The sequence below is a fragment of the Pan paniscus genome, chromosome 2 (genome assembly GCF_029289425.2).
Source record: "Pan paniscus chromosome 2, NHGRI_mPanPan1-v2.0_pri, whole genome shotgun sequence".
In the NCBI taxonomy this organism is placed as follows: domain Eukaryota; kingdom Metazoa; phylum Chordata; class Mammalia; order Primates; family Hominidae; genus Pan; species Pan paniscus.
Window position 1 is genome coordinate 32,079,164 of NC_085926.1, and position 117,956 is coordinate 32,197,119.

The 117,956-nt window shown below is 43.2% G+C and overlaps 1 protein-coding gene, 1 non-coding gene and 1 pseudogene across 3 annotated transcripts; all 3 read left to right on the forward strand.

Annotated features, from left to right (window-relative positions):
* Positions 1-6,929: 6,929 nt before the first annotated feature.
* On the forward strand, positions 6,930-68,876 carry GPD1L (glycerol-3-phosphate dehydrogenase 1 like). 2 transcript variants are annotated; one of them, XM_003826137.6, is made up of 8 exons: positions 6,945-7,201; positions 28,462-28,639; positions 38,965-39,105; positions 40,606-40,744; positions 47,018-47,130; positions 59,304-59,537; positions 59,995-60,101; positions 65,980-68,876. In XM_003826137.6, exons 1-8 carry the CDS (start codon positions 7,155-7,157, stop codon positions 66,074-66,076), a joined length of 1,056 nt encoding a protein of 351 aa, XP_003826185.1. In that variant the 5' UTR covers positions 6,945-7,154; the 3' UTR covers positions 66,077-68,876. The 2 variants fall into 2 exon arrangements, with proteins under 2 accessions (XP_057157629.1, XP_003826185.1); XM_057301646.1 differs by lacking the exon at positions 28,462-28,639 and having other exon boundaries at positions 6,930-7,201.
* A 2,332-nt stretch (positions 68,877-71,208) lies between these two features.
* On the forward strand, positions 71,209-71,308 carry LOC112439500 (small nucleolar RNA U13). The gene has a single exon (XR_003027774.1). It is a non-coding gene; the product is annotated as a small nucleolar RNA U13 (small nucleolar RNA).
* A 4,336-nt stretch (positions 71,309-75,644) lies between these two features.
* On the forward strand, positions 75,645-92,745 carry LOC100971413 (small ribosomal subunit protein uS2B-like; annotated as a pseudogene).
* The last annotated feature ends 25,211 nt before the right edge of the window (positions 92,746-117,956 follow it).

A 117,956-nucleotide genomic window follows, 5' to 3' on the forward strand; every position in this document is an offset into this window, starting at 1 on the left:
CCCCCTTTCCCCTCATATTCTGTCACTCATTCATTCTTCCCTCCATCCATACTAAACTCCTCTTAGCTTCTGAATATCCCATTCTCTCTCTAGACTCTGAACTTTTGCCTGTGCTGTTCCCTCTGCATGGAGCAGCTCATTAGCTGCTCTCCCACCCCTTTACTTTGCCGATGCTACCTTTTATTCAGGTTTCAGCAGAGATCTTACTTTATCTGGGAAGCCTTCCCTAAACTCCCAAATCTGGGACAAGGGTCTTTTTCTGAGCTGCCATATTAAGCTGGTACCATTTATCACACTAGGGTGTTTCCCTGTTCATTGGTCTACATCTTCCTTTAAATATAAGCATCTAAGAGGTCAGGAACCTTGCCTCTCTTCTTTGTTTGTTTTTGAGACAGACTCTCACTCTGTTGTCCAGGCTGGAGTGCAATGGCGCAATCTCAGCTGACTGCAGCCTCCACCTCCTGGGGTCAAGTGATTCTCCTGCCTCAGCCTCCTGAATAGCTGGGACTACAGGCATGCACCACCACACCTGGCTAATTTTTTTTTTTTTTTTAGAGATGGGGTCTTGCCCAGGCTGGTCTCGAACTCCTGAGCTCAAGTGATCCGCCCACCTCAGCCTCCCAAAGTACTGGGATTACAGGTGTGAGCCACCTCATCCAGCTTTTGTTTAATATTTAATTTTTGGGACCTAGCATAGTGACCAGCACATAGTAGGTGCTCAGTAAGTACATGTAGAATAAATGAACAGTTGATAAGTGCAGGATATGAATCCAAAAATTCTGGTCCTGACTCACCACTGGACCCTTGGAAAGTGTTTATTAGTGTTGCTGTACCTTAGTGTCCTCACTTGTAATATGAATATATAATATAGAGCATGGAAATGGCAATTTTAAAACATAATCCCCAAATTCTTTGACACTTCTTTTAATGAGAGGTAGAGCCTATGTCCCTTCCTTTAGAATTTGGACTCTAATTTCTTGACCAAAAGATCACAACAAAAGTGATGTCATGGCCATTTCTGGACTCAAGTCTTAAGAAATCGGCAATTTCCATTTTGTTTTTCTTGGGATGCTTCCTTGCGGAACGCAGGCGCTATGCCATGGAGAAGCAGCTCCAGAGAGGCCCACGTAGAGGACTCCAGCCTCCAGCCCTCAGCTTCTGCCAAGCTCCCAGGCAGCAACAGCCACAATTTGGCAGCCATTTTGGCCTCCATTTTGCTCCATCCAAGCAAATCATCTTGGAAGTGGACCTTCCAGCCCCATTTGAACATCCACCCCCATGTAAGATTCCAGAGATAAAGAAATGTTGTTTAAGATCTACATTTTGGTATGGTTTGTTATGCAACAAGCAATAATCAGGACAGATTTTGATACCTGGAAGTGGAGTATTGATAATACCATAACACGCAGCACTGGCTTTGGGACTGGGCAGCAGATATAAGCCAGAAACGCCTCTGGGAGCATGTTAGTAATGGTGTAGGAGGCTGGGAGTGAGGACTTAAAAGTGAGGGAAATGTTACCTGGAGAGAGGAAAGGGGACTCCAGTTACATAGAAAAGTTTGGCAACACTGTTGCCGTGGCCTTCTGTAATGTGGAAAATAAAAAGTGTACTTCATGAACTCAGCGACCTTTCTAAGATTTCTGGGCTGAGTTTCCAAAGTGCTGCCTGATTTTTACCTGGCTAGCTAGTGGCACCTCTTTCTACCACAATGCATGAACCAGTCATGTTGTTAAAGACATTGTCTCCATGCATGAAATTATATACACCCTATGCCAAGCTTGTCCAACCCACAGCCTATGGACCACATGTGGCCCAACACAAATTCGTAAACTTTCTTAAAGCATTATGAGATTCTTTTTGCAAGTTTTTGTTTGTTTGTTTTGTTTTTTAGTTTATCAGCTATCATTAGTGTTTTATGTGTGGCCCAAGACAGTTCTTCTTCCAGTGTGGCCCAGGGAAGCCAAAAGATTGGACACCTCTGCCCTAAGCCTTCTCCAGGTCCCCGAAGAGTTGGCACTGTCACAATGACAATGGCTAACCTTTTGTCTTCCAGGCTACTCAACCCTTTTGGAGAAGGTGGCAACATCGTTGGCACTGTCATCTTAGACAAAAGAGAGTGGGACTGGCAGAAGATCAGCTATCTCAAAATTGGAAAGCAGGTCACTAGTTCCTATCCACCGTGATTCGTTTGGCATTCTTCACTCCTCTGTACTGTGGCTTCTCCTTTCCCCCATGATTTTCATTAAACAGCTACACAAAAATTATTTAATACGTGCAAAATGTATAAATAACTAATCCTGCCCTTCACCATATCCATGATCCTGCATTTTGTGTGTTTCCTTTCCTTGTTTTCCTCTACGGTTTCACTACATGTGAATCCCTAGTGATAGATTTATTTTTGCTTGTTTCTGAACTAACAGAAATGGGATCACACTGTATGTATTCTCCCGAAACTTGCTTTATTCTCTCAACATTAAGTTCATAAATTTCACCTATTTGTTTTTTGTCTTAATCTTTGTAACCAGTCTGTAAAACCGAATGACTATCCTCTCTGTTCTGGCACAATGTGTTGTGCATATCAGGTGACCAATAAACACTGTAGGATGATGCTGGTCAGGGTATGTCCACAGTGTTGGGAGAAAAGCTGAGTGTTGGGAAAGAAGCTGAGGCAGAGCTTGGAACATGTCAGGGGTCCAGGATCTAAAACCCCTTGTGGCCTTTGGAATGGGTCTAGACTTGTGGGCTCCTTGCTTCTAGCACTCCTGTTATCTCAAGTAGCCATATGTTTCAAAGAAAATGCTAAACTGGCACAGCTGTAGCTCATTCGCTTGATACGCCACTTCCTTCCAACCCCCACATCCTCACCACCTGTTTCTTTGTTTTATCACCAATAAATAGCTCTGGGCTCCCAGAGCTCAGGGCCTTTGCAGCCTCCATACTAGCATTGGCCCCCTGGTCCCACTTTCTCTCTTGTCTTTTCTCATTCCTTTGACTCCACTGGACTTTGTAGCACCCACAGCTTAGTGTTGGGTGTGATCACCCCAACACACAGAATAGGTGGGTAGCTCACGTTCATGCAAATGTAGTTGTAATATTCAGGAATAAGAGTTTCCAGAGAAGGTACAAAACTTTTAGGTGACCCCCAAAAAATTTAAAAAAAAGAAAAAAAAACAAAAAACTTTTAGGTGGCTAGGAGTGGTGGCTCTTGCCTATAATCCCAGCACTTTGAGAGGCCAAGGCAGGAAGATTGCCTGAGACCTGGAGTTCAAGATCAGCCTGAGCAACATAGCAAGACCCTGTTTCTACCAAAAAAAAACCCTTTTTTAAAATGAACTAAAAACTTTAAGGCAACTGCTAAAAATGAATCATTTGGTGTAAAGGAGACAGAGCAGGGACCTCTCTTAAAGGCCTGTGGATCTCCCAAGCATGGAAATAACAGAAAATCTTGAGTTCCTTCAAGGGAAATTTCAGGCACCTTCCCAGCCTTTAGAAGTAAATGAGCAAATTAAAAAGCAAGAAGGTAATAGTAGCTTAAAACAATAGCCAAGGCCGGGCACAGTGGCTCACGCCTGTAATCCCAGCACTCTGGGAGGCTGAGGCAGGCAGATCACTTGAGCTCAGGAGTTCGAGACCAGCCTGGGCAACATGGCAAAATCCCGTCTCTATAAAAAATACAAAAATTAGCATTGTGACATGTACCTGTAGTCCCAACTACTTGAGAGGCTGAGGGAGAGGATCACTTGAGCTGGGAGGCAGAGGTTGCAGTGAGCTGAGATTGTGCCACTGCACTCCAGCCTGGATGACAGAGTAAGACTCTACCTCAAAATAAAAAAAAAATTAAAAATAAAAAGCCAAGGAAGTTAGAGTCAGAAGATGGTCCCTATAGAAACTAATGATGCATCTTAACATATGTCCCTGAGTTGTTTTTTAAAAACCCAGACCCTCACGAAATGTATCCACTGGCATGTAGACCTCAGATAAGGAGGAACTGAGGATTGAACTCTGACCACTGTTCTTCAACGTCTTTCAGAGGCACCTGAAAGTCATGTCTGCAAATCAGAACTAACATTCTTTTTTTTTCTTTTATTTTTTCTTTTTGGAGACAGTGTATCACTCTGTTGCCCAGGCTGGAGTGCAGTGGCACAATCATGGCTCACTGCAACCTCCACCTTCCAGGCCCAAGCAATCCTCCCACCTCAGTCTCCCAAGTAGCTAGAACCACAGGTCTGTGCCAGCATGGTCAGCTAATTTTTAAATTATTTTTGTAGAGATGGGGTCTCCCTATACTGCCCAGGCTGAGAACTAACGTTCTTTTCTGCTGACCCCAAATTTTTAGACAAAGCTTTGTCTAAAGTTCCTTAACCAATTGCAAAAAAGAAAATCTCTGATTCACCTATGACCTGTGGGTCCCCCTCCCCCACTTTGAGATGTCCTGCTTTTTTAGGTCAAACCAATGTGTAGCTCCATGTATTGATTTATGACTTTGCCTGTAACCTCTGCCCCACGCACCTTTATTTTACTTTTTATTTTTGAGACAGGGTCTTGCTCTTTTGTTCAGGCTGGAGTGCAGTGGCACAATTACAGTTCACTGCAACCTCGACCTCCTAGGCTCAAGTAATCCCCTCATCTCAGCCTATTCCGACTAGCTGGGACACCCAGCTAATTTTAATTTTTTGTAGAGACACGGTATGTGTTATCCAGGCTGGCCTTGAACTCCTGAGCTCAAGCAGTCTTCCCACCCCGGCCTCCCAAAGTGTTGAGATTACAGGTGTGAGCCACCGCGCCTGGCCCCCAGCTGCCTTTAAAAACCCTTACTTACCAGCCATCAAGGAGGAGCTACCTGATTCTCCTTGCTTGGTACCCTACAGATAAACACCCTTCTTTCTCCCTCTGCAAACCTTGGTGTGGGTATTTGGCCTTACTGTGTCAGGTGAAGGGACCCTAGTTCAGTTAGATAACATAAATATTTGCAGTGTATGTGTACTACCCAAGGACATGACTTCATTATTCAATTTGACAAATGCGTTCTGTTACACAAATACAGAAAGGATTAATACAGCTTTACTAGTCCATCTTTCCCATTATCCCTGCATGTATCCTTGCATTAGTGCAAATAATTGAGAACAAACCATTGGTGAGGGGATGGAAAGACTGCTCTGACTCACCAGCTCCCTTTAAGTATTTCCTTAAGTAAATATCATAAGTAACACAAATAAATATTTCATACAATGTAGAGAAAAAAGCAAAAATAACAGTTCTCTGAGCATCAAACTAATAGGCTTAGTATTATTATCATTTTTTTGAAACGGAGTGTCGCTCTTGTCGCCCAGGCAAGATCTCGGCTCACTGCAACCTCCGCCTCCCAGGTTCAAGAGATTCTCCTGTCTCAGCCTCCTGAGTAGCTGGGATTACAGGCATCTGCCACCATGCCTGGCTAATTTTTTGTATTTTCAGTAGAGATGGGGTTTTGCCAAGTTAGGCAGACTAGTCCCCATCTCCTGACCTCAGGTGAACTGCCTGCCTCGACCTCCTGAAGTGCTGGGGTTATAGGTGTGAGCCACGGCACCCGGCCTAGGCTTCGTTTTTTGTAGGTACTAGAGTATTTGTTTCTTTAGCCAGAATCCACTGATATTTTAGTCTTCTGGTTCTCAATCTTGGCTTACTTTTGCAATTACCTCTTGAACTTTAAAAAATTCTGCTCCAGCCTGGGCAACAGAAGGAGACTGTCTCAAAAAATATATGTCAATAAATAAATATCCTGATGCCTGGATCCCACCATGGGACATTCTGATGTAACTGGCCTGCAATGGTGTCTGGGCATGGGGATTTTTAAAAGCCCCAGTGACTAATATGCAGCAGAGTTTGAGAACCACTGGTTGAAAGGACTTTGTCCTACTCTGACAGCGTCTAGCACAGTGCCTGGCAGAGACTGATGCTCAGAATGAACAAACTAAGGTTCTATTTGTCAAGAAGGAGGAGAGCATTGTGTTACTCACAAATGCAAACAAACCACAAGCAAGGGATAAGTCAGGCCCTGGGCAAAGACAATGTTAGGCAATTCCTGCCAAGTAAGCGTGTGAGGGTGACACCCACTAAATGCAAGCTGTTGTTACCTTTTTTCCTTTATTTTTATGTATTTATTTTTTGTTGAGACAGGGTCTCACTGTCCTTCAGTCTGGAGTGCAGTGGCCCTATCCTGGCTCACTGAAGCCTCGACCTCCTGGGCACATGCAATTCTCCTGCCTCAGCCTCCTGAGTAGCTAGGACTATAGGTGCGTGCCACCATGCTTGGCTAATTTTTTAAATTTTTGTACAGAGGGGTGGGGGGTCCTAATTATGTTGCTCAGGCTGGTCTGGAACTCCTGGGCTCAAGTGATCTTCCTGACTCGGCCTCCAAAAGTGCTGGGATTACAGGTGTGAGCCACTGCACCAGGTCAAGTTTCTATCTTGACTCTAACTAGAAAAGGTGTCATCCTTGAAATGCAGGTACTGTTCAGCCAAATTCCAAAGTCCTCTGAAGATCCAAGTTCTCTAAGAAGTTCAGAGGTGCCAGGCTGTGTCTTGTTTGTGCAAATGAAACAGAGGATGACAAGGTCGGGTGGGCATTTCGAGCTCTGCCCCAAGTCTGGTCGGCTTGAGAGTCAACCTAGGAGCCTCTCTCGGCTCCAAATGGCAATGTGGCAGCCCTTCCCGGGTAGGGAAAAAGGAGCGTGTAGGGGGCACCACGGCAAGCTGGTTGGGTCTGCTCCACCCATGAGGATGGAGTGCAGCCTCCACCGGGAACCAGAGGCGCGAGTCGCTGCTCAGTGGCCTGGGCCTGCACGTGGCGCGGCGGGAGCTGCTGCCTAGGGCCGCGCAGCGACGGGGGGTGAGGACTACATGTCCCGATGTGCCTCGGGCAGGGCGGGGCGGTGCCGGAGCCGGGCCGGGAGGCGGGCCGGGGCCAGGCGTGCGCAGTGGTTCTTGGGAGTGGCGAAGCGGGTCCTGCCCGGCTGTCAGCTGTGGCCCCCGGCGCCGGGCGGGGGTGGCCGCGACCATTGGCGGAGAGGCGAAAGGGGCGGGGCCGCCGCCAGCCGCTGCGGGCAAGGCTGAACAGGCGGAGGTGGGCAGCCGGCCAGGGAAGCACGGTCCAGGCGGCTACATTCGGCCTGGCCATGGCAGCGGCGCCCCTGAAAGTGTGCATCGTGGGCTCGGGGAACTGGTGAGCGGCGGCGGGCTGGAGGCCGGGGCTCCGCTTCCAGGAAGCGCCTCTCCCGGGCGGTGAGGGCTGCGCGCCCCATGCTGCGGCGTGGGCACCGGGCACTGCGCGCAGGGAGGCGGGGTGGGCGACCTCGTTGCTGGGCTGGGCACCGTGCGCCCGAGGAGGCCGCACCGGGGCACTCGCTCGGGAGGCGCTGGGCTCGCGTGCGTGCGGGGGACAGCGCGGAGAGAGGGCACCCCGCGCACGCGGGCACCTGTCTGCGCCCCCGTTACTGAGCGCACAGAAGCCACCTGCTTGCCACGCCTGGGTGTTTTGCACAATATCCTAAGGGCGTATTCCGTTCTCCACGGCGGATCTCCTGGGTCAAGGACTTGGAGGAGGCTCGAGCATTCTTACTGCAGTTTCGGTGTTGAGGAAACCGAGGCGGAGAGGGCTAAAGGGCTCTTGCTGCCCAGGTCACGGGCGGGGCATGCTCTGCCCTTCAAGGTGCCCGTCTCGCCCCCGCTTCTGATAGGTCCACTATCTTAGGCGCGTCGTATCAGGAAGAAAATCCAAGTTTCAACAGGCCGCTCTCCCTGAGGCGTTGAGAATTCTCCCTTGCCGAGATGTTTGCGAAGCTTTGCGTCTCTTTGGGGCCTTATTTGACTTTAACATTTTATAGAGCACATTAGAAATGTCAGTTCTTCTAGTACCCTTAATCAAACGTACACTGTGGGATTCTCTGGTGTGTTTGGGTGAATGTAGAGGTGGGGGTGTGAAGGTGGAAGGAAGCAAAGTGTAGCATCTGGTGTTTCCAAGCCTTTTTTCATTGCTGTACACTCTTTGCCACATTGGAGGGACTGGTGTACAATAGTTAAGAGTGATGATGTCCTTTCAGTGCTTCTGTTTACCGGTTTTTCTGTGGCGTGACAGGCATCAGAAGTGCTGCAGCAGTTGGTCCTAGGTAGTTGGTCTTAGTTTTACTCTTTCAAGACTTGGCCCAGAAAGTACTTATTGAAGGAAACCTTACCTGGTTCTTCACTTTTCCATCCCAGCAAGGCCAGTGGCCTCTGTGTCCCTATTGCTGGCCTGCATCATTGCATTATAAGGAGTTATTTGATTATCTGTCTCCCAACTTTTGAGAATGGCATCTACCCTAGTGCCTGGCATATGCTAAGTCAATACTAAGACTCTGTTGCAGTGGTGCGATCTTGGCTCACTGCAACCTCCACCTGCTGGATTCAAGCGATTCTTGTGCCTCATCCACTTGAGTAGCTGGGATTACAGGTGTGAGCCACCGCTCCCTGCCTAAAAACTAATTTTTAAAACCATAATGATATTTGATTGAATAATACATTCACATTGTTTAACAACCAGGGCTGGGCGCAGTAGCTTATGCCTGTAATCCCAGCACTTTGGGAGGCTGAGGTGGGCCCAGGAGTTTGAGACTAGCCTGGGCAACACGGCAAAACCCCGCCTCTACAAAAAATAAAATATTAGTCGGGCATGGTGGCTCACGCTTGTAATCCCAGCACTTTGGGAGGCTGAGGCAGGCGGATCATGAGGTCAGGAGATCGAGACCACGGTGAAACCCCGTCTCTACTGAAAATACAAAAAATTAGCCAGGTGTGGTGGCAGGCGCCTGTAGTCCCGGCTACTTGGGATGCTAAGGCAGCAGAATCGCCTGAGCCTGGGAGGCAGAGGTTGCAGTGAGCCAAAATCAGATTGCACCATCGTACTCTAGTCTGTGTGAAGGGAGTGAAACCCTGTCTCAAAAGAACAAAACAAAACAAAAAATAAAAAACAAAAACCAAAGAGTACCAAAAACAGTGAAACATCACCCATCCACATTTATCCCCCCTGAGTACCTCCTGGAGGAAAACCAGTGTTATGAATTACTTCTGTCCTTTCTGGAGGAATTCCATGCAAGTGAATGCTTACATGTAGTCCTTTCGCCCTCCACGCTACAAATACTAGGGTATTGCATACTTTTCTGTGAGCTGCATTTTTCAACCAACAACAGAATGTTCTACACAATATTTAATAGAGTTGGTACCTTGCTGCTGCAAAGCTTAATTTGGACTTTCAGCTTGGCTTTGCCAGTTGTTTTTTTTTTATTACTATTTTTTTAGACGGAGTCTCGCTCTGTCGCCCAGGCTGGAGTGCAGTGGCGCGATCTCTGCTCACTGCAAGCTCCGCTTCCTGGGTTCATGCCATTCTCCTGCCTCAGCCTCCTGAGTAGCTGGGACTACAGGCATCCGCCACCATGCCTGGCTAATTTTTTGTATTTTTAGTAGAGACGGGGTTTCACCGTGTTAGCCAGGATGGTCTCAATCTCCTGACCTCATGATCCGCCTGCCTCTTCCTCCCAAAGTGCTGGGATTACAGGCATGAACCACCGTACCCGGCCGGCTTTGCCAGTTTTAATGTCAAGGTCACTTGAGTGCAGTGTCAGCTCCCCTGTTGGCCATGCCACTTGAAAGGCACCCATTTAGCACATGTTTTTTTAACATTAGTTTTTTAGTCTGTAAAATTCCACAGATGACAGCCCCTTTTCCTAATTTGCAAGATGCAGGACAAGTAGCACAGCTCTGCCGTGCTGGAACTGGGCCTGGAGCAAGAGTAGTGAAGTGAGCCTCCTGCCCCCTCTGCTGGGATTTGGCTGCCTGCCCATGGCTTCTTCATTCTGGTGTACTTGACTGTTTCCTTGGCCCACTCCAGCCCAGGGAAATGGAGTAGAACTTGGCCAGTGATACTGAAGCAGAGCAATTGAGAAATGTGCTGATGGTTTGGGCTGGCTGCCTGGCTTCATTAATTATGGGATTAGACGGGAACAATTCTTGGCTTCTGTGCCACTGCCTTGGGTACAGAGTTACTCCAGTCCTAGAGAGAGGATCACGACCTCCCCAGAGGGATTCAGAAACTCAGAAACTGAAAACAACATGGAGAAGCCCCAGAGGGGTGTTCAGCTCTAGTCAGTAGACATTTGAGTGTTGCCCGGTGAAGAGACTGTGGTCTGACCAGGAATGCAGACACAGCTGGACACAGTCCCGGTCCTTAAACAACTTACCTTCAGGTCTGAGATCAGTGAGGACATGGAAGATAAGACCGAAGGAATTGCCAAGTGGAATGGAGTAACTGCTCTGTTACACTTTAAATCGTGTTTCTTTTTTTGTTTGTTTGTTTTTGTTTTTCTTGAGACGGAGTCTCGCTCTGTCACCCAGGCTGGAGTGCAGTGGCGCAATCTCAGCTCACCGCAAGCTTCGCCTCGCGGGTTCACGCCATTCTCCTGCCTCAGCCTCCCAGGTAGCTGGGACTACAGGCACCCGCCACCACGCCCAGCTAATTTTTTGTGTTTTTTAGTACAGACGAGGTTTCACTGTGTTAGCTAGGATGGTCTCAATCTCCTGACATCGTGATCTGCCTGCCTCGGCCTCCCAAAGTGCTGGGATTACAGGCGTAAGCCACTGTGCCCGGCCTAAATCGTGTTTCTTAAAGTGTGGTCCCAAGACCACTTGTGTCAGAATTACCACTGAAACTAGACTTGCTTAATCATATCCCCTGAGAATGAGATTTTTTTTTCTGAAGGAACTTTAGCCTTTTGCCAATTTTAATACAGATCACCAAGAGATAGACCTACCCTTCCAGATCTGGTTCTTACCTCAGGAATGTCAAGTTGCTTAAGCAATATTTATACTTGGAACTTTAGGGCAGCTTAGCCTGCTTGTGTAAATAAAGGTGTTTGTCACATTTGAGAACTCTCACATGGAGTGCCTCTCCCAAGTCAGTTGTCATCAGTTGCAATACAGTTATCAGAATATTGAATCTAGCTGGCTTGCCAGGGAGCTTCAGCCAGGAAGGTCCTGGGCAGGAAAGTAGACGTGTTGTATAACATGCCCTTGTCCTGTCCTTTGGTGAAGCTCATTTTCTCTACATAGATCAGAGAGAGGAGGCTAGAGGAGGGGCCGTCATGCATCCAGCTGAGCCCTGCTGTGTTGCCTACTGCCGCAGGTGCAGGGAGGGACTTCCTAACCTGCATGACTTTTCCTGACCCTGTAAATTTGATTTGGAAAAACAACAAAAGCTTCTGAGGTTCTTTCAAAGATGAAACAGTTTCTTTTTTCTTTTTTTGTTTTTGTTGTTGTTGAGACAGAGTCAGCTCTGTTACCCAGGCTAGAGTGCAATGGCACCATCTTGGCTCACTGCAACCTCCATCTGCTGGGTTCTAGCGATTCTCATGCCTCAGCCTTCTGAGTAGCTGGGATTACAGGTGGGCACCACCATGCCCGGCTAAGTTTTATATTTTTAGTACAGACAGGGTTTTGCCGTATTGGCCAGGTTGGTCTTGAACTCCTGGCCTCAAGTAGTCTGCCCGCCTTGGCCTCCCAAAGTGCTGGGATTATAGGCATCAGCCACAGTGCCTGGCCCAAAGTTTCTTTCTTTTAACCAGCACCTTGGGAAGATCACCCAGACAAAGTGCAAAATAAAGTTCTAGAGTTAAAACCTCAGGGCTCTATTTACAGCCAAACCCTTGTGATAGGAAGCATATGTCCAGAAACACATCCCAAATCTCCTTTGGAGGCAGGGTAGTGCAGTGGTATAAAAAAGAGCTTGGGAATCTGACTGCCTAGGTTTCTGTCTGGGTCCCCCACTTGGCAGCTCTGAGGCCTTGGGAAAAGTGCTTCTCTCTAAGAATCATGTATTGATACCTGCTGTCTGGGATTATGGTTAGGATTAAATGAAATGATCTGGGGAGAGTGCATGGTGACTAGCACTCAGTAAATGACAGTTGCTATTAGTATTATTAGTTTCATCATCCTTGATCGGACCTGTCATTAAGTCACAAAATGGACTGGTTTGGGGTTTGGCCAAGGGGTAGAGAGGCAGAGGATAGGAGAGAAGACAGGAGATGAGGAGAGAGGCTGATAGACAGCTGGAGGAGTGTCCTTGGGAGTTGCCTATCTCTTGCCCTTGTTTTCACATCACCCCACAGCCTGACATTTTCTCTGATACCGAAAGTCAAGGAGAGCTTTGGCCCACTTTGCTCTGATGACTGAAGCTGGACCTGTGACTCTGTCTTTTTTTTTTTTTTTGGTCTGCTGGAACTGGTTGGGTGCAGCATCCTGGCTGTTCGTCCGCCCTGGGCACCCTTTTGTCTGTGCTACTCAGTTTCTGTTGTGATTCTCGCCACACAGAGAGCTCAGAAACAATTTGAGTGACTATAAGTTAGCTCCTTTATGGTCAGAAATAATCCTTCCCTGAGGACAGGCGCACGGACACACTTCTGCCTTGGAAGTTGGAATGAGAGTTGATAGGATGGACTGGAGATGAACTGGGAAGAGACTTAGAGTTCCCTCGTAGGCTAAGGTGAGAAAGTTTGTACAGCTTTTTAAAAAGTAATATTTAATCACCTGTTTCCTTCATCTCCCCCACCTGTTCGGTATACAAATCATGAGTGGGGCTGGGTGCAGTGGCTCATGCCTATAACCTCAATACTTTGGGAGGCTGAGGTGGAGAATCATTTGAGCCCCACAATTTGAGTCCAGCCTGAGAAACATAGCAAGACCCTGTCTCTAAATCTAAAAAATAAATAAATAAAATATAAATAAAACTCATGGCCGGGCACAGTGGCTCATACCTGTAATCCCAACACTTTGGGAGGCTGAGGTAGGTGGATTGGTTGAGCCTAGGAGTTCAAGACCAGCCTAGACAACTTAGTGAGACCCTGTCTCTACAAAAAAAATAGAAAAATTAGCTGGGCATGATGGCATGGACCTGTAGTCCCACCCACTTGGGAGGCTAAGGCAGGAGAATCACTTGAGCCCAGGAGGCAAAGGTTGCAGTGAGCCAAGATGGCACCATTGCACTCCAGCCTGGGTGACAGGAGGGAAACCCTATCTCAAAAAATATATATATAATATAATAATGACTACTATTCTAGGAATGAGTCGAGAGCTCCCAGTGTCTTACCTTAACCTTTCATCTCTTAACCTTTACCTCTTGCTTCATTCTTCCATTCTATCTCCTTCTCTTCCTTAAGAGGCATAAATATAATAATTTATCATTTTCTGTGTGTCATGAACATGATGTTATTTCGTTTAAACATGTGACAGGCCTGTGGGGTACTATTATTATAACCCTATGTTAGATGACATAACTAAGATTTAGAGAAAACTTGCTTAAGTCAACAGTTATTAGGTGGACTTGAAACCCAGATCCTTTTAACCCCAAAGACCATGTTTCCGTAAATTCTTACCATTTTCAGTGTGAAGCATACTTTTACATGAGGATAAATATCATTTTCATAAAAATGTTGAGTATCCTCCCAACAAAATCCAATTTTGTATTCCCCTTCTGAGAAATAAAATGGAAGCAAGGCCTTAAAAATCATCTCATTCAGTTTCCCACCAATGTAGTCATCCCTTCTCCTATAGATATGACAGATGATTATAGTTTACTATTTTCAAGGCAATTGATCTTAAAATTAATTAGAGGATTAATTGTTGAAAAAATCTTATCTTTTTTTTTCTTTGTATGTGAAGAAAAATCTTAGGAAAATCTAAGCTAAAAATCTATCACCTCTAACTTTTACCTGTTAATCCCAGAGCAACACTTAGGTGAGCCTACTCTTCTCTAAGTCATGTCCCTTTGGACAGAAAAGTCACATTATCTCCTAAATCTTGTCTCTGGCAGGCCAAGTAGCATCCGCAAGTCTCTCAGTGGTTGCAGGTGGGCAGTAGTTTCTGGGATCCTCACCATCTGTGTCACCATTCTCCTTTCCCTTTCCTCCTCCCCAACTGGGTGATGTCAGGAACTAAGCTCACTGTGCCAGAAGTGTCCTGGGCTCCCATAAGGTTATACTGGTGACACTTTGTAGTTATTCTGCTTTGAGGCTCAGTCTCTTCCACAATTGGAAGAGGAGAACTGAATCAGTCATCTCTCACTGCCTAACAGTCTACCCCCAAACTTAGTGGCTTCAGACAGCAATCATTTATTAGCTCATGATTCTGGGGTTTAACAATGTGGGCTGACTAACCTGGCAGATTTTCTGCTGATCTAGCCTAGGCTCACTCATATGGCTGTGGTTGGCTGGTGAGTTGGTTGGACACTCTCACCCACCTTTTTTTTGTTGTTATTTTTTGAGAGTCTCACTCTGTCACCCAGGCTGGAGTACAGTGGCATGATCACAATGCATTGCAGCCTCAACCTCCCAGGCTCAAGCAATCCTCCCACCTTAACCTCCCGAGTAGCTGGGACTAGAGGCACACACCACCATGCCTGGCTAATCTTCAGATTTCATCATAGAGGTGGGGTCTCACTATGTTGCCCAAGCTGATTTCGAACACCTGGGCTCAAGTGATCCTCCTGCCTTGGCCTCCCAAAGTACTGGGATTACAGGCATGGGCCACCACACCCAGCCTGGCTGGGACTCTTGGTCCTAGATGACCTCCTTCATGTCTGGCAGTGGGCAGGCTTCAGCCAGCGTGACAGGGGTGACCAGCCCACATGTCTCTCATCCTTCAGCAGGCTAGCTTAGGCTTCTCTATATGGTGGTTGGGTTCTAACAAGAGTAAGAGAAGGCAAACCTTCATGAACTTAATAGGCACTTTTCAAGCTGTAGCACGAATTGGGCCAGATGCTTTTCTAGTCCATGTGTTCAGAAGAGTCATAGTTTCCTAAATCTGTGGCTTTAAATTTTTTGACTTGCAACTAACTAACATACAATTTTATATTATGATGGAGGATACTTCATATCCAACCAGAAACAAATGTTTCACAGTAACAAATGTTACTGTGGGTGATTAACTGTGATCTCTTCTCCTTGTATTTATTTTGTGCCTGCATAACCTTCAGTTTGAGAAACACTGTCCTAGATAGTAAAACAGTTTCTCATTCTTATTGTTTCCGGACTTGGTTCCTTCCGGTGGGTTCTTGGTCTCGCTGACTTCGAGAATGAAGCCGCGGACCCTCACGGTGAGTGTTACAGTTCTTAAAGATGGTGTGTTCAGAGTTTGTTCCTTCAGATGTTCAGATGTGTTCGGAGTTTCTTCCTTCCGGTGGGTTCGTGGTCTCGCTGACTTCAGGAGTGAAGCCACAGACCTTCCCAGTGAGTGTTACAGCTCTTAAAGGTGGCACGTTCAGAGTTGTTTGTTCCTCCAGGTGGGTTTGTGGTCTCGCTTACTTCAGGAGTGAAGCCGCAGACCTCTGTAGTGAGTGTTACAGCTCATAAAGGTAGTATAGACCCAAAGAGTGAGCAGCAGCAAGATTTATTGTGAAGAGCGAAAGAACAAAGCATCCACAGAGTGGAAGGAGACCTGAGCCGGTTGCCACCCCTGCATGGGGTGGCCAGCTTCTATTCCTTTATTTGGCCCTGCCCACAACCTGCTGATTGGTCCGTTTTACAGAGTGCTGATTGGTCCATTTTACAGAGTGCTGATTGATGCATTTTATAGAGTGCTGATTGGTGCATTTACAATCCTTTAGCTAGACACAGAGTGCTGATTGGTGCATTTACAATCCTTTAGCTAGACACAGAGTGCTGACTGGTGCATTTTTCCAGAGTACTGATTGGTGCATTTACAATCCTTTAGCTAGACACAGAGTGCTGATTGGTGTGTTTACAATACTTTAGCTAGGCAGAAAAGTTCTCCAAGTCCCCACTGGACCCAAGAAGTCCAGCTGGCTTCACCTCTCATTATCATTACAGCCAGAGTCACATGTATGTCCTAAGAAAACTATATCCTCATCATTTGGATTTTCTCTACCCGGTTTTTCCAGTGCTGAAGAAAGGACGTAGTTTGCATGGGTTATAGGCAAAAAAAGAACCAAAGAATTTGTGTTTCTCCAGTCCTGGAGGAGCAGGAGAACTCTAACCTAATAGCCCTAACACTGGCCATCTGGACAGAAATATCCCCAAGCTGAAATTAGTAATTCATGTAGCTACCTCAGCTTGATGGAAATGTCTTCAAGCATCTAAACCCTTTTCGTGTACGTTGAACTTTTTTTTTTTTTTTTTTTTTGAGACGGAGTCTCGCTCTGTTGCACAGGCTGGAGTGCAGTGGCACAATCTTGGCTCACTGCAACCTCCACCTCCCGGGTTCAAGCAATTCTCCTGCCTCAGCCTCCGAGTAGCTGGGACTGCAGGCATGTGCCACCACGCCAGGCTAATTTTTTTGTATTTTTAGTAGAGACGGGGTTTCACCGTGTTAGCCAGGATGGTCTCAATCTCCTGACCTCGTGATGTGCCCGCCTCGGCCTCTCAAAGTGCTGGGTTTACAGATGTGAGCCACCGCGCCCGGCCAGGTTGAACTTTTTAAGTTGGGTTTCTTGAGTGGATCCACCCAGTGACAGGAAGTGCCTTTTGTAGACTGTACTCCATGGTTCTCCATTGTGTGGGTCGTCTGTTGAAATTCTGCATGTGCAAACACTTTGACAACTGTAATATGTTATATAAATGTTAGAAATGATTATGGATAAATTTGCATTATCACATATAATTAAGTGACCATGCATTCACATTTGTCTTCAACTGTGGTTTATACTTGTCCCAGTCTAATTTCAGAGCATTCTCAAAAGGATCTTGTTTTAAACAACAAATCTTATGGTAACCTGCTTAAAAGGAACTCTTGTGAGTTTGAGTAACATGATTCTGATCCTCACAACCAGGACCAGCAATGATGGCAGATAGATTTCATCTCAAGCACTGACTCTAGTTGATTAATGGTGGCTGCAGAGAGTTTTGTGTTGAGAAGGATTCTGGGGAAGAGAGTAGCTTTGCCAGGAAAGGGTGCTGTGACCTACGATAGCAAGCTGGGGTGGGGATTGGGGTGGGGACTGACAGCATCTAGCTTGGACTGATTTACTACTACCAATTTTACTACTACTCATATTTAAATTTACTACTACTTGGACTAGTTATTTCTACCAAAGGAGAACCCATCTGTGAGGCCTTGACTGACACAGCCAGCTCATGCTCAGCTTTGGCCCACAGCTGCACAAATGTTAGATTCAGTAGTAAGGACTATCCCGGTTAACCCCTTAAGCACTTTATGTGTTATCTGAGTTAATCCTCACAGTATGAGGTACTGTATTGTCATCATCCTTATTTTATAATAAGTCTGAGCTTACAGAAGTTATGTAATGTGTTCTAAGTTACACAGATACTATGCAGTAGAGTGGTTGAAGTTCTCTGCCTTCCTGCCCACTTGAAATGTGGCTATTCGGACTACATTTAAATGTTAACTAATTAAAATGTAAATACTACGTGTAGCTACGTATGCAGTGGAGCTCTACATACTTATTTTCTCCTTGCTTTTTCATGTAACTGTGTCTTGAAGCCCTTTCCATATCTATACATAAAGAACATCTTCATTCTTTTTTATACTTGTATAATATTGCTGGGTATAGGTATGCTTTTGTTTAATCAGTTTCCTCTTGATGGATATTCTAAGAGTTCTGCAGTGAATAGCCTTATACTGAACCATCTGCATATATGTTGGTGGAAGCCAGAACAATACATGAGAAATAATTTAGTCATGATTTCTTATTTCATTTTTCACTTTGTAATAAGCAAGTATGAGGAAGGTGGAGAGTAACATTCCAGCTGTAGAGGGCCTAGAAACATAAGCAGAAAAGAGATTTGTTTGTTCTGGATTACCTAGCATGTCTGGTGTAGAGCTCAGGGTTGAAAGCTGAGATTTTGCATTGTTGAGACTCTGGTGGATGTTTGGAAATGGTTTTCAGTAATTCTCATTATCCAGGAATGCGGGCAGGGGTGTATAGTCTTTCAGTTGTTATGTCAACAGAGACCAAGTGCCAGGTGGCTGTTAGAATTTGCACTACATGGTTCTTTCTATTATCAATAGATGGGCTTGCAGAATGTATTTATCTAAAAAGTTTGTGCTAGGATGTAGAATATGCTTATTTGAAGCACCATGGACAGTTTGGTTCTCTGCCATCCTTGCTTAAGACTGGTGGTCCTTAAAGGCAATTTGAGACTGTGACTTAGACATTCTCCAGGACCCTGTGTGTTGTTCTCCTGAGTGGGCAGGTAGATTCTCCTGCTACCTATGTCTTTGATTCTGATCTGAATTAATCACTGACCATTCCTCCATTCACTCAGATGAACATTGTTTCCATGGTGTGTGGGGTTGATAGCATGGCTGACCAGGTCATGGATAGCCATTTTTGTACAGGCTGACAGAGGTGTGGTCCATCCCAAACTGCTCCTACTTGGCTGCTCTGAAAACATATTGAAATAAGTATCAACTAAAATGAGACTTAGGGGGCATCTGTGGATTTCAGTTAAACCTCCATAGCTTCTATTTTCTGGTTGGCTAACAGGCCTTGGGACTTGCTGAAACTTGTCTGCTTTGGATTCGGGGTCTGTTAAAATATCTAAATGGGAATGATTTAAAATCAGAATAAAAAAATAAACTAATACATGCCTGTTTGGGAAAATTTGGAAAAGATAGGCAAGTATGAAGAACACAATAACATTTGCTTGTAAACTTACCAATAAGAAAGGATGTATTCATGCAACAAATGTTTGTTGTGCATCTACTATGTCAACACTTCAATGTGCATGTGAATCTCTTGGGGATTGTGTTACAGAGCAGATTCTGATTCAGCAGGTCTGGGGTAGGGCCTGAGGTTCAGCATTTCTAACACGCTCTCAGGGATATATTCACTGCTGGTCCACGAACTGCACTTTTAATAGGATCTGACCGTAGGCTGGGTCTTATGCTTGTTCTTGTGTGTTTTCTTGCCATCCTTTTTAAGTGTGTGTGTTTTTTTAATTGTGACAAAATATACATAACATAAAATTTACCACCTTAACCATTTTTAAGCATACGGTTTAGTAGGGTTAAGAATGTTCACATTGTTCGTATTGAAAACAATGAAAATATTGAAAAGAATTAGATCTCCAGAATTCTTTTCATCTTGCAAATCTGAAACTCTATATTCATTAAACGACAGTTCCTCAATCCACTCTTTCCCCAGTCCCTGGAAACCACGCTTCTACTTTCTGTCTCTATGAATTTGACTACTCTAAGTACCTCATATAAGTAGAATTATACATTATTTATCCTTCTGTGTCTGGCTTATTTCAGTTAGCATAATGTCTTCAAGGTTCATCCATGTTGTAACGTATGTCAGAATTTCCTTTTTAAGGCTGGATAATATCCCATTGCATGTGTAGACCACCTTTTGCTTATCCATACATCAGTTGATGGACACTTGGGTTGCTTCCACCTTTTGGCAATTGTGAATAGTGTTGCTATGAACATGGGTGTACAAATACCTCTTTGAGACCCTGCTTTCAATTCTTTGGGGTATGTACCCAGAAACAGAATTGCTTGATCATATGTTAGTTCTATTTTTAATTCTTTGAGGGACTGCCATTTGGTTTTCCACAGTGGCTGCAGTACTTTACAAATCTACAAACAGTATACAAGGGTCCTGATTTCTCTGCATCCTTACCAACACTTATTATTTTCTGTGTTTTTGATAGTAGCCATCTAAGTGGATCTGAGGTGGTATTATTTATTAATTGCACACTTGCAATCATATGGTATGTACAATTTTACATCCTTTTTGTTAAATGTAACATTCTATCATAAGCATTTTCCCCTGCAGTTTGAATTTTGATAGAAAACCTTTTCAGTCTCCTTCCTCTTTGAAGTGAAGTTGTTCATATTGATCTTTTTTCCTTTGTGGTTTCTTTCTTTGATTTTAAGCTTAGAAAGCTTCCCTATGTAGAGATCAAATAACATTCGCCAAGTTGAATCTATTTTTAAAATACTTCATTTTTAACATTTGCATCTAATACTCTGGCATTTGGTTGTTCTTTAAAAGCCCTTTGAGTGCAAAGAATTACGCAAAATGTTAATAGTGGTTCTCCCTGGGTGGTGAGATTATTCATAATTTTTTTTCATGTATTGCTCTTATGAGTGAAAAAGTACATGTTATTTAAACCACAAAGGACCACCCTCTTGCCCATGGAACCAGCCCGGGTCAGCTCTGGAAGAGATGGGGACATGGAATGTGGAGAATCTAGCTGATGGTGAATTCTTCCTGGACCTCCGCTTCCTCCATAGTAAAAAGAAGGATGGACTGTAGGGTCCTTTCTGGCCTCAAAGAAATTCATCAGGTTTTTAGGCCCAACTTGATAGTGTCAACCTAAAATAATCAAAAAGGTCAGAATCTAGTTTAAAGAGAGTTTAATTAAGTGCGAAGGTTAAAAGTGAGCCTGCCGGCCGGACACAGTGGCTCACAACTGTAATCCCAGCACTTTGGGAGGCCGAGGCAGGTGGATCACAAGGTCAAGAGATCAAGACTGTGCCAGCCAACATGGTGAAACCCTGTCTCTACTAAAAATACAAAAATTAGTTGGGTGTGGTGGCGCGTGCCTGTAGTCCCAGCTACTGGGGAGCCTGAGGCAGGAGAATCGCTTGAACCCAGGAGACGGAGGTTGCAGTGAGTCAAGATCGCACCACTGTACTCCAGCCTGGTGACAGAGTGAGACTCTGTCTCAAAAAAAACAAAAAACAAACAAACAAACAAAAACAAGTGAGCCTGCCCAGAAAGAACAGATTCCAAGAAATTTGAGAGTGTTCATATAGAAAAAGTTCAGGGAAGTTTAACAGGATTTCAGCATGTTTCTATGTAAGGCTTAATGCATAGTTACAATGATCTGATTAGTCAAGGTGGTCTTTTTGATGGTGGGGAAGGTATATTTAACATTCCACACAGCAGATGTAACCATCATTGGGTCTTGGACTGACGCTATCTGGTGCGAGTTAGGTACAGGACAATGAAGGAGGCAGTTAATGTACAACAAAGATCAGCAATTAGAAGCGGGAAGATCTGGTCTCTCCTAGTCATTTACAATGAGGAAGTCAAGAACAGTGGGGAAGAGAGTGAAGCAGAATTGCAAGCATGCAAGTTATACATAACCCAGTCTCCAAGGCCTAACTTCCCCCTTGGCATAATGAATTTAGAGGGTTCTGAAATTTTTATTTTTATTTAAAAACAGGCGTCCATTCCTTGGCTGAAGTAGTACCTCCCCAGCCTAATTAAATACTACACCTTTTTAGAAAGAAAGGGGTGAGAAGGCTGTGGACAGAGTGAATGGCAAAGGGTTAGCTGGGGGTGGAGGCGGGGAGGGCATTGCCAAGCTGGGGGTTAGGACCTCCTGCAGGCGGGTGTCCATCCAGCTGGGACTCAGGGCCGTAGAGCAGAAGGGTTAAAAGGGATACTGTGGGTAAGGTATTTGAAACAGTGCCTGACACCTGGTACGCACCAAATTAGTGCTGTTTTTGCCCACCCCGTCCCTTCCTTGCCTCTTGCCCCTGCCATGCCATTTTCTCCACCTTCCCTCCCTCCTCTTTTTCTCCTCCCTTAGTCTCCCTGATCTTCTCCATTTCTCTTGCCCTGTCTCCTCTTCTCTCCTTCCCTTAACCTGTCTCCTCTTCCTTCTTTTCTCTCCTCTCTGGATGTGTTGGTTCTGGATAAAATCTGTGCCTATTGTTGGCCATGCCACCTGCTATGAGTGAGCTTTGCCCCAGGGGCCTTACTGCTGCCGGGAAGGTACCCAGCCTCCTCCCCGGGTAAGGCCCACTAAGCCTCAGAGCTCCGCCCTGGCTAGGCTTTCTTTATATATATATTTCTCTCTATATATATTTCTATATATATATTTCTATATATATATTTCTATGTATATATTTCTATATATATATTTCTATGTATATATTTCTATATATATTTCTATGTATATATTTCTATATATATTTCTATGTATATATTTCTATATATATATTTCTATGTATATATTTCTATATATATATTTCTATGTATATATTTCTCTATATATATTTCTATGTATATATTTCTCTATATATATTTCTATGTATATATTTCTATATATATATTTCTATGTATATATTTCTATATATATATTTCTATATATATATATATATTTTTTTTTTTAGGCAGAGTTTTGCTCTGTTGCCGAGGCTGGAGTGCAGTGGCGTGATTTCAGCTCACCGCAACCTCTGCCTCCCAGTTTCAAGTGAGTCTCTGGCCTCAGCCTCCTGAATAGCTGGGATTACAGGCACGCACCACCACGCCCGGCTAATTTTTGTATTTTTAGTAGAGACGGTGTTTCACCATGTTGGTCAGGCTGGTCTTGAACTCCTGACCTCGTGATCTGCCCACCTTGGCCTCCCAAAGTGCTGGGATTACAGGCATGAGCCACCATGCCCGGCAGTACAGTTACATTTTTTTCTGTGCTTGTTGAAACAGCGTCAATCTCTGTTTACCAGTCTCCAAGCTCCATGAGGATGGGGACTTGTCTGCGTTTATTCGCTTGTATGCCTTGCACCCAGCATGGTGTCTGAAATTAATGGGTGCTCAATAAATATTTTCAATAAAAGATTCTACACTACAATAGGGCAAATATGAATTAGCAACAAGTGCAGGCTTTGGAGACACTCGGATCTGGGTTTGAATTGCTAATTGTAGATGGACAGCATGACTTAGGTAATTCATTTATGCTCTTTGGGGCTCAATTTCATCATCTGTAAAATGGGGATAATGTGCACCTCTCTTATGGGCTGTAATAAAGATTAAATGAAATCTTATATGCAGTACCCATCTACTCAAGTTCCTTTTAAATTTTATTTGCATAACATTACAGGATTTGTGAAATAGTGTATATTTTAAGGCTTAAGACTTAAGACAATTCATTATTTCATGGGTAATAGAATTTTATACATCTATGTAAAGACCCAGGACTGGCCATCAGCAGACCTGAGTCCTCCAAGTTCTGCCTTAGCTAGTTTTTGACCTTTGCTCCAGAGGCCTTCCTTCTGCCTGGAAGGCTCCCCAACCTCCTCCCCAGGTAAGACCCACCTGGAGGCCATACCTGGTTGTAGGATGCAAGGTGAACATGACTGAGTCTCATGCATCTTAATCTGCAAGATGAAGAGTTTGGGTAGGGTTAAACACATCATGCAGGCAGCACCCTTATGGCTTTGGCTCTATCTGCTTCATAGCTATAGTATTATTTGATTGCTATTCTTTCTTTAAAAGTTTATTTTTATTCATTTATTTTTTGGAGACAGGGTTGTGTGCCATTACCCAGGCTGGATTGCGGTGGTATGATCATGGCTTATTGCAGCCTTGACCTCCTGGGCTCAACTGATCCTCTCGCTTCAGCCTCCTGAGTCGCTAGGACTACAGGTGCAGCCATCATGCCCAGCTAATTTTTTATTTTTTGTAGAGACAGGATCTCACTATGTTGCCCAAGCTGTCTCAAACTTCTGGGCTCAAGAAATGCTCCCTCCTTAGCCTCCCAGTGTGCTGAGATTCCAGGTGGAAGCCACTGTGTCCAGCCTAAATGTTTACTTTAAAAGACAACTTCATACCACTATAGTAAATATCACAAGTAGAAGGTAACAACAACAAAACCCAGTAGAATGAAAACAAGACAGTGTTATAAAATTCTTGCCAGATATTACTACCTGCCAAGGCTCAGAGTCTGAGGCCTCTTCAGACTTTGTGAAGAAGGGAAATTAGCACATGCTGGAGAGATGGTAACCACTTAATGGCACTGCAGTGAGACATTCTGCACTCGCTTAGGACCATGAGAGTTGAAAAGGGCACGAGTGATTCAGTGTCATTTGGTTTCGTGTGTATCCCTAGTACCCATTTCTCACTTTGGGAAGCACTGGATTCGATCATAGACCTGGAAGGAACCTTAAAGATTACCTGACTCCCCCATCATTTTGTAGATGGATGAGCTGAGCCTGATGTGGAGGTGGCTGCTCGTGCCCTTGACCCAGCCATGTGAAGACCTGTGCCCTCAATTCTCAAAATGCGGGAGTCGAAAGACAGACAGACAGATAGATAGATAGATGTGCAGGAGTTGAAAAATAGGCAGGCAGGTAGATAGACAGAGAGATAGATATGCAGGAATTGAAAGAGATAGATAGATAGATAGATAGATAGATAGATAGATAGATAGATAGATAGATAGATAGACAGATAGACAGACAAGACCTATGCCTGACTATGCTTGTGTAGTGTTACAGAAAGCAGCTGAGACATGGAGAGTGCCAGCAGTGTGGCCGCAGGTCCCCAACTATGACCTGTTCACATGCAAACCACCTTTGTGGACTGTAGTCAGTACTTTTATTTTAAGCTCAGCTCTAATATATCTATGTACATTTTTGGACTGGCCTTCTGTTGGCCAGTCACATTTCTTTCTTTCTTTCTTTCTTTTTTCCCAGACAGAGTCTTCCTCTGTAGCCCAAGCTGGAATACAGTGGCATGATCTCGGCTCACTGCAACCTCCGCCTCCCGAGTTCAAGCGATTCTCCTGCCTCAGCCTCTTGAGTAGCTGGGACTACAGGCGCACGCCACCATGCTCAGCTAATTTTTTGTATTTTTAGTAGAGACAGGGTTTCACCATGTTGGCCAGGATGGTCTCAATCTCCTGACCTTGTGATCCACCTGCCTCGGCCTCCCAAAGTGCTGGGATTACAGGCGTGAGCCACCACCCCCGGCCCATTTCTTTAGAACAGGGTGTGTCACTTATAAGTAGACTCTGTTCCCTTCAAAACCCTCTGGCTCCTCCAAAACACTTTCCTTGCTCTATTTCATCCACAAGAAAAATGAAACTGCTCTTTCACATTGGTCAGAAGAGGTAACACTTGGGACAAATGCATCTAGTACCATTCCAGAGGCACAAAGGAATTTTGGGTGCGGGTTATACTTTTTGATTTTTTATAAACCACACAGATAAAAGTGGACAACAGAGAAAATATTGAGTTCAACATGGAGATTGGGCTGGGCGCAGTGGCTCATGCCTGTAATCCTAACACCTTGGGAGGCCAAGGTGGGAGGATCGTTTGAGCCCAGGAGTTCAGGACTAGCCTGGGAAACATAGAGAGATTTCATCTCTACAAAAACTTTTTAAAAAATTAGCTGGGCGTGGTGGCACACATGTTGTCCAGCTACTCGAGGGGCCAGGGATGATTCCCTTGAGCCTGGGAGGTCAAGGCTGCAGTGAGCCATGATTGCACCACTGCACTCCAGCCTGGAGGACAGAGCAAGACATTGTCTCAAACAAACAAACAGAGAGAGTATGCCAAAGGGGGTTAAAACAAAATAAAATATAGTGTTTTAAGTCCTGGTCCTCCTCCTCCATGCCCTGCCTCCCCGCCACCCTTGCCAAAAAATTACTGTATAAATTATATATAGAGAACAAAACTAGGCCTTAAGGTACTAGGATCATTTTGTTCCTCTCCATATGTGAATTTAATTCCACAGTCCTTCCTTCAGCACTGAACACTACCCCAGCCCCCAATCCCTCCCACCACATTGCCAATCCCTGGGTGGCAAATCCAACAGCTTGGCCAACAATTCACTTGGAGTGGCCTCTAGTTGTGTCAAAGATGCTGTATTTATGCATCTATCAGCTTTTGCTGCAACACAGCCCACTCTCCCCTAACTCAGCTGCTTAAAATAACAAGCATTTATGATTGCTTATGAGTTATGGATCAGCTGGTCAGGCTCACTCATGTGTCTGCAGTTAGCTGAGTATTTGGGTGGAAAGCACTGCTGTGTCTGCTCTTCCCAGCCCTGATTTGCAAAGCCTTTTTTGCTTCTCAGCGGGGTTTGGTCTTCCTGAGCACCATCCTTATGTCTTCTCCCTGCACCCTGGGTCGGGCTGTCCATTATGGTTCTCTTAATAGAAGGTTGAGCCTGGGAGACTTGTCATGGATCAACATGTATTGCAGTTGGTTCCTCTGTATTGAAGTCCACTGCAGTTTACCCTTCTAACCACATCTGCTTCCACTTTCTTCCACCTCTTACCACACACAGCATCATGAATGCCTTTTAGCTATTTATCTCTCTGAGCGGGTGGTAAGCTTTTGAGAGCAAAGAACACATTGCCTTTCCCCTGCTGTATTACCACCATCTGGCCCAATGCATTACGCATAGTAGGTGCTCAGTAAATATTTGATGACTGAGATAAATGAGTGAATGACTGAAATTATTGATGAAACCAGGAATGAGGTAGAATGGGGTCTTGATGACCCCCCAAGAGTAAAATAACTGGAATTCCCCTTATTAATTTTTTATCCTGTCACTTTAAGCCCCATTGAATCCCAAAGGACGTACAGACATGGTCTGGAGGGCTTAGTTCTTAATGGTACCAATGTTTGTTTAAATTTTCCTAACTCTAGGCAGGTGTGGTGGCATGTGCCTGTAGTCCCAGCCACTCAGGAGGCTGAGTTGGAAGGATCACCTGAGCCCAGGAGGTCGAGGCTGCAGTGAATTGTGACTGCGCCACTGCACTCCAGCCTGGGTGACAGAGTGAGATCCTGTATCAATAAATTAAATAAATAAATAAATACATAAATAAATAAATATTCCCAACTCATTGCAGCAGATACTACAGGTTTGCTTCTGGTTGCAAATGTTTGGCTTCCCCAAGAGGCAGCTGTAAAGGGGAAAGCAAGTGTATTCCAGTAAGATCATGGGGAGGGATTCCTGGTTCTGATTTATTTTTCCACTTGGTTTACTAGACTTAGATTCCTGGTGTCTCATAGTCCCTCGTCAGTTGATGCTCAGTCCCCCAGAACCACACTTGTTCTCTATGACCTTGTGAAAGTTACTTGATGCCAGGGAACACTGTGAACTACAGCCTTTATCTCCCTGTGAGTACGTGAGCAGCTGTTTCCAAGATTAGAATAAAGGTGGTAGTGATGGTGGGAGATTCCTGGCCTCCCTTCTACAAAGTGTCAGTAGGAGAATTAGATTAATGGGTATTTTTCTAATAACCTGTCCTGCTGGCATAGAATAAGAATTTCACAAGTACAGCTGCATAGCCTTGATATCTACAGCTATTCTTTTGTGAGGGAGGAGGGCATCAGAATTCTAATCATTGTGCAGAGCAGTGGCTCTCAGCCCTGGCTGCACATCAAGTCATCAGGGAGCTTTAAAAAGTACAGATGCCTGATCCCACCACAGAAGTGCCAGTTCCATTGGCCTGGGGTGTGGTCTGGGACTCAGGATTTTTAAATCTCCCGGGTAACTCTGTGTGCAGCCAAAGTTGAGAACCACTGGTTCAGTTTATCCCTTCTATGTCAGGAAAGGGACAATATTTATAATCTGTTAGAATTATTTGAAATTTTGTGGTTGTTAAAGCATACAGGTTTATATGCTGGGATGTATTATATTTGGGTTAGAATAACAGATTCATCCAGGGATGAAAATAAATGTCTCAAACATGTTCTGCATCCACTTGGCTGCCCCCGCCTTTTGTTATCACCCTCTACTCCATGTCATCAACTTGTCTTGAGAATAATTGTGAGAAAAAGTAGCAACTGCCCTAACACATGAATTTGCAAGATGCTCTTTACTGCATTCTCTCATTTGCTCCTCACACCAGGAAAGTCATCTAAGAAACAAACTGTTTCTCAGTTGAAGTCCAGAGGGGAAAGCTGACAGGCTCAGCTAGGATCAAGTGCCCACCATGGCCCCATCAGCAGCTTCTGTGAGATGGACACAGGTGTCTGGTCCAACCTCCTCTGCTGCAGCAACCACGTGCAGACCCGCACTGCTGTCGGGAGGACAGATGTTAACAAATCAGGGTCATTCTTGTCCCCTGTAGGAAAGCCTGTGGGAGACTGAGCCGTCACTAGAACATGTTTGCTAAATAGAGATGCAGAGAAAAGGGAGCTTGGGGGCCAGAGGCCGGCTTGGTTGCAGGGCGGAGGGAGTGCAAAGTACTCAGCAACTGGGCCCTGTGCTCTCCCTTTGCTCCTCTTCTGGAATCCAGTCAGGTTCTTGTCTTTCCTTTGTGATTCTGCTTTGCACCTGTTGCAGTTCATCAAGACACAGTTTATTTTACCACAGGTACATCTCAATATCCTTTCAAGACCTTCTAGGGTCATTTTCATGCTTTGGGGTGGATTTCTCTTCTGCCTGTGACGTTGTCTTCCAAGATAGGTTGATTCTTACTAGTTTCAAGGGGTGGTGCATTTTGACCTTAAGCCAAATTCTGGTGCTTTCCCATTCACAGGCGGTGGTATTCCATGTGAAAACAACTAAGTTTCAAATGGCTTGGGGCTGATACATGTCACATCTTGAGTAGGCTCAGTGTTTGAATCAGAATCAAAACACAAGTCTTCTGAATTTTAATCAAATGTTTTTTCTCTCCCGCCCAAGTGAGTTTATTTTTTTCTTTTCCACGGTTTCTTTTGTAGGGGTTCAGCTGTTGCAAAAATAATTGGTAATAATGTCAAGAAACTTCAGAAATTTGCCTCCACAGTCAAGATGTGGGTCTTTGAAGAAACAGTTAATGGCAGAAAACTGACAGACATCATAAATAATGACCATGAAAATGTAAAATATCTTCCTGGACACAAGCTGCCAGAAAATGTGGTAAGACTTTGGGGTGAAATGTACATTGGTTCATTCTGCAAGTTGTGCTTGGCTGAGCAGCACTTGGGTTTTGGAACTGGGAAAGTTGCTTCCCTTTTCCCCAGTTCCTTTCCACTACCAATTGGTTGGTTGGTTTTGGTCTTCCTGACTCTGAAAATGGGTTTCCTATTATGTTGCTAAGGATGCCTTAACAAAGTGCCAGACTGGGTACCTTAAACAACAGAAATTTATCTTTTATAATTCTAGAGGTTTTGAGCATGAGATCAGGGTGTTGATAGGGTTAATTTCTTCTGAGGCCTCTCTCCTTGGCTTGTAGATAGCATCTTCTGTATTTTCACATGGTCTTCCCTCTAATCCTGTCTCTGTCATAATCTCCTCTTATAAAGATAGCAGTCATATTGGATAAAGACCCACCCCAATGACTTAAGTTAATTACCTCTTTAAAGACACTGTTTCCAGATACAGTCACATTCTGAGGTACAGCCCATAACAGGTTTCCTCCTTGGCATTCAAAGTGCCAGCCACGTCTGGAACTAACAAACTTGCCTTAGGCTGCTCCTGCTCCCCAAGTAGCTCCTGCTGTACCCTAAGTGCATGAGATCAGCTTGCTAGGACAGCTAATGCAATGGTCTGTAATTAAAGTCAGGGTCAAGGCCTAAATTACAGAAGGAGATAGAAGAAAATGGGAAAATGTAAGACTGACAGTTTAAATTCAAGCTTATTAAGTCTGGGAGAGAAAAATACAGGTTATTGCCTGACCTCCTTCTATTGACTTGCGGGGGAAGAAAGAAATGAGGTTGGGGAGTGAAAAGGGTGTACCCTGCTGCTTGTCTGAGTGGAATTTATGAACTTCTTCTGTTGTCAGATTCACCCCTTTGTGGCTTTCTATCATAATCTCTTTGAAAAACAGACAGTTGTGGCTGTCTGATTCCTATGGTTAACCCAAGAAGCTCATCTCCTTTGTTAACGAAATACCCTTTACTGCATATATTCACTCACCAAACCTTATGAGCATGCACTGTGCATGCAAAGCACTGTGTTGGGTGCTGGGGACAGAAAGAGGAATAAGACAGTGTTGCTTTCCTCAAGGAACTGAGCAGGGGAGACCGATCTCTAAATCAATAAATGTGGGGAAGTTTTAGTTACAGTGTTCGTTAGTGTCAAGCACTGTGCTAAGCAATACATTTAGTCTCATTTAATCCTCTCAATAACCCTCTTAGGTTGATACTACTGGTTTTCCTATTAGGGTGATTATTTTGATTATATAGTGGAGGAAACCAAGACTCAAAGAGGCTAATGAACTTGTCCAGGGTCACATAGCTAAGGGCTACGGTTCAGATTGATTCCTGGTGGACACATCCCTGAGCATGCTGAATCTGTTGCCTTCTAGACAGTGATGACTTTCTGCTCTGGACTTGGGTGAGCCAGTATTTCCCTACAGTTATTCTTGGTGCAGTTGGTGGGGGAAGAAGAACCTTTAGAGTTGTGAGCTTAGAAGTTAAGTTGTCCAAATATCTGCTGGAGAGAATAAAAGAGGTAGCTGTTCCCACTGCAGTGGAAGGCCTGTGGGGTCATCTCTAATCCATTCTTGGGGCAGATCATTCTTTTGAGCTTCACTTTTCTCATTTTTATCAGAATTGGTTGCCCCTTCCCTTTGGTAAACTACATGCTTCATTGTTACATTCCTCCCACCCTGCCTGGTGCCAGTCCCTTGTGTACCTGTCTGTCTACCTCCACGTGCCCTCAGTGTGTGACCTTGCTTTCTGGTTCTTCATTCACCCACAGTCCCTAGCACAGTGCTTTTCCTACACTGGATATTTGAGGAATGTTGGGGGAAGTGAATCTGCTGAGTGGTTCTGTGAAGCTGGAGCCTGTGCTGCGAACAGGGAGAGTGGGAGGGAAGGAATCGACATAGAGGAGTTGAGAGAGCCTGCCCCCCACTTGACTGACTCCACCACCCACCCCTGGTCACTGGGTGTGGACAGAGGCAGGAGAATTCACTCCCAGAACCCTGTTGTTGTCTGATAGATCTCTCGAACCTATTCTTCCTGTTTAAGTGAAATTTTTGACCAGCATGTCCCCAGTCCCTCACCCTCCAGCCTCAGGTAGCCACCTAAAAGTACAGTTTTTAATCGTTGTTTTTCTTTCCAGTTCAAGCAGGAGACGTTTGTTGCATTTCCGTCAACACAAGCTCACTGTTTATGCTGTCATTTGATGTGCTGACTTCAGACTGAGCCTTTTCTGTGTGAGACCCCCAAACTGCTGCCAACCTGACCCTTCCCCAGGTCCACACTCATCATGTGGCCCCTCCCACATAGGAGCCTTCTGTTACAATGACTTCACCATGTCATTGCCTGCTCACTAAAAGCTGGGCCCGTCTGGGTTTGCGATTTCCCTTTAGATCCAAATGAAAAGAGTGCTCATTATTTTCTGAAGGCCGGGTGCAGTGGCTCACGCCTGTAATCCCAGTACTTTGGGACCGAGTGCAGTGGCTCATGCCTGTAATCCCAGCACTTTGGGAGGCTGAAGGGGGCGGATCACTTGAGGTCAGGAGCTCGAGACCACCCTGGCCAACATGGCAAAACCTCATCTCTACTAAAAAAAGAAAAATTAGCCGGGTGTAGTGGTGCACACCTGTAATCCCGGCTATACTCGGGAGGCTGAGGCAGGAGAATTGCCTGAACCCAGGAGGCGGAGGTTGCAGTGAGACGAGATTGCCCCGCTGCACTCCAGCCTGGGCAGCAGAGCAAGACTCCATCTAAAAAAAAAAAAGAATGCTCATTATTTTCTGTAATTGCAAAATGGTTGATCCTGTTTTCTAGCTCTATTTCCAGAGCCTGTGTTTGGAGCTCATCAAGGTAGAGGACTCTTTTGCTTCCCTGTTCCAGCTTCAGCCAGTGACACCAGGATTTAGATTCCAGCACCCCCATGAAATATAGTTGCCGCTGCCTCTCATCTCCTGCCTCCTTTTTAAAAAACTGCTTCACTGAGATATAATCCACAGACCATACAATTCAGTGGCTTTTTTCGTATATTTACGTAGCCGTGCAGCCATCACTGCCATCAATTTTAACACATTTTCATCACCTTGAAAAGAAACTTGTACCCTTTCATAGTCACCTCCTGTTTTCCCCAGTTGTCCCACAGCCCTAGGTGACTACTAATCTACTTTCTATCTCTATAGATTTACCTGTTCTCCATATTTCATATAAATTGCGTCTTACAATATGCGGTCTTCTGTGACTGGCTTCTTTCACTTCGCATAATGCTGTGAAGCTCCATCCATGTTGTAGCATGTATCAATACTTCGTTCCTTTTTATGGCTGAATACGATCCTGTTGTATGGATGTCCCACATTTTGTTTACCCATTCATTGGTTGATGGTCATTTGAGCTGTTTCCACTCTTTGGGTATTATGAATAATACCTTTATGTACAATGTGAACCTTTATATACAATGTTTTGTATGAACATATGTTTTCATTTCTTTTGTGTGTATACCTAGGAGTAGAGTTAACTTTTTGAGGAACTGCCAGACTGTTTTACAAAGTGGCTGTACCATTTTACATTCCTATCAACAGTGTGTGAACATTCCAATTTCTTCACGTTCTCACCAGTGCTTGCTGTTGTCTGACTTTTTAATCCTAGCGAGTATCTCATTCATGGTTTTGATTTTCATTTGCCTGATGGCTAACCATGTTGAGCATCTTGTGCTTATTGTCACTTGTATATCTTTGGAGAAATGTGTATTCAAATCCTTTGTCCATTTAAAGAATGGATTGTCTTTTTATTATTGAGTTATACAAATTCTTTATATATTCTAGATACAGGTCCCCTTTCTCCACAAGTATTTTCTCCTGTTCTGTGGGTTTTCTTTTTACTTGCTTGATGGTATCCTTTGAAGCACAAAAGTTTTTAATTATGAAGTCCAGTGTTACCTTTTTACTCTGCTGTGAACTCTTTGAGTATGGTTTCTTGCATAGGTCTTTATTCACTAATGTCTCCTCAGCACCTGGAATAGTGCCTGGCATTATTTGTGGTTTGAATAAATGCCAAGGATAGTGGAAGTGGTGAGGAAGAACAAACCAGGATGAAGAGTTTTGTTTCAGTGCTTTTTAGGTGGTATCACATGGGAAATAAGTTTAGGGCAAGACTTAAAAAAAAATTAATCATTTACATTTGGATACTAGGGTTGGGGTAATACCTATTAATTTTTGCTGAAAGCCTTCTGAAAATTAAAATATCAGTTCAGTGCGAAACCTCAGTGTTACTCCTTTCCTCCCTGGGTTTAACTCTTTGATTTCATTAGAGGAGTAGTTTTCCCTGGTGATCTTCAAATTTTAGTGTTCATCAGATCACTGGGAGAGCTTCCCAGGGATATGTGGGCCCACTCCTATAGTTTCTGATTCAGTAGGTTTCAGGTGCGGTCCCTGAATGTGCATTTCTCACAAGTTCCCAGGTAATGGGGATGCTGTTGGTTCAGGAGCCATGCTTTGGGAACCATGGGGGTACATAATAAATTGATATTATTGTTGTTGTACTGGGGAATCCAGGCGATGGATAGCTATTTTTCCAGAAGTAGCCTTACTTACCAGCAGTGGCATGTTTACATAAGAATTATCAGATAAGGTCCTCTGTCTGAGGGTCATGTTTCTGCATGTAGAGCCAAGTATGTGAATTTCACCTGAGATCTTGGCTGCAAGTGAGATGAAGAGACAGAGGAAAATTATGCTATTTTTGAGCCTCTACTATGTCCCAAGTATGACATTGCTATGTGTTTTACTCCTGGTATTGTCTTGAATCTGAGTACACACATCCCCCAGATAATGTAGGTGAGTTGCCATGGTGTCCGGTTAGCTGACTGGCATTAGAGCCCGGCCACGATGCTTCGTGCAGCCACGGCAGCTGGACCATTGTTAAACCACACCATTCTCATTAGGAACCAGAATTGTTTCAACATGTAGATTCATACAGACTTGAAGTAGAAATAACTAGTGGCCCTAAGAGATTAGATAAAAATGAGAACAGCCTTGGTATCTTTTATTTGGCTTATCCTTGTTTTATCTGTCATTACTATGATGTTGCTACAAAAAGGTTTGTAGTAAGATTCATGGATTTTAGGGGGAAAAGTCTTCATTTGAATAACAGGAAAATTCTCATAATACTATATTAAAAAGATATAAAATATTACTTTAATTCTATAAATACAATTTTAGACATTTCTGTAGGCTCGAAAAGACCTTGGAAGGAATGTACCAAAATATTGATAGTGATTATTTCTGGGAACAGCAGGGAGAAGCTGTTCTTATTTTCCTACTTAGAGATTTTTTCTTCAGATTTGATCCAGTGAGCCTATTTATAGTCATGAATGAATGGAGAAAGCATTTTAGTCCTAATTGGTTTTAAAGACCATAAAATAGCATCTTTGGAGGGTGAGGAGATCAGTCTGTGATGATGAAAGTGAGGTCTTTTTCTTGCCCACTCTGATGGCTGCAGATAAGATGTTGCTAACAGGTAAAAGCTCATTGAGCACACACTGTGGACAGTGATGGTGGATCCAGGAAGTCCAAAAGAACCTTCAGACTTGTCCACACAGACTTCACCAGCTTTGTTTCCAGTGGTTTTTATTTATTATTAGGTTTTTATTAACTTAGACTAAGAGCACTGGGCTCCTGAAAGTCTGGGCATTAAGCAAACCAGCCCTGATGCCTTCGTTCTGGGTTGTTTGTCCTACTTGCCATTGAAAGGCAAGACCTGTTGTTCTGAGTTGTGCTTCCCGGCATATTTCAGAATCTGGAACGATGGACACCTTCAGAGTTTTGGCAGGAGGCTCACAAAATCAGTCACCATTTCCAAAGCAGCTCCTGATTATTTTCAGAGCAGAAAATCGGGTAGGGGCTTAGCAAAAGGTTTTATTCTGAAAGATGAGATTCACATGATCTCATTAGCTGATAAGAACTTGTTCTGATACTGTGTAAGAGGAATAATATTCTGTGATCGGACCATGCACACCATAAAAATACAGCTCGCATTGTACATGTTGCTTCTGTGGGTTAAACCCTAAGTATTCCACCAAGGAGAATAAGCCCCAACCACATTGTCCTAGAGACCATCACATTCCCTACCACCTGCAGGTTCCTCTTTGATTTATTAAGAAGGAAATGTAAGAGACAGAAGAAATCCTGGCCAGCTAGCAGCTTCCTTGAGAATGGTTTGTTTGTTTGTTTGTTTGTTTGTTTGTTTGTGACAGGGCCTCACTCTGTCCCCAAGGCTGGAGTACAGTGGTGCAATCACAACTTTTTGCAGCCTCGACCTCCTGGGCTCAAGTGATCCTCCCACCTCAACTTCCCAAGTAGCTGGGACCACAGGCATTCGCCACCACACCTGGTTAATTTTTTTTATTTTGTGTAAAGATGAAGTCGCACTGTGTTGCTTAGGCTGGTCTTGAGCTCCTGGGCTCAAGCAGTCCTCCCACCTCAGCCTCCCAAAAGTGTTGGGATTATGGCATGAGCCACTGAGCCTGGCTGGGGATGTATTTTAGCAAGAGACATGGGAATAGGCCGATTTCTTAAAAGTTAAGGATTTGCAGGACACGGGTAGATTTTTCTGATGAATACGCTTTCATTTGTTAAGGTCTTTGTAGTTTCAAAACACTGTCACTCATATTACTTAATTGGAAAGGGTTCTGTGAGGTAGCCAGATCGGAAAGGTAATTTTTATCTCTATTTTACGTATGGAGTGACTGAGGTCGATGAAGCTGAGTAGCTTGCCAGAGGTCACACAGCTGGTCAGTTGCAGATGTGCAACCCAGACCTTCAAACCTATATTTTTTCTCTTTGGTTCTGGTGTTTTTTCCACTTCACCATGTTGAAAATGCCCCAAAAGGGGAAAGGGAGGAGTGTGTATGTGTTAGAGGTGGATGGGGAAGAGGAGAAACAGTAGGTCCAGAGGAATAGGTTTTAATTAAAAGTCAGGCGGCCAGGCTCCGTATGAACCAGGGAGTAGGGTGCATAAATGTCCATCTGAGCAAGGCCAGTGTTGAAGGGGAAGGAGTGATCGGAGTTCTTGTGAAGGCCGTGGGAAGATGGGTGGGACACAGGAAAACACATGAGAACAAAACAATGAGCTTTGCCAATAAACGACACACAGGCCAATTGTGGGTTGGCATCGAGAGGGTTGTTTTTTTGTTTGTTTTGTTTTGTTTTTTTGAGACAGAGTCTTGCTCTGTCACCCAGGCTGGAGTGCAGTGGCACGATCTTGGCTCACTGCAACCTCCCCATCCCAGGTTCAAGTGATTCTCATGCCTCAGCCTCCTAAGTAGCTGGGATTATAGGTGTGCACCACCACACCTGGCTAATTTTTATATTTTTAGTAGAGATGGGGTTTCGCCATGTTGGCCAGGCTGGTTTCAAACTCTTGGCCTCAAGCAATCCACCCACCTCAGCCTCCCCAAGTGCTAGGATTATTACAGGCATGAGCATGGCGCCCAGCCTGCATCGGGAGATTAATGCAATAGAATCAGAAAATGCTTTGTTGGAGGGGGTGGAGTCTCCAGGTGTGAGAGGAATAATGTAGCAGGTGGATTTTTTGTAATAAATCTTCGCCACTTATGGACTACCTAGCCTAGATTACCAATCTGGAGAAGTCTTTTCAAAGAGGAAAATAGGCAAATAGGCCTTCCCTGCCTTTGGGTCTGCCACTAACGATGGAGAAGTGCTGAGCTTTGGGTTTTGATCTGCTCTATGGGGAGTGACTCTAGGTTGTCATTCAAATCAGCTTAAAGCTAAATGTTTTGGCTCTAGTAACTAAAGATCCAGGCAGTGCTGGCTTCAGGTGTAGCCTGAACCAGCAGGTTACATGATATTAACAGGGCCCTGTTTTTCCCTCTGTTCCCCTGCTTTGCCATCCACAAAGTTGGCTTCATCCACATGGTAGCCCCGTGGCGTAGGTTCTCCCCTCACATTTGTAAACATGGTTGCAGTAGTTCCAGACTTCACAGCAGCATCCCACACTGTTCAAGGAAAGACATTGTTCAGGCTACTCCTGAAGAATAAGGAAGCATCTGTTTCCCAGAAGACATCTACTGGTTTCTTGTTGGCTCTGATTGTTTAATGTGCCCATTAGCTTGAACAAGTTAAGAACCACCCCTGAAATGGGGTAGGGGCCAATTCCACCCAAATGGCATGGATAAAATGGGGAAGTTGTAGCTTTTGAAAGGAAGTTTAAGGAAACTTCTTCTAGAAAGAAGGGGAATGGAGGCTAGGCAATAAATTATGGAAGTCCTCCACACCTCCTGAAGGGATAAGGGAATTAAACTTCAGATACATTTTCTTTGGGGAATCCTTTGTGTGAGGGAGTAACTCTTAGCACAGGCATTAATCAAGGTAATAGGCTAAGATACTGCAAAAGACATAATAATGTGACAAAGAACAAGAGACTTGTCTTCCTCTCACATAGAAATACTCCAGTGGTTTGCTTTACACTATTATTCTTGGTCCCATGTTTTTTGTTTTTTTTCCCCCTGTACCATCTCCTAAGCCTTGTAACCCTCAGTGTGATCAAGGCTAAGTTACCAAGGTTTTCAGCTCACAGAAAGGGGGAAGAGAAAGTGTAGAGGAGGCAACCCACTGTCTTGAGGGCTGTGGGCTGTCAGTGGAAACCACTTCTCCCTCTCACATCCAACAATGAGAACTTGGTCCATGGCCATGTGTAGCTGCAAGGACTGCTGGGAAACGCAGTCCCTGGCTAGATGACTAGCGACCAGCTTACAGGTCTGTGATTATAGAGAAAGGGGAGAAGGAATTTTGGCTGGGAGTTGGCAATCTCCATCACAACCCCCAAACTAGGTTTCCTCAGAGGCTGGCCCATTCCGAATGATGTTCCTGTGACAGACACGATTTCCTCAGAGAAGAATCTTCATCCAAGGCCTTTCATTTTGGGAACCAGGAATGCTTAATGGGGACTAAGTCAGTTATAGTTAGGTTTAAATACATATGACAGAAAACCTAAAATAACAGTGGTCTAAGCAAGGTAAATGTTTGTGCATTTTTCTCTAATGTAAAGACATTTGTGGTTGGTGTAGCATCATGGTGGCAGAGACTTGTTTGATTCCACCGTTCTGCCATCTTGGCATGTGCTGTCCTCCTTCTGGTCTAAGATGACTGTCTGAATTTCCGCCATGCCTTCACATTCCCACTGGCAAAAGGAAGGAGAAGGACCTTCCAGGATATTTTCTAGAAGTCACAGGCAACACTTCCATTGATGCTCCCTTGATCAGAACTCAGTCACATGGTACACCTAGCTGCAAGGAGCACAGGGAAACATAGCCTTCTTTGCTGGCATTCAGGAGCCCAGCTTGAAACTAGGGGTTCTAATGCTGAGGAATAAGGAAGAACAGATACTAGGTGCAGCAAGAAGCCTTTGCCAGAGACCATGTGCCCTGGAGTCCGCACTGCATGCCTTCACTTCTGCCGTGTTAAACTAATCTTCACCCTTAAGGAAAGAAATCGTCCTAATAGCTGACATGTGTTGAGTGTATATCAAGTCCCAGGCAGTTTTCTATATCATTTAGTCCTCACAGTGGCACTCTTAAAGGAGAGTTTAGTGTGGGATCATTTACAGAGGGGCCATGGGGTCGAGGGAATCAACAGGGGTTGGTGAAGTGCTCAGAGATTAGCAACAGCAGGAAGCCATTACTACCCCTGAAAGGGTCAGGGAAAGAACATGTCACCAGCCTGAAGAGGGCTTAGAGACATGGCCTTAGAAAGGGGCTGCCTGGCAGCAGGGACAGCTGTGGAATGAAGCCAAGCCAGAAACACTGTGAGCCTAGGCAGAAGTGGCCCGAGGAGGCTGATAAATACCCTTGACCTGTCTCTCCTCCCATCCTTTGATCTCCTGACAGTGCCTCCCATTGGCTGAAGCCCACTGGAAGCCAGAGAACAAGGGAGCCTGGGGAAATAGTTTAGAGAAAGCAGCCTCCTGAGAACAGAATGGGGCAGAGAAGAGCGGAAAATGGATGGGGGCTGGTGAGGTGGGAGAGCAACAGAGAGCAACCCACATAGTGTTATTAGTGGTGCCTTTTGCAGATAAGGCAGTTGAGGGGTGGAGAGGATAACTCACCTGCCCAGCTGGTGACAGAGGCAAACCCTCTGCTTCAGACCCCATAAGGAATAAGGAAGGCAAAGCAAACACACTTGCCTTCCTTGTCTATCTGTGCAATGCTCTGCACATAGTAGGCATCTGATAAATGGTCAGTGAGTGAAACCATGTGGACAGGCAAGGTTTGATATAAGAGGAGAAACGGTCTTCTCTGCCTTTTGGTTGCAGGTTGCCATGTCAAATCTCAGCGAGGCTGTGCAGGATGCAGACCTGCTGGTGTTTGTCATTCCCCACCAGTTCATTCACAGAATCTGTGATGAGATCACTGGGAGAGTGCCCAAGAAAGCACTGGGAATCACCCTCATCAAGGTAACTCGAGTGCATGCTGCCCAGGGCTAGACATTGGTTATCAGGAAATTTCATTTCCTCACATTTTCATCTGCTTGAGATTTGGAGCTGAAGGGGAAGTTGTGGCGGTTTTTCATTTGTGTTCTTAAAGATGCCCAAAAGTCATAAAAAATATAAGACTAGTTTAGCTCAGATTGAGAGTGGGCTGCTTTCCATTGCAGCAGACTAGCAGCAGCAGTGATGTGAAGAGCTGTGCCGCCCCTTCCAGTCCACTCTGGGGGCTCAGCCTGCCATCTGGAAAGCACCAGCAGTTTGAATTAGCTGGGAAACTAATAACCATTAGTGCCCATTCTTGGATATATACCCTAAAGCATGTGTTTTTAACCATAACTCCATGAACCACCTCTGAAGGTCCACAGGTTGAATACAGGAAGTTCATGCATTTAAATGTGGTGGAAAAAAATCCTTGCATTCTAACTCATTTTAACCTCTAAGTGAAATGAGCATTCTCTTCATTTATGAATGCAGCTCACAGCCAAAATTTCAGTAATAGCAGTATTAGCAGGATCTGAGACCTTGTCAATAGGAGTCGCAGGGCTTTCATTTCAGTTTACACCTTTTTCTGATATCTCAAGGTATCATTTATACTCATCACTACTTGGAAATTGTGGTAATTGTTAGACCTGCCATGACATCTTTTTCTAATTGCATTAATAAAACAGTGCATATATTACTTTATCATAAATTTGTTTTTTAAACAAATTTCAACATAATTGGATTCCTGGGTTATTTTAGGTGCTTTGTTTTATGCATATGAAATTCTGAGAATGAGTCCATAAACTTCACCAGACTACCAGGGGTAAGGTCCATGTCGTTGGAAAGATTAAGAACTCCCAAGAGAGGCTGTGCCAGAGCATTTACAGATGAATGTTCATGAAGGCAAACCAGAGCAACCCAAATGTCATCAGCAAGAGAGTAGACAAATGAAATGTGAACTATTCATTTTGGAATACTGTGCAGTAAGTGAACAGAAACGAACCAGAAGTTTGATGCAGCCACATGAGTGAATCTCTAAAACGGTATTGTAGTTCAAGACAGCACATCACAGGTGAATGGCACAACTCTCTTTATAGACTTGAAACCCCAGGGATAATGACGTATAACATTGTCTAGGGACCATCCGATGTGGTAAAATAGTCAAGAAAAGCAAGGGAGCAATGCATACAGCATTCAGGACAGTGGTTCACCCTGGGGAGCAGGGGTAGAAGGAGGATGAACTTGAGAGGAGACACACAGGGGACTTCAGTGGTGTCAGTCACGTTGTATTTCTTAACACGAGTGATGAGTACATGTTTATTTTCTTCATTTGATTCTTCTTTAAGCTGTACATAGGCAGTATAGATGCTTTTACTCTTGTAAGTAGGAGACATTTTTCAAGTTGTGTAGCCATGGGACATCTACTATCCCATGCCTCTTTGATTTGGTGGTTTGTTTTCTCCTAACTTCTTGGCATCCTTGTAGGGCATAGACGAGGGCCCCGAGGGGCTGAAACTCATTTCTGACATCATCCGTGAGAAGATGGGTATTGACATCAGTGTGCTGATGGGAGCCAACATTGCCAATGAGGTGGCTGCAGAGAAGTTCTGTGAGACCACCATCGGTAAGCACTGCCTGGGAGGGACCCCAGGAGTCTGGACATTTGATGTTTGAACATGTACATATTCCATTTCTGATATTTTCTGTAATAGACTCTTCCCTGTCCCTCTTAACATTCCTTAGTTGGGCATTCAGTGGGGCGAGGGTTTTACTTAAGGAGGCTATTTTGTGGAACTGAAGTGTTTCAACAACCTCCAGAATGAATATAAATGAATATGGCCAAGAAGAGCATTCTGACTTGCTGTGATCCAATAATGAATTACTGAGGTTAAACACAAAAGTGCAAGGTTGCTTGTACCAAGAAACAGGTGGCTACATCCATGGTAGGGGTCCCCTGGCCTCAGAAGCCCAAATTTTCTTTTCTTACAAATGTTAGTATCTGGATCCTCATTGATTCCAGTGAGATCTAAAAATTGGTTGAATGACCTCCATTTTCAGGTGAATGATAAGACTCAGAGAATAAATTACCTGCCCCAAGATCACACACTAATGTAGAAGCCAGGAACAAATTTGAGTCTTCTGTTTCCTGAACTAGTAAGCCTTTTCTACTCTTACACATTATACATTAGATACATTATTCTCACATTGACGTTATGAAAATTTTCATTTCTTTTGAAAGGGGCTTTGAGAATTCTCAAGTGTCCGTGTACTATATTAAAGGATGCTTTGTTGGAAGAGTAATATTATTGTATTTTCAGATGCTTTGCAAAAGTTTATCTACCACTGCAGAACTTACTTTCACCCTTATCAAACCTGCAAGCAATATGAATCATTTCCCCTTGGCAGCTTTGTAAAAGGAAGCTCTGAGAGATGTCAGGCTCTCTTGCGTGAGATGAATGCGCAGGAAAATGTAGCTCCAGATTCTTATACCTGCCTATACGTAGGACTTTTTAGGATTTTTTTGGAATTTTCTACCTTAATTTTTATTTTTAATTATGGGGGTATTTTACATGATTATTATGGAAGATAGAGATAATCAAAAGAAAGCCATTTTAAATTTTTGATAATTTTTTTATATATCCTTTTTTTCTATTTGTATGAACTATTATGTTTGTAGTGAATCATATACTGTTTAATAATTGCTTTATTCACTGAATATGTAACAAAAACCTTTCAGAGTCTATTAACATACTGTACATCCTCATAACTGCATAGCATTCCATCAGCAATTCCATATATTTGGATACAAAACTTTTTTTTGAAAAATAATATTTGTTGGAGAGGAGAAGTATCACAAATAATACAAAGAAGAAAAGAATAGCCTATGATACCACCTGCCCAGGTTGTCATTTACAAAAGTGATACAGACACAGGTTTAAAAAAAAATTCAAGCACCATGAGAAGGTGGAAAAGTAGAACTAAGATTGTAATTTCCCACCCATTTCCCTCTTCCCAGAGGGAATCACTGTTAGCAGTTTCTTTTTTGTTTTTTATAATTTCAACTTTTATTTTAGATTCAGGGGGTACATGTGCAGGTTTGTTACATGGGTGTATTGCATGATGCTGAGGTCTGGGTTATGACTAATCCTGTCACCCAAGTAGTAAGCATAGTACCCCACAGGTAGTTTTTCAATCCTTCCCTCCTTTCTCTCCTCTCTAGTAGTCCCCAGTATCTGTTGTTGCTATCTTTATGTTCATGAGTACCCAATGTTTAGCTCTCACTTGTAAGTGAGAACATGCAGTATTTGGTTTTCTGTTCCTATGTTAACTCACTTAGGATAATGGCTTCCAACTGCATCCATGCTGCAAAGGACATGATTTTCTTTTTTTTGAGATGGAGTCTCACCCTGTCGCCAGGCTTGAGTGCAGTGGTGCTATCTTGGCTCACTGCAACCTCCGACTCCCTGGTTCAAGCGATTCTCCTGCCTCAGCCTCCCAAGTAGCTGGAATTACAGGCATGCGCCACCACGCCCAGCTAATTTTTGTATTTTTAGTAGACAGGGTTTCACCATGTTGGCCAGGATGGTCTTGATCTCCTGACCTCATGATCCACCTGCCTCAACCTCCCAAAGTGCTGGGATTACAGATGTGAGCCACCGCGCCAGGCTGATTTCATTCTTTTTTAATGGCTTTTACTATTAGCAGTTTCTAAATATTCTTCTGGAAAAAATTTATTTATATTTTTATGCTAGTATATACATATATAAATATGTCTTATTCTTTTACAGTAAATTCTTTTATTTATCTGCAGTTTTAATATAGCCTGTGAAATTGTTATGTAATTACTTATATTTTCCCAAAAAGATTAACTAGTTTGTTCCAACTCAATCCTATTTGCCAATAATCCTTTCCCAGTTCATTCTGGAAGACTAAATCTTAATCTGCAATCCCAATCCCTGATCCAATCCTGGCTAGGACTCTAGCCCTGTTTGTTGTAGGAAAGTTTCTAGTTGGATACATTAGGCTTTTTTGGTTTTAAAAAACAGATAAAAGCACACAAGTTGCATTTCTTTCCCTCTGGCATTTCTTTACCCAGTGCTTCTATGCCTTCTCTGTGGGGTGGACTGTGATAAGCACTGATGACCTGAATTAAATTAAGTAAAGCATTTCTGGGTGGAGTAGCTCTCGTGAGGCTAAAGCCAAGGATCTTCTGAGGCCAAGAGTTTGCACCCTGGGAAATGTAGCTGGGAGTTTCCAAAAAAGAAAAAAAAATTTTTTTTAATTAGCCTGGTATGGTAGTACATACCTGTAGTCCCAGCTACTCAGGAGACTGCTGTGGGAGGATCACCTTGAGGCTAGGAGATTGAGCGAGGCTGTACTCACTGCAATGGCTATGATCACGCCATTGTTCTCCAGCCTGGGTGACAGCAATACCCTGTCTCTTTAAAAAAAAAAAAATTAAGTAAAACATTGAAAGTAAGATAGAATATGAAAGTGATGTTTAAAAATTGTTTTATATAACCTGAATTAAATAATTTTTAGAAGTAGAGTCTTGTTTGAATTCCTGGCCTCATGGGATCCTCCTGCCTCAGCCTGCTGATGTACCGGGATTACAGGTGCGAGCCACTGTGCCCAGCCTATAACCTGAATTTAATCATGAGAAAATATCAGACAAGCCCAAAGTAAGAGATATGTTATAAAACAACAGGCCAATGGTATCTTTGACTCTTCAAAAAAGTCAGTGTCATGAAAGACAATGAAAGGCTAAAGGAGTGTCCCAGAATAAAGAGGACTAAAGATATATTACCGAGCCAGGCGTGGTGACTCACACCTATTATCTTAGCACTTTGGGAGGCCAAGGTGGGAGATCACTTGGGCCTAGGAGTTTGAGACCAGCCTGGGCAACATAATGAGATCCCATCTCTACAAAAAATACAAACATTAGCCAGGTGTGGTGGCACACACCTGTAATCCCAGCCCTTTGGGAGGCTGAGGTGGGCGGATCACCTGAAGTCAGGAGTTTGAGACCAGCCTTGTCAACATGACAAGCGAAACCTCATCTTTACTAAAAATACAAAAATTAGCCAGGTGTGGTGGTGCACGCCTATGGTCCCAGGTACTCGAGAGCCTGAGATGAGAGGATTGCTTCAGCATGGGAGGTGGAGGCTGCAATGAGCAGTGATCGCACCATGGCACTCCAGCGTGGGTGACAGAGCAAGACCTTGTCTCTAAAAATAAAAAAGGAGACATGAGCACTAAGTGCAATGTGGGGTCCTGGATTAGGCAGGGAGGGTTGCTGTGGAAGACAATGCAGAGGTGATTGGTGAGATTTGAATGTGGATTATATGTTAGATAATAATATTATATAAACATTACATTTTCTGTATTTGATCATTGCAGTGTGGTTATCCAGACATCCTTTGTTGATGCATAGGGACTATTTTAAATTGCGGTAGGTTCAGGAATCATGGCCCACTTGAATCTTCTGTGGAGGGAAAAGATAGGGCAGCTTCAGGCCTCAAAATCCTGTCATGGTGAACTACAGTGCCCTCTTGTGGTGAGGTCTCCTTTCGTTCTTGGGGCTTACCACAGACTCTGAGGCTTTTAATCCAGTCATTCCACAAATATTTTTCAAACCCTCTTATGTATCAGGCATGGTGCCAAATGTCTAGAATACATAAGCTCCTTATGGAACTTGTAAGCACACAAACACATATGGAATCACAAACTAAAATAAGGGTTTTGAAGGAGTTTTATTACATAGGTTAATTGCCTCTAAAACTTGGTGTGACAGAGAAAGGGGATTTTCCTGTCTTTGGTTTACATTGAGTTTTGGGCAGCCTTCCCACATGGCTGTCCGGCATTATCTGTTCTGTACAGATGCCCTGCGTCCCTGCTTGCCATGTCACTGTTTATTACTGGGGTTTGTTATTGTTGTTGTTGTTGTTGTTGTTGTTGTTTTTGAGATGGAGTCTCACGCTGTTGCCCAGGCTGGAGTGCAGTGGCGTGATCTCGGCTCGCTGCAACCTCCGCCCCCTGGGCTCAAATGATTCTAATGCCTCAGCCTCCTGAGTAGCTGGGAACACACACACACACACACACACACACACACACACACACACACACACACACACACACCACCACCACGCCAGGCTAATTTTTGAATTTTTTGTAGAGATGGGATTTCGCCATGCTGACCAGGCTGGTCTCGAACTCCTGACCTCAAGTAATCCACTTACCTGAGCCTCCCAAAGTGCTGGGATTACAGGCATGAGCCACCGCGCTGGCTTATGACTGGTATTATATTAATAATAAAATTCGCGGGCCGGGTGCGGTGGCTCATGCCTTTAATCCCAGCACTTGGGAAGGCCAAGGCAGGTGGATTGCTGGAGGTCAGGAGTTCGAGACCAGCCTGGCCAACATGGCGAAACCCCATCTTTACTGAAAATACAAAACTTAGCCGAGTATGGTGGCGCATGCCTGTAGTTGCAGCTACTCAGGAGGCTGAGGCGGGAGAATCGCTTGAGCTTGGGAGGTGGAGGTTGCAGTGAGCTGAGATAGTGCCACTGCACTCTAGCCTGGGCAACACAGCAACTCTGTCTCATAAATAAATAAATAAAGTTACTACCTATTATCCATGATTTAAGGTAATAAATTTTAAAAGGTACCTTTGAGAAAATATGAGATTGCTGTAAATCAAGCCCACCTCTTGGATGGGCATTGCGTTATTTGCAGCCACAAAGGAACCCATAGACCCTACCTTGTATCTATGGCAAGCCAAGAGTGTGCCTTCCCCTGCCCATTCCTCAGTTTGTTCACCAGCAACCCAAGTTTCCAGCTGCAGATGGCTGGATTAAAGTGACTTGAGGGAGGGGCTGGTCTGCAATGTTCAGGAGCATGCTTCATGTTGGAGGCACTGAGCAGTGGGAGGAGACACGATGAGGCTGTAATATGATGTAGGGGCCGGGGCTGGTTTACCCAACCCAGATGATGCAACAGTGTTGCACAGAGTCACCTAGACAGCCTGGTGGACTGTTTAAAAAGGAAGAGAACAGTTTGCACAAACTGACATAGTTTTAACATTTGGAAAAGGGGAACTCAGCTAAATGAAAGAACAGTAATGCTACAGAGTAGACTGTGTTTCTAAGTATTGGGTGTAGATATTGTGTTTTATTATGAAACTTTTCAGAAAAGTAGAGTAGTATCACGAACCTCACATGCCCGTCACCCATCTTTAGAAATGATTAACTTCTGGCCAGTCTCATTTCATCCACTCCCCATCCTCTCTCAACCCTCAGATGGCCTGGATTATTTTGACAGTGTGTCACTTCTTGGTGTAGTTTTACTTGTTGACAATCATGCTTTTTTCTTTTTTTTTTTTTTGAGACAGAGTCTCGCTCTGTTGCCCAGGATGGAGTGCAGTGGTGTGATCTCAGCTCACTACAGCCTCCACCTCCTGGGTTCAAGCGATGCTCCTGCCTCAACCTCCTGAGTAGCTGGGACCACAGGTACGTGCCACCACGCCCAGCTAATTTTTTGTATTTTCAGTAGAGATGGGGTTTCACCATGTTAGCCAGGATGGCTTCAATCTCTTGACCTCGTGATCTGCCCGCCTCAGCCTCCCAAAGTGCTGGGATTACAGGTGTGAGTCGTCGTGTCTGGCCAAGAAAAACTTTAGATTCACATTCGGTCAGTCAAAAATGTATGTCAAATTGTAAATGATCACCTCTATTGGAAACGGGATATTTTTACTTTATTTCTGCTCCTATGTGTTTTCTAAATATCCTATCATGAACATATGTTACTTTTATAGTAAGTAGAAAGTTAAAGTGTATTAGGTGTGAAAATTAAGATTAGAGGCTGTTATTAATATCCTTGTTGTCTAACCTTTCAACAGGCAGCAAAGTAATGGAGAACGGCCTTCTCTTCAAAGAACTTCTGCAGACTCCAAATTTTCGAATTACCGTGGTTGATGATGCAGACACTGTTGAACTCTGTGGTGCGCTGAAGGTAAAGTCAGCCTCAGGGGAGGAGTTCATCAAGCAAGGCAAATGTTAGCATCATTGAGTCTAATCCTCAAGAATGGGCTCTGTGTTCTGTGCACCCACATCAGCGAAGAATAGTGAATTGAGAGTCTTGTTTATAACTTCCTGTTTTGCTGCAGCCTTTCCCGGGTGGTTCAGTTCCTCTGTTACTCGTGGCTTGCTTTAACTTGTAAATATGGGGGAATTGTGATGTTTTGGTCTTTGGGAAGTTGGCAGCATTGATATTTGGAAAGCATGGGAGTTCCTTGATGACAGGGTTTCACCCAGGAGCAAATGATTCTATTCATTCATGTTTTTCTCCCACACTTCATCCTGAGCAGGAAAAGGATCTTGTTTCCTCTGAATTATGCTACTCTACTAGTTTGGCTGGTTGTTCTTATTAAGGGAAAAAATAATCTGCTGCTGGTAGAGGTTTTTCTAAGAATAGTTTTGTCTTTGCCCTCAAGAGAGAGAAGATATGATTAAAGAAACGCACTCCACTGGCCAGTGGCTTGCTGGATTTTTGTAAGTGGAACTGTACAGTATGCACTCTTTTGTGTCCGGCTTCTTTGATTGGAGGTGTATTTTTGTTTGTTTTAATGTAAATTTTAAGAGGTACTTCATACAGAAAAGTACAAAAATCATAAGTATGTAGTTTATGTTATCTTTTTTTCCCCTCTTTTGAGGTAAAGGGAGGTCTCCACACCTGGGCTCCTGACTTGTTGGCTGCTGGCTTTTAAAGCCTTAGGCACTGTCCCTCTCTCTGCCGTGACTTGGGGGAGCAGCCAACAGGGAACAGCAGCAGCTACCTGCTCCTTCCGCCTCACTATCCAAGTTGCCTTCATTTCACTATCATCTACAAAAAAGAGTGGGGGGAATAGGGGAAATAAAAAGTTCTCAATGTGAATGCCCCTTTTGAGCCACTTCTGAGTCATCTCTTTTGCAGCAAAAAGCCACCCTTCAGAAATTTGAGCATCTAGGGAAGAGGTTAGGCAATCCACCAGTCATCTGTCTTTATTGGATGGGAGTTGCAAAGTTGGAAAGAATGCCCGTCTATGCTTTCTCATAAATTGTATATCTTTTTTTCTAGTCAGAAGTTAAAACCACTCTCTAGAATTAACATTGTGTATATATGTGTGGTCATGATATACAATGAGCATTTAAAAAAATTAAAGCCAATTAAAGGCCTGGGCTCCTAGGGAGCACACATGCATATTTCTAAGCGCCTGTGTGGGGCATTCTTTGCATTAGCATTACATTACATGCAGGCCCAGTTATACATGTAAGACGCTGACTTTGGCTGCTTTGTTTATTTTTGTTGGTTGAGATTTTTATGTGTTTTTAATAGTCCTTCATTAAACTAATTACCACTCAACAGCAGGGGGCATCATGAATGCCTAATTGCTCAGTGCTGGCCTGAGCTGCTCCAAAGCTGTTTTCAAGTGACTGGATGTTTTTGGTGGTCATGGAGAAGCTGTGAAACCCTGCCCAGAACAAAGAGTGCTGGGTGAGAAGAAGGAGTCTAGATTGAGGTGAGGGCTTTGGAAAAGCTTCTGCTAATGGGAACCCATGCTGGTCTTGTGTCTGAACTTAGAATGGCTTTCATTTTTGCTGGCAAGAAGACTGTAAGTGGATGTGCCAGCTACCTTGATGGAAAGGGATTCATGGGGGATGCAGGGAGGTGGGGGTTGAAGGCCCTTAATCATCCTCCCTGCAACTTCCCACACAATCTTTTAAAACGAGATCAGTTACCATCATTCCTGGGGATTTGCATCAGAGCTAAAATTTTTGAAAACTGAGAAACAGGCACCTGTAGCAATTATTAACTCCAACCATTGTCTTGTACAGATAAGGAAATCGAGATCCAAAGAGCAAATGACTTTAGGGTAGCAAACACTGGCACACTCGGAGCGTGAACACGGGTTTTAAGACTCTCAGCCCAGTTTCTTTGGTTACTGTGTACCACTTGACTTTTCTGGTTAGTAATCAGGCAGCGTGAATGAAACGAAGCCCTCTCTCATCAGAGCCTGCCAGAGCAAGGACACATGGCCGTATGTTGCTTTCATCACATAAATAACAGTGATGGGTTTTTCCCCCCGACTATAACATAGTCATATTCCTTGTTTTCACACAACAGAAAGGTGTAAAGAAGGAAGTAAAAAGCAAATCACTGACAATCCTACATCCTGAAATAACCTCAGTTAATGTTTGTTGTATACCCTTCCAATGTTTTTAGTGTGTACGTATGTGTATGGGTCCTTTTTAAAACAAAAACTAGATATTAGTGTTCAAGTAGTTTGATTTTGTGTGTGTGTGTTTTGTTTGTTTTTGAGACAAGGTCTCGCTGTGCTGCCCAGACTGAGTGCAGTGGCACAATCGTGGCTCATTGCAACCTCAGCCTCCCAAGCTCAAGCTATCCTCCCACCTCTGCCTCCTGAGTAGCTGGGACTACAGGCACATGCTGCCATGCCCAACTAATTTTGTTTATTTTTTGTAGAGATGGGGCCTCGCTGTGTTGTTCAGGCTGGTCTTGAACTTGTGAACTCAAGCAGTCTTCCCACCTCGGACTCCCAAAGTGCTGGGATTACAGGCATGACCCACCACATCCAGCCATTGATGTGTTTTACTTTTTTATGTTAACAATCTTTAGTAATATTCTCCATACTAGCCAATTTACAAAATGTACATTATCTTTTTGTACTCAAAAATGTGGAGCATTTGACTTACTAGGAAAAATGTGAAAACAACTCTCTACAAGGATAAAATAGAAAATTCAAAGGATTTATGCATAATCATTTTGTACCAGTGCCTCTTACTACCTTCGGAATGTCCTTCATGAACTCTTAGCTGTATTCATCTCTTAGTAAGGATATATTCTTTTTTAAAAATCAACTTTAAGTGTAATTCATGTAATTAGGCCAGGCATGGTGGCTCACACCTGTAATCCGAGCACTTGTGGAGGCCAAGGCAGGTGGATCACGTGAGTATGGGAGTCTTAGACCAGTCTGGCCAATAGGGCGAAACCCCATCTCTACTAAAAAATACAAAAATTAGCTGGGCATGGTGGTGTGTGCCTGTAATCCCAGCTACTCGGGAGGCTGAGGCACGAGAATCACTTGAATCTGGGAGGCAGAGGCTGCAGTGAGCCAAGATCGTGCCACTGCACTCCAGCCTGGGCGACAGAGTGAGACTCTGTCTCCAAAAAAAAAAAAAAAGTGTAATTCATGTAATCAAACTGCATCTATTTAGAGTTTATAATACCATGGGTTTTGAGAGTTGTGTGCATGCACTTGCGAAAACCACTACCAAAGTACACAACATTTCCATTATCCCCAAACAACTCCACATGTCCCTTTGAGGTTCCTCATCACCCCAGCCTCCAGTTGGGCCGTCAACTGATCTGCTTTTATATGCCATCGTTTGCATTTTCTAGGATTTTTATAAGTGGAACTGTACAGTATGCACTCTTTTGTGTCTGGCTTCTTTGATTGGAGGTGTATTTTTTGTTTGTTTTAATATAAATTTTAAGAGGTACTTCATATAGAAAAGTACAAAAATCATAAGTATATTGTTTAATCTGTGTTATCTTTTTTTTCCCCTCTGAGAGAGGTCTTGTGTTCCTTGGCTCAAGCTGTTTTCCTACCTCAGCCTCCCAAGTAGCTGGGATTATAGTTATGCACCACAGCGCCTGATTTATGTTATTGTTTTCTGCGTTTTTAAATAGTCTAGTAGTCTTTTTTTTCTTAACAACTTTTTTTTTTTGAGACAGAGTCTTGCCCAGGCTGGAGTGCAGTGGTGTGATCTCAGCTTACTGCAACCTCTGCCTTCCAGGTTCAAGGAATTCTCATGCCTCAGCCTCCCAAGTAGCTGGGATTACAGGTGCATTCCACCACACCCAGTTAATTTTTGTATTTTTAGTAGAGATAGGGTTTTGCCATGTTGGCCAGGCTGTAGCTGGCCAACAGATGTATTACATCTGTAGTGTACGTTTTGTAATTGGCTACTATGGAGAATATTACTAAAGATCATTAATGTTAAAAAAGTGAAACTCATCAATGGCTGGACGTCGTGGGTCATCCTTGTAATCCCAGCACTTTGGGAGGCCGAGGTGGGAAGACTGCTTGAGTCCACGAGTTCAAGACCAGCCTGGACAACACAGTGAGACCCCTCCCATCTCTACAAAAATAAACAAAATTAGTCAGAGGTGGTGGCATGTGCCTGTAGTCCCAACTACTCGAACTCCTGGCCTCAAGTGATCCGCCCGCCTCAGCTTCCCAAAGTGCCGGGGTTACATGCGTGAGCCATCACACCCAGCCTATTTTTCACACCTATTATGCATGAGTTCATAGAGAATAAGTCCCAGCAGCTCAGGCTCCTTCCCGCTGGTTCCCACAAAGTGCGCTTCTCTGGGTGGAGCAGGCTGGTACTTCAGTCTAATCCAGGTACCTTTCTCTTTGGCTTCCTTCTTTTTCTGATCATTTTCCTTCATGTGTTTCAGGAAGCTATCTCAGCTCTTAGCTTAATATGCTCCATACACCCATTAATTCTTGGCAAGAATCTTGCCCTTAACTTGTTTACCACAATGCCAGCAGCATGCTGGGTAACACTGTAGACTCTTCCAGTTTAGCCATGGTGACACTTGTGGGGCATTCCTTTTTGAACGGTGACCATTCCCCTGATGTCTACAATATCATCTTTTTTTAAAAAAAGGTTTTTTAGCTTATGTATTTATTTTTTTTTTTTTTTGAGACAGGGTCTCACTCTGTTGCCCAGGCTGGAGTGCAGTGGCGCAATCTCAGCTCAGTGCAACCTCTGCCTCCTGGGCTCAAGTGATCCTCCCGCCTCAGCCTTCTGAGTAACTGGGACTATAGGTGCTCGCCACCATGCCTGGCTAATTTTTGTATTTTTTGTGGAGACAGAGTTTCACCATGTTGCCCAGTCTGATCTCAAACTCCTGGACTCAAGTGATCCATCAGCCTTGGCCTCCCAAAGTGCTAGGATTATAGACCTGAGCCACCACACCCTGCCAATATCACCTTTTTGATAGATTCACATATATGTGGCCAAAGGAGCAACTTCATGCTTTCTAAAAGGCCTGGAGAACATATGTCAGGTACTTCTCTCCTCTTTCCCTTTTGTATTCATCATTTTGGTAAATTATTGGAAGATGGCGATTCTGGCCAGAAGGCTATCATTTTTAATAGATTCTTTATCAGGATTGAGTTTCATTAACAGAGACCCAAAATAATACAGGTTGAGTATCTCTTATCGAAAATACTGGTGACCAGAGGTGTTTTGGATTTTGGATTTTTTTCTTTTTTGGAATATTTGCATTATACTTACCAGTTCATCATCCCTATTTGGAAATACAAAATGCTCCAGTGACTATTTCCTTTGAGCATGATGTTGGTGCTCCAGAAGTCTCAGATTTTGGAGCATTTTGGATTTTGGATTTTCAGATTAAGAATGCTCAAACTGTACTGGCTGAACAAGGTAGACGTTTCTTTCTCATGTAAAATCCAGAATGTATGACAATTCTATTCTATAGAATTCGCAGGGATCCAGGCTTCTTCCAGCTCACTTGGTGCCTTAGCCCATTTTGTGCTGCTATAACAGAACACTTGAGACTGGGTGATTTATAATGAACAGAAATGTGTTGGCTCATACAGTTCTGGAGGCTGGGAAATCCAGTATCGGGCACCAGCAGTTCTGGTGTCTCATGAGGGCACGGTCTGTTCCAAGTGGCACCTTGAATGCTGCTGGAGGGGAGGAGCGCTGACCCTCATGCAACAGAGGAATGGAAGAGGCAAACAGAGAGCCACTCCCGGAGTCTTTTTTCTAAGGAAAAGCCTCAGTCCATTCATGAAGGTAGAACACGCATGACCAAAACACTTCCTGTTAGGCCCCACCTCCCAACACTGCCACAGTGGCCACCGAATTTCAACATGGGTTTTGGAGAGGACAAACACTGAATGGCATAGGGTAGCATAGGGTGTGGCCCTTGTCTTCATGGTCTATGAAAGTGACCAGAACATCAATGTCACATCTACCTTCCAAGCAGCGAGGTTAAAAAAAGAAGAAAGAAAGAAAGAAAAAAAAAAGACAGACAAAGAGCACGTGGCAGCTATCTTTCAAGGAAGGTTCTGGAAAATCAACCTTGTCACTTGGCTTCATCTCAGTGGGACACTAGGTGTGACCATAACTAGCTACAAGGCAGGCTGGAAAATCATTTTGGGGATCTTTTTTCTGGATAGCCATACACTTGCATTAAAATAAGAGACTCTATTATTGTAGAAGGAAAGAATAGATTGGGGATAAAGCAGCAGCCCGTGGTACAGGCTGGTGGTGTTCCTTTGTGGGGCTGTTCTGCAGTTCTAATTGCTGGGCATGTAGGTTTGCTCCAGGGCTTTGGCTGTGGTAAACCATGCCGGGATGCCCAGCTTTGGGTCTCATCTGTAGTCAGGGCCACTGCTCGCCCAAAAGCACCTTTATGTGAGTGAGAGCAAGGCCTACATAATCTGACATGCTAGCCACTAGGCATATGTACTATTTACATTTACATTCAAATTAATTAAAATTCTTAAAAACTAAAAATTCCATTTCGGAGTCACAGTAACTACATTTTGAAGACTCAGTGGCTGGCTAATGGCTACTGTATTCGATAGAGCAAATATAAAACATTTCTATCATTGCAGAAACTTCTATTGGACAATGCTCTTCCAGCTAAGGCAGCTTCATATTGGTGCGACCGACTAGGTGGGCCAAGTGTGGGCCTGCCTCAGCCTTCCTTGACATCTCAGCCAGGCTGCCTTAGACAGGGGCCAGCAGCAAACAATATGTGGCACCTTGCCTTTAGTAATCCCAAACCCTGCAGACAGTCTCCTCTTAGCAGCTAGCCTCAGGAGGAGTCGGATGGATTGTTGGACTGAGAGAAAACAGTGAGTACTGACTTGGGTTTCGGGGAGGCAGTTCTTGCTGGGTGGTGAGAATGTTTATGTAACCTGCAGGTAGCATGGGCTGGTTCTCCTGTTCTTTATTCTTTTTGTGGGAAGGTGGAAGTGGGTGAGGAATTGAGCCCCATCCAACCCACCCCTATTCAGAACTGGAAAGAGTACACTCAAGAGTGGATGATTGCCTCTGAGTATTCCGTCACTCAGGAGATGGGGAAGAGCTACACACGTCTGTTTTCTGAAAATTATGGTATTTTTAGCTCCAAAAGAGTTTAAAGCAGATATAAATGCACAGTGGATAATGATAACTTTCACATCTGAGCTATCTCGGAGGACATCTGCTCGGATGCTGTTCAAACACGCTCTGACTGGCTCAGTATGTTTATTTTTCTTTTGACAATGATAAGTGGTGGAGGGAGAGAATGAGGATTTCAAGATCTGTCATAAGGCGACTAAACTGGGTTGCAGCCCAGGGTCCTCTTAGGAGAGAGGAGTTTACCCTGCACTAGGTCTCCTGATCTCCCCTGGTGGGAAGGTTAAATGTCTAGTAAAAGCTTCTAGTAGAAGCTTTGGGGTGGTCTAGACTCCCATGCCCTGCAGTGAAGGGGCCACAGAGGAGCTGTGAGGGAGCACCCAGGCACCCTCATGTGGCTTTTCTGAGTACAGCAACATAGAAGCACTGCTTTGGAGCTCAGGGCCTGTCCATACAGTCCTGCTTGGATGGTTCTGGTTGCAGAGAGCTCCTGCTAAATCTTTCCTGTTGGGTGAGGTCAGCTCTTCCTGTTAGAAAGTTCTCATCTGGACTCTGCGGTGGCCTCTCTGCGCCTTTCACTCACTGGCCCTAGAGCAGCACGGTGTGGTGTGATCTTCTCGGGCAAGGTCCTTACTCTGTGTGCTTCAGTTTCCTATCATGTTCCCATGATAATAGGACCTGCCCTGTGACAATGTTGTGAGGTTTAAATGAGGTAATAATATATGAAGCTCTTAGAACAGTTCAGTAAGGTTTGCTGTTGCTATTTTGTATTACCTTTTCTTCTCCTAAGCTACTTTTTTTTTTTGAGACAGGCTCACTCTGTCACCCAGGTGGAGTGCAGTGGCATGATCTCGGCTCACTGCAACCTCCGCCTCCCCGGCTCAAGTGATCCTTCCACCTCAGCCTCCCAAGTAGGTGGGACGAAAGGTGCGTGCCACCGTGCCCAGCTAATTTTTTGTATTTTTGGTAGAAACAGGGTTTCACTATGTTGCCCAGGCTGGTCTCAAACTCCTGAGCTCAAGCAATCCACCCACCCCAGCCTCACAAAGTGCTAGGATTGTGCCCAACCTAAGCTACCGTTTTTACCTCCCAAGCCTTGGTGTAGGCCAGGGAGGCACTCTCCTTTGACAACCAATTGCAAAGGGTCAGGCAGGTCTTTTTGACCGAGGTTGGAGGAAGGGCAGATTTCCCACACTGGAGCAGCAAGGCACAGGGGACAGAGCGGGCTGCAAAGCCACGCACCAGGGGCGCATCCAGACTACATCTTTTACCAGTGAGGTGTTCTCAGTGGGCCGCTAAACCTCTCTGAGCCTCAGTTGTGCCAGTTGGGAAATAGGAGGATAGGTACATACTTCAGAGTCATGGGAATGATGATGAGGCAGTGTGTAACTAGCCTGGGCTGGCTGAAGGCACATAATAAATAAGTGCCTCCCCTCCTCTGTTGACAGGAGCCCCTTGTTGAACAGAAGTCATGTTCTCTCCCATTCAGCCCATAGACATTTCCTGGGGTTGGTTTTTCATATAACAGTTTCAGAATGGTTCATGTTGTGATGGAGGGGGACATAGGGACACAGTCCAGGGGGCATCAGAGAGCAATTTCAGGAATCTGACCAGTTGGCCAACAGCCTAAGCCTCGCCACATTGCATGGCAACTTCAATAAAACCACTTGGCCAGCTCACCCAAGGGCTGGCCTCCGGGCTTCGGCAGTCAGACCCACTGCATGTCCCCAGGTGTCAATCTGTTGCCCCAGTACTGGTTGCAGCCCCAGTGCAGGCTACAATTGCACCAACTTTCCTGAAAGAATGTCAATACTAGAAGGGCCTTGAAAAATCTTGTCCAAGCCCTGAATTTTACATCTGAGGTGAAGATGGCCTGAGAGGTGGAGTGGTTGGCCGAGGTCACACTGTGACAATGTAGAGGCTCTCTGGATGTCAGTGCCGTGTACCGCTTCCGTCTCCTTGTAGCCTCCTTAGTCTGGCTGCTATGCTGGGAAGGGCGTCCAGACCTAGGTGGGCCCAGCCCCAGGTGTTCTTATGGTCCCTGCTCTTAGCCTCTGCATAGCACTCATCCTAAAAGGTCTGGCTGTCCCATCCTGACTCGGCAACTCATCCCTTCTAGAAGCAGAGCTGCAGAACTGGATCGCACCCGACCCCCCAGCATCTCTCCTGGCTCCTTTCACATAGCTTCTACCTTGCCTCTTCCATGATGCTGCCTGTTGCTGAGAGTGTGTAAGCCAGGAATTACCCCCTTCCATTGTCCCTGCACGTGGAAGTTTGAAATGATTGCTGTCTGAGAACTGATGACAGCAGATCTATAGTTCGCATAGCCTGTGTGGTAGGAAGAGGCTGAGAAGCTTTCGCAGGTTCAGGCAAGTTGGTACCTTACGAAGACATATGCACTTGGTCAGGCTGTCAGTTCCTAGGACCAATTCCTCATCAGCTCTGCCTGCATCATTTTTAGGGAATTTTTCTACTTTTTCCTTTCTATGTTGACTGCAATGAGAGGCATAAGCGGCAACCGCAGTAAGCTCTCACATTATTGCTCAGGAAGAGAAGACACTAGGGGGGCCTTCCTATCCCCAACCTTTATTCTCTAGCCCTCTTCATTCCACATCACCCCGTGGGAGAGGGCAAGAGAGGGCTCTGTTCTGTGGGTCTGTGGGGAGTACACGGAAACTTCAGGAGGCCCAATTGGATGTTTTTTTCATGTGAAGTATCTTTGCGCCTCGGTCTTCTGGTGAGCAATAGCTGTATCTAAATGACCAAGTCTGTTTGTCATGGTGAGCCCGGCCACATCAATGCTATGTTTGATGTGTTTTATCAAAAACTGCCTGTGTACTAGAGAAGACATTTTTATTCCCCAGCTCATTCTGTTTTTCATCTCATCCCTCACATTTTATAGGCCTGATGTTTTAAGAAAAGTTATTCTTTCACTATAAAACTTGGTTTTATTAAAATACACTTATTTTAACTCATTTCCCAAACTAAGTTCATGTTTTAAAATCTCCCACGGCTCTCTGTACAGTCACCAGGTATTACTGGAATTGCTAGTGTGGTTAGACAGTTGGATATTTGCTTTTTTGGGGGCATTGAGTGTTCTTGGTGAAGGAGCTGGAAAAGTGGAAGGGGCCAGGAACCCAGGGGCTCAACTGAAGTTCCAACTGAGTTGCCACCTGTGCAACTGTGCAGGTGTTACTTGTCATAGGTGGTAATCTGACTTTTACTTATTATTTGAGCCCAGCTCAGATGCCACCTCCTCCACGTGGCCTTCCCTGCTGTGAACGGAAGCTTGTGGCTCCTGCCGCTTGTCAGCACACTCTCTCCCCTCTGCCTTTTTTTTTTTTGAGACGGAGTCTCGCTCTCGCCCAGGCTGGAGTGCAGTGGTGCGATCTCGGCTTACTGCAAGCTCCACCTCCCGGGTTCACTCCATCCCCTCTGCCTTTTGATGTGCTTTGTTGTGTCTCTTTTCTCAGCCAGATTGTCAGCTCCTTGAGGACAAGCTCTATGTCTTAACTCTCATCTTTGCAGCTCTCCCCTGGGGGCATCTTCAGCCCCTGCATTCCCCCTGCCACCTGCTAGCCCCTGCAATCACTGTGTCCCTCCAGGGCTGAGTGGGGTGCTCCCCACACAGTACATGCTCAGTGCATACCTGTTGAAACGGAATTTCAGATTCTCAGTACCTTTTATGGAATATCACTTTCTGCTGAGCATTAACAGTTATTTGTACACGTTTTATTTTTCCTGTAAGGTCAGGGCTGGTAAACGTTTTCCATCAGGGCCAGACAGAAGAGACCTTGTGGACCATACGGTCTCTGTTGCAATTACTCAAATCTGCAACCATAGACGATGTGTAAATGAATGGGTATGGCTGGGTTCCCATAAAACATTATTTACAAAACAGGCAGTTGGCCTAGATTGCCAGCCCCCTTAGCAGATTATCAGCTTCTGAAAAGGCAGGCTCTGTGTCTCATTTGCCTTGTGTCTAGCAGAGGCCATGCAAAGAGTGAGTGCTCCATAAATACTCATTTGGGGATTATTAAATGAAACAGAAGGCTGGAATTTGAGCTGCACACATACAGGCCTCATGACCCAGTGTTTCAATTCCTAGGTCATACCCAACAGGATTGCCTGCACGTAGTCACCGGAGGGCATGTGCCAGGGTGTCCATGGCAGCACTATTTGTCATGGCCCCAAACTGGAATCTACCCCAGTGCCAGTTGACAGGAGATAATTAAATAAATTGCAGCATATTCACAAAATGGAGTACTATGCAGCAATTAAAATAAATGTGCTCTATGTAAAAATATGGATGAATCTCACAAACACGATGTTGAATTAAGACGAAGCTACACATAAAATATTACATATTGTATGACTCCATTCACAAAAAGTTGAAAGGCAGGTAAAACACATCTATGCTGTGAGAAGTGAGGAGAGTGGTTACCTTTGGTGGTGGAGGTGGGCTGGAAGGGGTTCTCGGGAGCTTCCTGAAGCACTGGCTGTGCTTTTTTCCTCGATCAGTGTGCTGGCTATGGGGGTGTGCTCAGTTTGTGAAAATTCTTCAATCTGTGCACTTAGGATTTGTGTACTTTTCTGTATGAATGTTATGGTTGCATAAAGCATTCCATTTAAAACAAAACAAAAAGTAAAGTAGTTTGTCCAAACATTATTTAACCAAAGACTACTATCAGCCGTTCTGATTTTCTGTCCAATGCTCTTCAACTGCTGACCCCAAATATGGGCTCTTTGTCCTAGAAAGGGGAATATGGAAGCCCTGTCTCTCCTTTCGTCATCTCTTTCACCCAGGTGTACAAGAGCAGAACCCGGCATTGAGTATTTTGAAGATGGAGCCAATGTCCCTGGTCTGCCCCTGCCTCGGCCTCCCCCACCACCTCTGGCATCCATACCTGCGGTGGGTGCTGTAACGGCATCTGGGCTTTGTCATCTCCTTTGCAGAACATCGTAGCTGTGGGAGCTGGGTTCTGCGACGGCCTCCGCTGTGGAGACAACACCAAAGCGGCCGTCATCCGCCTGGGACTCATGGAAATGATTGCTTTTGCCAGGATCTTCTGCAAAGGCCAAGTGTCTACAGCCACCTTCCTAGAGAGCTGCGGGGTGGCCGACCTGATCACCACCTGTTACGGAGGGCGGAACCGCAGGGTGGCCGAGGCCTTCGCCAGAACTGGGAAGGTAGCCCCTCACCTACTCTCCCGCACCCCCTCCTTCTTCACTTGAGACTCCTGGCTTGGGGTTAGCTGCAGCCCAGTGGAGATTTCATGCCAGCATCTATTTGCTGGGATTGTTCTGTTTGCCTGGCTGCTTTTTCACTTGACTCTTCTGTTCTTTATCTTTGTGTCTTTATCTTTCCTTGGCTTCCAGCAGGGGATTGAAGCTCTTCTCTCACTCTGCTCTTGAAATAATTGATGCTAGGCCGGGCGTGGTGGCTCATGCCTGTAATCCCACCACTTTGGGAGGCCAAGGTGGGAGGATTGCTTTAGGCCGCAAGTTCGAGGCCAGCCTGCACAGCATAGCAAGACCCATTCTCTAAAAAAAAAAAAACAAAAAAAAACACTTAAAAATTAAACAAATAAATGATTCTTTAGTCTTTACCATAGTTTTTTTTAATATATAATCCTTTGTTTTTAAGACCATTGAAGAGTTGGAGAAGGAGATGCTGAATGGGCAAAAGCTCCAAGGACCGCAGACTTCTGCTGAAGTGTACCGCATCCTCAAACAGAAGGGACTACTGGACAAGTAAGTCTCTCAGTCGCCCATGAGACCAGATAAATGTCCATCATTCCTATTCTCAGGACTTCCAGCCCCACGGAGATGAGCTAGACTATTTGACAAGTGCCCTTAGAACTTATCTGGATTAGTTCAGTCCTTTGTGTGATGTGAACGTCTGTGATGAGAAGCATCTACCTACTCCCAAAACATGTGTTTACACAAAACCAGGCTCAACTTCAATGAAAGGAGCTCAATTCTATAAGTCATGTTATAAAATACAAAATTTAAGATTCTAGTTTGTCTCGCAGGGTGGTTGGTAAAAGCTACATATCATACGTTTTAAAATTTGTAAAAATTACTTTTTTGTTTTTATTAAAAAGTATGGTTATGTTATTAAAATGTCAAGTCAGAAAAGAAGGAAGGATGAGTTAGCCCAACATTATACCATTAGAAGGTAGCTCTGTTAAGTTTGGTGCACAGCCTTCCAGTCTCTTCATCGGGTGGGTAGATGGGGCTTAGGATGGGATGGGATGGGATGGAATGGGATGAAGGGATGGATGATGGGTGGGTGGGTTGGCAGGTGGGAGGGGATGGGATGAGATAGATGGATGGATGGATGATGGATGGGTGCATGGGTAGATGGGTGAGTGGATGGGTGGGATGGGTGAATGGATGGATGATGGGTGGGTGGGATGGGATGGGATGAGATAGATGGATGGATGGATGGATGGATTATGGATGGGTGCATGGGTAGATGGGTGAGTGGATGGGTGGGATGGGTGAATGGATGGATGATGGGTGGGTGGGTGGGATGGGATGAGATAGATGGAGGGATGGATGATGGATGGGCGCATGGGTAGATGGGTGAGTGGATGGGTGGGATGGGTGAATGGATGGATGATGGGTGGGTGGGTGGCATGGGATGAGATAGATGGAGGGATGGATGATGGATGGGTGCATGGATAGATGGGTGAGTGGATGGGTGGGATGGGTGAATGGATGGATAGATGGGTGGGTGCATCCATCCTCCATTGCCCTTCCAGGCCAGTTGTGTGTTAAAGGTGGGTTTAAGTCAGTTTATTTGCCACCTGATTGAGAGAGTGAGCCCTGTAGCACCAGAAAAGCTTCCCAGCCTCTCCTGAGGCCACTCCCCAGCCCTACCTGCTCCACAGCACTTTCTCTTGCCGATTTACTGAGCATGATTGTGGAGGACCATAATCATGATGACAACTACACCACCGCATAAATGCTTATGCAGCATATTGCATGTATCCTTAACTCTCCCGTAATACTCTCTGGGGGAGGGGAAGTCTTGTTGCCTAGGACTGAAGGGAGCTGGGCAGCTGGAATGACATGCTGATTGTGGCTAATTCAGAGCATGAGCTTCTCTCCAAGCTGGGAGGAGGGTCGTGGATGTTGTTGCTATTATCTCTGGTTGCAGCTCCTTTATCCTGGTTCTGTCAGTTTAGGTGTCTGCTGGTCCCAGTCATGCATCTTTACCTCCCCCTGCACCCAGCACCCCTCCTCCTTTTACCCAGAACAAATTAATCAGCCATGGAGTTCTGTACTGAAAGTTTAAAATGAGGGTGGATGGAGCATTTGTCTTACCTCTTTAATTTGCACTTTATTTTTCTGAAATGGCTTTTAAAACCAGCCATGCAGAGATGGAAGTTCACAAACAGGCTGCCAAAGGAGGAGAACTACCTTTAAATTGTGACTAAAAGGAAAATGCCTCTGACATGCATGGTTTTCCTTACCTACTTAGCAGCAGACAGTGATATGTTTGTGTGTGGTTGGACTACTTTAATGACCACTGAGCATTTATCAAGAAATTTTTTTAAGTCTCAAAAAAAAATAATACTTGGCTGTTTAGTGAGACTCTCCCAACCAGAATTTTCAAGTGGCATCTTGAAACACACCCCAAGTGTGCTACCATGGGGTGCCTTGATAGGATTCTCTGGATGGACAGGTTGGCTGGGCATTAGCCTGTTAGCTCCAGGGGGACATGGACTAGAATTGCGATTCTGGGGCCAGTAGCTGCCTGTTTTCAAAAGCAGGTGTAATCAAGCAGGTAAATCTCTGCTCTGCGCAGACATCTCTCCTTGGTCATGTCCCATTTTATTTCTTCTGATTAGAGATTGAACAGGCTCCACCTGTGCTTAATAACATCGCTGCTGGATTGGACGTGGCAGCACCCTTCTCCTGGGCTGGAGTGTAGAATCCCCTGGGACTCCTCCCCATTCCTTGTACCACCTGCTTCCCAAAGGCAGAGGCCTGTCGTGCTCCCTTTGCACCACCTCTTACTTTGATTCCTTTTTTCTTTTTCATTCTGACCACCACTACTCCGGTCTTCCTCTGTTTCCTTCTCCCTCCCTTCTCTTCTCCATTGCTATAGAAGAAATAGCAGGAGGGCGGCATTCAAGGCTGCCCTGTGGCTTATTAGCCATGTGGCCTTGGGCAAGTCACGTATTTAGCTGTTCTGTGCCCCAGTGTTCTTATCCACAAAATTAAGATGGAAGACCAGATGAACACCATGGTCCCTACCAGCTTGAGCATTCACATTCAGAGGCCTCCTGCTCTTATAGAGTGAAGCACATGGTCCTTAGGCAGATGTGGCCCCCCTCAATCTAGCACCAATGTAACTTCCTGCAGTATATCCTCTTACTCCCTATGCTACCATCTTTTCTTGAATGGAACTTTTCTTTGCCTCTCATTTTACCTTAATTACCTTTTCAAAGGCCGTGTCACATTCTGAGATACTAGGGGTTACGACCTAAGCATATTAATTGGGAGGAGGGCACAATTCAGCCCGTACACAACATGTTCTCTGAGGTGCATGTTGCAAGCTCCTGGGTCTCACTCTGTCACCCAGGCTGGAGTGCAATGGTGCAATCTCAGCACTGCAATCTCCGCCTCCCATGTTTAAGTAATTCTCTTGCCTCAGCCTCTCCAGTAGCTGGGATTACAGGCGCGTGCCCCCATACCCAGCTAATTTTTGCATTTTTAGTAGAGACTGGTTTTTACCACGTTGCCCAGGCTGGTCTCGAACTCCTGGCCTCAAGCAATCTGCCCACCTTGGCTTCCCAAAGTGCTGGGATTACAGGCATGAGCCACCACGCCTGGCCTGGCTTTATTTATAATACTGCACATCCCTGCACTTAGTCTGAAGTCTGAAACATCTTAAGCCCTCAGTATTGATTAGTGGGGATAGCTGACTGACTGGTTTGTCCTTTTTTTTTTTTTTTTTTTTTTTTTGAGACAGAGTCTTGCTCTGTCGCCCAGGCTGGAGTGCAGTGGCATGATCTTGGCTCACTGCAACCTCCGCCTCCCAGGTTCACACCATTCTTCTGCCTCAGCCTCCTGAGTAGCTGGGACTACAGGCGCCCACCACCACGCCCAGCTAAGTTTTTGTATTTTTAGTAGAGATGGGGTTTCACTGTGTTAGCCAAGATGGTCTCGATCTCCTGACCTCGTGATCCGCCTGCCTCGACCTCCCAAAGTGCTGAGATTACAGGCGTGAGCCAGCACACCCAGGCCTCTGGTTTGTCATTTTTTGAAATGAAATGTTGTCTTTTTCTTCCTTTCACCTCTAACTTTATTTAGAGAGTCTTCCAAACTGATCTAATTGTCCTTTTAGTATTTTATGTAATAGAAAATAATATTTAGATGGGCAGTGTAGCCTAATGGTTGATCATTGGCTTCAGAGTCCAAAACTGTGGTTCAATTTACTCATATATAGAATGGGGACAATATTTTCTACCTCATGGGGTGATTGTAAGGATTAAACAAGTTACTTGTCTGTAGAAATTTCTCTTCCACACACTTCATATCTCTTGTTAACATCCCTTCCACAGAATGCACTTTGGAAATGATAGTTTTAAAAGTTGGGAGTGCTTTCAGCTGCAAGAGCAACACACAGTTATAATAGGGAATATGGAGGTGAACATTATTAAAGTGTTGGCCCAGTGGCTCTGGCTCTGGATTAGAATCTCAGTGATCCTGTTGGCTTTCCCTTGAACCTCAAGATGGCTGCAGCAGCTCCAGGCATCACATTCACTTTTACACTCAGGAAGGGAACAAGAGTAGTCTGGGGTAACAGATTTTTCCTCTAGTGCCTCTCGAGAAATCTTCCTCGAGAAACCTTCAGCAGATATGTTATGTCTTGCTGCCTAGGACTGTGTTACTTGACCAATTCTAGGTGAAAGGCTAGGAAGGTGAGTAGTCTCTTCCAACCTTGGGGAAAGGGAGAAGCAGGTTGGAAATGGCTTTGGATGGCCAGTCATCTGCTACCACACTGCTTTGGGGACATATACATTGTTATTGTTTTAGGAACAGGGAAACATAGCATGGAAGGACAGAGAAAGGGGCTGAAGTTTCTAGGCTTTAAATCCAATCCACAGGAATTTATTCAACGAATTCTCACAGAGCACCTGCCCCTTGCCGTGCATGGTGCCAGGCACTGAGGATACAGTAGTGAAAAAAACAGACTTGGTCCCAGTCCTCAGGGAGCTTTCTCGGTCCAGGACACACTATCCATCTTGTGGCTGCTATTATAAGCTGTTGTTACTGCACATCCACCATTTGCCAAGTGTGTACTGTGTGCTTCAAACATAAGTCATGTAATACTTGCAGCAAGGCTGTGTATCCAGTCCCATTGTACAGATGGGCAAACAGGGTCAGAAGGATTGTGAAACTTGCCCAGAGTTAGTAGTCTGTAGAGTCAGATTTGATTAGGTCTACCTGACTCCAAAAAAATAAAACATTCCACAAAAAAGTAGCAAAACATTCCATACCTTAAAAAAACTACAATGAAGAAACAACCCTACAACGATAGACTCTCATAAAGACATGTGATCTATTAGTACTATTTGTTCTTCTTAAAAATTATCATTATAAGGTTCTGTCCAGCTAATTTTCAGGATTGCCTTTCAAGACTCTATTGATTCTGCCAAGCTCACTTTGAGCTATGTGTGTGTGTATTTAAAAGCCTGGGCCGGCGCGGTGGCTCACACCTGTAATCCCAGCACTTTGGGAGGCCGAGGTGGGTGGATCATGAGGTTAGGAGTTTGAGACCAGCCTGACCAACATGGTAAAACCCCGTCTCTACTAAAAATACAAAAATTAGCCAGGCGTGGTGGCACACACCTGTAATCCCAACTACTCTCAGGAGACTGAGGCAGGAGAATCGCTTGAATCCAGGAGGCAGAGGTTGCAGTGAGACAAGATCATGCCACCGCACTCCAGCCTGGGCGATAGAGTGAGACTTTGTCGCAAAAGAAAAGAAAAAAGAAAAAAAGCCTGATGAAATTATTTCTTTAGTGATTTTTCACTTATATCTGTATTCACATCTTGGAAGAAAAGGTAAGATAAATCAAGCTTCTGACATAAGATGAGTGCTTTGCTAAACGTGGGTCCTCACTCGGATTCTTGCGGGAGCATTCCAGCCTACATTATTTGTGGTGATGTGTAGACTGCCTCATTGTTACCTTGGGATGATTCTTTTTGGAGAAGGGAGAGCAATGCCTCCTTGCAATTTAAAAATTTATTTTTACAACTTTTAAAATAATGACAGAATATAGACTCCTCCAAGATTTGACCAACAGTTGGAGCCACAACTCCTATGTAAATGACAACAGTTTGCCCTGGTAGGATCACCGTGTGACTTGGTTGTGGACAGTGTGCTCCAGGCTTAATTAGGCAGAGGATGGTCTAGGTTGCCCCAGGATCTGACAGCCACATTCCAGAGGCTCTCTGCAGACCAAATAATAAAGGAATGTAGAAAGTGCTCACTGTGTTTTCCATAGTCACATACTAACCTGCAATCTGTTAGGACAGAAAACCTAACTTATTCTCTGAGGTAAATCCAGTGGCCTAACTTTGTCTTTTCACATTTCCTCCCAACTAGGTTTCCATTGTTTACTGCAGTGTATCAGATCTGCTACGAAAGCAGACCAGTTCAAGAGATGTTGTCTTGTCTTCAGAGCCATCCAGAGCATACATAAAGTGAATCATGCAACGTGTTGGGGGAAGTTCTGCCTTTCTGATCAATCTTTTGGGTTCACGTGGAAACCAGGACTTGGCAACATGATGTTTGACTGTAATCTCATCACGGATATGTATGAATTTTTACAGGTTCGTTTTTGAATTGTGAGAGGCAGTTCATTAGCAAAGATATACTGGGCAGTAACTAAACACACATGCAAACATGTGAATGGTGGTTTATTCCTCATTCTGTGGATGTTTCTATGAGCCAAAATTTGATGTCTTTTTTTCAAAATTGCTTATGAAATTTCCACACAATCGTAGCTTATAAGATTGGAACGATCTCAGCTAAATTTTTTAGGTGTAATTCATATGTATTTGAGTGGAGGATTTTTTTTCTCATTTTTCTAGTGTTAAATTTTAACCAGCATTAACATGGTAGAGTGGAGGAGTGAGTGTGTTCAAAGATCAACATATTTAACTTTTAAACACTATCTCAAAGCCAGCATAATTAACTACTTTGATTGTGGGCTGACCTTTGTTTTTTTAACAATCAGGCATTTTTAATTAGATAATCCACTCATGTATTTCCCCCTCACTGCAGTTGTCTGCATTTTTAGCCTCTTTTCTCTTCGTTAGTTGTCAGAATATGCCTTCGTCAAGGCTCAGAGGTAACAAGACAGAAAATTCATCTGGGATTTTCCTGCTGTGGCTGGCACATTCTTCTGATTAACAGACACTTGTATGATGCTTTAGGCTAGTTAGTGCATTTTTTAGCAAACATTTATCTTAAACATCACAGATCCACTGGGGGGTGCAAGGGGCTACTGTTAGTCCTCTTGTTAGATGCAGTCACTCCTCCTGGTCACCTAGTGAGCAGGGACAGAGCCAGGAGTCAAGTGCAGTGCCAAGGTGCATGACCCTCTGAGAAGTCACTGGGCTAATTTGACCTCCGACTCATTGGTTGTGCAAATGCCATGTGCAGCCTTTCCTGAGGCCATAGGAGGGCTTCCTGCAGCTGAGATCTATGCAGGCCATCCTTTCAACAGGTGCCACTCCAAGGGCGGTCCTCGGTGCAGCAGCAGCAGCTTCACTTGGGGGGTGGGGGAAGGGGTGGTCTCAGAAATGCAGGTTCCCAGGTCCCACCCTGGACTTCTGAAGGGGTGTGGCATCTGTGTTTCTGATGCTTACTACAATATGTGAACCACTACTTTAGAAAATCTGCTTTAACTTGGCATTCCTCTAATTGTGTTCCCTAGGAAATGACTGTCCCAAGAGCCAGTGATTATTCCAGGTGTTCCCTGGAAAGGTCAAGTGAGTCTGGGAAACACTATGTCTGTACACCTCTTGAAGGTGTCGAATGTATGTTTATACATCAGTGGAACCCATTTTTCTAGCCTAGCAAGTCCCAAACACATTACGCTGAAGAGATTTTGGTGAGGAGACTTGCTGGAGTTTTCAGGGAACACTGTTCTAGGCTTAGGTGACCTTAGGATCACTCAAGTAGACCCTTCACTCCCTGCGAGAAATTAGGATGAATAACTACCTGTGGCATTGTTGGTTCTGAACTTTTACAGTTCAGGCCTGCTGTGAATCTTTGATGAAGCTTTAAGTTGACACTGTTGTACAAGATGTCAGCTTTGCTGAAACGCACATTACCTGGAATAAGTGCTTTAATTGTAGAATTAGAATGGGATTTACTGTACTGTTTTAAATGAGATTGGCTTCAGAATCCATTACAGTTACCTTACATAGCACTTGATACGTGTTAAAGGAACATATGAATGTAATTTATATATTCCTAGAATTTAAGTTACTTTGTGAGATTTGGGCCTGTCCCTCAACGCCAGTTTAGGATTTCTTTTTTTCTATACCTTGAAATGATTACAAAATAGATTTTCATGGGAATTTTAAAAACTCTATCCAAAACATTTTTGGAGCATTTTAAAGCCCCATACACAGAAGTATACGAAAGCACACAAAACACTCCAAGTTTCAGCAGTTTTAGCGCCACCATTAACCCACTTTGCTTGTCTCATGAAAAATCTTTGTTAAAGTTTGTACACAGGTAACAAAAAGTTACTTTAAAAGATATATAAAGGGCTGTAAGCTAATTGTGGTGTCTAGTAAGTAGCATAATGAGATGTGAGGAGTTGGAACTTTGCGTGTTTTGCGTATTTTCATCTGCATTCAGCTTCTTACTCTGGGTTTGTACTCGAGTGTTATTTCTTTACAAATGCCCTTGTAATTACCACTCTGAAGTCTGCTGACTGTGTCTCTTGAAGATACTTAGGATATTCTGCACATTATGGAAAAAGGTAAATTTTAGAAATTTCTGCTCTACTAACTGTAGATATTTATGACTCTGCGAGTTATCTATTTTTATAACCACCTGTGGTCCATTGTTCATTTTAATTCACATTTCTTATGAAGTATGGTAACAGGGAGGGAGACACCTAGATTAGCAGCTCAATTTGTACTACTTCAGCCAATCTGTGAATGTAAAAACTACACTGTTGCCTTGCTAGGACCCACCCTCCTATAATATGGAACAAATATCTGAATGAAATCCACCCTAGGAGACGGAATCAAACTAAACTTGTGGTTTTTCATTTAACTTTTGACTACAGCATGGCCCCATGGCATCCACACCAAGAGGGTGTTGTGATGAGGTGCCGGTGTGCAAAGTGAACTTTAGTTTTTCCACTGGTTCTTATCTGCTAGCCTTTTACATACATGTGTACTATATTTGTTTATAGACTGTAGGTGGATATATAATTTAAAAGCTTGATTTAATAAACATTTAACCCCCTAAACTTGCACCGTGGATCCTGTTTTTCTTTTTATCAGCTTAGGTAATCATTTTATTTGCCGGCTTTTTCTTTTTTCCTGAACTGTGTTTCATTACCAATATCAAAAACAGTTTTCAACAGAAGGGCTTCATCTCTAATCCCAGGCCTTAAATGCATCTGTTTTTATTGTTTACTGATATTTTTATACAATTGCAGTTTAGGATGGAGACCTTCTAGTGAATTTGAAATCCCCTTCTCCCCACTCCATGTATACCTTTAAAAGCTGGGAAAATATAACCAGTGCTGATCTCGTAAAAATGTAAGGGAAATTCCTAGAATCCTGAAACAAATAGGGGACTGATTGCCAGAGTCGAAAGGATTGAGTTGTGAAGCTTATGCTACACGAGAGCCCACCAAAGGCTATGTTGTCAGGGAAAAAAATGAAATAAGAAAACCCAGGTAGAGGTACAAACAAGGAAGCTGGGCTCCATGTGAGAAAAATGTTTTGTTTTGTTTGCTACAGAGTCTTGCTCTGTCACCCAGTGGTGGCACACACCTGTGGTCCCAGCTACTCGGGGCTGAGGTGGGAGGATCACCTGAGCCCAGGACGGTTGAGGCTGCAGTGAGCAGAGATCATGCCACTGCACTCCAGCCTGGGAGATAGAGTAGTGAGACACTGTCTTGAAAAGATAAATAAAATAATTGAAAAATAATTCATTATGAGTGAAAACCAACAGATTTTTAAAAACAGAGTTAGAATCTTAGGATTTCAGATAATTTGAGTAATACGATAGATGCTTTTTAAAAATCATTTGAAATCCTTTATAGAGATGGGGGTCTTACTATGTTGCCCAGGCTCGACTGCAGTGGTGTTATCATAGCTCACTGCAGCCTCCAACTCCTGGGCCCAAGCAGTCCTCCTGCCTCAGCCTCCAAGTAGCTAAGACTCCAGGGGCATGGTACCACACCCAGCTTTTTTTTTAAAGTAAAGATAGGGTCTTGCTATGTTGCCCAGTCTGGTCTCAAACTCCTGGCCTCAAGCAATCCTCCTGTCTCGGCCTCCCAAAGCCCTGGTACTACAAGCATGAGCCTGGCCAGATGCTTTGAAAGATATTTTTAAAAATAAAGGCATAAAAGAAGGATTAAAAAATAAATTGTATAGGAGGAAAAAAAAAAAGAACCCAGCCAGGCAGATTTGAAAAGGAACCTATTCAAACATTTAGGAATGAATATAATCATTTGAAGTTTAAAAATAGGCAGATGGAAAGATTAAAGACTAGATTTGACAGAGCTGCAGATGGAATTGGCAAACTGGAAAATAGATCTGAGGATATTAAAGTAGCAAAGAAAATATTTGAGAATTTAAAGGTTAAGTGGAAGATAGAATAGGACTTGAACATACATCTGATAGGAGTTACAGAAGAGAGAAAAAGGAGGCAATTTTTGAAGAAAAGGCTGAAATTTGTCCTGATTTAATTATGTGCATTCAATTTTATGTTATTCTCCATAATGTATTTCCATTAAAATTTAATCACATGGTCTTTATAACTTTTTATGACTGCATATAAACTAAGTTGATGGTGAACGTTTTTGAGGAAATACGCTTTATGAAGAATCTGTGTGGATAATCTAATTTACTGAAGCTGTGATTGATTCAAGTTACTGAAGCAAGTGATGTTACCTTTGGTAGGATGGGAGACAGCAGGCCTGGTACTGTGGGAAGACTTGTTCTAGCTCCTGCTTAACATTTAATATCCATGTTGTTTAGCCAAGTCAGCTAACTTCTCTTTGAGGTTCATTTTTCTCATTGGTAAGTGGGAATGATATCTGTGCAGCCTACCTCATAGGATTGCTGTTAAGGTCCGTAAAGAGCAGGAAATCAACATATTAAAGGAGAAAAATTTAATGATCATGGTGATATCTGCTTGTGGCAGAAACAATGCCATGTGTTCACTAAATTATTTTTTCTTTTCTTTTCTTTTTTTGTAGATACACAGTTAAATTACATTTCCCAAACCCCCAGCAGTTAGGTGGCATCACATGATTGAGTTCTAGTCAATGACATAGGGAGAGAAAAGTGTCACTTTCACGTGTTCTGTCTGATTCTTTATTATTTCTTCTGTGCGTGCTGGTTGTATATCAATTTCCAGTATGTTCTGGAAGCCATACATTGAAGATGATGGACCCCCTTTTCAGCCAGGATTCTACAAGACAATATGGAGAAAGTACACCCCAATCACGTTGGTCTGTGATTGATAGGTACAAAAATTATTGTATTATGCCACTGAGACATAGGAGTTACTTGTTATAGCAGCTAGCATAACTTCACTTCATACATTGCTAAAAAGATGTTTGAGGAGATCCTTTTGTGGTTGATAAGTGTGATGATTGAGTTTTCATGCTCATGTATGAGATGTGCCCCCACTCAAACTTGTCACAACATCTGCTTACTATCAGACATGAAAAAAAATAGATGTTTCAGGAATTTAAAAATTGAACTTGCAGAAACATCAAGAGATTAGGGAAATTTTAATCCCTTGGTCACTACAGCATCACAGTGTCTGTTTTGCCATCACTTTTTTGGACACAGGAAGCTATATATGAGTGTGGGCGTGCCTATGGGTATGTCTGTCTGACCCTTCCCTACCCAGGATAACTCTGGCTAAATCCAAATTTGTATATCCAATAGTCCTTCTTTCTCTCTCTCGCTCTCTTTTTTTTTTTTTTTTTTGAGACAGAGTCTTACTCTGTCACCCAGGCTGGAGTGCAGTGGCATAGTCTAGGCTCACTGCCACCTCCGCCTCCCAGGTTCAAGTGATTCTCCTACCTCAGCCTCCAGAGTAGCTGGGATTACAGGTGCCTACCACCACACCCGGCTAATTTTTGTATTTTTAGTAGAGACGGGGTTTCACCATGTTGGCCAGGCTGGTCTCAAACCCCTGATCTCGTGATCCATCCGCCTCGGCCTCCCAAAGTGCTGGGATTATAGGCGTGAGCCACCATGCTCAGCCTCATCCTTCTTTCTCTAGGACTAATGCCAGCAAGTTCCAGGACTTATAACATGTGCTTAACATCAGAGAAGTCTTCACCAGGTGGTGATGTCCTTAAGATGTCTTCCTCATTTCAAAAGCTTTAAGTTAGAAATGTCACTAGATCTTAGATAAGGCCATATGCTACTTGTAACCTCCTAAAACCTGTCTGTCTGAAACCCGAAGGAGTGGTTCTTCAGCTCCCCCTCAAAGACTTAGGAATTAAACTTGTCTGAATTGTACACACTGTGAGTGAAATAGTGCCACTGGAAAGTACTTTACCGTTGAACTCAATGCACCCTGTTATTTGTCAAATTGGTGTTATTTGACTCGTTACAAATGGAAATGCTTTTATGCTATGATGGAAGTGTTATTTGCATTTTTGTTACTAGTCTTATTTTTAAATAATTTTTCAATAGGTAACACAGTCATTTGGTTCAAAAATAAAGCCTGCTTCCCAAGTAGTTATTAGTTTTTAACGATCTCTTCTAGAATTTCATTTCACACACATAAGCAAAATATATATATTCTCATTCCCTTCCCCATTTCTCTACACAAAATTGAGCTTACTTGACGCATTGTTCCACATCTTGCTTTTTTTACTTAACATGACATCTTGACAATCTTTTATATCAGTTATTTTTAATAACTGCATGTTTAACTTTTTACTTTGAAATAATTACAGATTCATAGTAAATTGCAAAGGTACCCTTCACCCAATTTTCCCTAATATATCAACACCTAGTTTTTAAAATTGTAAGTTAAAATAACAGTAGCGAAACACTTTCAGCACTGCTCTTTTTCTTTCTTTTTAGTCAGGGTTTCCCTCTGTTGCCCAGGCTGGTGTGCAGTGGCTCGATCCTAGCCCACTGCAGCCTCCAACTCCTGGGCTGAAGCATTCCTCCTGCCTCAGCTTCTTCCAATAGCTGGGACTTCAGGCATGAGCCACCACACCCAGCTAATTTCTGAATATTTTGTGAAACCAGGGTCTCACCATGTTACCAAGGCTGATCTTGAACTCCTGGCCTCAAGTGATTCTCCTGCCTTGGCCCCCCAAAGTGCTGGGATTATAGGTATAAGCCACCATGCCTGGCCCACTTTTAGCACTGTTCTAAGTGCTTTGCATAGACGAACATTAATAAAAATGTATCACCCCCATATACAGATGGGGAAACTAAGGCACAAAGAGGATAAAGAACGTGTCCAAATAACAGAGATAGCAATTAATGAGGCCAGGTTTTGGACCTGGGGAGTTTGGCTTAAAAGTCTGTGTTCTTAACTCTTAGATAAGACTACATTAACTCCTTTGAGTAATGGGTGTTCATAGTTAAGCAAAAGCAAACAATGATGTGAAGGGTTGAAAGTGTAATCACTCTTTTGCAGACTTTCATAAATGTACTGTGTTCATGCATGCGATATATTTTAAGACAATACTGTTTTAAAACTTTTTTAATAGTTTTAATATTGAACTTTCTGTATCAATATAATCTCCTACATCATTCTACATATCTGCATCATTTTCTATGACTCTTCCGTAGTTTATTACAGATAAATATTTGTTTTCTTCTTTTTATTATAATAATTGGTGCAGAAAACATTCTTGCACATGGATTTCTGCTCATTTATATGAGTGAATCTACATCATAAAATCCTGGAAGCAGAATTGCTGGCTCAAAGGTATGTGTGTTCTATACTTTAATAGAAACCGCCAAATCCCCCTTCACAAAGATGGCTGCAATTTATGCTTCTGACCTCACCTTCTGTTCCTAATTACCTCTACAGCCTCTGTTAGGGAATTCTTTATAATAACCAGAGACCTAAATTGAACCAAATAAGTCCCAGAAATGTGAGCCTTTGTACTTAATAATTTATGTCTCTCCTGTCAGTTTCACTTTAAAAAATAAAATTTTTTGTTATTCAAAACTACAATTGTGTTAAAGCAGCCATCTTACTATAGTTGTAATAGTTGGTACTGAAAGTTTTTTGTTTTTTTTTTTTTTTGAGACAGGGTCTTGTTCTGTCACTCAGGCTAGAGTGCAATGGCACAATCTTGGCTCACTGCAACCTCCACTTCCCGGGTTCAAGCAATTCTTCTGCCTCAGCCTCCCAAGTAGCTAGGATTACAGGCACCCGCCATCACGCCCGGCTAGTTTTTTGTATTTTTAGTAGAGACGGGGTTTCACCATGTTGGTCAGGCTGGTCTTGAACTCCTGACCTCAGGTGATCTACTCACCTCGGCCTCCCAAAGTGCGGGGATCACAAGTGTAAGCCACCGCACCTGGCCTTGAAAGTTTTTATAGTCACAGAAAGGTTCATGTAAATGAGATGTTTATAACGAATGTTAAAACAAGAAACATTTTTTTTTAATCACAAATTCACCATTTGTTCAAAACCTCTTCAAGCTGTTGTCAAAACAAGCTGAAATGGGGGTAAGATGCTTTTCTGGGGGAGTTTCAGGTTCTAATTAACTATGACCCTTGCCCACTAGAGGTCGCTCTTCGTGAATAACTTCCCTAGGCAGTTGGCATGCCGTGAAAGACAACATCACTATTCCTATGGCATTTTGGTCAAGTTTTTAGAAGAACACGTATTTCTTATGAACTAAACTAAATTTGTACTAGAAAGCGCCCAGTGTCTAAGTTTCACTTTGACTTTTAAACTCAAAACAGACCACAATTTCTTTTTGTTATTCCAATAAAACTTTATTTACAAATATAGACAGTGGGTCAGATTTGGCTTGAAGTCTGTCAATCCCTAGGTTAGCAGGCAAATTTTTTAAACAGGAAAAATAGAGTTGATGCGGCCTTTCTCTGCAAGGGGACAAAGCCTGGGAAATAGAGGTCTGGAGCAAAATGTGAGTCCCCAGAATACAAAGGATACAAATGAAGAGATGCATAGGGTCAGGTATGGGGCCAGGGGCATGGAGCTTCTACGCCCTCCCTGGGCACGCCAGCCTCCGGGGACCTCCATGTGTTCAGCTATCCGGAAACTCCCAGAGCACACATTTTGACATACAGCAGCTTTACTTTCACTGCTGGCCTGTGTCCACCTAGATGTCTGGGGGACTTTTGTTGCTTCTTGATCTCTTTCTCTTCCTTGATGTTGGAGATCCACTTATGAACATCTTTATTAAATTTCTGTTTTCTTCTGTCTCTCATTCTGACACTGACATTCTGACAAAAGCAAAAGCACTTGCTTCCTGCTTTTTGCTTTTAGGAAAGATTCCAGGAGCACACCTGGGAAATACTTTTAAAGGAGGCAGTTTCAGCAAGGAGAGTCGTAGGAAAGATAAAACCTCTTTGCATCCTAATCTTCTTTCTGGTTTGCTTGTCTGTTATCTTTGGAGACAGCGTAATTTTCACTAGGATGCTGTGTAATCATGAAGCTAATGAAATGTAAGCTTCAAGACCCTCACTTGTGTAAATCCTTTCTAAGGCCCTGTACCAAACTTTGTTTTCATCGATTTTTGTTTTTCTTAAAGTCATAACCCCCTAAAACTAGTCCACCTCTAGTTTCAGAACTTTGGAGTCAGGTGGGGGTTCAAATTTTAGACCTGTGTGAACTTGGGGAGCTAACTTCCCCCTAGGCCTTAATTTTCTTTTCTGTAAATAGTATCTTTTATCTTGGGTTTCTTGAGAAGTCAGAAAACATGTCATTTGCTTTTCCCAATTCCCTGAACATATTAGGGGACTTCATGATGGAAAGAACCCAGAGAGAAAATGACAAATCCATATTTGGATTGAATTGCTTGGGGCCTTTGTGGGGAGATGTGCAGGAAGCAAGAGGACACTCTGGACAACAGATCAAAAGGGGATGAGGAGCAGAGATGTTGGGTGAGGCCAGTGTCCAGGCAGTTACTGAAGCCAGAGTTGGGTGAAGGAAGTATCTGTGTGGCAGGAAGGAAGAAGCGGGAGTCTAAGCCCAGCACAGTGTCCAGGGTGAGGCCTGAACTTCAGAAGTTCACATTTCATTTCTTGCGGGTAATTTATAAATCTTGCATCCCATTCCTCAGGACTTACTCATTCAGGACTCTGTTCTCATTGATCCTGCCGTCCTAAGTGTGACAACCGTTTGAAATTAATTATTGCAATACCCAGGGTAATCACTTGAAGGCAGCACTGCGCAAGGGTTATTCAACCAACATCGTTCATTTAACAGATACTTATTGAGGACATGTCATGTGCTAAGCAAAGTTGTAACTAGGGTCAAGGAAAGCTTTCCTGAGGAAGTGACCCTCGACCCATGTAGCAGGATGGGGTGGAATTAAATAGGGAAGGAAGAGGTGTTTCAGGTAAAGGTAGCAGCATGTGCTAAGGCTCTGTGATGGCAGAAAGCCTGGGAGTGGGGGAAGAAGGGACAGTGCGGTGGTAGCTGGAAAAGTGAGTGGGATGTGGATGCAGATCGGGATTAGAGCTCAGTTTCTGGAGCCTATTAACATTTTCTGAGCCGTTACTATGTGTCGGGCCCTTTCCTATAACTTATTTCAGGGAAGGTGGTAATAGTCCCATTTTACAAAGGCACAGAGGTATGGCTACCACCAGTCTTTCTTCAAGGCACCTCTCCTTCCCAGAGCATCCTTGTCTCCACTGGACACTAAGTCCTACCTTTCCTTCAACACATGGGTCAATTGTGGCTTCAAGTTGAATATCTTACTGATCATTTTGTGCATACAACATGTTCTGGTGACTGGGCAGTTCTCCCTAAGCCAGAGGTTCTACTGATACTGTGTGTCCTCAGTATCTAGCCCACAGATGACCACTAGGGGATGCTCTGTTCCAGTTGGTTCCTGTCTGGAAATAGGCACATGACATGGCGATTTGGCAGATCAAATGACATAGTGATGTAGTAGATCTTGGCTCCACTTCATCCCTCCCTGAATCCATGCATTTTGCCACAAGACTTTACAGGCTTTACAGACAGAGTATATTTCCCAGGCCCTCAAATCTGGCTTTGCTCTTGTGACCTGCTTTGCCAATGCAGTGTGGCAGGAGTGATGGTGTGCCAGATGCAAGCTATGTATATATTTATCAACTCGACTTTCTCCTATACTTTTGCTCTATTTAGTCTCATTTTTAAGGAGATAAAATATGAATTCTATTTTAAATATTTTTATTGCATACAGTAGCTCAAATTCATTTCTTTTTATCTGCTGTCTTGCTTTCCATTACATGAATAAATCCCATTCTAGTTATTCATTTCCCTATTGATGGGATTTAGGTTGTTTGAAGGTTCTTTTTTTTTTTTTTACTAATAAAGAAACAAAATGGAGAATATTTCTGTGCATGCTTCTTGTGTACCTAAGTGAGACTTTCTCATGGGTATATACTGGGAAGCCATGGGATACTCACATCTTCAAATTTACTAAAATATTACTAAATTGCTTTTCAAAGGCCTTGGACCAATCTATTCTCCCACCATTATTAGTATAGAAGAATTCTCATTTCTCCACATTTGGCATCACCTGGTGTTGCCATACTAATTTGTGTAGGTTTTTGCCAATCTGATAGGTCTGAAATGGTATCTGGTTGATATTTTAATGTTCATTTCCCTGATTTCCAAAGATGTTGAGCTTCTTTCCTTGTGTTCGTTGGCCTTCCAATTTCCTTTTGTGAGTTGACTGTGCATATCCTCTGTTTTCCTTTTCTTTTCTTCTTCCTTTTTTTTTTTTTGAGTTGACTTGCTCCTGAAAGTCTGTCCTTACATAATCTTAATATTTTATATTATATATAATGTATGCCTGTATATTATATAAAGATAATATATTAAAGACTATAATATAGTATATGCAATACATTTAAAATATATATCCTTTGTATATTTGGTTGCTTATCTGCACTGCAAAGATCTTCCAGTATTTTATAACAGTTTTATTGAGATGTAGTTCATATATCATACAATTCAACCATTGAAAGTGTACGATGGGTTTTTGTTACAATTTTAGAACATTTTCACCAACTTGAAAAAAAAAACCTTCACCTTTTGGCTATCATTTCCCTATTCCCCCATCCCCAACCCTAAGCAACCACCAACCTACCTTCTGTCTCTATAAATTTGCCTATTCTGGACATATAAATGGAATCATATAATATGTGGTCTATTGTGACTGGCTTCTTTCATTTAGCCTAATTTTTCAAGGTTTATCCATGTTGTAGTATGTATCAGAACTCCATTCCTTTTTATGACCAAATAATATTCCATCGTAGGGATATGCTACATTGTTTTCCCATTCATCAGTTGAAGTAATGTTTACTGAAAAATGTAACTGAAATTCAAAACTGTTTTTAATAGCATCTGATTTCTACTCATCTGATCTGATTGCTTACCCCTGACCTCTCCTCACATATAAATAAAGTTCGTTTTGTTTTTTTGTTTTGTTTTGTTTTTACCATGATGATCAAAAAGTTTCTGACTGGCTTTGAACTGTACTTCATTGGTGAAAATCCTCCATTCCAATCCCTATAATTAAAGAGGTAGGCCTGGGGACCCTTGTTATCCTGTGTGGCCTGGGATCAAGAGCATCAGCATCACCTGAAGCTCGTTAGAAACTCACTCTCGTCTCGCAGACCTGTCTGGATTAGACTCTGAACTTGAAGGAGATCCCCAGGTGAGTCCTGTGCTCATTTGCTTTGACAAGCTCCGCCCTGGACCACTCTTTCTCACCCGGGTGAGTGTTGAAATCACCTGGAAGCCTTTGGGAACAATGCCAAGGACCTGCCCGCCTTTCTGAGATTCTGATTTCACTGCTTTAGAGTGGTTCCCAGACTTAGAATGAATGTCTCCAGAGCTCCCACGGGATCCCACTGAACAGCCAGACCTGATGCAGGTATCTTTGAGGAGCAATCCCAACTTTTTTCTGTAAACCACTTTCATTTAGGGATGTTTAGTCTACATGATTTAAGCCACCAAATTTGCAATTCTGTTAAGCAAAACTGACTGGTTCTCAGTGAAGGAGCTGCAGGCCCCTTTTTAAAGGGACTGGAGTATGACGGCCAGTACACCTTATGAGTGGGTGTCAAGGCTCTGTTGACAAAGATGGTTTGTGTTTCTAAGAAAACCCAGCTGAAGCCCTGTGAAGGGTAGGTTGCCAAGGATGTGCTAGTTTTTCTTGGTTCATTTTCAGTTCCCCGTTTACAAATTTGCTCTGCAAATTTGGAATGGCTACTACTTTAAGCAGCGTTTACCCAAAAGTGACTTCTTCCTTACTCCTGCCAACAGAGTAAATACAATAAGAACGGACATCTTGGGTAGACATCAGGATGTCTCTTTTTAAATAAACCCCATCCTGATCTTATCTTTGCTAAGGAAGCTGTGGCAGCAACAAGCTGTCAAATCAATTTCCCTCCCTTCTCATCCCTCCGACGATTTCCTTGAACGCATGTGTTTCTGTTCCCTGTCACTGGGCTCACACAGCAGTCACCACAGTAACCTTCTCACGGGTGGGGGTGAGGAGTTCAGCATCCACCCTTCGTATCCACAAAAGGCTTTGCCACCTTACTGGGGGGGTTGCCTATGTTTCCTTGTCATTTACAACCCTGCCCCATTTCTGTTCCAGATAGTGGCACAGTAATGCCCCAGATTGAGGTCACTTCTCTTGGAGTTAAAGGAAACAGGAGAGGGATGTGTGGTGTTTGCGCCGTGCATCCTGCCATTATCCAACTCACAGGTATGTGTGTGCGTCCTCTGGACTTTCTGGCTATGGTCTTTTCAGCCACCTCAGAGATTGTGTCACCTTGACTTACCGAAAGGAGTGACCACCTGAGAATCAAAGGCCCCGGGGTTCCTGAAATCCACACCAGGAAGGGCACATACAGGTGTCAAATCGCTTCTTGGGTTCTCTCCACAAGCACCTAAATGACTATGCTGTTAACTTGATCTATTTCTCTCATACTGGTCCAGAGAACCCTGCTTTATTTTCCAGATACCTAGTGCTAATTCTCCTGTGTTTGTGACACTTTCCTAATTCCAAATCTGGGATATTTTTCTACTACTTGAGGCAGATTCCTTAGAGGCTTTTAATCTGATAAAGAGTTCTCAAACCTGGGCAATCCAGGGTGTTAGTCTTAGTTTGAGAGAGGACAGACCTCCTTTAACCCAGCAAGTCAGAGATCTTTCGTGGGTGGTGAGTTCTGTGCCCACAGAAGCCAGCATGGCTTGCTTCGCATAACAGTACCCTGGGCCCGCCGTGGACAATTACTTCTGGTTTTGATCTTCACTAAAGACTTTTGCTTCATTTTCTGGTACACTGCCTTTCTGATCACATTACAGGTCTGCACCTGCGCGTCTGTGCGCATGTGCGTGTCCTTTGTAAATAACTGCCTGTTCTTTTCTTTCCGCCAGTCCTTGCCTGCTCCCCTGCCCTGCCTTTTTTATTTTTTAAACTGGTTTCATTCTTTTAAATCAGATCTCCAATAAATAATCGAGTAACCTGGCCTGAGGTCCCTGCCTCCTGGAGGTGGGAGTATGCACACAATGCTTATTGGCAATTTCCACAGAAGGGCGTTGAGCCGCTTGCAATGTGACTTATTTTTCCTCCAGAACAACTGATCGCAACTTCTGAGACATCTCTGATGTCCTTTGCAAACTCCAGCGTGCATGTTCCTGCATGTGCTCTATTGACAAGGATTTGATGTGAACATCATTTCTTTCAACTTTAGTACATGTATCTGCAGAAGAATCTGTGTTCCTGTTGATTCGCAGAGCTGACTTCTTCATTGGTTTCTATGACAGCTTTCTGAAACAACAGGCTGGGGTGTGTGTGTGTACGTGTGTATGTGTGTGTGTAGAGTAGGAGAGAGAGAACGAGGGGGGAGAGAGAGAGAGAAAGAGAGAAACAGTACACCATGGATTGATTTCATTTGATCATTATGCCTAGGTTTCCAAGTCTGTCACTCTGCTGCATTCCTGTACTATCATGCCTGTCTTCCACTCCCTTTTCTTTTCTTTCTTTCTTTCTTTTTTTTTTCTTTTTTTAAGACTGAGTCTCACTCTGTCACCCAGGCTGGAGTGCAATGGCGCAATCTCGGCTCACTGCAGCCTCTGCCTCCCAGGTTCAAGCTATTCTCGTGCCTCAGCATCCCAAGTAGCTGGGATTACAGGCCTGTGCCACCATGCCCAGCTAACTTTTTGTGTGTTTTTAGTAGAGACGAGGTTTCATCATGTCGGCCAGGCTGGTCTGGAACTCCTGACCTCAGGTGATCTACCGGCCTCGGCCTCCCAAATTGCTGGGATTACAGGTGTGAGCCGCTGTGCCCAGCCTCTCCCTTTTCTTTCTCTGCCCCGTCTTGTTTATTTTCTTCATTCCTAACCATCACATCCAGTTTCATCCACTTTAACACAGAACATTATATGTGATTCTAAATTAATTAAACTTAAGAAGTTTTACTGTTCTCTGTTATTAAATGTCAGCAGAATAGAATGATTTCTTTTTCTTCTTAAAGAAAGGAAAAGGGTGGTAATTAAAATGCTTTCTTTTTCCTCTTGATTTTTTGGATGCCATATATATGGTTTCAATGTCAAAATTTCAAACACCCTGTATGATCTCATCTTTTTTTTCATTTTGTATTAAACCAAGAGCATTTTCCCATAGTATTAAATATCCTTAGGGAATATATTTAACCATGTATAAGTTGATGGCATTTTTAGTGTTTTATTTTAATTTGGGGATACACAACCTAATTATATCCATTGGTCTATTGCTAGTGGTAGAATTACAGGATTTGAAGGGTAGATTTTCAAAGCTTTCAATAAATATGACTCAACTGCCTACCAGCCACGTATGAGTGCCCAGGTTAGTGCCCATCCATCTGGCATTGAGCAATATCTTGGAAAAATACAACTTTGCTCATTTAATAGGTGAAAATGGCATCTTCATATTTTCAATTTGCATTGAAGTATCAGTAAGTTGAAGATTTGGAGATAATAGCATTTAGAAAAGGAAAAAGTTTACTTGCAAGAAATACAGGGACCTCAGAAGGAACTGCTCATCAGATAAAAAACACAACAGGTCATTAACAGCAAACACTGCAAACTTACCAAGGTTACTGAATTTGTAGTTGGTGTGTTCATGACAGAAAACCGGCAATTTTCTTACGGGGTTATCATTTCTACAAAGGCTGGGGTAGTCTTCAGACAGCAGTTTTGCAAAAGTCTGGGATAAAGTTGTTTGCATTAAGTAGTCAGCAACTTACAGGAAATGCTCAGGAGTTCATTTATTTGGGGGGCTAGAATTAGAGAGGGTTCAAAATGTTTGTTTTCCTCTAACCATGGGACTTAACGGAGGCAAGAGATCAGTTTTGCTTCCACGAGACTTTTCAGGTGTAGACAGGATTGTGTATTTCTGCTTGTATAACTGTATGTGTCTTTTGCCCTATTTAATTTTACTGGGTCATACCTTTTGCTTATTGATTTTTATTTCCTATATATTAAAACGCTGTTGCCATAAAATGTAAAAAAAATACTTTCAATGTCGTTTGCCTTTTGGTTTATGATATTTTTATCATAACTAACACTTTTATCTTTATGTAGTCAAATTGTTCAATTAGTTTCCTTATAATTTCTGCTTTGGCACCACACTTAGAAAGTCCTTTTCAGCCGGGCATGGTGGCTCATGCCTGTAATCCCAGCACTTTGGGAAGTCAAGGTGGGCGAATCACTTGAGGTCAGGAGTTCGAGACCACCTGGCCAACGTGGTGAAACCCCATCACTACTAAAATTACAAAAATTAGCTGGGCGTGGTGGTGCACATCTGTAATCCCAGCTACTCAGAAGGCTGAGGCAGGAGAATCCCTTGAACCTGGGAGGCGGAGGCTGCAGTGAGCCGAGATTGCACCACTGCACTCCAGCCTGGGCAACAGAGCGAGACTTCATAAAAAAAAGAAAAAAAAAAAAGGAAAGAAAGACAAAAGAAAGTCTTTTTCAGCTCTTTTTATATTGTTTATAGGCAGCCCACGGAATGGGAGAACATATTTGCAAATCATATAACTGATAAAGGATTGATATCCAGAATATACAAAGAATTCCTACAACTCAACAACAACAAAAACACTCAATTAAAAAACTGACAAAGGGCTTAAATAGGCATTCCTCCAAAGATATACAATGGCAATAAGCACATGAAAGGATGCCCAACATCACTAATCACTAGAGAAATGCAAACCAAAACCACAATGAGATACCACCTCACTCATTAGGAAGGTTTTTTTTTTTCACAGTATGTAGTTAATAACAAGAGTTAGTAAGGATGTGGGAAAATTGGAACTGCTTTGCATTGTTGGTGGGAACATAAAATGGTGCAGCCGCTATGGAAAATAGTATAGTGGTTCGTCAAAAACTTAAAAATAGAATTAGCATATGATCTAGTAGTTCCACTTCTGGGTATATACCCACAAGAATTGAAAGCAAGGATTTAGATATTTGTACGCTGACATTCAGAGCAATATTAATCACAATAGCCAAAAAGTAGCAGAAATCCAAGTGTCCGCTGAGATGAATGGAGAAACAAAATATGGTCTACACATACAACAATGGACTATTCTTTTTTTTTTTTTTTTTGAGACGGAGTCTCGTTCTGTTGCCCAGGCTGGAGTGCAATGGTGCAATCTCGGTTCACTGCAACCTCCGCCTCCTGGGTTCAAGCGATTCTCCTGCCTCAGCCTCCCGGGTAGCTGGGATTACAGGCATGTGCCACCGTGCCTGGCTAATTTTTTAATAGAGATGGGATTTCGCCATGCTGGCCAGGCTGGTCTCGAATGCCTGACCTCATGATCCACCTGCCTCAGCCTCCCAAAGTGCTGGGATTACGGGTGTGAGCCACTGCGCCTGGCCCATACAATGGACTATTCTTTGACCTTAAAAAGGAAAGAAATTCCGACACCTGCTACCACATAGATGAACTTTGGAGATATTATGTTAAGTGAACTAAGCCAGATACAAAAGGATAAATGCTGTATAACTCCACTTATATGAGGTACATAGAGTAGCCAAACTCATGGAGACATAAAGTACAGTGGTAGTTCCAGGGACGTGGGGGAGGGGAGGATGAGGAGTTGTTTAATGAGTACAGAGTTTCATTCTAGGAAGATGAAAAAGTTTTGGAGGTAGATGGTGGTGATGGCTGTGTAACAGTGTTCATGTGCTTAATGCCACTGAACTATACACTTACAAATGATTAAAATGGCAAGTTTTATGTATATTTTACCACATTTAAAAGATATTTTCTCTTAATACTTTATAATTGCATTGTGTACTTTTCAGAACCATTCTGGCTATGAAAGCATCAGCAATTCCTATTCACACTTCAAGTTTACCCATTGGTGGTGACAGGTTGGTGGTTGGGTGCCTGGTGAAAACTAAACCAAGGCTGAGTTAGAAATGAGGACAGACCTTGAGAGATGGAGTCAGGTGTGCTCGTCAGGCTCTTTTGATGACAAGGAACATGGATTTTCTTAGACTACCTGTCCCACTTACTATCACTGCATAACAAACTACCCTAAAACTTTGTTGATTAAGCAAAACCATTTTATTATATGTCACAACTACATGGACGCTGCATGATTTTTTTGACCTACCCTTGGAAGACACATAGTGTTACATCCACTGCACTCTGTTGACTATAGTAATGTCAGCTCAGATTCAAGGGGAAAGGAATCATAGGTCCCCTCCTGATGGGGGAGTGGCAAGGTCACACTGAGGAGAGCATGTGGGATGGAGATAGTGTTGTAGCCATCTTTGAAAAATGGAATCTCCTCCACTGCTAAGAAAAAGAGGATTTATTATAAAAATACAAAAGACTAGAATTAGGAAAAACCTGGAATGGACCAGTTGCTCTGTCTCTGACCTCTGCATGTCTGCTTTGCACTCTCTCTACTCAGTTTCTCTTGGTCTTGTTTGATTTCCCTCAGCCTCTGCTCCTCCCCAGCACACTGGCCTTTGACCTGCTATGGCCTCTCCAGCCTTTGTCAAGCTTCCCCAAATGTGTTAGTTGAAATTCCAGAGAGAGGCTCTGACTGGCTCATCTCATATGTCTCACAACGCTTGGTCCAATCAAATGGAGGAGCTGACACAGGCTGGGAGTAAAGGAAATGAGGAGCTGGGCGGCTCTCAGATCACCCTGCACTGATTCTCACACCTGGCTGCATATTCGGATCACCTGCGCAGCTTTAAAAACATACCCACGGCCGGGGTCCCACCCTCAGAGATTCTGATTCAATTGATCTGGGGTTAGAGGCTAAGTATGCATGTTGTTTTAGATGCATGGTACCCACGCTTCTCCTGAAACCAGGGAACTTTGCTGCTGGCTGTGATACACAGTCAGCAGGTGTGGACAGCAAGCTAGCCCAAAGAGGATCATTTACCAGACAGGGAAAGAAAAAGAGGCTTTTCTTGTTTTCCAGCGTGTGTTGTTGCTTTTGTTGTTTTTTTCACAAATCTCAAAGAATTTGTGAGCTCGAAGAGACCTTAGAGACAATCTAATACAACACATTCATTTCCAGGTATGGAATAGGGCGACCAATCCGTCCTGGTTTAGCTGGGACTGCCCCAACTTTAGCACTGGAAGTACTGCCACATCCCAGGGAAATCCTTCAGTCCCAGGCAAACCGAAAAGGCTGTACCTTATATAGAAACTCCAACCCATTAGCAGTCACTCCTTGTCCTCCCTGCCCCCAGCTGCTGGCAACCATTTATCCACTTTCTGTCTGTATAGATTTGCATACTCTGGACAGTTCATATAAATGGAATCCCACAATATGTGGCCTTTTGTTTCTGGCTTATTTCACTTAGCATGTTTTTAAGGTTCATTCATGAAGTAGCAGGTGCACATACTTCATTTCTCTTTATGGCTAAATAACACTCCCTTATGTGGCTTTACCACATTCATCTGTTGATGGACATTTGGGTCATTTCCACTTTGGGGCTATTATGAATAATAGCTCCTGTGAACATCTGTATGCAGGTTTTTGTGTGGACATATGTCTTTAGTTTTCTTGGGTATACACCTAAGAGTGGGATTGCTGGGTCATATGGTAACTCTATGTTTAACATTCTGAAGAACTGCCAGACTTTATCAAATAAAGTGTCTGTATCATTTTATGTTTTTACCAGCACAAATATGAAGGTTCTAATTCCTCCACAGCCTCACTAGCACCTGTTATTATCTACCTTTTGATTCTAGCCATCCTAGTAGGTGTGAAGTAGTATCTCATTGTGGTTTTGATTTGCATTTCCCTGATGATTAACAATGTTGAACATCTTTTCATGTGCTTATTGGCCATTTGTGTATCTTTTTAGAGAAATGTGTATTCAGATCCTTTGCTCATTTAAAAACTGGGTTATTTATCTTTTTATTACTGAATTGTAAGAGTTCTTACATATTCTAGATATAAGCCCCTTGTCAGATACATGATTTACACATATTTTCTTCCATTCAGTGGTTTTCTTTTCATTTTCCGGAAGATGTCCTTGAAGCATAATAGTTTTTAATTTTGATGAAGTCCCATTTATCTATTTTTTCTTTTGTTGCTTGTGCTGTTGGTGTTATAGCTAAGAAACCATTGCCTAATCCAAGATCCTGAAGATTTAAGCCTATGCATTCTTTTAAGAGTTTTATAGTTTAGCTCTCACATTTATTTAGGCCTTTGCTCCATTTTGATGAAGTTTTGTATATGGCATGAAGTAGGAGTTCAATTTCGTTCTTTCGCATATGGCTATCCAGTTGTTTCACCATCATTTTTGAAGAAACTTCCTTGTCCACTGAATGATCTTGGCACCCTTTTAGCAAACAAGTTGAGCTTAGATGTATAAATTTCTGTCAGGACTCTCACTTCAATTCCATTGACCTATATATCTATCCTTACACCAGTACCATACTGTCTGGACTACTATAGATTTGTAGTAAGTTGTCAAATAGAGGAGTGTGAGTCCTCCAACTTAATTCTTCCTTTTTAAGATGATTGTGGTTATTCTGGATACCTTGAATTCCATATGATTTTTTTTTTAGTTTTTCTCATTACTGTTGGGTTTTATTTTTTAATTAATTAATTTTTAATTGACAAAGAAAAATAGTATATATTTATCATGTACAACATGTTTTGAAATATGTACATTACAAAATGGCTCAATTGAGCTAATTAACAAATCCATATGATTTTCAAGATCAGTTTGTCGATTGCTGCAAAAAAAATCCAGGTGAGATTTTGATAAGGACTGCATTGAAACTATAGATCACTCTAGAGAGTATTCCCATCTGAACAATATTAAGTCTTTCAATCCATGGACATGGGATGTCTTTTCATCTATTTAGGTCTTTATTGATTTCTTTCAGCAGTGTTTTGTAATTTGAGTGTACTAGTCTTATACTTCTTATGTTAAACTTATTCCCAAGTATGTTCCTCTTTTTGATACTATTATAAATGGAAATGGAATTTTTAGATTAATTTTTCAGATTGTTTACTGCCAGCATATAGAAATATAATTGATTTTTGTATATTGATTTTACATCCTTGCTGAACTTGTTTATTAGTTCTAGTAAGTTTTAGTGGATACTTCATAACTTTATAGATATAAGACCTATGTCTGCCAATAGGTAACATATAGTTTATTTCTTCCTTTCAAATCTAGATGCCTTTTATTTTCTTTTCTTTCCTAATTAATTTGTCAGTTAGTTGAATGTTGAGTAGAAGTGATGAGCACAGACACTCTTATCTTATTCTTGATTTTAGGAAAAAAGCATTTGTCTTCCACCATTATATATGATATTACCTATCAGTTTTCTTTTTGTAGATGCCCTTTATCAGGTTTAAGAAGTTCCCTTCTAGTCCTGGTTAGTTGAGTGTTTTTGTCATGAAAGTATGTTCAATTTTGTCAAATGCTTTTCCTGTGTCTACTGAGATGACCATGTGGCTTTTTTCCTTTTTTCCATTCATGTGGTATATTACATGATTTATTTTCATATATTGCCAACCTTGTATTCCTGGGATAAATCCCACTTGGTCAGGGTGTGTAACTCTTCTATTTCACTGGTATTTTGTTAAAGGTTTTTGACTACATTTATAAGGGACATTGATCTGGAGTTTTCTTTTATTGAGTTGTCTCTGGTATCAGGGATAATACTGGCATCATAGAATGAGTTGGGAAATGTTCCCTCCTCTTCTATTTTTTGAAGAGTTTGTGAAAAAATTGGTATTCATTCTTTTTCAAATGTTTGATAGAATTCACCGAGTGAAGCCATCTGAGTCTGGGGCTTTCTTTGTGAGTAGTTATTTGTTTGCTAATTCAATCTCTTTACTTGCTGTAATTCTCTACATAGCATTCATCTTGAATGCTTACACAATACTGTGTCAGGTACAGTGCTAGTTCTTAAATTTCTTTTGGGAGTTTTGGACACTAAGAAGAGGGAAAGGGGCTAGATGCATTCATTCATGGGGGTGTTCTTTCAAAACACTTATCGAATACCCCTGGCTGTGTTCTGTGCTCAGCCCTGAAACTACTAAGACCAAAAAGGCAGCCACAGGATGAAGGAGTGAACAAGCTGATTTCAGATCAGAGTCTGGGTGGCCACCTGCCGAGTGTGAGAGGAGACCCAGCAGTGCTCACTGGTGTTGGAGTCGTTCTTAGCTCCAAACAAACAGTGGTGCCTCAGAGTCCTCTGGCACTTTGTAGGTTATAAAGTGCTTTCACTTGTAAAATCTCATCACAGTTGATCCTTAGAGGCAATTCAGCAAAGTTCATTATCCCTCTTTGCAAAAGATGAGAAAACCAATGTTCAGAGGTCAGTATGAATTCAAACTTTTAGGAAATGCTTCTCCCTTACTAGCCCCATGTAAGGCCCTAGGAGATAAAGATATGACAAGGTTCTTGCCTTCAAGGAGCTGTCGGTCTGAGACAGAAAGAGACAGGAAGTCAGAGAGACATAACAATCTATGATGGTCATCTCACAGGGTGAAATGGAGGCAAAGAGGAGGGGGTTCAGCAATGGTTTCGCCATGAATGTGACCCTTAAAATGTGGCTGGGAGCAACCTGGACATTACAGCAGGAAATAACAAAAGTCATTCAGAACTGGGATGACCATATGGCCTAGTTTCCCCAGGATGATATGTTTGCTTCTGTTCTCACAGTTTGAGTATCAGTAGCACCCTTTTTTCCTCTCAAAATACATGTTTGATATATGCATGCTTTCAAAGTATTTCCCTAAAAAATTGTTGGAATTATGAAGGAAAAAAATAGTAACTTTGCAGTAGAGAAATCTGGCAGATGCTTAATCCAGTAATGAAGATGAATATCTTCACAGATGGTACCAATGAACATCATGTGCCTCCTGTTAAGATTTGCTCAGAACTTTCCACGCTACCCACAGAGGGGTGCATACAGCATTGTTCTGGATTCCAGTCGTAACTTCAACGGAAACTTTCACAATGTCCGGAGCCCTTGATGTCCTACAGATGAAGGAGGAGGATGTCCTTAAGTTCCTTGCAGCAGGAACCCACTTAGGTGGCACTAATCTTGACTTCCAGATGGAACAGTACGTCTATAAAAGGAAGTGATGGCATCTACATCCTAAATCTGAAGAGGACCTGGGAGAAGCTTCTGCTGGCAGCTCGTGCCATTGTTGCCATTGAAAACCCTGCGATGTCAGTGTCATATCCTCCAGGAATACTGGCCAGAGGGCTGTGCTGAAGTTTGCTGCTGCCACTGGAACCACTCCAATTGCTGACCGCTTCACCCCTGGAACCTTCACCAATCAGATCCAGGCAGCTTTCTGGGAGCCATGGCTTCTTGTGTTTACTGACCCCAGAGCTGACCACCAGCCTCTCCCGGAGACATCTTATGTTAACCTACCTACCATTGCTCCGTAACACAGATTCTCCTCTGTGCTATGTGGACATTGCCATCCCATGCAACAACAAGGGAGCTCACTCAGTGGGTCTGATGTGGTGGATGCTGGCTCGGGAAGTTCTGCGCATGCGTGGCACCATTTCCCGTGAACACCCGTAGGAGGTCATGCCTGATCTCTGCTTCTACAGAGATCCTGAAGAGATTGAAAAAGAAGAGCAGGCTGCTGCTGAAAAGGCTGTGACCAAGAAGGAATTTCAGGGCGAATGGACTGCTCCAGCTCCTGAGTTCACTGCTACTCAGCCTGAGGTTGCAGACTGGTCTGAAGGTGTGCAGGTGCCCTCTGTGCCTATTCAGCAGATCCCTACTGAAGACTAGAGCTCTCAGCATGCCACGGAAGACTGGTCTACAGCTCCCACTGCTCAGGCCACTGAATGGGTAGGAGCAACCACTGAATGGTCTTAAGCTGTTCTTGCACAGGCTCTTAAGCAACATGGAAATAAGGCTGATGGAAAATAAACATCAGTTTCTAAAAAAAAAAAAGAGAGAAAGGAAAAATTTGTGCTGAGAAGGGGCAGGAACAGTGGCTCACGTCTGTAATCCCAGCACTTTGGGGGGCCAAGGCAGGCAGATCACATGAGGTCAGGAGTTCAAGACCAGCCTGGCTAACATGGTAAAACCCCATCTTTACTAAAAATACAAAATTAGCTGGCCGTGGTGGCATGCGCTTGTAATCCCAGCTACTCAGGAGGTTGAAGCAGGAGAATTGCTTGAACCCGGGAGGTGGAGTTTACAGTGAGCAAGGATCGCGCCACTGCACTCTAGCCTGGGCAACAGAGTAAGACTCTGTCGCAAAAAAAAAAAAAAAAAAAATGTGCCAAGAGGGACACAACAGCACTTTTGTGATATTGTTGCCAGAAATATATAAACTGAATCTAATCACTAAGAAATATCAGACAAACCCCAACTGAGGGACATTCCACACAACAATTGAGCCACAAAACATATCAAGGTCATGAGAGACAAGAAAGACCAAGGAACCATTCTAGATTAAAGGACACTAAAGAGAAACGACAACTAAATGCAACACATGGTACAAGATTATATCCTGAATGGAAAAAAAGTACATCAGCAGGCCGTGTGAAATCTGAAGACTGTAGATTAGATAACGGCACTGCTATCAATGTAGAATGTCCTTAGGTTTAGGAAATACACATAGAAGTATTTAGGGCTTTTTCAAAGTGCCACAGTTTGGATGATAAATGGTGATGGTGTGGTCTCCCTTTCCAGAACCCAGTGAGAACCCAGCCCTCTCCACTCCCAGGCTGTGGACCTGTCACCATCAACCACCTCAGATGGCCACTCAACTCCTCACCACTGAGAGGGCATTCAGATGAGCCAGGGGCTGGTATGCCCTGGGACACACAAGACCCCTTGTCAGCACCATGCCAACCTGTCCACCCACAAAGTGTCTCCATTCCTCTGGCACCTTAATTCCCTAATAAGGTCTCAGCCAAGGGAAACCACCACTCAGCTTTTCCCAACAGTCAGAAGTAAGAGTCTCAAACAAAGGAAAAAAAACAGGAGAAAAGTTGGCCTTTTTGTGGTCATTTCCGCTTTCTTGTTGGGTGGGCCGAGGCCTCCTCAGACCTGATTCTCTGAATGTGTCCTATGTGGTCTGTAGGCTAAATGGTTAGTAGAGAAACTGTGTTTTTCTTCCAACTACATCCTCTCACCTGACTTACAGGTCTCTTAAAATCAGGTAATCCTCTAGGGCCAGAATATGAGATGCAGACATCTTGGGCAAGCTAATAATTTGGCATTCCCTTAAACTGATGTTCCTTAAATATTTGTTTATGGGGAGCAGAAAGAACTGGTTTTCTGTTCATACATAGACACAGTTTGATTCACTGAATATGCCTCTGCTGGCCGGAGCAGAGTCAGTGGACTTCAAATAAAGGGCAAAAAAATTTCCCCTGGATCTGAAGTCCTAATTCTTTCTCCAGCTTTTCTTTTCTTTTCTTCTTTTTCTTTCTTTCTTTCTTTCTTCCTTCCTTCCTTCCTTCCTTCCTTTCTTTCTTTCTTTCTTACTTTCTTTCTCTCTTTCTTTCTTCCTTCCTTTTTTTTTTTAAAAGAGACAGAGTCTTGCTCTGTTGCCCAGGCTGATCTTGAACTCCTGGCATTAAGCCACCCTCCTACTTCAGCCTCCTGAGTAGCTGGGACTACAAATGCATGCCAGTTTTCTTTGGGATTTTCTGAACCAGACAAATATTTTTAACATCAGTTACAGAATTACATTCTTTTATGATTCAGTGTATCACTTACTATCATCTGTGCCTGGGCTGTGCCTCACTTTTACATGTATTTTATTTTATTTTATTGGATTTTCCCCCTTCATCTCTGTTCTGTGTTTCTTTTTTTCTTTTTCTATTTTTTTTAAGAAAGGGTCTCACTCTTGTCACTCAGGCTGGAGTGCAGTGATGCGATCTTGGCTCACTGCAACCTCTGCCTCCTGGATTCCCAAGTACCTGGGATTACAGGTGCACACCACCATGCCTGGCTAATTTTTGTACTTTTAGTAGAGGCAAATTTTCACCATGTTGGTCACACTGGTCTTGAACTGCTGGCCTCAGGTGATCAGCCCACCTCAGCCTCCCAAAGTGCTGGGATTACAGGTGTGAGCCACCGTGCCCGGTCTCTGTTCTGCATTTCTGTTCCACCCTTCTCCCCATCAGCACTCATTATAATGTGTAGTATTTCCTTAGCTATGACCCTACCTTTGAAAAATACAGAGCACAACTTAGTATATGTATGCATTTTAAGTGCATATAATTGGTAATCCAACTTTAGCTGCATCAGGATGATCTGGAGAAAACACAGATTCCTGGACCAGAGACTCTGATTCAGCAGGTCTGCATGGGGCCTGAGAGTTAACATTTGTAACAGGTTGCCTGGGGATTCTGAGGCTGTGGACAGTGCACCACACATCAAGCTGCACAATTCTAGATCTCCCTTGGTTATAAAATAAATAAAAAATAAAATAAAAATGATAGTAATAAAAATTATTATCATTCAACATCATGTTTTCAAAGTCTGTCTGTATTATTTATGTACCTTAGTTCATTGCTTCCATCTGGTCTAAGTGTCTGTCTCTCTTCAACAGTGTACTTTTCTACTCCCTTAGTGAGGGACGCCTTCCTTAGGTTGCTTCCAACTCCTCTATCACATAGGATGCTGCAATGAATGTTGTTTTCCATGTGTCCTCATGTACCTAGGAATGAGATTCTCTGGGACATATATCCAGGAGAGGAGAATACTGGGCTGTCAGGTACATATTTGCACATCTAATTTCTCTAAGTATTTCCAGACTGCTTGTTCTCCAGGCCAACAAAACCAAACCCACCCCCACACACCATGGTGCATGGGGGTCCATAAACTTCCTGGGAGACATAAAGGAGTTTCCATTTTGATAATAAAATAAATCTGTCAGTCCCTGTAACAGCAAGATTATAAACAATATTTGGTTTCAGAATTTTACCTCACCAACACTGCATGCTGCAGAAATCCTGGGCAGCCAGGTCTGTGCTCATGAGGAATGCGCACACACACAGAGGCACACACACCTCAGCCCCATGACACAGCCTGGCTCAGCACAGGCAGGAGCCATGTTTATTTTCCTGTCTTACTTACCCTCATAAATCAGAGGCCTACTTGATATGGCTCCAACTTCTGCTCTGTGAAGCCTCTGGAAGCAGAACTTGCTCCAGGGTTGCGAGAAGACCATTACCTCCCTGCAGGCTGGACCAGAAGCTTTGTGGCAGTGGCCAGACAACCCATTGTCTGGGATTATCTGATTTCACTCCATAGGGTTGTTTTCCTGTTGTTACCTGATTCTCTCAACAATGAGCATAAAAATAGAATCTTCCTGACTAGCCCAGAGTTTTAAAATTACCAACAAAAGGGTGCAGCAGATGTCTTTTTTGACCTCAGATCCTTTTTTAAAGGCTATCCTCTTTGGCACAACCAAAGGTGAATTGAACATTGCATTCAAATAACCCAGTTTTCCTTTCTAGAGGGGTAAGGGGAGGATTAGTGGGCATATGGTAATTTGTACAATCCTCCAAACAACAGGTAACTACAACCAGCCTGGTTACATTGAAATGCCAGGAACCCTTTGGAAAAAAGTGATCAATTGATTTGGAGAATAGTAAATGTGACTTTAGAAAAGCAGATTTTAAAAATTTCAGAGAAAAGGACATATTCATTCATTCAAGTATTTATTTTATTTTTTTAATTGACAAATAATAACTGTACATATTCTGGGGTACATAGAGATGTTTCAATACATTTAATGTACAATTATCAGATCAGGGTAATTAGCATATCCATCAGCTCAAAGACTTATTATTCCTTTGTGTTGGGATCATTCGATATTCTCCTTCTAGCTATCTAGCCATTTGAAATGGTATAAAATATTATTGGGTTTTGTGGGGGTTTTTTGTTTGTTTTCTTTTCTTTCTTTTTTTATTTTTATTTTTTTTTTTTGAGACAGAGTCTCACTCTGTTGCCCAGACTGGAGTGCGATGGCACGATCTCGGGTCACTGCAGCCTTCACCTCCCGGGTTCAAGAGATTCTCGTGTCTCAGCCTCCTGAGTAGCTGGGATTACAGTCACACACCACCGCACCCGGCTAATTTTTGTATTTTTAGTAGAGACGGGATTTCACCATGTTGGCCAGGCTGATCTCGAACTCCTGACCTCAAGTGATCCGCCTGCCTCGGCCTCCCAAAGTGCTGGGATTTTAGGCATACGCCACCTCGCCTGGCCTGTATAATATGTTATTGTTAACTGTAGTCATCCTACACTGGTATAGAACATTAGAACTTATTCTTCATATCTAGCTGTTCATTCAAGTATTTTATTGAGACTTTTTGAACTAGTGCGGTATTCCATAGGGTGCTGTTTATTGCTCCATCCTTCCCATTTTGAAAAAAATCAGCTATTAATTTAAAAGCAAAAACCTTAAAATTCATGCTTATCAACTTTGCAGATGATCCCAAACTCAGAGAAATGGCAAATAAAAGAGATTGCATAATCAATATTTAAATGATATCAACAGATCAGAATCCTGAGGTGTAGCCAACAAGATAAAAGAGAAATGACAGCTGTATTTATGCATAAAATAAATACAGCTGCACAGGTACGGGATGACAGGTGCCTGGCATTGTCCCAGTTTGTATGACACATGGTTTGTTGTGGAAATCAGATCAGATAATACAGTTTTAGGCAGCATGAGTAGGACAAAAGAGTGGTGGTCAGGAAAAATCAAAGCAGCACCTGACAATCTGCATGCCCAACTCCCCAACACCTGACACTCTGCATGCCCAGCTCCTTCGGGATATGACACACTTCATGAGGTAGGGATTGCATCTGTCCTGTGACCTTCTAGATCCCTGGATGACAAGCAGTGCCTGCCCCCCACATAGGTGCTCAATGCCTGGTTGATGAAAGCATGAAGAAATACCATATTCAGTACAGCACTCCCCTTTCAGAGGGAACATTTAAAATGAAGATCCATCTTGAGGAGGACAGTCAGAATGGTGTGGGGTTTCGATTCTGGGTACAACTAACTTAGGCAACAGAAAGTTTGGGCTGAACATGTGTAATGAACCTGATAACATCTCAAAATATCCAGAGGGCGGTCATGGGAAGAAGTAGAATTGTGCTTCTTGGTCCAGAGCCCAGAAATGCACTGCTGGATGAGAGACAGGCAGGATTGGCTTTAATGTAATACCCTTCTCACAGTGAGGACTGTCGGGTGGTGGAAGATGGACAGCCTCTCACAGCAGTGTGTTCTCTCCCACAGACATGTTCCAGCAGCACCTGATGACTTTGAGGGGATCCTGTTGAGTGAGGAATTTTATGTTCCCCGAATTATGTTTGTTGGATTTCCTCAATTATATTAAAATATAGGAAGAAAACAAAAAAGAAGATCTATAATCCATTTCCGAGGAAACCACCAAAGGTAAAAATAAAAGTATTAAGAAATATTTAGGCTGGGGGCAGTGGCCCATGCCTATAATCCCAGCACTTTGGGAGACTGAGACAGGCAGATCACTTGAGGTCACGAGTTCAAGACCAGCCTGGCCAACATGGTGAAACCCCATCTCTACTAAAAATACAAAAATTAGCCAGGCGTGGTGGCGCATGTCTGTAATCCCAGTTACTCAGGAAGCTGAGGCAGGATAATTGCTTGAAAACAGGAGGTGGAGCCGAGATCATGCCACTGCACTCCAGCCTAGGTGATAGAGTGAGACTCTGTCTCAAAAAAAAAAAAAAAACAAAAAGAAAGAAAAGAAGAAAAGAAAAGAAAAGAAAAGGGATATTTAAGACATTATTTTATTTTTATTTATTTGTTTTTTGGAGATGGGATGTCACTTGTTGCCTCGTCTGGCCTTGAACTCCTAGGCTCAAGGGATTCCCCCCCACCCCTTCAGCCTCCTGAGTAGCTAGGACTACAGGCATGTGCCACTGTGCCTGGCTTTTAAAACCTTATGTTAAATTCTACTTGTTGAAGCTTAAATCGGTAGTGAAAATAAAGGCTATCATTTTTTTAGCTGGATCCAGATTACAAAAGGTCTTGAATATTTGGCCTCCCAAAATCCAAATTGTATTCAGATGGTCTCAAGCAGTTCTCATTTTTTAGGGCCAGTGCTGGCATTCAAAATCTGAAGGGATCCTTTGTTAATCAGCTAGATTCACCATTCCACAATAGATACGCGCTTCAAAACATCATGTTGTACATGATAAAAAACATACAATGATACCTGACCATTTAAATAAATAATAATTTCAAACAAAATAAAACAAAATAATTCAAACAAAAATCTGAAGTGTTCAAAGAAATTGTTCTGAGAAACATATGTGGGTTGACTGCCACCATCAAGGATCATAAAACTTACAACTCTACACCTCTCAGAGCAGAAACTTCCAAGAAGAAATGGATCCCATTTATTGCTAAACCTGCTGGGTTTGTTTCTTTAATCATAAATCTCCACAACTTCCACCTAAACCTCTAGCTAGATTGGCAGAATTGGGTCTATAAAGTAATACAAGTCCTCCCTTGGGATGGCAGGCTGGGAGCCCATTTATCCAAGCAGCCACATTCTTTGCCGCCCAGTGGAGGGGAGGGAAGAGAAGTCTTTACAAGCAATGCCTCCAAGACAGCATGTCTTAAGGTCAGGGTCTCTTGCCTGTGGTGAACAGCTATTAATGTGTCTGCTCAGGATAGCACCCCTCCCCTCTTCTGGCTCTACTCCTTACCCTCATCCTTATCCTCTTGTTTAGAGCCATCTGCTTTCAGATCTCACACCCTAAGCCACAGGGATTGGCAGAGGCAGGGCCCCAACCCCAAATAAACCAATAATATTATCCAATCTCATACCACAGCAATTGGAACAAAGATGCAACCCAAACTGGGCCAAAGGCAAGAAGGGCATCCCTCTCGGATGACAGAGCAGAAGCTGGGAACCTGAGAATTATTGATGCCCGTGTCTTCCATGCCTGGCAGAAGCTAACTCAAGAGAATGAACATAATATCTGTGTGGCAGATTGTGCTTCCAAAAAATGGCCACAGTAATATCTCCCATCACACGTTTTCCAGAACCTGGCCACTCCCCAACAAGAGGTGGAGCCTGTGGCTGTCCCCATCCCTTGAAAAAACTGGGTGGGCCTTTGTGACTGCCTCCATCAGTAGAGAAGGGCAGAAGTGATACTATCTGACTTCTGAGCCCAGACCACAGAAGCAACCCAGCTTCCTCCTGGCTCTCTTTGGGGATGGCTTGCCCTTGGAGCCTGGCTCTGCTGCTATGAGAAGCCACATGGAGAGACCCACCTAGAGAGACCCCTCCAGCCTCAGCCCTGGCTGATCGTCTAGTTGACAGCACCAACTTGAAAGCCTGACTGCGCCATCTTAGAGGCAGATTTTCCCCAGTTGAGGCCTGCAGCTGACACCACATGGAACAGAGACGAGCCTTTCCTTCCCCACCAAACCCTGTCCAAATTGCAGAGTCATGAGCATAATAATGTTGTGGGGCTGCAAACTTCAAAATAGCACGATCTGCTCTCAAAGGATTACCTTTAAAGAACTGTGGGGTGGTGGATAAACAGGCAGCTGACTTGGCATGGGTGGCTCTTCCTAGCAGTGCTTTGCCTAGAGCTGTCCTGGGGAGAGACCTAGGTGTTAACTGGCTGCCCTATTTCGGGAAGCGGTATTGAGTAATGAGCAGGTATGTAGATTTGAGATCCAAAGGAAGCCAGGTTAAAATCTCAATGTCAATCACTTATTTTTTTACAGAGATTGTGCAATTTACTTCTCAGTTTCCCTGATTATTAAATAGAAATATCTTAAGCTGAATTTCTCGGAAAGAGACCCTGAGACTAGGATTCATGCAAAAGTGACATATCAGGAAATATTCCCAGGAGACAGAGAAGGGAAGAGGGCCAAGCTAAAGTGCTATGTCAAGCCAGATTCCATAGAGGAAAGTTTTGGTTTAGTTCCACAAGGGTTAAGGGCTACTGGGGGAAGGAGGTGTGTAAACTGCCAGGCATTTGCAACTAGGCAGCCCAAGAACCATTCTAGGACAAAGAAACCAGAGACTCAGGTGCTGGCTGGGAAGCCTGTGTGCAGGGAAATGGTAAAGGGATCCACAGGGATTAGGAATACGAACAGCACCAACCAGGGGATGACAGCACTGCTCACACCTCGTTATGTTGCTGTGCCTGGCTTCTGGTAACTGCTTAAGAAGCAGGAGGGAGTGAGGAAGAGGAATAGGAGGAGAAGAAGAGGAAGGGGAAGGAGAGAGGAAAACAAAGGGGGAAAGGGAAGAGGAGGAGTGGGAAGAAGGAGGAGGAGTTATCCTGGGGAGGGCTAATACCCCAGTGGGCAGTCACTCTGAAAGGGAAGAAACAGAACTGGCTACGCTCAGACTCACTTCTTTACACTTTGTGACCAACACACAATCCTAAGGTTAAACAACCTGGGCTAAGTCAAGCATCCTCTCCTCTCCAGACCTAAGGAGAACATATCTTACACTATGGAGAAAGAATCTGGAAAGTGCCCGGGTCAGTATGGGTCACACAGAGGAGAAGAATTTGCTCACAGGGTCGCAGCACACTGGCAATCATTTTAGTAGAGCAGTGGATATCTGGTCTAACCAGTGGACAGCCTGATATTAATGAAAAGAAGGATTGAAGGATGGGACAAAACTGTAACGCAGTTGGGATTTGCAAGAAAGTCTTTCCTACAGGGTGTGCTCCAGTAATTATTACTGTGTAACAAACCAGGCTAAACTTTGTAGCTTCAAACGACAACCATTGTATTACGCTCATGGATCCTACTTGTCCAGGAATTGGGAAGGACTTTGTATGGCTGGCTGGCCTCGGCTGCACAATGTCGGAGGCCTTGACTGGGAAGACCTGGAAGCTGGGAGTGACTCAATGGCTGGGAGCTGGAATCAACTGAACACTCACTCACTCACATGTATGGTGACTGATTCTGGCTGTTGGCTGGGACTGCAGCTGGGCCTTTTGGACATAAAACCTGCACGTGGCTGCTTAGGCTTCCTGAAAGCATGGTGGCTAGGTTCCAAGAACAATTGTCCCAAGAGAACCAAGCAGAAGCTGTTTTGTCTTTTATAATCTAACCTTGGAAGCCATGTAGTATCGCTTTCCAACATAGTCGTATGCTCACGCAAATTTCAGAGGAAGAAAAACAGATCCGAATTCTCAATGGGAAGAGTTTCAATATCACATTGTAAGAAGAGAATGTGGGAAGATGTGGGAATTTTGAGAAAAAAAAAATCTGCTATAGGCAACTTGTACATAACCCTGAAGGAAAAAGGGTTATCAGTTTGAATAATTTGGAGAGAAGTTATTATACATTAGCATATGAAAGCTCTGGAGTGTCCAACAGTCAGTCTTATCACTTTGCTCAGCACAGCGTATCTCCATTTTTTTCTGCTTCATACTAGTACATAGAACACTCTAGAGGACACGTGCCTGGACTAAGTTCACCCCTTCAGGAAACCCTTAACCCAACTCGGAATTTCAGTATGTAAGATTAGGCAACTTCTGTTATTCTTTCCCCCAAAACAGTCCCTAATGAATTGGACAGAGCTGTATTCTTGGAAAAACAAAATTTATTGCTTCTCAGCTCTGAATGCAACCTTCAGTATATGCTCTGGGATCAGCCTAGAATTCTTTTAAGCATTTCTTCTTGAAGTAGGGCATGATGTTAATTAAACTTCTCTGTACAGGGTGCTGGAGGAAACTGCAGGAGGAAGAGACTCTCCTGTCATTTCCCGAGTGGAAATGGGTCCCAGGACATCCAGTAGAGCCTGCCCCAGCCCAGGACACAGTCCCTCTGTGACATTACAGCCTCAGCCTGGTGACAGCCTTTCCATGGCCCTCTTGTCATGGAAACCAAAGCTCTGGTGCAGCCTATGTGCCCTGAGGGGTTCCTGTCCCCATGCGGACTCCCACGCTCACCCAAGCCCAGCTCCCAGGCTGCACTCTGGAAGGTGGCCTTTTGCTTTCCAGCAGCTGTAGGCCAGCTTTGGCCCAGCAGAATTGGAAACCACTCTGCTGCCTGGTGGGCTGAACCACACCTTCTCCAGTGAGATGTGAACCTCTTCCAGATTTGTGCTTCCTCTAGTACTTTCCCTCAGCCTAGGGTACCACATAGCGTTTTCTTGTATCTTATTGTTACTCTTTTAGCATAGTTAAAGCTTCTTTATATAAAGCCTCCTCTACTTCACCTATGGTGTGGTTCTTTCTCCTGAATGGACCCATACTGTGAAACGCATGATGTTACAGTTCATTTATCCAAAGCAAAACATCAAGAAAGAGTAGTCAGGGTAATCATTTCTGCTTAAGAGCAAAAAAAAAAAAAAAAAAGTAATTGTAAATTTCAAATAATATGAGGCTCTCACATGAGCAATTTGTGTTAAGTGCTGAAGTGCCTCCCCCACACCCCCTGCTTTTGGTTTGTTTTTTGTTTTTTGTTTGACACAGGATCTCATCTGTTACCCAGGCTAGCGCGCAGTGGCACAATCATGGCTCACTGCAACCTTGACCTCCCACACCTCAGCCTCCCGAGTAGCTGGAACTACAGGTGTATGCCAACACGCCCAGCTAATTTTTTAATTTTTTGGAGAGATGAGGTCTCCTTATGTTGCCCAGGCTGCTCTCGAATTCCTGGGCTCAAGCAATCCTCCCACCTTGGCCTCCCAAAGTGCTGGGATTACAGGCATCAGCCACCGCGCCTGAACTTAAGTGCTTTTAATAGCAAGTAGTTACTTTTAAAATGATCTGCTGTAGCCTGGAGTCATCCTTTAAGTCATTAGTCTGAAAATGGTTAAATCCAAATCACATAAGAAATAGAACGGATTAGTTGAGGATGTGTGTGTGTTTCATGTGGCCAAAATCAAAACAAAACAAAACCAACCTCCCTAAAAAACCTCAAATTGCTTGAACAAGAAATGGACTACATTGGCTTACATAACCACAATATCCAAAGGCAGTGCTGGCTTCAGAATCAATGTGATGCAAGACTCAAATGATGTCTCCATGGGTGACTTTTTTTCTATGCTTTTAGATTTCTTCTCATACTATACCAGCTGCTCTCCCTCCAGCAGCATCAGGCTCTCGCCTGTGTGGCAGCAAAATACCCCAGAAAACACCTTCCTGTCTCACTAGTTCTGATTGGGATATATTCCCTTTGCTGAACCAGTCAAGTGGCCAAGATGGTGACTTAGGCCAGTTGGGGCTCAGCCTTAGAATCAATCCCGTCTAAATCACATGGCTGAGAATGAGGAAAGAGTGGTTTCCCAAAGGAAATTCAAAGTAATGTCTTAAATTCAAAGTAATGTCTTAATGGCAGAGTAGATGCTAAGCAGCTTTTTAAAATGACAAGTGTGGCTGGGCGTGGTGGCTCACTCCTATAATCCCAGCACTTTGGGAGGCCAAGGAGAGTGGATCACTTGAGGCCAGGAGTTCGAGACCAGCCTGGCCAAAACGGCAAAACCCCGTCTCTACTACAAATACAAAATTTTAGTACAGCATGGTAGCACGTGACTATAATCCCAGCTACTTCGGAGGCTGAGGTATGAGGATTGCTTAAACCCAGGAGATGGAGGTTGCAGTGAGCCCAGATTGTGCCACTGCACTCCAGCCTGGGCAACAGAGCAAGACTCTGTCTAGATAGATAGATAGACAGATAGATACACGGACAAGTGTCATCTGTAGGAAGGATTCTAAATATGAAAGTAACACAAAACAGAAAGATCATGCTCATTAGGGTGAAGAACTTGTGCCTTCTGCTTACCTTCCAGAACTTTGGAGAAATAGGTACATCTTAAGGGAGAAACAATGGTACAATAGTGAGTAATATGAGAAAAACACTTCAGAATGTCAGCCCTCCCAAATCCTAGGAATCTGACCTGTTATCATTTTTAAATACATGTGAAAAAGTTAGTCACTCATGAGGCCACTCCTAGCCCATTTGGTGCCTTTGTGCAAAAACGCAATCCTGATCCAAGACACTTTACTGACAACTACCAAAAAATAGGCACATTTATCCAGATCTACAATGTCTACAATATGAATGGTGCCCCCACAGAGGGTGGCCCAATGGGTACAGCAGTATGCAGAACACCAGTGCATTCATTCCAATGGTGTAAAACACAAAGGCATGTGAATAGTATGTCTCCTTCCTTTCCCTGGTTTCACTGACCAGAGGCAGTGTTGCCAGATAATTTGAGCTTCCCAAGATGTTTCCTTATTCTACTTCATCTCTTGGGTTTAGAGAATACCAGGAGAAGAGAAAAAGGTATTAGAGATAGCTTCACAGCAGATAAACTGGCTTTCTTCCCAGCTGAAGGCAAGTGATGACTCATTTTTCTAACTGCATATCCATGGGTACATTGATAATGTGCTTCTGATGGTAACCCTAGAGCACAACTTCTTTTATCTACTTAAAATATTTATGTCCTCTGATTACCATAGTGGTTGTTAATAGATATTAATATGCAGGACATCCTCCTAAACTGCAGTGTAAATACCATTCTTCCTTGATTCTGTACATGATAAAATTTCCATATGGAAATTACTACCTGCTCCCAGGATATTCAGAAATTCTTATCGCTACTGTTGCCACCAAATGTCCGCTGGTTTTCAGAATTAAATTTCACATCAATGACTATCTCACTCCTTTTAGACACTGCTGAAAAAATGACCTTTCCAAATGCCAATATAATCATGTCATCCTTGTGCATAAATATTTCAAAGTTTTCCTCCTCTTTTAAGGATAAATTCCATACCTCTTATCATGGTATGCAATGGCCTTCATCAAAGTATAATTTTGAAAACTGAAAAAATTAGACTTTCATACAAATACAGAACAAAAAGGTTAAAATTTATTGAATTCATTAATTAGCGAGGGAACCAATCAGAAAATAGAGCTGGACTGCTTGGGGAACTAGGATTTATATGGTCCTTTAAAAAATGATTAGAATAAGTTTGCTAGGTTAGACATAAAGCTGGCTAATATCCTGCAAGGCAATAAAATTGTAACCTTTGGGATTATTTTTCTACCAGACAGAAATTATTTACATCTCTGCTAGACACAAATCTACTAATTTACATGGAACGTCACAAAGTCTGAGTCCTTAATTAATAATAAGTAGCAAAATCTGCTGGCACTGTGGCTTACACCTGTAATCCCAGCACTTTGGGAGGCCGAGGAGAGTGGATCACTTGAGGCCAGGAATTTGAGACTAGCCTGGTCAACATGGCGAACCCCTGTCTCTACTAAAAATACAAAAATTAGCCAGGCGTGGTGGCACACGCCTGTAATTCCAGCTACTCAGGAGGCTGAGGCACGAGAATCACTTGAACACAGGAGGCAAAGGTTGCAGTGAGCCGAGATCACCCCACTGCACTCCAGCCTGGGTGACAAAGCAAGACTCTGTCTCAAAAAACAAAAAAGGCTGAGCATGGTGGCTCACGCCTATAATCCCAGCACTTTGGGAGGCTGAGGCAGGCAGATAGCCTGAGGTCAGGAGTTCGAGACCAGCCTGGCCAACATGGCAAAACCCCGTCTCTACTAAAAATACAAAAAAATTACCAGAGTGTAGTGAAACACACCTGTAATCCCAGCTATGTGGGAGGCTGAGGCAAGAGAATTGCTTGAACCCAGGAGGCAGAGGTTGCAGTGAGCCCACTGCCCTCCAGCCTGGGCGACAGAACAGGACTCTGTCCCAAAAATAAAAAAGTAGCAAAATCTCACAATGGTACACTTGCCTAGAGAAATAAATAGCCCTTGGGTGGGCCCTTTACTCAGAAACTCAGTAGGACACTGCAGTCATATGCAGTCATCATCACTTGGTTTTATTTCTAATTTTTCTCTAAAACAGTCTGCATAATCTGACCCTTATGCACTTTGCTAAACTCATTTCCTGCCACTTCTTGGTTTCTTCAGGAAAACACTTTGGGGTGTAATGCCCAGAACATGTAATACTCGCTAATGCCTTTTTTCTTTTGCACAGGCTGTTCCTTCTTCCTAAACACCCTTCCTCTCTCTGCCACATTCCGGTCCTTTCTCCCCTTGGTTAACTTGGATAATATTTGGCTAACTCCTGAAGGGCAACTTTAAACTCAAGCAAGGGATCACCTAAGTGGAGGCTTTTCTGATTATTCCTCTACCTCCTTCCATTCCTCTCCACTTTCTATCTCCCCCAGCCCCTGACTCCATCCAGCCTGGGTTAGAGTCCCTCCTCAGTATGCCTCATATGTTTCTGTGTTCCTTTACAATAACAACAATGGTGACATTTACTGAGCTGTCTGCATCTTCTGAATACTGTGTTAAGTGCTTTACTTAGATGACTTCCTTTTTTTTTTTTTTTTTTGGTCTTTTTTTTGACATTTTTCTTTCATATTTATTTTTTAAATGTTTTAAATTTTTTATTTTTAGAGACAGGCTCTCACTCTGTTTGTCCAGGCTGGAGTGCGGTGGCACAATCACAGCTCACTGCAACCTCGAACTCCTAGGCTCAAGCAATCCTCCTGCCTCAATCTCCCAAGTAGCTAGGAGTACAGGTTTATAGGCATGTGTCCCCATGTCTGGCTTTTTATTATTATTATTATTATTTTGTAGAGACAAGGGGCTGGGGGTGGGGTGAGGGTCTCACTGTATTGCTAAGGCTGGTCTTGAACTTCTAGCCTCAAATAATCCTCCCACATTGCCCCCCAAAGTGCTGGATTACAAGTGTGAGCCACCACACCCGGTCAAACGATTTCATTCAAGCCACAAAATAGACTCATGAAGCAGGTACTATTAATAATCTTTACTGGTGAGGAAATTGAAGCACAGAGAGCTTAAGGAACTGAGCCAAAGTCACACAGCTGATTGGTGGTGACATGATTTTAAACCTAGGCAGTCTGACTCCAGAGTCATGCACTCACTTATCATCCTGAACTAGAAATAGCAGCCACGTGTTTCTATCCAGGCCAGACTATGAGATCTTAAGGGGAAGTTTCTCTTGTATATATCCCCAGAGTTTGGCATTGAGCAGGGGATTTGTTAATTACACGTAGACTGAAAACAAAGGCTATTGTTGTAGGTAAAACCTTATTATCTTCCCTGGTAGAGCACAACTCAGTTCCCGAGGCGCCAATACTCAGAGGTCCTTTTCGTGTACAATGTCTTCTTGACCAAGTTCTTCCCAGGAGTGTACCGAAAACCTCAATGGAATTAAACTGTGCCCAGCTCACCTGGAAATGCAGTTATTCTATGGCTGAGGCAGAAGGCTCTGCAAAGTGTATGGCAGGACAGTAAAGTGTATCGCTTTATTACAAACTGGAGTCAAACATATTCTATCGAAAATGTTTCTAAAGTTATACCAGATAGGCAATTCTATTTTTAGAAGCTACAAAAACAGACAAAATTGATCTATGTTGACAGAGATCAGGATAGTGGTGACCCAGGGGCAGGGGTAACCAGAAGGGGACACAAGGGGGCTTCTGTGGTGCTAGAAATGTTTTGGTTCTTGACTTGGGTATTATCATACAGATACGTTTAATTTGTGAACACTCATCAAGGTGTACACTGTGAAATATGCACTTTTTATAGTATATTATACTTCAAGTTTAATAAGTTAATTATACTGTGTAGATGGAGAACTGGGCCAAGTATATATACACTTTTCATAAAATTTTCTTAAAAATACATGCAAAGGGTTTGCAAGGAGGTTATACCTGGAGTCACTAATTGCAATACCCTCAGGGCAGACACAGTGAAAGTCAGAGGTGGACCCCACCAGGTGGGAGAACACCTGTCTGCAATGGGAGGCCACTGCTCAGCTTGCTTTACATTGAGACTCAAATTGTTGCCATGTTGGAATGTTGGCACAGCCGCTCAGCCCTTTCAAGTTATCAGTGAAAGCAAGAGAGCCCACAATTTGGAATCTCCAAATTTTTAAATGTTGGCAACCAACTTTTTAAAACATCTAAACACTGTACTGTCCAGATGAAATGCATCTGTGAGCCAAATCCTGCCTGTTGACCCTGGTTTATGACCTCTACAGTAAGCTGAGATAAAGCAGTACAAGGAGTTTGTCTTTAACTCTATCGTATTAGTCAGGGTTCTCTAGAGGGACCAGACTAATAGGATAGATGTATATATGAAGGGGAGTTTATTAGGAGAATTGACTCACAGGATCACAAAGTGAAGTCCCACAATAGGCTGTCTGCAAGCTGAGGAGCAAGAAAGCCAGTCGAGTCCCAAAACCTCAGAAGTAGGGAAGCTGACAATGCAGCCTTCAGTCTGTGGCCAAAGGCCCAAGAGCCCCTGGCAAACTACTGGTGTAAGTCCAAGAGTCCAAAAGCTGAAGAACTTGGAGTCAGATGTTCGAGGGTAGGCAGTATCCAGCACAGGAGAAAGATGGAAGCTGGAAGACTCAGCAAGTCTGCCCTTTCCATTCCTGCTTTTAGGCTGGCGGCTGTTGAGAATGGTGCCCACCCAGATTGAGGGTGGGTCTGCCTCTCCCAGTCCACTGACTTACAGGTTATTCTCCTTTGGCAACACCCTCACAGACACACCCAGGAACAATACTTTGCATCCTTCAATCCAATCAAGTTGACAATATTAATGATCACAAGTCCACCCCTCGTCAACTTGAAGCCATACACATTTCCTGAAATCATACATAATTTCCAAATAAAGACAATAATAAGGTCATAATTACACCTAACATAATACAGCTATCCTTTGTACAACCGGAAGCGCACTAATTCTTAACCTAAATGTTTTTACATAAAGTTAACAACACTTAAATGCTGATATAAAGTCAAAAAATCTTACGTCACACGATAAAGGAAAAAGAAAGGAAATTTAAAATGAAGATATTTTCTTAGTACAAGTGTATACATGCACAAACATATTCTTAACAAAATAGGGAGGAAATATGCACAATTATTATCCTTGTTTCTGCAACTGGTCACATGGTCGTAGCTGGTATTGATGACTAACTTCTTCTACTACCCATTCTGTATTCCCTTTGCCTTCAGCAAGCACCTCAGCAGGTCGTGTTTTTTTTAACCTGGTGGAATGACCCAAACCTTCATTCCTGAAGGTTCTGGGCCATTTGTAGTCCTGGCTGGATTGGGCTATTGTAGTTTCCCATTGACCTTAATCACAGGACATGGTAATACTAAGAGACACCCTGATGGATCTCTTGTATTCCACGCATACTCTTCCTTGCCTCCATTGTGGAGTAGTAGACTGATTTTATCTTGGTAGTCCAGGTCAATCACCCCAGCCAACACTGTAACTCCCTTCTTAGCCTATTGACTTAAAGGTAGGAGGAGCCCAAAGTGACCAGGTGACAATATTAACTTCCAGTTTAATGGAATCATTGTTGTGTCTCTTGATAGCAGCATTCCTCCCTCTGGAACTAAGACCTCTCTAGACCAGCAGAACATAATGTCACGGGAATATCTATTTTGCAGTAAACATTGTCTAACTCTCAGAGCAGGCCTAATGGTTAAACGCTACCTGTTTACAATATCTCACAGGGAAGTCATTAGCGAGGACAATGAGCCTCCCCTAAGATAATATGTGAGGCTATGTCTCTGATAGAATTCTCACTGAGAGCGGCGGTGGTGTAGTAGATGTGGTTGCTGCCCCACCAAGATCGCCTTACCTGGCTGGCAGAACCATTCCCTAGCTGCTGCTGACTTTTGGCTGCTAATGGGTCACAGCTCCCCACCTTCTACAGATAACTGCACTCAGAACCACCTTGTTCAGAGATGCATATTCCCAACATGAGAACGTGTGGCACCCAACGCCATTGACAGACTGATAGAGGGGTATGTAAGCCCAGCCTCTTACCCCAAAGTGGGAACTCCCTCTCCAGGGTTGCGCATGAGATCGGACTGAGGCTGGACTTGGGCTGAACCTACATCTTCACTTAGCCTCAATCCCTGGCCCTATCCTACATCCGTTAGTCCCTTACAGGTTTTTCCCAAGATCACAACCTCAATAAATCACTTGCACAAAGGCATCCCCATCTCAGGTTCTGTTTCTAGGGAACCCAACCTAAAACAAATGTGGCTTAGGAGGAAGAATTATTGGAAGAACCTTGTCTGAGACTGAGCCTTTACTAGCCAAATGATTCTAGTTAAGTTATTTAACTTCTTTGGGCCCCACTCTTTTTATGGGTTCATTAAACCAGTGTATATTGGGCTAATCATGTGGCCTACCAACAGGATGGTTAAGAAGATGCCATAAATATAAACGTGGAAGCCCAGTGCAAGCTGTCAAGCTCTAAAATATAAGGGCTGCTTTGTAGGTGCACTCCTACGGTCCCATTATAGCACTCAATGCCACCCACTCTGAGGTTCATGTTCCTTTCTCTACTGTAAGCTCCTAAAGGTCAGGGAAGATTGTATTCTTTTCCACCCTATGAACCATTATATTTCTTCAAATCTAAAATTTCATCAACTGTAAGATATATCGTTATTTTGTGTACAATTAATAAAGTAGAGAGAAACCCTGTCAACTAAACTATGAGACAATGACTCCTTATCACTTAAAATTTTTGTTTTGTACTTCTTGAAAGAGCTCTTTTAAACTTATTTTTATTTTTTATTTTTATTTATTTATTTTGAGATGGAGTCTCACTCTATTTCCCAGGCTGGAGTGCAATGACGTGATCTTAGCTCACTGCAACTTCTGCCTCCCGGGTTCAAGCAATTCTCCTGCCTCAGCCTCCTGAGTAGCTGGGATTACAGGCGCCCACCACCGAGCCCAGCTAATTTTCATATTTTTAGGAGAGATGGGGTTTCACCATCTTGGCCAGACTGCTCTTGAACTCCTGACCTCGTGATCCACCCGCCTTGGCCACCCCAAGTGCTGGGATTACAGGCATGAGCCACTGTGCCCAGCCTGGATTTCTTTTTAAAAATTTTTTCCACCATCTTATTTTGAAAATTTTCAATCATACAAAAAAGTTGAAATTTTATACCCAATTATCCACCACCTTAAGGTTTCAAATTAATTTTGGATATGGTATGAGGTAGAGAGCAAATTATTTTTTCTTATTGGTATCCATTGTTCTGGCACCATGCATTGAAAGATTTTTATTTTCCTATTGGATTACTTTGGATTACTTTTTAGTAAACTTAATTACACAAATTTTTATCATATCTTCCTCTTGCGTATATATAAAAGGAAAATATGTTTATTAATACATATATAATGTATAGATTGTATATGTATCATATTGTCCTCTAAGACATCAAGAGTATCATATATATTCAGGATCTCTTAAGAAAGTGCTCCATTCTTGTCTCCAGGTTTTTCCCAATGCTTTGACACCCATTTTGTGAGTCTTAATGATTTTTCTGGGTCAACAGAAGGGTTTTAGACAATAACCAGGACTCATATTCCTTCTTTAAATGCTTTTTAAATGATTTGTTGACTGATATAATTTGAGTGTGTCTTCCCAAAAAACATGTGTTGAAAACATAATCCCCAATGCAACAGTATTGGGAGGTGAGGCCTAATGTGAAGTGCTTAGGTCATGAGGGCTCTGCTCTCAAGAATGGATTAAAGCCAATTCTAAAAGTGCTTGAGGCTATGAGTTCTATCCACTGTCTCCTTCTTACCTTCTATTTGCCCTTCCACCATGAGATGATGCAGCAAGAAGGCCCTCACTAGATGCTGGCCCCTTGATTTTGAACTTCCTGGCCTCCAGAACCAAGAAATGATAAACTTTTTATTTTTCATTTTATTTAGTTTTTGAAATGGAGTCTCCCTCTGTTGCCCAGGCTGGAGTGTAGTGGCATGATCTCAGCTCACTGCAGCCTCCACCTCCCAGGTTGAAGTGATTCTCCTGCCTCAGCTTCCTGAGTAGCTGGGATTACAGGTGCCCGCCACCACGCTGAGCTAATTTTTATATTTTTAGTAGAGACGGGGTTTCGCCATGTTGTCCAGGCTGGTCTCGATTTCCTAACCTCAAGTGATCCGCCTGCCTCGGCCTCCCAAAGTGCTGGGATTACAGGGATGAGCCACCATGCTGGGCCTAAACGTCTGTTTATTATAAATTACCCAGTCTTATGTATTCTGTTATAGCGTACAAAATGGACTAAGACTGACCAAAACATTAAAGGAATTATAACTAAAGTCACAAATGTGTAGGCAGTGACAACTACTATCTGGACAATAGTGCTTTAGTTTTTTTTTTTTTTTTTGAGATGGAGTCTCACTCTGTGCCCCAGGCTGGAGTGCAATGGTGTGGTCTTGGCTCATTGCAACCTCTGCCTCCCAGGTTCAAGTGATTCTCCTGCCTCAGCCTCCCGAGTAGTTGGGATTGTAGGCGCGTGCCACCATGCCCAGTTAAATTTTTGTATTTTTAGTAGAGAGGGGATTTCACCATTTTGGCCAGGCTGGTCTCAAACTCCTGACCTTGGGATCCACCCGCCTCGGCCTCCCAAAGTGCTGGGATTACAGGTGTAAGCCACCGTGTCTGGCCCAATAGTGCTTTTAAGACACAATTAGCTACCTCTCTACTTTTGAGATGTCAAACTGTTGGGAGAAAAAGTCTGATCTAGCATTGTATACCCAGTGCCCAGGACTGTGCCTGCCCACCAGGTGACCTTTGGTAAGTATTTCTTAATTAAATAAATTAATTTTTTTATCTTACAGATTCTTTTGACTTGCTATTGTGCTCTGCTTCATAGTTCTAGCTTATGAAATACACTGTCATTATGTTTGCCAAGCCCCAAACCACCTGCTTAATAATGATGAAACTGCATTTTGGGAATACTTTTATTACTGTGTTATTTGCATTCTTTGATTTTGCTAAATGCAACCTCAAGAGTGAAGGGAATGAGGTACCAAATGAAGGTGCCAAAATAAAACACACAGCTTTTGAGGAACTAATGTGGGTGAGGCCTTCAAGGCAAGTTTTTAAGTTCCAACTAAAATATACTGGTGCCATCGTTCTTATGATTGTTACAGATACTGCTGATTGCTGTTTGGAGCAATGCTCCAAAGTATATATGATGTACTATGAAGTACCTAGTACTCTAAGAAAAATTTATTTTCAGTCTCATTACCACTAAGTATAAATGTGTTTGGGCCATCAATACCATTTTTAACTCTAAATTCAGTTTATTCAAACTAGGAAGTTGTAGAATTTAAAACAATATTGTCTGTCAAAGCCCATTACATGTTATGTTGTTGACATCTACCCAGGCCTGTGACCTGATATCTTGTTACTTTCACTTATTAAAGTTGTTAATAGGTCCTTCTACTACATAGAAACCTTGTAGAAAAATTTTATGTGGGTATAAAGAATTCAAAGTGTCTCTTGTCATATTTACAGCAGGATTTTCCCAAAATGATGACTTGATGTTTCAAAAAGAAGTGAGAAAAAAAAAAAACAAACTTTCCTGGCTTGGATAGTATACTATGGTTATACCAGATGTAACCATTGGGGGAAGCTGGCTTCAGGGTTCCAAGGACCTGTTTGTACTGTGTTTGCAATTTCTTTTCTTTAAAATTAAAAATAAAGAAAGGCTCTTTTGGATCATTGGATTTTAGGATTATAACTGGTAACTGATTTATACTCCATTAACAAGTAAAGTGACATTGACCTCCAGAAAAAGTATCTTTGCATTGATGTATGCATGTGTTTGTGTGTGTGTGTGTGTGTGTGTGTGTGTGTGTGTGTGTGTACAAAGCATACTTACTTAAAAAAAAAATTTTTTTTGAGACAGGGTCTCTCTCTATCACCCCAGCTAGAGTCACTGCAGCCTCGACCTTCCAGGCTCAAGCGATCCTCCCACCGCAGCCTCCCAAGTAGTTGGGATTACAGGTACATGCCACCACATCCAGCTAATTTTATTTTTATTTTTGATAGAGATAGAGTTTCGCCATATTGCCCAGGGCTGCCCTTGAACTCCTAGACTCAAGCCATCCGCCTATCTTCGCCTCCCAAAGTGCTGGGATTACAGGCATAAGCCACCATGCCTGGATTGTTTTGTTTTTTTTTTCTTTTGTTTTGTTTTGTTTTTTTTTAGACAGTGTCTCACTTCGTCACCCAAGCTGGAGTGCAGTGGTCCAATCATGGCTCACTGTAGTCTCCTGGGCTCAGGTGATGCTCCTACCTCAGCCTCCCAAGTAGCTAGGATTACAGGCACACATTGCCATGCCCAGCTAATTTTTTATTTTTCGTAGAAATGGGATTTCACTATGTTGCCCAGGCTGGTCTCAAACCCCTGGCCTCAAGCCTCCTTGGCCTCCCAAAGTGGTGGGAATACAGGCATGAGCCACCACACCTGGCCAAAAACCTTTTTTAATCTTGCTTAAATTAAAACATAAAATTATTGCCTGGGCGCAGTGGCTCACGCCTGTAATCCCAGCACTTTGGGAGGCCGAGGTGGGTGGATCACCTGAGGTCAGGAGTTCAAGACCAGCCTGGCCAAGATGGTGAAACCCCGTCTCTACCAAAAATACAAAAATTAGCTGGGCGTGGTGGCGGGTGCCTGTAATCCCAGCTACTCGGGAGGCTGAGACAGGATAATCACTTGAATCAGGGAGGTGGAGATTTCGGTAAGCTGAGATCACATCACTGCACTCCAGCCTGGCGAGTGAGCAAGACTCCATCTAAATAAATAAATAAATAAATAAATAAATAAATAAAATTATTGTTACTTCTGGAGAGAAGAATAGAAAAGAAGCAATTTTCATTTCTTGGATTTCTTTATTGTTAGACAATGAGTTCTTACTGCTTTCACAATTTGGTGGTAAAAAGTGCTCACGGTAGACATTTCCTTAAACAGCTGTAAGACTCAAATTATCCAGTGACAGTTTTCCTAAATATCCTTTGTTATCAGAGGGAAATCTTATTCCCTTTTCATTGGTTCTGATATTTATGTTTTGGGAATAATTTCAGCAGAGGAATAAATTTATGAATCAAAACTACTATTTCTTCTACTCTACTAAATAAAAGTGAACTACATGATATTAAAACTGAATCTTAACATGCATTTCCCTAAGGATTCTAGACCTTTTCAGAAAGGATTAGTTATTATAATTCTATAAACTATCATTTTTATGTTTTCAAGATTAAAACATATTATTCTACAGCCACACGCAAGTCAGGCACTATAAATAGTTTTCTTTTTAGCATGTGATATCACTATAAATACTGAAAGATCTTAATACTTGTTGACTGCAAGGGAGATTTCATTTTCCAAACTTTGGTTTTGGAGTAGCAGATCCTGTTCCATAAGAAAATTTTGAAATCATTGCTGTTTGTGGAACACTCCCAGGCCTTGGGTGATACTTACCTCCTCCTTTGTTTTCCTCTGCCTCATGTCTTCTTATAACTCTATCACTCAATCAAAGGGATTTCAAGTCAATTCATTTTTTCTTTTCCAGTCATTACTAGTGGCCAATTGTGATTAGCGAGTAGGCTCAAGCACAATACAGTAACTAGAATGAAATAATTAAGACTGGGCTTAATCAAAAAATCTCAGTGGGAAATATCAATCCTTTGGTGACTGGCTGTTAGTCCCTCAGTAAACATTTCCAGGGTACCTACCATGTCTCGGATTCTGTTCTTGGCACTGAGGACACAAAGATAAAAGGAAAATAAAGGGCTCCCTTCCTCGGGGAACCCACAATCTCAGTAGGGAGATGCCACAGCTCAGTGTGACCTGTGCTATAATTAGAACAACCAGGCAACTGTCCCCAAGGTGGGACAGTTTTAAGAGTCAGAGGAGAAACTATGGATACGACAGCTGGAAAAAACATGTACACTCAGATTGTCACTGGCTCTAATGAAAGTTTATATAATATGTTATAGGAACAAAAAGGAAGGAGCTGGATGAAAAAACAACTGAAATAAAAATCACCATCCATTTCAATCCCCTAGTACTTTTAAAGCTAGGCTTTTAAAAATAATGTGCAATTAAATTATTTAACTTGTGAAGAGCCTTTATTCAAATGGCCATGTATAAAAGGCACTATTAAAAGCAAGGTTGCCCAGTGTAATTTTTGAAAGTTGTATGGACATTTGGGTACACAGAGAAGGTTAAAGATAATTTATTCCCAGAACAAGTCTGTCATAGATATATTCATTTAATATCAAAAGTTAATAAACCGGTTCTAACGGAGTATTTATTTGAAAGCTCCCATCCGAAGCTTTCCTTTTTTACCCATTGCCATTCCCAGCACTGTTTAAAACTTCAATCCGAGCCACTGCAGATAATTATATGTGCTTGTCTGGCGTAAGGAATAAATTAATTTTGCATGTAATTCCCCACAATGACCTATATGATGGGCAATTCTATTTTATACTTTTTTCCCCCAGAATGGCAATAAATAGCACTAGATATATATGAAATGATACCTTGCTATGGTTTAAAATGTCTAATTATTTTTAGCTTACTCACGTAAGTATTTCTAGTCCACAAAAGCACAGGTTTTTCTAGAGGGACTTATAACCATGTAAAATAAATTTTCTGTGTGTGTCTTTAATGTCTGTCCCTGTTGACAAATTTGTTTGTTTTCCCGAGTCAGCTGCCTAGGGTCAGATGGGCTGCACACATTCTGTGTACAGAGGCTTTCAGAGGGAGCAAAGTCTTATTTGCCATCCAAACAGGCCATTCCACCGGGGCAGGCTGGAAATGACATTTGCGTGTGTGCAGCAGATACCTGAACAGTCGGTACATTGTGAGAAAACATCTGGACACCCATTACGTGGTATTTGGACAAATATGGATCATTGCTTGTCTGTAGGGAAAGGAGCGCTGGGCTTAGGTCCTAACTTTGAGCACTCATCTATCCAGGTTTTTCTTGTATCTGTGAATCGAAGGTCTGGGGTTCCACGCTCTCTAAGCCTCCTCCCTACCAAAAGAATCCTAGCCCAGTCCATAGCCTTGAGATAATGCATCAGAGGGAGCAGCTGATGCAAACCATTTTGTTTCATATAAGCTTTCAGGCTTAACAAGATGGCACAACCATGATGACAATGTGTCAAAGGGGAAGCAGGAGGTGAAAAAGGAGGAAATGCTGTCATCCCCGTTTGAATACACAGGGCTCTGCCGCTGGCCTCTGAGTCTACCACGGCTGGCTTTCTTTGGGATATTTAAATGCATAAAGATTCAGGGTAATAAAATAAGACCTCGTAAGTCACCTATAACAACACCTAATTTTCCAACAAATAATTATGATTTTCACCCAAATAATAATTACTACTCCTAATAATAAACTTTAAGAAGGCAGACCCACGTTTTATAGGGTCAGAAAGTTTTGCAGTTTTGAGAGTATCCTTTAAGAAAGAGAATATATAATTAGGCAAAAAAAATATAAAGACATTCTTAGGGGTCCTCCTAGGGCCTTTGGAAGGGGCTGTGCAATTGAGGGGCTTATAGATTAAGCAAAATTAGTTTCACAGTAAGTCTGCTTCTTACTATGTGTTCAATAAATACTTGTTGCATAAATGAATGACAAGTAAAAACAAACCCTAACATTTCTATGTCTCAAGAACTATGCTGAGTACTTTACATGTTATAAACTCATTGGGTACTCACAACCATACTATGAGATCAAAATTGCTAATAGTTATTGCTACTTGGCAGCAAGCAGGGGCTGCTCTTGGTGCTTCACAATATTTAGCAGTATAATTCTGACAAGAGCACTAGAAGGCAGGCGCTCTTATTACAATTCCTGGTTTCCTGATAAGGAATCCAAGGCACAGAGAGGTTAAGTCCACTGCTGATGGTCACATAGCTAGAAATGGCAGAGCTGGTATTCAAAGCCAGGTAGTCTGGCTTCAGAATCTGTCCTTCTGGCCACACTCCAGCCTCCTAGATAAGGCTCAGAGAGATTCAGTGAAAAGTCAACTTTGTTCATGCCTGAAATCAGCCCAAATCTCTCTTGCATTAGCCTATGTTACACAGCTTTTTTTTTTTTTTTTTTTTTTTTTTTTTTTTTTTTTTTTGACAGAGTCTTGCTCTGTCACCCAGGATGGAGTGCAGTGGCGCAATCTCAGCTCACCAACCTCCGCCTCCAGGGTTCAACTGATTCTCATGCCTCAGCCACCCAAGTAGCTGGGATTACAGGCACACGCCACCACACCCAGCTAAATATGTTTTTAGAAGAAACGGGGTTTTGCCATGTTGCCCTGGCTGGTCTTGAACTCCTGGCCCCAAGTGATTCACCATCCTCTGCCTCCCAAAGTGCTGGGATTACAGGCATGAGCCACCGCACCCGGCTGGTATACACTTCTTAGATAACACAAATATTGCCTGCTTACTAGCATGGGAAGCAAATACTTCTCAGCTCAGTCTTCATTAGAACCCAGACTTCGCTGAAATGTAAGAGAAAAGGAAGAACTGAGTTGAAGTCACATTGAAAACCCAGTGGAAAAAAGGAAAAAAACATTAGATGTCTTTCCATTCAAGATGATGATTCCTAGGGTTCCGAAGGAGTTACCTTAATCACTCGCTCTCCTCAGCCTGCGGCCATTAGCCCAACCTAGTGAGAGAATCTTTCTCCCAATGAAGCCACTTGACATAAATAATTTTAAAAGATTCAAATTCAAATGTATTTTGGTCATATTCCACTTCCTCCACCACCACCACCACCACCCACATCTTGCAATAATATCAGGGAACTTGGATTCAAATACCTACTCATAAGGAAAATGACTGGGCCATCCCTCCAGGAAGTGGCATCCATTTCCTTATATCCTTGGGAAAGATACTTAACCTGTTTGAACCTTCATGGTTTTTCCTCTGTAAATTAAATCAGGATGATGACTTTGGGCTGGCTGAGCTCCCTTTGCTCCTGCAGATCTCCTGTCTATGCTTTCCCATCCTGCTCTGGGTACCAGACAGCCCTCTTTGGCCAGTGGGGGCCTCAGCAGGAAATCGGAGGTCGGGGAGTTTATTCTTCCAACTTCCTCCTTGCAAGTGTGGCTGCTTCACCTTTTGTAAGACGGTATCTGTTAGCAGTGCCACCACACAGCCTCTCTGTGTCCTCTCCCCTCCAGACCTAGGAGCAAAATCTCTGGGCCACTGCACACCCCCCGCCCCATGCGGTTTTCCACCCTTTCCATAACTTCCCAAATAGTTCTTTTATTAAACCCTTCCCAAATCACCCAATATGAGGGTACCATCCATTTCTGGGAGGGTCCTTGACTGATACAGATATCTTAATAACTAGGATGTTGTGAGAATTAGGGAGAAAGGAAATTTGGAAAATTGCTTTCTCTACTGATAGTTAAAGTGAGCCAGCTGGGCTTTCAGTAGGGAGCGGGGAAAAGGAGTAGATTGCATATCTGCCACAAGCCCCTCCCCTGAAGCCTAAACTTCCCAAGGGCACCATCACTGAGTCCCCAAGCCAGCAGATGTAACACACCTGTGACAGGTGAGGAGCAGGGCCTCCAGGAGAGACATTAATGTTAGCTGTGAAGCTGCTTAAAATGATCCCACCTGAAAACTGACAGTGTTCATTCTCAAACAGCTCTACAAGATCATAGCCTTAAGTAACTGAATGTCAGTAAGAACAACAGTAAAAGTATTCCTTGGGCATTTACTATGCCAGACACAAGTCTCTTAACTTATCCAATGCTCACAAAAACCCAGTTAGACAGTGAGTACTATTATTACATCCCCA

Excerpts from the sequence above, each read along its gene's own strand:
- GPD1L (XM_003826137.6), top strand. The coding sequence starts at position 7,155 with ATGGCAGCGGCGCCCCTGAAAGTGTGCATCGTGGGCTCGGGGAACTG. Across the intron at positions 28,640-38,964 it reads ACAAGCTGCCAGAAAATGTG|GTTGCCATGTCAAATCTCAG; the intron begins GTAAGACTTTGG and ends TTTTGGTTGCAG. Across the intron at positions 59,538-59,994 it reads CCTTCGCCAGAACTGGGAAG|ACCATTGAAGAGTTGGAGAA; the intron begins GTAGCCCCTCAC and ends TTTGTTTTTAAG.